Source organism: Brachyhypopomus gauderio, chromosome 10 (genome assembly GCF_052324685.1).
Source record: "Brachyhypopomus gauderio isolate BG-103 chromosome 10, BGAUD_0.2, whole genome shotgun sequence".
In the NCBI taxonomy this organism is placed as follows: Eukaryota; Metazoa; Chordata; class Actinopteri; order Gymnotiformes; family Hypopomidae; genus Brachyhypopomus; species Brachyhypopomus gauderio.
In genome coordinates this window covers 297,074-437,745 of record NC_135220.1, presented here as the reverse complement: position 1 = coordinate 437,745, position 140,672 = coordinate 297,074, and the positions used below count along the sequence as shown (strand labels likewise).

Sequence of the window (140,672 nt, the reverse complement as noted above, 5' to 3'; positions counted from 1 at the left end):
AAGTGGTAATATTGTAACGCGTTAATTAGTAACTGACATCACTGGCGCCACTAATGAATCTGTGTTCGTCTGTATCGACTTTTTTGTTCGTTTTTCTAACTCCTTTTCTCTGTACTACGATATGCATGTATGACTGACAGAAGTGACCCGTGTTCTCTAAAGTTGGACCTTTATGAGAGCCACTTGTTAGATGTTGGGGCTTCAACAGGTAATGGGAGCCACAAGCGGACCTTTTAATCCGTCCTTGGGGAATAAAAACCGGAATTAATTAGCACAGATTTAACAAGAATATATAAAGTATTTACCAATCTACCACTCGTTAAATTCAACATTCATACAGACATCCACTACACTCGTTTTACTACAGGACCATTCAGATCTACATGGGTTGCATGAAACCATTTTTATTTCACCGAACTCGATAAAAATCGAACCTATCGATCAGTTATAGATCAAGCCTAACTTCTCGCGTGACTTACCAAACAATATCTCTGTGTTTTATCAGCCAGCGTCTCATCACAGCAGTAAGTAGTAGTAAGAACTTCAGACAGTACCATACTGAAGCATTCGCGGCTCGGTCGCGTACAGGGTAGGTTCCGATAAACTGCCACCATTTAGTTACAGCAAGATAATTGCGGTTGTGCCATTGAGGCTAAGGTAATATCTTGCTACATATCCACATTTCTCTTTACTGATGTTTTGGTTATTTTTTCATGTGTTTCTTTATTTATTTGATACCAATCTTAGGTTCTCTTCGTAATGGACTTAGACGACGTAGGTGGTACTGATGCGGTAGTTGTACGACTGTTCAACGAAACGCTCTTTCAAGGAAATATCAGCGCATTCGAGGACACGTACGGACGTCTTCCCGCGAGCGTTAGGATCACTATTGTAGTGGTCTATTTAATAGTGTGCGTAGTGGGACTCGTGGGGAACGGTCTGGTCATGTATGTCATCATCAGGTGAGGATGTTTAAATGTATAAATATATTTTGAAGTGAAACTCTCTCTCTCTCTCTCTCTCTCTCTCTCTCTCTCTGCGCATGTACATTTATGAGACACGCAGGCACACAACAGGTATTAAGCATGTGTGAGACAAATACATCGAATAAGTAGTTTTGTCATAAAGGGCTAGGACTACAATTACCATAACTATCACAGACGCTGTTTAAGGGTTTAAGGCAGTTCTAAAAGCAAGGTGGTTTTAAAAAGCCTTCCGGGTTTTAACGATCATCTGCATTACTTGGAACATGGAGAGGAAGGGATGTTGATATATTGGCAGACTGTGATTATTTTTTAGAAAAATAAGCAAAATATGATTAACCCTAATTTGTCTGCCACATTGACATTTTTGTGTTAGTTACCTTGTCATTAAATTAAATGCTGTTTCTCTCAGAATGGTATCTTGCATATTTGTTGGTCTGCAGAGTAAGCAGGTAATGTTTTAATTAATTTAAATCTACCAAACTTCACCAGGCTGTTGCTTTGCATAGCAAAGAAACAGGCTAGAGAGAAAAGGAGCGTTACTATTGGTTTTATGTTAATAAAACACTTGCATGATAATTCCCTGTTTTTCAGACAGTTTCAAACGCTGCTCTCAGCTCGACAGAACAGAGAGACTAACCATTTCACCTCATAGGGTTTGGTGTGACTTGCACTACTGAGAATTTTTGTTCATTTCCCCCTTCACATCAATGTGATTAAACATGTAATTAAGAAAGAATCCAAGGCCTGCTTAATGTGCTATTATAATTGCTTCATAATTACCATCCAGAAAACCATGCTGCAGTTCCCAGACTGTGCTGTTGCATTGTGCTCTGATGGGTAAAACGTAAAATGCAGAACACGGACCTCCTGCAAAAAAACAAGAGAAGATTCATTCTTAAGTTTTGATTGAAGAGCTTTTTAAGAGCACCTGCCACATTCATCAGTTTTACAATTTATGTAGTTATTCCTGAAAGGAAGTACAAAGTGATTGGGTCTATTTCATTAGCCTCAAACTTGTGTGAACATTAAAATGAATAAGCGTATGACACTTCATTTAATGTACTAATTTCCCATCACACCTAAACTGTGTCAAAAGCAATTTTCATCAATCAATTACTATTACTCAGCAAGAAGTACTCGTTTGAATAGATGAGAATCAAACCATTTCTTGTGGATTTCTACGATTGCTCAGACCATAAATGAAGCCAACAGAACAAGCAGCAACAGATCAGTTGTTTGACAGGCCCTGATATCAGGAGGCAGTGCAGAAGACAGCTGTGAAACAAATTTCATTTCTGTGGGTGAAACCACTTGGTTAAAACACTGTGTGGTGGCAGGGCAGCAGGGGGGGAGGAGAGTGTATAGCAGAGATGTTGGGGGCTGTGCAGTTCACATGCCTCTTCAGTGATGAATGGAAATCAGATACGGTGCTCTCGGACTGGCGAACTAGAGTGGTGGTTCCTACGTTTAAAAAGGAGAACAGTGTGAGTGATCCAGTTATAGGAGACTCACACTCCTCCACCACCCTGTACTGGGGGGGAGAATCCGCCTGACGAAGTTTCTGTCCAAGTCATGGACCAGTTGACCAGCTCTATTCTCTAGCCCAGCTTAGTAAGCGATCATAAAAGTATGCCATCATCTACTGCTTGGGTGATGTAGGACTATATGGGTCACCGCATCTGGCGGTCCAGTCTATATATAAATACAATACAACGTCTCCAGTCCTGTTTGTGGGTTTCACAGACACGTTAGGAAATGGAGTGGTGTCCTGTCCTCTTAGCAGCTGCTGTGGGGCTTTTGACATGCGCTTAAGCACTGAATGTGAAGCAGCTAGGATGAAAACCAGCCTACCCAAGTCTGAGACCCTGCTATGTACTTTGTAGAGGAGTTTAAGAATATCTTGGAAAAGTGGGAGCATGAGATTAGCATCACGGATCATGTCAGTGAAAGCAATGAAGCGGTCTCCTAATTTGTCTATGGTGGTGGTCAGTCAGGAGTTTAGTCCTAGACTGAACCTCTGTGTACCAGATATTCAACATCCCCATTCTCACGTAACATCACAATATCACTAGGAGGAGGCCCAGAGGGGACCTGCTGGAGGTATTATACCTCACAGCTGGTCTGGGTGTCCCATAAGAGGAGCTGGAATCTGTTGTAGGGAAAATACATGTTTGGGCGGATGTTTTAAGCTTGTTACCACCGGTGCCATCACCTTGAAAAGTGGGGAAAAAAGATGATGATGGTATATGAGATACTACCTTACAGTTCTCACAAACGCACCATCTAGAGCTCCTGTTAGACTAGAATGGAGGTACTCAAGTCTTGTTACCGCTATTAAATATAGAAGGTATTGCATGAAGATTGGCATCTGCTGGGATGGGCAGTATTGGCCACAGAAAATAAACATTGATTGTTATGTTTTTAAATCCACATCTTGAGCTATTTGAAACAATTTCATGCTTAATCTGCATAGTTTTGTGGCACAGTGATCTTGCTCTCCACTCAAAACTGAAAGCAATTTTGAATCTGACTGGAACCTTGAGGTCATTTAAAAATATAAACACCCTCTACTAAGACACATTTTTAAATGAATATGGCCTTATTGACCATTCTTAGTGTTGGTTATACTTAATTCTGTCTATAATGATGGTAGCATGATGCTATACTTTTTGAAACTGTGCACGTTACTATCTTGGCCATTGTATTATGTGAGGGATGACACCCAGATGAGTGGCCCACTGTATGAACACAGCACATAGAGCTAGAGGCAAATAATACTGTCACAGGATGCAGAGTTTGTCTGGCAAATCCATTTCATGCTTTGCATGTTTTGGTGATTCGTTATCTTGTAAAATTTGTTATAACTTATAAGCTATTTAACAGCGTTGATAAAGCTTTTTTTTAACATGTTTTGGTTATTTGGTTTTTCATAACTGGATTTGAAAATAGTAAACTTTAAAAATGAATGTAATGTGTTTGTCATGTTACAGCCCCGGACTCCTCCCTTCGGGAGTGTGTATACGTAGTCCGTGTCTATATATGTACTTCTTGTGGGTGTGGTTGTTTGTATGTGTTCACCCATCTCATGGTGGTCTTGTCCCTTGCTCGTCGTTGTGAGTCCTATTCATGTCAGTTGTTACTCGTTTCAAGTTTGCTACAGCACTGCTTGCGCAGTTAACCCTCATTCTAAATAAACAATGTATATTTGGGAAGACTTGCCTTTGTGACAGTTTTTTTATTTATGTAATGTTCTAATTCTGTACATCCACATACATAATTTAAGTTTTTACTGTAGTCAAGTTTCAACACAGTATTTCGAAATAATTTTTTAAAGAAGAACTTTTTAATATAAGTATATCTATTAATATGTATTTCTATACTATTACTTGAGTGAAAAAAAAACATGTACCACAATATTTTTAATGTAGTATTTGCACTACTACAGTGACTTGTGTACTTCTGTCCCATCTGTACATGGTGTAGTCATACAGATTGACTATGATTAAAAGAATGAGAGTATGAGAAATGTAATATAAGAATATGAAAATGATCTTGCATGAGGCCCAGTGAGCACATTTAAACGTGGGCCTTATACATGGCCCTCGCTGAGAGCTTCAACGGGGGCAATATTGCAAAGGCCTATTTTAAAACTCGTGTTGCTAGGCTGGTTACCAGGCGACTTGCGCTGATATTCCGTTGTTGCCTATTAGCGATGCTCTAGTGTCTCTACAGTGGAGAGATGGAGTTTCAGATTCCTTTCAGTCAGTCGAACAGTGCTGTGCTGTGTGTCTCAGTTTCATCAGAATTTGTAATTGGATTTTTTAAACAGTCTTTTCCTGCAACAGTCTTGAAAATAAAAAAAGTTGTATTGCATTCACGTGTTTGTAAAGTAAGTGTATATAGAGCATAAATATATGTGTTTGTCCACAGTTAACTAAAGTCCAGAACTAAAGTCACATTCAGTATAACTTAAATATAAAGTACATTACAATGACTTTGAAGAACCAATGCCATGGGGAGTGTCATACGATGATAAATGCAAATTTATAATGACTTACTGTAAATTGGTCTGAACTGAAGGCACAGCAGGGCAAGACTTATCCAGCATAACGAAAAGGAATAAAAACAGGAATTAAACACATGAACCACCTTCAAAAAGGGTTTGTAGCAAAACAGCTTCATGGAGAATTTGGGTCCAGGCTGCTAATGAGCACACCCCAAAGTTGTCGGTGATAATGAAAACCTGCTGAAGACTTACAGAAAGACTAATAACTAATAATAACATAGACGACGTTTTAAGAATAGTGAGTTAAGAAATGACAAAAGAAGCATTCAACGACAGTTTGAGGAGTTAGGGAGTATAATGATTAGGCAAAAGTATTCGGTCCAATAAGTGGGAACCGATGAATAGTGGTAATCAGTGAGAGTCTAAATATTTAACACTCTCACTGGAGTGCCATGGGAGTGAGGTATGATGTGCCATTCATGCCATTAGGTGTTGTATCTCTTCAGCAGTGGCACAGCTGTAGGTTCCAGTGATGTGTCCTGGTTGCTGCACAATGGTAAGACTGGTTCAGAGGGCAAATGGTTAGAAACTCTCCCTCTGGACCGAATCAGCATCAAACCAGAGAGGACGGGCAGTTGTCAGCACAGTTGCCACAAAAACACACACACACACACACATATGCACACACTTTGCACTGGTTGAAATGGACTGGAGATGTGATGTATGTTAATAGCCACATTATTAGAGACACTCGTCCAGTAGCATGTTGGACCACATGCATAGACTCCACTAGGTGCTGCAAAGAGAAAGCTGAATTAGCTAAGATAGTTTATCTTCATTAATGCTCTTCCTCTACTGTGATGCAACCAATATTCTTCACGTATGTACTTCTTAAGCAAGCGTAACTTAGTTCTTATATAACATCACTCCCCAACATTTTAGACGTAGACTCAAAATTTGAAATATGACTATAATTTAACATATCACAAAACTTTGAAGCTTGTGGTGTTTTTACCTGTACAGATACACAAAGATGAAGACCGCCACCAACATCTACATCTTCAACCTGGCACTGGCCGATGCGCTGGTGCTAGCCACCTTGCCTTTCCAGGGCACAGACGTTCTCCTGAACCTCTGGCCTTTTGGCGTGGCTCTGTGCAAGGCTGTGGTGGCCATCGACTATTACAACATGTTCACCAGCGTCTTCACCCTGACCGTCATGAGCGTGGACCGCTACATCGCCGTGTGCCACCCGGTCCGCTCGCTGGCCGTGCGCACGCCCCGAAGGGCCAAACTAGTCAACGTTGCAGTGTGGGCGCTGGCCTCTGCCATTGGAGTGCCTGTTATGATCATGGGGCAAGTGGAAGTGGAGTCTAATGGTAGCTGTCACCTTGCACTGAGCGGCCGTCCCCGTTCGGCCAAACTCACCTCACCACACCAAGCATCATTCTGTCACTTCATCTCATGAATCTCCCAGAATGGTAAAACATGTTCATGTTTTTTGTGTGTTTGTCTGCCTTTTCACATCAGTATAATTAATTTGAACTTTTTTTCTTATGTTTCTTAGTTTTTGAGTTAATTTTCTATTTGTGTAGATACTGTACCTACAGAAACATAAGAAATTCATCACTGAGCTTCCTTCCCATTCCATTATCCTGATGTCTCGTTTCACAAAACAGTATTAACATTAACTTATCATAAATGTTAGAAAGAGCATTTGAGGTTATAGCCACTCTGCCTCGATGTATTATTAAGATTTTAATAAACCATATCCTGTTAAACGCTCATGTGATGCTTTGAATTATTATAAGCATCATTTGGTCATTACCACTCAAAGCCCCTCTGTCTCTTTCCTCTCTCTGCAGGTAGCGAGTGCATGGTGGTCCTACCCGAGCCTCTAAGCTCCTCTGAGCCTGTGTTTGGAACCTGCGTGTTCCTCTTCTCCTTTCTGATCCCTGTTGCCGTTATTAGCGTGTGTTACGGTCTGATGCTCCGTCGCCTTCGTAGCGTGCGTCTCCTGTCTGGTTCCCGTGAGAAGGACAGGAACCTGAGAAGGATTGCCCAGATGGTGCTGGCTGTGGTTACTGCCTTCGTGCTCTGCTGGATGCCGGTGCAGGTTCTGGCTTTGCTCCAGGCCTTGGGGAAGACAGAGCTAGGAGGCAGCCAGACCGCCGTGGCCGCGATGCACTTCTGCATCGCCCTGGGTTATGCCAACAGCAGTCTCAACCCGCTCCTCTACGCCTTCCTGGATGAAAACTTCAAACGCTGCTTTAACGAGTTCTGCGTGCCAGCTGGCTCTGGCCTGGAGCTAGAGGTGCAGAGGAGGAACTCGGGGAGGAAGGAGGTGGGGGACAGGAACAGGTGGGGGACAGGTGGGGGAGGTGGGGGAGGTGGGGGACAGGAACAGAGGACAAGAGTTCAGGCAAGAAGGTGGAGGGGGTATGAAAGCTGGTGCCATCCCCAGGTGTGAGGAATAGAGCTGGAATGACTGTTGAAAGTTAATGCTCACAGCCTAACACATTTATGACATTTTCTGTAAAGATACTTCACTGGTGATTCCAAGGTTTTTGAGGGGTTTAAAATAAACCAATGGGACTTAATGGTAAACTCACTCCTGATTTGGGACAAAAGGCCTTGGAGTTTTTTTCCACATGAAATAATACATGCCCTTTACAGTACCTTAACCAGACTTTACTAGAAATATTAGGCAAATCCATATTCCTGCCTAGCTGCAAGTTAGCTAGCTAGCTTTGTCTGCAAGCTTGCATGACTGTAAAGGTTTAAGATTATTAAATGTCTGCATATAATATGTATCTTCTCTTTCAGTTGGTTTGAAAAATACATTTCCCAGGCTTTTTATGTTAATTTCATGTCAAGATGTCCAAGATTCCATGTCCATGTCAAGCGAACAGTTTGGGATGTTTTTTCTTTGCAACTTTTGTTGTTGTTGCCATTTTCCCTGATATAAAATGAGAAGAAGATTCTTTCCTCTCCTAAATCTATCTGGAAATCAGCAACACTTCTTTTTGGTGGTCTGTGCTCTCCAATCAGACAATCAAACCACAAGAAACCAATCGGTGAAAATGTCTGAACATCTGATCTTCTTGTGAACCAGATGGTGTGCCAGGACAAAAAAGTGAACATTTTTATTTAAACTTTTCAGGATATTGCGCAATAGGAATATTATGCCTTGACTCTATTTTAATACAAAAAAACTGCTAAAGTTTAGAAATACGTCTAAAATGTTCAGACCATGGATATAATCAGTAATGAAAGCTTTATTGCTTTGGTTTTATTCAATATATTCTGTATTATTTTCTATGTATGTGTAGTTTTGATGAATAACGAAATACTGCAAGGAATATTTTTGATAAATTGCAGTAAATAATTAATGACTCATTAAAATAATTTATATTACAGCCTGAAGGCTAATTGTTAAGCCAATATTATTTAAGCAAATCACATCCAGTGTGTCCTTGGATGAAAAATACACGATAACCCTGGGGGTAAAATCTTTATTAATGATCACAGCAGTCACAGGCTACGATTGCCTTCTGGGAAAATGACCTACCTAACCTTGCTTTGTGGGAATAGGTCCATCAGAATTTTGCCACCTCCATGCATATTAACCATATAGTGTCACTACATAATGTTGCATAACTGGTAGGTGTGATAACTGACTATTATAAAGTTATAACAGTCAGGATATGTTTTCATCATTGTCCTGTATAGGCTCAGGGGACAGTTGTAATCTGGATTGACGCAGGTTTAGCCAATCTATCCATAGAAGAACTGTCATCCTAGTCACACCTGGCCCCACCCCCATATGTCAATCATGTCTTTGTTTACTTTCTCCATGTGCTCTTGTTTTCATTTTCCATGTGATTTTCTTTTTTCATTTCCATAGTTATACCCTAAATAGTTTATATCTCCACCTCTGGTTATTAATTATACCTGTGTCTTCCCTTGTTCTGTGTTGGTCATTGTACGTAACCCCATGTTTCCAAGCCACTGTGTGTTTCTGCTGTCTCATATGTTACCATAGCCCGGGTTGTGTTAGCTGAGCTGTTTTGTTCAATCCCTGTTTAATATGGTTTATCTTAGCATTGGTTTGTTCTAGTTTCAATCGTGTTTTTCGTGTTTAATTTCGTTAATCACGTCTCTTCATATGACCCTGGACTGTTAACAACGCTTCTTATGGATTTTCCTTTAATAAATCTCGCTCCACTCAGTAAGTGGGGTCATTAGAGACCTGATAAATATGTAGGTCATTATCAATAAGAGTGTCTGCTAGACGTGAATGAGTGGCAGTAGGTACGCATAAACCACCAGCTGTGATGTCACGTGCACAAATATTCCATCCATACCTGCCACCTGAGGACTCACCCAAAGACCAGAAGCCTCTCGCTGCAGCCTGCAGGAAGGCGGATTTGGACATCCAACCCCGCCCACATCCAACTCCACCCTCTTCTCAAGTCCGAAGCCACGCCCATGTTACGTTCGAAACTCGGACTGTTTTTGCTCCCAGTAAACAGAACTTCCAGATTTTAATTAGTTTAACAGATGCCAAGAAAAACACTCACATGTTATTGACCAAAATGTATGTTTTTCTTTATTATCCCACATGAATAATTTAAGTCTTAGTACAATCTTTTTAGATTTTTCTTGAATAGTTTAATTGTCAGTTCTGAATATGTACAGGACATACAAATGATTTAAATTACATTACTCTCTTACCCAAAGGTACAGCAATATAATAAATATTAATGTAGCAGCAGTGGTTGTAAAGTTCCTTTACAACTTTACTAAAACAAGGCACAGGGAAAGGCACATGATAAGACAGTGAGCCATCATCAGTGTCCCTGGGATGCGTGGTGGCAACATCATAATGTGCTTAGCCATTAGTCAGAATAGTGTTCATCGTGCCACTCTTGGTCTCTACAACACTGCCATATCACTAGAGTTGCTCAGGTGTGTCGCCATTTGCAAAAGTGGGCTGGGCTGCTTGAGTACACTAAACACCAACATTACTATTACACACAGACGTAAGCTCTTATATGTGATTTAGGAATGTGGATCTTGTGTTTAAAATGTCTTTTATAGAATTATTTGTTCAATTAATTGGTTCAACGCAGACAGATTTCTTCATTTCTTCTTATAATTAGTAGGCTTGAAAGTTACCGGATCGAGGCAGACAGTTCCCGGAACGCACCCTTCAAAATGAAAGAGTTCCCGGATCCTGATCCGGCTCAAATTAAGCCCTGATTACACCCCTTCTCCATTACCAAAATTACCAACATACCCCTTCTCTATCACCAACATTATCAGTAAACCGTAAACATTACCATTTTAATTGTGTACTTATAGTAGCAGAGTTGCCAACTCTCACGCATTGAGTGTGAGACACACGCTTTTGACCGTCTTCACACGCTCTCACACCACATATCCGATTTCTCACACCGAAAAAAATCTAGTTTATTTACCTCAGATCCACATATATGATTCAATGAGTTACTAGTTTGCTCTGACGCCAACCACCGGCGATCGATCGATCGCGATATAATACTTAATTTGTGTCCATTTTACATCCCCCCCCGTCAACATTTTACGTTCGCCACCCAATAAATAAAAATAATGAATAACATACGTGGAACGATACACAAAGTAAACGAGGTATGTGTAAATTAAGCGCAACGAACACTCTCTTGAACACTTGTGAGTTATTATGCATATTTTCAAGTGCCACAGTTCTTCTCGAATGGAGAAGTAGTGGGTTGGCGCACGACAGCGCATTTAAGCCTGGTTTATACTTTCGCGAGCGACCGTAGCGCGCGACTCCGCCCACCTCGCGCGACCCTGCGCGAGCGGTGTAGGCGTTTATACTTTCGCGAACGTCGCGAGCGTCGCTGCAGTGTTCTCCGAAACGATAGGTGGCAATAGGTGGCAGTGGAGAATAAAAAACCTCTGCAAAACCGGGGAAAGAACATTTTTACCTGACCAGAGACCGTATATATACACCAGGCATCAAACATAAATATGGCTTTGCAATGTTCTCCGAAACGATATGTGGTAGTATAAAGAAACACCCCTCAAAAAAAGGGGAATGAACATGTACCTGACGCATTTTGATGTTGCTTTGTGTTTCAGGTTTGAAAAGTGCTGGAATTTAGGCTAAAGTACATTAAAATGTTGAAATTACGTTAACAAATACGAGCCTCTTGTAATTCCAGGACGAAACATGAGAGAACGTGAAGACGTTAAGATTGGGCGTTTTGAAAATAAACAACCATTAAATAATGTGATAAAAAAGCGAATTATTTCGATTCATTTCGAGTATATGTATAAATATTTAACTTAATTAAGTTTAACGTGCTGGGAAATATTGAAATGGACCTTTAAAGTGACGTACAAGTGCTTTAATTCCACCTTGTAAAGGTGTATGAACCCGGCAAACATGACTTTGTCCATCGCGCTGAAGCGCGGCGCGCGCGCGAAGTTACAAAATTCGAGAGGTGCACGACCTCGCGCCGCGACAGCTTAAGCCTGGTTTAAGCCTGGTTTATACTTTCGCGAGCGACCGTAGCGCGCGACTCCGCCCACCTCGCGCGACCCTGCGCGAGCGGTGTAGGCGTTTATACTTTCGCGAACGTCGCGAGCGTCGCTGCAGTGTTCTCCGAAACGATAGGTGGCGATAGGTGGCAGTGGAGAATAAAAAACCCCTGCAAAACCGGTGAAAGAACATTTTTACCTGACCAGAGACCGTATATATACACCAGGCATCAAACATAAATATGACTTTGCAGTGTTGTCCGAAACGTAAAAGTGACGTACAAGTGCTTTAATTCCACCTTGTATAGGTGTATGAACCCGGCAAACATGACTTTGTCCATCGCGCTGAAGCGCGGCGCGCGCGCGAAGTTACAAAATTCGAGAGGTGCACGACCTCGCGGCGCGTCGAGTAATTACAAGAGGCTCGTATTTGTTAACGTAATTTCAACATTTTAATGTACTTTAGCCTAAATTCCAGCACTTTTCAAACCTGAAACACAAAGCAACATCAAAATGCGTCAGGTAAATGTTCATTCCCCTTTTTTTGAGGGGTGTTTCTTTATACTAACACATATCGTTTCGGACAACATTGCAAAGCCATATTTATGTTTGATGCCTGGTGTATATATCTGGTCAGGTAAAAATGTTCTTTCCCCGGTTTTGCAGAGGTTTTTTATTCTCCACTGCTACCTATCGCCACCTATCGTTTCGGAGAACACTGCAGCGACGCTTGCGACGGTTGCGAAAGCCTACACCGCTCGCGCAGGGTCGCGCGAGGTGGGCGGAGTCGCGCGCTACGGTCGCTCGCGAAAGTATAACCAGGCTTTAGAGGGTGGAGTTGGATGTGGGCGGGGTTGGATGTCCAACTCCGCCTTCCTGCAGGCTGCAGCGAGACATACTTGCAAAGACCAGTAGGGGTAGACACTGTCCTTGTTAGGGCAGGCCCCAGCGCTGCCCCGCCCATGACCACCAGAGGGCGCTCGCGGTCTACATCCAGTAAACGCAATCAGCAAAAATGAGATGCAGCTGACTTGCTCCCTATTTATTTTTGCTCCCGCGTCCGCGGAGTGATACAGAGAACGAGAATACCGTGCTGTTATCACACATATCTGCACGGTTAGAACACTTCTCAACCAGTCGGATTGTGAACTAACTGTTGTATAATTGGCGAATAATCATTTAGTGTTAGACGGGGAGGGACAACTGTGAATTTTGATTGGACATAAATTTAAGTAGATTTCTCGATGGGACCAATTAGGTTTACAAATTTATATGTAATTCATTGGCCCTTTGGCGAGCTACTCGGAAAGGGGTGGCGAGCTACTGGTAGCTCGCGAGCGACGTGTTGGAGACCCCTGGCTTAGAGAATGATGAACAACAGGAAGAATATTATATTTGCAGAATGAATCATTCTCATTCAAATCAAGTCTGCTGAAATTCATGAAAGAATCAGACAAATGAGAATGCAGCAGCAAATCTTAGAGAAGGCTGTTCTTGTCCGTTTGCTAACCTTTACACAAATCCAGCTCCAGTTTGGTGATTTCAACTTGTCAACACTGGGAACCTGCAGTGGCACAGAAAATCACCAAGCCACTGTATTCTAACATGCAAATCTCTTTTTCCCGTGCTTTCTTCACTCAGGCTCGGGAGATCGGTCTGCTCATTGGCTGCCAGCCCACTGCTCATATGGCCATATGTCTGGATCTGCTGCTTTCTGTAGATGAGCCCAGACCCAGTATCTGTGATGACCTGCGCAAACTGCAGGTGGAACTCCAGAGGCTTGATGTATAAAATAAAGCCGACTGCCTAGAGAAGCAGACACACTGATGGACACTAAAGTAACACAGTGATGTGAGAGAGTTCCTGTTTTCTTTTTAAATGTTGCTCTGCTGTGCAAGAGGGTCAAGTAGTTATGGGGAAATACGAACTCGAGCACACTAGACAGGGGCTGACTTAATGGAATACCACATCAACCTAGCTCATCTCATCAGTAAAGACCTGTGTCATTATTAAATACCTGTCTCATCAATAAAGACCTGTCTAATGAGTTAAAGGGCTGTCTCACCGGTAGATATGTCTCATTAGTAAAGAGCTACTTAATAAGAAAAGACCTGTATGTTCATGACTAAAAACATTTCTCATCAGTCAGTCCCACCAGGATTTCGCGGGCCTTTTTTGTGATTGTTGCGGGCTAAAATGTTTGATGTTGCGGGTGTTTTAAAAAAAAAATGCGATGGAAGTTGCGGTGTGTTTTTGCTTTTTTGTGAGTACATTACAATAGGGAGTAAATGTTGTATGGTTTCCTCTATTTAGTAGTCCATTTTAATTATCTATTTACCTATTTATTCAGGCTTGGCAACTTTTCAAGATCGCTTGAAGTGAGATTTGAACCTGGAGGGGGTGGCGAACATTAATTGTTGACCGGGGGGGCGGGGTTAGCGAACATAAGTTGTAACCGGGCGGCCTGTAAAATGGACACAAATTAAGTATTATATCGAGATCGATCGCCAGTGGTTGGCGCCAGAGCGAACTAGTAACTCATAGATATGGATCAGAGATAAATAAAGTTTATCTCTGACTTTAAACTTTATCTCAGTTTAAAGTTTAAACTTATAAACTTTGTCTCAGACCCTCGCTGCTTGCGTGCGCTGCAGTGACTTCGCGGGCTACCGTTGCATTGTGGGGAATGTAGTGTTTGTGCGTGCAAAACACCATCGGGCGGCTGTGGCCTGCGGGCCGGTTCTAATAGTAATTATCATCCAGGGGGCCATAGATAATCAATTCGCGGGTCGGATCTGGACAGTTTATCCCCGCTTTCATGTAGTGTACTGGGATACTACTTTTCCCGATCTTTTGCCGTTATTTTCGTCGCTCATGCTGCTTTCAGTCTGCGCCTCTTGAACGTATATACGGAAGTAAGGCGGGAGTTTGTCGACGTCACATCAAGACGACATCAGTGATTGGTCAAATTTGCGGGAAAGTTGCGGTGATTGGCTGAAGTTGCAACACTGCCCTGAATTCGCGGGGTTTGCTTGAAGTTGCGTTGAAGTTGCAAATCGCAACATCGCGACTTTCTGGAGGGTCTGATCAGTAAAGACATTTCTCATCGGTAAAGACCTACACTCACCAGTCACTTTGAGGTACACCTTGCTAGTACCTGGTTGGATCCAATTTTGCCTTCAGAACTGCTTTAATCCTTTGTGGCATAGATTCAACAAGGTCCGAGAAATATTCCTCAGAGTCTGGTTCATATTGACATCATAGCACCACGCAGTTGCTGCAGATTTAACGGCTGCACATCCATGATGTGAATCACCCGTTCCACCACATCCCAAATGTGCTCTATTGGATTAAGATCCATCCATCCTCCTCCTTCTCCTCCTCCTCCTCTGGCCGACACCGATCGATTTGATTTGAATTGTAGCCTCAGTTTCCCGTTCTTAGCTGAAGAGTGGCACCTGGTGTGACAGGTACTGGCACGTGGTCTGCTGCTGTAGCCCATCCACCTCGAGGTTCGACGTGTTGTTGCAACAGAGGCATACAGAAGAGCTTTGAATGCACAACTGTTGCCGTTCTATCAGCTTGAACCAGTCTGCCCATTCTCCTCTGACCTCTGGCATCAACAAGGCATTTGCGCCCACAGAACTGCGGCTCACTGGATATTTTCTCTTTTTTGGACCATTCTCTGTAAACGCTAGAGATGGTTGTGTGTGAAAATCCCAGTAGATCAGCAGTTTCTGAAATACTCAGACCAGCCCGTCTGGCACCAACAACCATGCCACGTTCAAAGTCATTTAAATGACATTCTGATGCTCAGTTTAAATGATCAGTTGGACAGGTGTTCCTAATAAAGTGGCTAAAACCTTCTCATGCTACCAAGTGCAACCAATAATTGCTAAGTATTTTTATAATGTAGATTTGTCCTCAAAGAAAGTTCTAATTACAGCAAAACCTAAAATAAAATGGGCCAATACTCAGTTCTACGAATATGAGACATAGAAAAACACTGATGCTGCATTTCTGCCACCGTGTGGTTGGTTATGGTACATGCAGCCTGCTGGTCCTTTCAGAACTGGATCCACAAATCATTAAGAAGAAACCGACAAAGTAGGCATGACCTTTGTGTACATGAGTATTAGCACATAGCATTAGTGTATATTATTATGCAGCTAAGTCTATGAATTACCCAAAATGTGCTAAGGTGGATGAGACTGGAAACATGGGGCATGACTGGGGCAGTCATGGCCTGGTGGTGGTAGGGAACTGGTCTTGTGACCGGAGGGTCGTGGGTTCGATTCCCAGACCTAAGGCCATGATTGAGGTGCCCTTGAGCAAGGCACCTAACCCCAAATGCTCCCTGGGTGCCGGGCTAGGGCTGCCCACCGCTCTGGGCACGTGTGCACCACAGCCCCCTAGTAATCACTTGTGTGTGTGTGTGTGTGTGTGTGTGTGTGTGTTCTAACTGCTCAGATGGGTAAAAGCGGAGGACAAATTTCGTTTGCAGTGAAAAATCACAATTGACAGATATGGCACATTTCAACATCTGGTTACACATAGTTACACTTGATATGGGAATTGTGCTGTATGTTCAACAATCAATAATGTAACTGAACAAATTATTTTTACTGCATGGCAGGGCCTTATTTTTAGGAATATGATGCATTTCTCTGAAAAAGAAGATTTCTTCCACTCAACAATGAATTGATTATTTTATGCAAATAAATATATATATATGGCCTGGCGGTTAGGGAACTGGTCTTGTGACCGGAGGGTCGCAGGTTCGATTCCCAGAGGCCATGACTGAGGTGCCCCTGAGCAAGGCCCTAACCCTCAATTGCTCACTTGTATAAAAAAAAATGTAAGTCGCTCTGGATAAGGGCGTCTGCCAAATGCCATAGATGAGATGAGATGAGATACAGTTCATGTAAAGAAATACTATATTCTAAAAATCAAGCCTTATGCATGACCAAAACTGGTAGCTTTATTGTTTTGCTTTTAGTGCATCTACTTTGATTAATTTGACATGTTCGTAAACGTTCTGTGACGGGCAGGGTGAGCGAAATAAAATGGAAGGAATCACGCCAAGTCTCAGGGAAAAAGGATGGTTTAATAGAAAAAGTGTGCAAACCAAAACCCGTGACTTAGATCCAAATGAAGGATACAATGACCAGCGGTCAACTGGTACACAGACAAGACATATATAGACAAACAAACGACCCTCAGGTGAGACGGATCGCGGGCTCCGCCCACCTGAGGGACGAACACAACAACAACAAAAACGACAACTGCAGCTGTAGACGGAGGCGACCGGTAGGGGCTGCCGTACCGTGACACGTTCTTACTGGGGGGTGAGGGTGGCTGCTGGTGTACGGGGATACAGTATCGAACGCCGTTTGGGTCAAAACGTCTAGAATGACGTCCGTGTTAACACGTCAAATTTGGACGTCTTAAGACGTACAAAAATGCCGTGTTAAGACGTCACTTTTTGACGTCTTAAGACGTTTTAACGTCTTAACACGACGTTTAAAATTGGGTGCTACCACTTCATCAATTGCTGAGGGGAGAAATCCAAACACTGCCAAAAAGCCCCGCCCCCATTGTGAAAGCAGCAAATAGAGCAAAGAGTACACAGAACCCCTTCTCTTTAACCCCTTCAGACCCGAATTATGTTCCAGTAATGAAAGAATATATACAAATGCAATTTTCTGTCTGTAATGAACTCCAAAACAAGACTCAGTAAAAAAAATTAAATATAATACTTTTATAGTAATTTTTTTAATGTCCACTGCAGTGGATGGTGGGTCTTAACTGTTGTAAAGCAATGCTATACAATATGTATAATTTTATGGTTTGTTTGTTTTTCCCTTTTTGAACATAAACCTGATCAATAGACTAAAAATGCTATATTTTCCGATAGCCGTCGGGTAGCAGGGTTGTTGGTAATTTTGCGATGGACTACATTGTGAGCTTGGAGGGGGGTGGGTCTGGGATGCCAGACTCCACTGATGAGCCTTCTGGAGGTGTTGGGGGCTCAATTCATCGAAACACCAACGAAGGGAGGTGCCTTCCTGATGACCCCAAGGAAAAGCTTGCAAGGTATTGTGGGTGTCCATGTCACTTTGTTTTGAAGGTCAGTCCAGGTTTGTTTGGTGGTCTGAGTACTTGGCAGTTGAGGCAATGGACCATGAACATAGTGCGCTGTGCTTCTGGATCCTTGTCGAGCCAGTATCAGATTGTAGCTGCTGCTGTGTTCTGTTCAAGCAACTAGTGTGTGCATAGGGTGTGTGAAATCTATCTTGTCCAGTAGTATTGTGTAGGTATTATTAGATCATGGTTGTTGGTTGGTTAATACATCCTAGCCAAGCCTGTTGCATGACTCCGGATGTTAGGTGCAGGATTTATCATCTTCCTGTTTTATGTTACTATCCAAGTTTTGGGAACATCTCTTATTATGAAAAAGTAATATATATAACAAGGAGAAATTAGTTGAAATTATGGATGCATGTACGATTCCCAGTACATTCGCAAACCTCAGAACTCCCATTGCAATGTGCAAGCCTACAAGGGCTTCTATTTCATGCACTGATGCACTGCCATCTTCAGAAGTTTTCTGATGACTCTGCAATAGTTGGTTGTATCAGCAGGGGTGAAGAGGATGAGTACAGGACAACGGTGAAGTCACATGGTGTGAGCTGAACCATCTACAGCTCAATGTGATAAAGACAAAAGAACTAGTGGTGGATCTAAGGAGGAACAAGGCACCAGTGACCCCTGTGTCCATCAATGGGGTCAGTGTAGACACTGTTGAGGAATATAAATATCTAGGGGTCCACATCGATAATAAACTGGACTGGGCTAAGAACACTGACGCCCTTTACAAAAAGGGACAAAGTTGTCTCTACTTTTTGAGGCGCCTGAGGTCCTTTAACATCTGTCAGGTCATGCTAAAAGTCTTTTATGAGTCTGTGGTGGCGAGTGCTATCCTCTATGCCGTCACATGCTGGGGTAGCAGACTGAGGAGGGAGGACGCCAACAGACTCAATAAATTAATACGCAGGGCCGGTGATGTAGTGGGTGTGGAGCTGGACTCTTTGGATGCAGTCTCTGATAGAAGGACGCTGTCTAGACTGCATGCCATTATGGACAATGTCTCCCATCCACTACACAATCTAGTGATGACACATAGGAGCACATTCAGTGCTCGTCTCATCACACCAAAATGTACCACAGAGCGTCACAGGAGGTCATTCCTACCTGTGGACATGAAGCTCTATAACTCCTCCCTCAATACATGACACAATACAGGACACTACTGTTTATTTTCAGTTTATTTTTATTTTATTGTTAATTTAATTTAATTTTATTACATATGTGCAATACCTACTTATTTTACATTTTATTTTAAATTCAATATTAGGATGTTTATTCTTTATTATTTTGTACATATTTTTATATTTTATAGAGGTGTTTTATTAAAATAATATGCAAATGGTTGCACTGTAACAAAAGCAATTTCCCCCTGGGATTAATAAAGTATTCTGATTCTGATTCTGATGCATGTTTGTAGCCCCTCACAGCAGTTTTTTCAGCATAGACATTTGTCATGGTGGTCATCAGCTCAAACATCTCTTGTGGAATGTATCATTTGAAGTAAGCATATGGAGTTAATGGTTCAGTGATGTTTGTGATAGGATCTTCCCAAGTAGACGCCACTGGACGTTTGTTCTTTGTCAGGCTAGCATAAGGATCACCTTCACAATATAAAACAATCTCTTCCTAATTTTCCTGCCCTGATCCTTCCTCATCATGTAGTATCTCAAGAACAACGTCTTGTCCTATCACTGGTACTTCCTCATCTCCTGGAATAAATAATAAAAGTAGCTATATGTTCATACATTGTTTTATGGACAACAATGGGAGTGTTGGAGTACCAGTATTTAACAGATAGCTACACTTATCTACTCTTGAGAGACATGCACTCTACATCTTCACCATCATTACTATCCAAACTTTCAATTTCTGATATATTTCTGCTGTCAAATAACTGAAATATTAATGAATTTTTTTAATGGTTCTGATATTCCAAAATTTGTTTTATTTCTTATTTACAGAATGCTTTTGAAGTTTATGTATTCAACTGTAATTTATTTGTTCATTTGTAATAAACATCAAGTGACTGAGACTGCTTGCTTATTCTAAAACTTAGTGTAATGACATTAATTCAAAGTTGTATGTGTGTATGACCTCACTGTCTCAACCAATATTTTTACATTAGCTTCCTATAGCCATATACAAAGAATTAACATGACAATCATAGATTTAATATCAATTTGTTCTGTCTCACTACCCTGGTATCGTGAAATAACTTACACCATTAACAGTTTAGAACATATTTGGTAAAAGTTATACTGCATCAAGATGTGAGCTAGTAGCAGTTTAATCACAACCATGGGTATTGTCTTCTGTTTAGCAAGAATCGTTGGTTTCTTCAAGAAACAGGAGTGGGGATTTCCAAGAATGAAGTTTATTTGTATGTGCTTTTTATTCCAAAGTAATCTGACAGTCTACCAACACATAGGTTACATACAGAAAAAACCACACCCCTTGAGGTGTTAAAGAATTTACATACAGACATACATTGTCGGGGGAGAATCCCATATGGCAGACTGTAAGATAGCCCCAGCCGGGTGGTTGTTACGTCAAAGGAGCGCACCAAGGTCAAGGGGCTTTTTATTGTCATTACATCTGAGCACAGGTACAGAGTGTGATGAAATTTTGTTCCTCCGGAACCATGGTGCAACACAAATCGACAGTACAACAGACAACAAAGTGCGGCAGGGTAACAAAACAATGTGCAAAATGTGCAATCTCACAGCAAGACATTACAATAAATACAACAGGCCAGAGACAATTGAGACATGGTGTAAAGTGCTGGTGCAGTGCAATGTGGTATGAGATAAGTGATGTACCGTGTCATATGGAACATACATGAACACAGTGGTTCTGAGGTAGTTATTAGGTCCTGTGGGAGAGCAGCAAATATTTCTGGTGGAGGGTTTCAGTGCGTGTGTGGGGACAGCTCAGTGTTGGTGTGTGTCAGTTCAGTGTATGGGAGTTGAGGAGCCTGATTGCCTTTTAATTTTAAAGTTTTGATTTAATGTATAAATTGGGCCTGAGTAGCAGGCCTGAGGGGTTGTTTGTGCAGTGGGAGTTAGCTGTGTTGCGGTTCAGTTATCAGCAGGAGTTCCACTGTATGCTTATGAGCTGCAGAGTGCAGGAGGAGAGTGTTGGGAGCACTTCATGTGTGAAGTGTGTAGTATGTTGCCAGGTGATTTGATGTTGAGACCGTAGGGGTCACTGCACTGCACGCTGCATGTGAGTGAGGGCCCCGATAGAGGTTTTGAGGATAAATTTGATGTTGGAAAACATGATTGCTTGGTTGTCACTGCTATTGTGTGGGATTGCGTGTGGGCTGCGGCAATGGTGCAAACCACATTAGAACAGGAAGACCTGTTCTCATTTCCTCGATCTAAACCACACGTGTCACTAGCAAACGTGTGCGAGGAGCCTCAATGGCAGGACATCGGTGAATGGATGACAGAGATGTCTGACATTACCGATTGGGAGAGAGTTCCTGGCAGGAACACCATGTTTAGCCCTAGCAGGAGGGCGTGGATGCAGCCGGCGCCGTGCTGGCTCCCCTGCAGGCAGGGAGTGGAACTGATTAACCCCCTTGATATTTTTTTAGCCGCCTCCCTTACCCTCTCAGAAAAAAAAAATGAGAGGAAGAGGAACTCAGAACTGTTCCTGCAGCATTATGGGCACAAGGTAAGAGCGATGTTGGGGCTCATGCAGGGGGTGTGAGCCCATACACATCACCCCAAAATTTGACTATAGGCCAAGACAACATCAATACCCTTTGAAGCCTGAGGCGCTCAAAGGAAATTAGGCCAGTTTTTCCAATCACTTAGGCAAGCTGGAGTGATCGTACTGTGCCCTAACTCACCCGTGCGCATTCCAATTTTTCCAGTTAAGAAACCAGGACCAGGATGGGAAGAATGGCGATTTGTGCAGGATTTGCTGGCTGTCAATGCAGCAGTACACGTTAGAGCCCCAAAAGTGCCAAGTCCTCACAATATTCTTTCCCAGATTCCCCCAGATAGCCAGTGGTTCAGTGTAGTGGTCCTAGCAATTGCAGTTTTCAGTGCATCCAGATAGCCAGTACTGGTTTGCATTTTCCTTCGAAGTAAAAAAAAAAAAAAAACTTACACATCACCCACCATTTACAATGCAGCGCTGCGAAACAGTCTGGCCTCTCTGAAACTTCCAGAGGGCATTGCACTGTTGCACTACGTAGATGTTCTGATACTCTGTGTAAACACATGAGAAGTATGCAAAGAGGGCCATAGTGGCATTGCTACATCACCTAGCAAGGGAAGGCCACAAGGTTCCTAAGCAAAATTGCAATATTGCTGAAAAAAGTGCACTTCCTAGGTCATGACGTAGTATGTATTGAAATTCTGACACAACAAACAGAGATTTGTTCTGAGAAAACAGAAAAAAGTTCTGAGTTTCTGAGTTTTGAATTCTGAAATAGAAGTTCAGAATTGATGTGCATGTTCAGTGTTCGTATGTGTGTGGGGAGTGTTGACGTTAAAGGACCAGTGTTTTGACTCAAGCCCACAGTGACAGACAGAGGCCAGTAGCCTACTTCTCAGGAAAACTAGACCCCGGGGCAGCCGGGGTGCGGGCACTGGTAGCATTCAGAGATATAGTGGGGTACGCTCAACTCGCACTTCGGGTCAAACATGCTGTTTTTCAAATTTTACAGAACCAGAAAAAAAAAAAGCACATTTATCCACACAAGAGGTTTTGGAAACAATATCACTCCTGCCACATTATTCTGCCCAAGCAGCTGAGCTCACCATTCCTTACCAGCTCAAGGTCAAAGATAAAGCACCAACTGATCTCACAACTGCAATCATCAAATGTGCCACACACACCAGAGCAGGCGACACAGTAGCAAAAGGCAATGCCTTCACAGACTCCACAGCCCAACACACAGTTTTGCAGGCTCCAAACACACAAATGATGCTAACGGATCACAGTAACAGAGAAGACACACCCTTAACAACCAGAGCAATACAAACACAAGCCACAATGTAAGACAAACAGAGATGGGCAAAAGGGGGGGTGCAAAACAATGGGGGGAGTCTGGACAGGTAAGCCGTGTGTCCCTACAGCCTACATGAGAGGACTGATTGAAATTGCTCATGGTAGGAGTCACAATGAGCAAAGGGGGGATAGTAGCATGCACTAGCATGCACTAAGAATAACCACACTCACCCAAAATTTTTATACACAATGTCTGGTATCCCACCACAGGGATATAACAGACCTAAACATGCACCCGCCGGACACCTGCCGCCGACCGAACTCTTTCAACACTGGCAAATTGATCTTGTTGAACTAACACCTGCTGAAATACAGGCTTGTGTGTATGTATGTCTAGCAAATGGACGGAGGCCTTCCCCACCACAAAGCAGAATTCAGATACGGTGGCAAAGATGCTACTAAGGGAAATAATCCCACTATGGGGGTTACTCAGGAGGGTGTCGAGTGACAATGGCACTCCCTTCGTGCACGAAGGGCTAAAGGAGCTAAACTAACTAAAATTTTAAAGGAAATTAACTCAGGAAACAGAATTGAAATGTCTGCCTCTGGTTTTGTGGCAGAGCAGCACTCTGCCCCAAGCTCGCACAGGCTTATCAGCCTTTGAGATTGTGTTTGGAAGGCCTCCAAACATGGGAGTAGTGCCGCCGGAATGGGACACACACACACACACACACACACACACACACACACACACACACACACACACACACACGTTGAGCCATTAATATGTTATCCTGCACAAGTTTGTCTCTATTTTGTCTGAGCAGGTCAAAGCTGTCAGAGGTGTCGGAGAATCCACTGCTGATCAGAGATCCACGTGCTGCTAACAACCAACAAAGCTGTAAAGACCAGCGGCCGAGCCACGTGGACACACCACACCCACTGCAAAAGAGCTCCAGAGCAGCCGCCAGAATGAATGTTATGCTGTTGTTTTTTACATGATGCTTTTCTCAACAGGAGGAGCAACTGTTATCTCCCCCACACCGGAGGAGAGGTGTGAGGGAAAGAAAGCATGTGTAATGTCCAATGTCACTGCTACTGCAGTGAAACCAAACCAGCCCTGTCTGGTTTGCCATCCTTTCCACATGCCGTGAACACCAACACCAATCACTTATGAAATGGCTACAATGTTAATTAACAGACCCATATGCGAGATTGATAGATTAACAGGTCAATTTTACAACATGTCTCATGCTATCACACACAGTGGTAAGGTTCCGGTTTGGGTGGGTGATGATGTTGCAAGTATAAGTCATAGAAATGACAACTGTGAATCGAATGATGAGGTGTCACGAGCAGGTATTCGCCATATGACATTTGACACCACCCCTGTCGAGGGAGAGTGGTGCCTCTGCTCAGAGGGGGCCTTGAAAGGCGATCCTTGGATAGGGCACACCAAGTGCCAGGTTGACCTGATAGCAACAGCTAGAGATGGATCAACATGCACCATTAGACTAAATAACTCCTCTGCAAAGTGGAGTTTCACCTCCTGTCACGGCATCGTAAACCCAGTAACAGAAGGGGCGATGATGTGGGCATGCGGAGAGAAAACCTACTCTGCTCTACCTAAGCGAAAAGATACAACAGGGGTCAGTTTTCAGTTCGCCTGGGGAGGGTGTTGTACTCCAGTTTTCCTTACCCCCCCAGTGTCAATCTATACCATACCAGATCGTGTCCCACGGGAGGCCTCACTGGAGGGGATCCCGGGTAAGTTCAAAGGTTACACGCTGGCAGACCCCTGGACTACCCCAGCGGTTGCTGTAGGATGGTCGCTGTTCCTCGGAGGGGGAACTACAGCGACGATAAATAAGATCAACGGACTTGCATGGCAAGTTCTGACTTTGGCTTCTCGTACCGAGACAGCCCTGGATCTATTAAACAAAGAGGAGAAAAAAATTAGACACGTAGTGGTCCAGAATAGGTTAGCTTTAGATCTCCTCCTTGCAAAGGAAGGAGGTGTGTGTAAGAAAATCAATGTTTCATGTTGTTTCAGCATTCCAGATTACTATGATAATATTACTGATTTAATTGATCACATGAAGGCCGAGGTTCAAGAACCTGGTTTGGGTGGATCACTTCATGGCTAGGCCCATGGGGACATTGGATGCTGACTATGATTTTACCAATTGTAATAATCATTTAGTTTTTGTTGTGTTTAGTGCCTTGTATTTTGTCTTGCTGTTCGTCGTGGCTTACTGGCCTTATGCGTCAGCATTTTCAGATGGCCTTGCACGACGACTTAAAGGAGCCTGAGATAGCAAACTCCTTGGGACGTCTGTTTAAGGAAGACGTCTGGGACGACCTGGCGACTGGCTGGGTTGTGCCCGATGGCCCTGAGCAGCTTAACTGACTCTAGAGCCTGACTTAAGTTGATATTCTATGATGAAATTAATGATTTATTCTCTCCTTTTTATTGATTACACAGAATCAAAGGGGGGAAGTGTGAGAGAAATTATTGATTATTGATTAATTATCATTGATTAGATCATGTTTAGTTATTATAAGAGATCATTATGAACTTTATGATTTTGGACATGTCCATTCTGGCTAAACAGAAGGACTACAATAATGAAGTTGTGTGATTCAGTGTAACCATGTTTAGTTCATATTATGCATGTGTGCTATACGTGACCCAGGTCAGGGAGAGTGCTGAGGGTAAGAGCACTCTGTTAACTGGTAGTCACTAGGCTACTAGTCTTGGGTTATTTAGCTTTCTCTGTGTTCAACTGATACATCAGTTGCTTCCGCTAACTCTAGGGAAGTCCATATTAGGAGATACACACATGTGAGACAAAGTAGCCTGCTGGACGCTTATGTTTTGGAACATGCTGTGCTAAAGATAACCTGCTGTTAGAACTGCTGAATTGTGTTTAAGATTGTATATAAGCAGGGGGAGCGCCCCCCTGCCTTCAGAGTTGTCATGCTTGAATGAGACTCTCATGTCTGTGTCTGTCTTGTGTCTGTCTTTGTCCTATTTATATATATTTATATTTTTGTAATAAATTAATCATTTAACCACGTCTGAGTCCTCATCCATTTATTAGAAAATTTCCACGACAGAAGCTATTACAGAGTCTGGAGGTGGAGGCTTGGATACTCCTGTATATTTTGCCGGACGGCATCAGAGTGAAGAGACCGTGTGATGGGTGGGTTGGGTCTTCCACAATGCTGGTGGCTTTGCGGATGCAGCGTGTGGTATAGATGTCACTGATCGAGGGGAGAGAGACACCAATGATAGATGCAATCAAGATTAACACAATAGGTAAATAGAACAAAGAGAGGTCTCGCGGGAGATCAGTATAACTGGCATATGTATCATATTTAAGAGAGGAAGTACCTGTTCAAAAATATCAGTTCCCAAACTGTCTCTTGCACTCCCCAAAGGATTTATGTTTTGCCTGAGGTGTCCCAATTGTTCTTCAGTAGGTATAAACTGATTAACAGGGACATCAATTGTTTGAGGCCAGTCAAAGGCAGGCACTCTAGCCCCGTGGCCCTCCGCTGCGGCCGCCCCTGCCCCGTGGCCCTCCGCTGCCCTCAATCCAACTGTTGCAAACGGGTTCCTGACCATCCCCTGGCACTGTCTGTTCATCTGCAAACACACCTTGAATGCCAGTGTGATGTTGCAAATGTTGTGACAGACAACCTTGCACAAAAATCTGATACGGTGACATGTGTTGAGCAGTTCTTAACCTGTGGTGGTTCCACTGACTAACAAACAACCTGAGATCACTTTGTTTATCTCCCTCGGATAAACCGTGAAGAGCCCAGATGTGTATTTCTTTACTGGATTCCACAATTTTCGTTCATTCTCCAGATATACAAACAACGAATGGTAGACGTTTGTAACACCTCTCCACACATCGCCTCACAGTCTCTCAATGCGCTGGTTATGAGTGCTCCTCCCTCGTAAAGCACTTCCCCTGCTTGAGCCTCGGAAGACATCCATAAAGAGACACATCACATTGTTTTCCCCTCCATGGTCACATCTGACCCTTTGATGGGACACCATACTGGCTGACCGCTCCAATGAACAGATCCATTAGAGTGTCACTTCTGTTGTTGTTCGACGCATGAAGGAACACCACAAGTCTGCTGTAACCATCAATACCTCCATGGATCACAATTCTCCACCTAAAAAATATGGAAAAAGATCAGGGAGTGACAGAAGAAGAAAAAACACATTAAATTAAAAGCTATTCACACAAATAGTTTGAATGTAGCTACAACGAGGACTACGCCTCTATGCTATGGTTGGGCTTTCATAGTGGGGGGGGGGGATCACTGCTGCATTCAAATGAATTCACACTTAATATAATGTCATTATTAGTCCCCCAATATCCCCCACTTATAACTAACAGACATCTTTATATCCAACCAACTTGGCCAAGCATTGTATGTGCAAGAGGTAAACAGTAGTGTTTTTATTCTCCTGTTTTAACACATAACCAAAAATCTTAAATGATAGTTGGGATGATGATTATTTTTGTAATAGTATAAATATTCCAATCCATTACACCAGACTCTTAAATAACAGTTATCATAAAGAGTACAGCAACCATCTTTTATAGCCTTGAATTGGAGGTTGGGTGACTGCTGCCCCTACTTTTTTAATATTCCATTCTTGCAGTTTGGCCTGATTAGGTCCCAAATGAGCCTCCACCTGTTACTATATGGATATAAGTGGTACGCAGTTCAGTAGTTGTTGCTTTTAAAGACTTGACACCTATTGAATTTATGATTCAACAGTTACATTTAGAGCTGTTCCCATCCATTTCTAATACCATCTTGTTCCATTAACCCTGTTCCCATCCATTTTCTAATGTCTTAGGCAAAAACTGCATTTTCTTTGCAACAGATGTACTCTTTGTTCCTTCCTAGACACACAGTCCTGACCTGAACTAATCTAGACACAGACTTTAGACATTTTCCCCATTTACATTGTTGTCATTCCCTAAGATTATACAAGATTGAACTTAACAATACCAACTTCATAATCAAAGAGTTAGCTTTACATTGGCTATTGACACAGTTGGTGCAAATAAATCAACTTAAGTAAAACAGTTTCTATTGCTACTTACTTAATGAGTTTATGGTTTCCATCTATATGCCACAGTGAATTTGGTCCTGCCACTCTGTATGTTCTTCTGTGAAGCCTGTGGGACATAGTCCGGAGAGCAGCACCTTTAGGATTAGTCCTGATTACACTTTGACGAACACGTCGTCTCTGGACTAGGACGCCTTCACCAGCAAACCGAGCCCCAACAGCTTCAGGTCCTATTTCGTCATTGGCAGAGACAATCTCCAGCACACGGTTGTCAAGTGCTTCATCTGATAGAGCTGTGTAACGGCCCCGGAAAGATAGATTGTACTGTCTAGAAACACAAAGTGTATAAGAATGCGGATTAGTTTTACGATAAGGGAAAGACATACTTTCATATACTTTCACATATTAATACTGTGCTACAGTAGTAAAATACAGTCAATACAGTCAACTGCTTTACAGTGAACAAATCATAAATCAGATACTAAAACAAACAGAACTCATTCACATATTTTAAGTGCAATTCCAAAAATGTGGCTAGTAAATTAGAATTTTCAACTGCTGTGTTATATGAATACAAAAGGACTACACTAATACACGAATCATGTATGTTTTTTTCAAAACTGTGATTTTATGCAAATAATTTAAATCAATACAAGCTGCACTATACTGTATCTTGAAGTAGTTACTCCACCCCCTTACTTGATATATAAATTTAATGTGTTTCCACTTAGAAATTCCTATTTAAATGTCCAAAATACACAAAAATTTGGATGGAGGGGGCCACCACTTTTAATCACAGATCATGCTCCATCATGCACTCTACTCCAGATAAGAGCTAATTAGCACAGGTTTCTGTTAGCTAATGGATCAGAGCTAAGCAGTGTTCTACTGCGAGCATATTAGCTTCCTTGTGATGCTGCATCAGTGTTAGTTCAAGACAGTGACTGTCTTCACATATATCATGTGTTATTCTACATCCAACTGGTGTGCAATTAGATTTGCAGTTCCAAAATTTCGTGTTCATTATTCAATTTGTAGACAGAACAATTCACAAATGTCTCATATAAGTGCTTAAAAAAAAGACCTATCAACACATACCTTAACCGGCATTTCACTGTGCTTCTTGATACACAGTTAAATTATAACATCTGCAACTGTTGTTGTGTTACTTGAAACACTGATCTCCCCACGTGTCCTGCCCTTCGTGGTACAGTGAAACCAGGAAAAGCTATAGTCCAAGAGAAAGTAGCATAGAATTAATAAAAATAACAGAAAATGGAAAAAACAAAATCAACTTCAGATTTGAAATAGAAAAACCAATGAGCCCAAGTAAAATGATTTGCTTTGGAATTTCATATGTTGGTTATACAGTTTATACAGAAATATTTTTGCAAACATTCAATTGCAGTTGTTACTGCTAAGGGTGTCACAATCAGTTAATAAGCTTAAATAACCTTTTCACATTCTATACATTTTAACTACATTTTTATCTATGATAAACGTATTTATGAAATCAGCTGGAGAGCATTTGAACACAACACTGTTACAAAGCTAACTAGAACAATGCATTTCCTGAACAAAATACTATAGGGCTTGAAAAGGTGTGCCCCTTATTAAGTTAGTTACTGTTGACAATTCAACCCTAAGCTAAAAATAAGGGTTGCAGATGTCTGCTTGGTGTATGTGTGTGTTAGTGTGTGGACTGGGTATGAGATATGTATGTGTGTGTGGTGTATATCTGTGTGTGTGTGTGTGTGTGGAGTGGGAATGAAAGGTGTGTGTCTTTGTAGTGTTTATGTGTATGTGGAGTGGGTATGAGAGACCGGTCTTTATGTGTGTATGTGGAGTGGGTATGAGAGATGTATGTATGTGTGTGTGGTGTATATGTGTGTATGTGTAGTGGGTATGGGAGATGTATGTATGTGTGTGTATGTGCAGTGGGTATGAGAGATGTATGTATGTATGTGTGTGTGGTGTATATGTGCAGTGGGTATGAGAGATGTATGTATGTATGGTGTATATGTGTAGTGGGTATGAGATATGTATGCATGTGTGTGTCTGTGTGGTGTATATGGAGTGGCTATGAGAGAGAGATGTAGTGTAATATTATTGGGTTACTGTTTCTTTAAGTTGTGTGTGTGTGAGAAAGAGTGCGCGAGGAGCGAGAATGAGAGAGGAAATTTACTTCTGTTGAGTGAATTCGCTTGTATTAATGTTAAAATAAAAGAGAAGAGTTGTCAACAGTGTGTGCACGTGCGTGTGTGGGGGGAGGGGGAGAGACATTCCTCACACTAACTAATCTCTGTTACTGTGAGTGGAGAAGGCTTGTTTAATGTGATTTGCACACTCCTAACAAACGGTCGTAGTTCGGGACATATTTAACTTATCACTTAACCGAAGAGATTGTATGAGAGAGGACCCCTTGGTGATGATTTTGGTGTAATTGTTTGACCCCAAAATGACAATTCGGATTTTGAGAAATTAACATGGGAGCTAATGGAGCAGTTTTCTGTGCCTAGTGCCAAACAAATGCTCATAACTCGATTAAATGATTAGATATCCCGGCGTGCCAGAAAGGACAAGTTTCTCTCCCATTTAAAATTTAAATGGAGCTTCTAGGTGAAGGTGTAAGGATTTTACAGCAGTTTATCCAGGAGAGTTTTGATAATTTTTCATGCCTGCACACCCTCTAAGTCACACGGTAACTCGCAGTTGTAATTTGAAACCTCCATTCATTTCAATGGGGGGCTTAAACATTTTAAAACTTAAATTCATTCAAATCTATACATCCTATCGACTCAAAAATTACATAGCGGCTGTTTTATTTGACAAGCAAACTTACCATGTTGTTGTTGATTGCTAGCTTCCTGAATTAATTCACTGATGAGTCCAAGCATTATCAGCCACTTCGGCTTCAACCAGTCGGCCACTGGCCCAGCGAATGCTCGAGGCCATAGTCTCCAATCTGTTTCAGTCACATAAAACGTGATATAAATTCACTGTCGTAACATGACCCGTGTTCTCTATTTTCTACTACAAATATGTTGATGAACTCGGTTCAGAATGAAATACAATTCACTTTAAAATATCACGAAGCCACAACTAAATTTATGTGAAGAAACCAGAGTATATCAAATAACTTTTGTACACTGTACTAATTGATAGCATACCTAGTTATAACAGGTTGTACATTATCAAGTTGCTGATCATCCGACGATAAAACTCGTGAACATTCTAAAAATGTTCTACGGCAGTCGTTCAAAAAATTCCTGGAAGCCATCGCGTTCTCTACTCGACCAAATTACCTGCGCAAATAAACCCACATGGACTATTCCAAACACACCTTCACCGCCTCATCTAAGTCACGTGATAGATACGTAGCCCCAGAACCAGCCCACGTAAGGCCCATGTGACCACAACGTAAAGCCCATGTAACCACAACGTAGAGGCCATGTCACCGCAACGTAGAGCCCATGTGACTAAAACGTAAGCCCTACGTCAACAAGGGGTGGGTATATTGGCGGCCACCAATAGTATGGGAGTCTAAACATCTAAACGTCTTTAGACGTCCAAAAGTTACGTGTTAACACGGCACATTTTGTCGTGTTAAGACGTTAAAACGTCTTAAGACGTCAAAAAGTAACGTCTTAACACGGCATTTTTGTACGTCTTAAGACGTCCAAATTTGACGTGTTAACACGGACGTCATTCTAGACGTTTTGAGCCAAATGGCGTTCCATAATACAGCGACAGGTGATGCCAAATATTACGGAGCTCGTAAGGTGACGTCATGTAAAAAATATAATAACGCGTGGCCACGACTTACTAACGCATGCGAACGACTTACTAACGCGTGCGAACAAGATAATTAAGTATTACTTTATATAAGGCCAGGTTTACCTTCCTTGGGCAGTCAGTTCGCGAACTGAAAAAATAAACTTTGTTGCCGCATGTGAAAGGCGACGTTAGTATCTCGTTCCCACGCGTTAATAAGTCGTGGCCACGCGTTATTTATTTATTTTTTACATGATGTCACCTTACGGGCTCCGTAAAATATAGTAAAATCCATAAAAAAAATTTTTTTTACTGTCATGTCAATGGATTCAATGTAAACGCAAGAAGCCGCTTTCGCCATTCCGGATGGCTCAGTCAAAACCATTACGTCTTAATGAACCAATACATACATCAGCGGCGAAAATTATTGTAAAAATACCAGGTTTACGTGTTTTTATTTTCTAACATGAGCTAAAGCACAGGGTAGACTCAAACGACAAGAGTTTACAACTTCATCTTCAACCTTTTCAGCCCTGGTGCGAATGTGATCCTCACACGTCCCTGGATTCACCAGTTACAACTACAGACACACTAGAAAAAATCTTGTTTCTTATTTTATGTCACCGTTAACTACACGGGGATGACGCGAACTTAAATAGGTAGATAGATGGGCCTATTATCACAAGAGCTTGTGGTTAGATCTGACAGTGTTCAACGCTGTAGCGAACGGCAGTAACTTTGTTTTACCGCAAAATATGAAAACGATTGAAACCATTAATAACCCAATTAAATCCACCCAATTTAAAATGTACGATCTGGTAAATGTAGTGGTAAATGTACGATCTGGTAAATGTAGTGGTAAATGTACGATCTGGTAAATGTACGATCTGGTAAATGTAGTGGTAAATGTACGATCTGGTAAATGTAGTGGTAAATGTACGATCTGGTAAATGTAGTGGTAAATGTACGATGTGGTAAATGTAGTGGTAAATGTTCGCTCTTCTGACATGTCCGCGGTGTAGCACTAGGTCCTGCTTCTCGTCCAACTTAGCAGTAAATGAATGACATGAATGAAGAACGTTCGTATGATTGAAACGCTATTTGGCCTCTATGAAGGTTCTGGGCGGAAACTGCTGTCCACTGTCATTGAAATTGCCAATTTCGGAAGTGCTCTGTTTGCTAATTAAGTCAATATGATAATTAAAATATAATCTCCCGACACCCCCCCCCCCCCCCAAACAAAAAACTCATCGGATCTACACGATTCACGTAGGTCACCCTTTTCAACTTCAAAACGGCGAATTTCGCCGAAAGGTGACAGATTTTCATGCCTGCATAACCAATCCTAACAGTTACGACATAAACTGACAGAGCTGCTTCGGCACCCATTTTCACTGCCGGTTTAAGATTGCAGACTGCGCTGAATGAAGCATTTGAAGTAGAGGTCTGCGCGGGACTGCTTTTTTAATCCCGCTCCCGCCCGCTCCCGCTTGTTTTAGACCCGCTCCCGCCAAAAAATCGCTTGTTTTAATCACGCTCCCGCCCACACCTGCTTGTTTTAATCCCGCTCCCGCCCGCACCGGCCAAAAAATCGCTTGTTTTAATCCCGCACCCCCACCACATACACATTTCTGTCGCCCCCGCCCGCAATCCTAATATGAATTGAATTAATTAGATTTAGTACTTGAAATTTTCTTATGTATTTATTAAAACAGCAATAGCGATGGATCGCGCTGTCCCATTTCTTATCACAGTCCAAACACATCCCGTTAGGTGACGTACACCAACACTTTCTGACATGTATCACAACAAGCCGATTTCCCTCTCCATTAATTACAATGGAATATGACTTCCATACATCAGACCTTCCTGTAGTTGGCTTAATTGTGGTGTATTCGCCTGTTTTAATAGAATTTTCCACAGCTGAAACTGGTTGACCGTCTACAGCAGGGGTCGGCAACCTATGGCACGCGTGGCACCATTGGCACACCGAGGCATAGTCACTGGCACGCGACACGCTGGACCAGCATCAGCAAAAATATATATTTTAATATAAATTATTATATTAATGGATTATACTTTCGCGAGTGACCGTAGCGCGCGACTCGGCACGCACACCTCGCGCGAACGGCGGAGGCGTTTAAACTTGGCGATCGATCGCGATATAATACTTTTTGTGTCGATTTACACCTCCCCCCCTCCTCGGTCAACAATTTAAACTCGCCGCCATAGTGGCACACTCATTGACTGGACATGTTAAAGTTGGCACTCCATGTCTCAAAGGTTGCCGACCCCTGGTCTACAGTCTCTGCCATTTCTGTATCAAAATGACAAAATGACGCACACTTCATGTTCACGTGATCAGTTGCTTAGCCAATATTTTGAATTAGTTTATTGCTTACTTACTGAATTATTAGTTGTTTTCGTCCTGTTCCTTATGCATGGAAATCATTGCGTTGTTATTATTATAATTTTCTAGACTATTAATTTGCGGGATTTTTCTACATGTATATGTGGTCCCGCTCCCGCATCGCTCCCGCATCGCCGCTCCCGCCAATAACAATTAAATTCTGTCCCGCGCCGCAAGATATTCTGTCGGGTCCCGCGGGATTACCGCGGGAATGCAGACCTCTAATTTGAAGTGAAAAGCCCGCAGGAGAACTGAAGAGGAAGTACGTCAGAGACTGGCCTATGGAATTTGCATCGCAGCTTTTTTTATCTTCAACCCCAATAACAAAGTGGTGGAGCAGCTCATGAGTAAATATGTAATAGAATCTTTCAGTTTTCTGACAGGGTAGTGTTAATATGTATTATATGTTTATACTTAGGTGAGATGACTAATCCACTGGACATTTGGTGTGCAAATGAGTAGGTCTCCTCGATCTATACACCAAAGCTTTGCTGCAATCAACTGCACTAAACTAAACACATAGTGACGTTCTTCACCACAAGATTTCCCCGCAATTTCTACTAATCCATTTCGTCCCAAATGCATGTGATGCTTCCAAATTAAATTGTTGTACAATTTCTAATTCTAGGTTATTTGATGTACTCCTGTATTTAACCAATAGGTGTCAGCACCGCTACACTGGTTGTTTCTTACCGGATCAGCGTTCAAACTGAACGGCCAAATCCGTCTTATGGGCTCGAGTGGGTCGCCTTCTCTCGCTTTAACTCAGCAGAAGCCTTGCCAACAGATCAAGGGGCTACGAGCAGCTTGATGGCACTGCGGGTCTTATTTTCACGTTTCTTTAACAGAGCGCGGCACGTAGTGCCTTAATTGGCCCACGTTTCCTTAATTTTGTACTTGTCTGTATGTCTGCCTGTGAGTCTGTCACTTTTAAACTTTGTAATGAAAATGTGCTCATGAAAATTGAACAGGTGAATATGTAACGTTCAGATGCTGTGTCAGCAGCTTCTGCTAATCACGGTTAGGTCGATGTAATGTGGCAGCTTGCAAAAATACAGTTTGCTTTTGTTTATTATCTTATGTTTCGTTATTACGCAGCGTAAGCAATTGCAGGCCGCTGCCAGAACAAAATGAAATACTGGTTATCAAGACACTGGACGTTAATGACTTTATAATCCACACTTCGAAATCAACTGCTTGCTCGACTAATTTTTTTTACTGTTTATTGCCTGTCGTTTATCACAGTCTAAATAACCCACAGGCGTTTGAAAATTTATGCAGTAGTGTATAAAATTGGATATTAAACTATAAAAATATTGAGTGGCAATAAAGGCCAGAATAGAGACGTAGCAAATTTGGTTTTGGGGGGGGGGGAGGGGGGGGGGGTTACTACTCGCGGTGTATTATACAACCATTCAGGTGAACGTCTAGGTGGCGCTATTCCTCAGAAGACAGTGTGACAAAGAGAGATCAGGCACAATATTAGCCTGTCAATGCAATGCGCTCTGTGCAAGAATATTATACCCGCAAGTATCAACCAAATCTCACCTCCTTTTTTCTATCTCTCCCGATTGCCCAGTGTTGCTAATGATACCCTACAGCACATCGATTTACCACAGTTTTATATTTCGTTGTTGCTTTAGTAATACTGGTTTGGTAGCTTTTATAGCTCCTGAATGAACTTTTATTGAGTAGATTTGATTTGATTGCTAATCCAAAATGTCTGGTCAGAATCAATATTGAAGCATATTCAGGGCATCGTACGACTTGTTCCCTGGGGGCCGGGGAATGATCCATTCAACGTGGAACCCTGTTTCGTTTAATCGTTTATCGCAATCTAAACGACCTGCAGGCATTTGGACACCTCGTAATTGTGCATTATTAGACTACTTCACTCAGATAATATTGAATGACAGACAGGTCTCCCACAACAACTGGCAAGAGTTTGATGCTCAAAAAGGAAAAAGGGACCCCGCTATCGCAGCCCTCTTTCTTCTTTCCTATCCCTCCCACACACATCCTACACACACACATACGACCCCTCCCTCCCTCCCTCCCTCCCTCCCTCTCTCTCTCACTCCTATCTCTCTTTTATACTCTCTTTTCTACAACAAACATGGCCGCGAAATCAGACGGTGCTGCCGCCTCGTTGCAGAGCGAGATCCCGCCAACGTGCCTACCAAGTCCCGGGCAGCGCTCGCCACAGTACCGGCCTGCCGAGAAAGAGTACTCGCTGCTGGACTGTTGCTGGACCCTCTGTGCTCTCTTGGTCTTTTTCTCCGACGGGGCCTCTGACCTGTGGCTGGCGGCGGACTACTACCTCAGACGGGACTATTGGTGGTTCGCGCTTACGCTTGTTTTCATTATAATTCCGTCCGTAGTGGTGCAGGTTCTGAGTTTCCGATGGTTCGCTTACGATTACTCCGACTCGAACGGAACCGGCACGGCGGCCGCGGCTGCTGTGGCAGCGTCCAGTGCGGAAAGCCATTTCAGCACCAAGGGCAGCGATCCGCGGGGCGCTGGCCACTCTGTCGCGGTTGGGGCAGTGCCTACCACAGGAACCCGGACCAAGGTCCAGACCTGCTGCAGAGCGTGCATCTGGCTTTTCCAGAGCCTCGTGCACATCCTCCAGCTATCTCAGGCCTGGAGGTAAGTGTGAACAAAGTATATACAATATTGTTATATGCATACGATCGTATGGCCAACATCTGTAATGATGGAGCGCCCGTGGGATGATGGCACAATGGAAATTAGTTTATACATTGTGTATGAACTGTGAATAAGGACAATACGGTGCAAAAAAGCGTCACGTACGGTAGGGACGAATTCACTCTGTAACGTATTATATTTCCTTTCTTCTTCTGGTTGGGTTTCTCACACCTGACTCACTCTTTTCGGCAAATGCTACAAACGCGTGCTTCAAAAAATAGACAAATATTCATGATCACAGAACATTGCTAAAAGCTGTTGAAGTGTATTATTTTACTTGTATATAAAAATATACAATCTTATGTGTGGAATTTGCTTGTCAATTAGCATTGATACAGTAACCAAATGTCAGTCGGTATCACTAGATGAGGTTGAGTTATGAAGATTGCTGTGAAGAAACGTCCTCTCCATTATCGCTATCCAGCACTTCCTGTTGTCTCGTGCCAGTTCATCATCTCCAAGCCATGAACGTAGCAGGTCTCTCCTCCTCTCCTTCTGACAAGCTTCTGGGTCAATAATCTCCCAGAGAGAATCGTCTACTCATCCATTCATTCAGGCTGTCAGCCAGAAATCGGCTTAAGCACACCCTAAAATCCCTTTTGTCTTTTGAACAGTAGCAATATGAGGAACCTTCCTCACGTCTCTAAAAGATTACTCAGCCTGGTACCTCATGGACTATAACACGGTCCCAAAAAGGTCTCTCAGGTGGCATACACACCCAAGGCATGGGGCACAGTTTCCTACTGTTGCAATCTGTCTCAATGCGAAGCTGCAGGAGTTCACTATAGCATGCTGAAGATGTGATTATGTCCCTCAGGAGTGCTCAGATGGTCATGGTCCTTCAGATGATGTATATGCTGCATTAAGGTTGGTCACACACTTAAATGGACTTTAAGTCAGAGCCTTCCCTTCTCCTTCTTTGACAACTCAAAAATTGCTCCCATCAGTTTATACTTTTACACAATCATGGCCTTTACCATATTTTGATTCAAAATGGACTTCACCTTTATTTTAACATTTTTGTTCCTCTGGAAGAGATCCAGATTTTCCTTTGTTTCCTCGTTGCACAAGTATTTGTGTAAATCTGAAGTATTGACATATTGAGGATGTCAAGGGAGGGAGAGAGAGAGAGAGAGAGAGAGAGAGAGATTTTTAAGGAAGCAGTTGGTTTGTTACACTCACATCTTGGCTATGATCAATTTGACTTGATCGTTATTTTTCTAACATACTGTTTGAGAAAATTCATCAACTCCACTGAAATGTTGCTCAAAAGTAGTTTCTGAATCTAGTGCAGTAATATCTTATTTTTAAAAATCCATTTTGTACCCTTTTCTCTCAACTACCCCCCCCCTTCAGATTTTAGAGTCATGAGAGTCATGGTCTCACTCCCCTCTTTGTAACCAGTACTAACCCTGTGTGCAGCTCCCAGTAGCTCTGTGGCACTGCCCTCTTCTCTGGCTCTACCAACGAGGCTTTGTTATCAGGCTGCCACACAGGGCTCTCCTAGCACTCTGCCTTTGTTTGACTGGAATTACTGCTAATGCCATTAAAGCTGACACTGGCGATGGGCTCAGCACAGTGCCTCGTTTGTGGGATTACTGCTGTAGGTTTAATCTGCCGCAGTTTACTCGAAAATAGGAGACGCCTGCGAGCTGCTGCTTGTACAAGCAGGTGAGCCTGGATGCATGGAGAGTAATCCCATGAACAGGTTTTACGCTGGGTTTAGTGTTATCACAAAATGTATTCTACACGGAGGGTGGGTTACAATGTTTGTGACTCAGAGATGAGTGCATCGTGTGAAGATCACGTTGGAAGTAATAAATGTTTCACCAGGAACATTTTTACCTTTGTGTGTATGTGATTGTGTGTCTACTCTGTGACACTCGAATGTTCCAACTATTATAAGAAAACTTGTAAATTAATTGTTTGTTTATGTGTTCATGGGAGCTTATTTAAGTTTTTCTCCAAGCCAAAATATTTCCTAGCGTTCACTGAGATTAAAATATAAGGTATTTTTGGAAGCATGCATAACAGTATTTCATTAGTAATGCTCAGTTCAAAACCTTTATAGAGATGATAATAATGTTATGTTGAAATGTAGAAATAATAATATTTTGTATTTGTGCATGTCTGTGTCTCTGTAATATGTGAAAGAGGGATCATTATGCAAAAATCTTGTAATATCTGCGTGCTATTTTCAGTACCTTAGCCTCTAAAACAGCCGGCACAAATAGGTAGGGTTACACAGAGCTTCCCAGTTAACTGGGTACTTTGACATTTTACTGCCATTTAACTTTAGATGAGAACTATTAGCTTCATTCACAACCAGTGAAAGAGGGACAAAGCCATGGTCCTCTGCCAAGCCCTCGAGGAAGAAGATACTAGTCACAATAAGTGACTCCAGACAGTACAGGAGGAGAGTGCTTTTGGACAAGGATAACATCTTTAAGAGTTGTTTTATTTTGTCAGAGTTGTTAGTAAGGGTGAATGTTATAGCTCAAGACACATTTAGCTTTGACTGTTCATGTATGATTATTGTACACCAATACTTTGCAACGTCAAGTCTTCTACCGCTTACCGGAACTGAAGGCCACAGAATGCAGTTAGTATATCAGTTCGTATATCAGTTTGTATATCAGTTCGTATATGAGTTAGTATATCAGTTGCATTGCATCTGGTAATTGGTGTTACATCAGATTGAGTATTTAGCCTTGTTGATTTAACATAAAGTTTTGGTGTCTACTCTGACACTCCACCATTGATCTAATGTAAAATAGCAGTTTGTTTAGAGCCAAATTTTTCCACCAGTAGGACTATAAATAGACCCACACAAGGAACTCATTTCCAGTCGGGCTGGTGTTCAAATGGATGCTTATGTGTATAGAATTTTGTGTGGGAGTGTAAGAGAGAGGGGAACAAAATGCGCTATAAATGCCTCATCTGTTATAGTGTGATAATTCTGAGTCGGTAAAGGAATGCATCAACCCCTACAAATATCAAAGTGATACTCTCCTGGGAGCTAACTATGGGAAACACACCTGCAATGCTTACAGCAGCTGGGCCAAACGATTAAATGCTGTTTTAGATGCATTCCTAGCAGAGGAGGCATGCAAAATCAAATGCATTACTTCAGAGTCCCAAGAATGAACTGTGACAAGAGAACGATTCTAATAAGACTGGACCTTAGGTTAATGTGTGTGAGGCAGACAGGCCTTCCTGTAGGCAGTGTGGGTCTTGGTGTGCACTTGTCTAGTCTGTGAGTGTATGTGTAAGTAAATGAGCTTGGGTGACGATCAATGATGCCTGTGACATGTCATATGTGATATGTGACCGTGCATACAAAGGGTAAGATTCCCAGCCTGCCTTGCAATCATTAACCTGCCACACAAGGCTTAAAATACCATTAAAGAAATCAGCCTTCTCTAAAGGTGCGAGGCCTCAAGCTACAGCAATGACATTTCATTGTTTTATCAGTATAATTTGTTACATGCTACTTTGCCTTTGGTTTAATTAAGTTCAGATTAATTCAGTGGACAGTAATATTGAACATAATCACATTCACACAGGGACACTACAATCTATAAGGAACAGAAAGTGTGCAGTGTTGCTACGGCCATGCAGGAATGACAAATAGGAAATAGACAAGGACCAATATGAACTGGAGTATATAATGTGGGTCACAGAGTGGGCCCAGAATACAGTGTGGGGCTGTAAATCCCTTTGATATGTCGATTTAGTATTGAAATGTGTAAAGTGGAAAAGAAACAGGATGACAAGGGTACAGTCTATGGAGGAAAAACCCTTTAACGTTCTGTCAAGACTTTGCTGTGTTTTCCATGATATTCTCATGTATTTAAATGTAGCTGTCAAACAGCCGTCTGAATAGATTCAGGTGAAGATTCTACATTGTGCTCTATATTGATCGCTATAATCCAGCAACATGCCGATGTGGAATCTGACTCCCGCTACTCTCTCTGCTTCCTGTTTCCCACTCAGCTTCTGCTTAAATGTGCTCTTGGACACGTATTACTAGCAGGGCAGTAGCAGACACTCTGCAGTAGACACAAACGCAAAGATGAGGTGTCCACATTTGGGCTAGCACTGAGACCTCAGATGATACGATACCTATGCAGAGGCATGATTGTTGTTTTAAGATCAGTAGTGTCCCAGACAGCGACAGAAAAGGCCAACTCATTCATTTAGCTCCTCTGTTTAATTAATGTTCCATTTCATTTTTGGCTGAACTTGTAGAGAAAGACGCTGCCAACTGCTATCTCTGACACATTCTAGGCAATAGTTTATGAGTCAACAGAAATTGTGGTGTTAATGTAAGTTGGCGGTACAGAGAATCACAGTGCGCGTGCATTCATGTAGGTTCATCTGGCGTCCACTCTTGCATGAATTTAATGCCTACAATACTGAAAAGAAATAAATTCACAAGACTTGCGTACAGATGGCATGACAACCAAAAATAATTAAATAAGGACAAAAGTGTAAGTGAGTGCAGTCAGGATATAAAAGTTGCTCACATGCTCTGGACAACACCGCCAACCTCAGTCAACAGACACCAGGACAGGGTGGCATAATCACCTCAGTAGGGGTGCTGTTTGAAGGGAATTAAGGCATTTCATCAACTCGTCTCTGTTCTGCTTTCTCTTCTCTTATCCTCTTGATTTCTGTTTTCTTTCCTTTTCCCATGCTTGTTCTTTCATTCTTTCTCTCTTTCTTTCTCTGCCTTCATTCCTTCGACTCGATTTATCTGCTTTTCTCAAACAGCAAGCCCCATGCGGTCTCACTGACTCAAATAAGTGCAGCTATCAGTGTGATAGGCGTGGCGTCATTTAAAAGGAAAACTCCTTGGTCCGGTATTGAGCAGGACTTTGTGTGCTGGAGAAACCGAAACAGTCAATATCAGACGCCCTATTGGCCACTGGTGTTAACTGAGCAGTGGAGTAGGTTAATTGGTCTCTCTGGTGATTGGCAAACTGAGAAGATGGCCAATGGCAGATGCAGTGCAAAGATGAACTGTAGAGCAGTTCGCTTTGACTGCTCAACAACACAATGGACAGAAATCAATAATCCCTGACACTCAGTGGCACTGCCTTGATCAGGGGGACAGAGTAGAAACGCCCTCATCCACACAGAGCTGTGTACAATCCTTTGTGTGAAATGGAAGGCTGTCACATTATTCTCTCCAAGTGGATTTTGTTAAGCAAAGTAATAATGGGCAAAGCACGTCACCCATAATGCTTGTCAGTTGTCACCATGGAGACTGTTGTTTTATGCCTGCCGTCAGTTGCTGTGCATGTAACGATTGTCTCTGTCCTCTGCAGCTGAAGAACTTTCTTTCTGCTTCTCCATTGTCCTCTACCAGCAGAGCGTGCTACCCAGTTTAAAGTTTTTAAATAGCAGGAGTGTGATTAGAAATGCTTGTTTTCTTATCTGAGGACAGCCGCACTAGATGCGGAGGGACAAAAGCGACACTTGCAGATTTCGAGGCCTCTGAAACTTCACCAAGAACATCCAGCTGCTCCAAACCAGAAGGGAAACAAATGACACTTCTCCATCCCCATGACGCTTGATCGTCTTTTGAGGAGCTGCCTTTTCACTCACGTTCATCACACGTGGAGCCAAGAGGGGGACGTGGGCCACGTTTGTGGAAAATCACGAAGCAGAGGTGCATCAGCTTGTCCGTCACCTGGCTTCCAACCGAGATACCTTCCTGCACTTATTCCCTGTCAGAGAAGCCGACATGTCATGACACTTTCCTACCAAGAGAGGCGAAATTAAGTCAAGTGCACAAATGTTGAAAATGTCAGAGCTGTTAGGCCAGTTCTTCGCCAGGGCCTTTCTGTTTATTACAGCGTGTTCATTCTTTGTTTAAAAATCACTGAATGCGCGTTGTGTTAAATCCACCGCTCAGCAAGGGGCTTGCTAGGTGTAGTGTCAAATAACATGGTATAGAACAGCTAACTCAACACAGATGGAAGCATCGATGCTGGAAGGCCTGAAACTGGGCCAGCTCGTCGGCCGGCTTCCCTGTGTGCCCTGACATCCACAGAGCCGGATGAGATAACACGAGAAGACATTAATGTGCGTCCTTACACATGTCCGAGACCCGACAGGCGAACAGAGAACAAAATGTTCATGAGTAACTGGAACATGTTCAAGATCACTGGCATTCAGCCTAATCAAGGTGTGTGCTGTGTTTCAAGTACTTGCAGACTCAGTTGGGGCCCCTTGGCCCTAAATTGGTTGTCTGTAGGTTTTGCAGTCAAGACATTCTTTCAATGGCTCCCCTATTTGTATGATACACTGTGAATGTTGCAGCAATGTAAACTGCACTGAAGCAGATAAGAAATATTGCCTGTGTTCATAAACATCACCCCGGCCAAGGACAGCAGATGGGAAATTATCCATTTAAATAAATCCAGCACATTTACATTACAGAACAATGTTGTTGATGAATGTGGGTTGTCCCAAACGAAGGAAACATCAAGGTTGCATTTGTAATTACGACATATTGATTCGCTGGTGCCGATGGACTCTGAAGCCTCCCTGCCTCTGCTCCTTTATCTTTATCAGAGTCTCTGACTTTTTGGTTCATTCTCCCTTTTCCTTCTTGCCCTCTCCCGTACACCCCCGCCCCCCTTCCTGATGGTGCCACCCAGGTATGTCCACGCCCTGTATCTGGGTGTGCAGAGCCGGTGGCGACGGGACCCCACCCACGGCCACGTCTACTGGCGTCTGAAGTTCGAGAGCGCCGACATCAGCATGCTGCGTCTGCTGGAGACCTTCCTGAAGAGCGCTCCACAGCTCGTCCTGCAGCTCAGCATCATGGTGCATGCCACCCAGGTTCTCCCCCTGCAAGGTGAGCCGCTCGGGACCCCCCCCCCCCCCCCCTCCCCCGGGATCTGTGAGCTGCAGGATGTTTTGAGCCATGTGTAAGCCATAAACCAAAGACCTGACGTCCGAACCTCTAGAACTGCATTACTACCACAGGAATAATGAAAGCAAATATTGATCATATTGTCAGTGGTGTGTCAGATATGTGTAACATATTTTCCTGTTCCTCAAGGCAGTGATGAATGCAGATTTTGCAGTTCTACTCTGCATTGCGGGTCAAAGATTGCTCAGTCTGACTGCAGGTTCTTTGGTTTGATTGCTAGATCATATCTGGTTAGTATTCATCACCACAGTGGGACTCATTTAGAAACTTAGCCTCACTTAGCACTCATTAATGAACACATCCGCTGTGGGTTACACAGCACGGCAACACACTGCTGTTCGTTTTCGGTCCAACTGCAAATTAGCCCAAGTGCAAAGCCTGCCACTGAAAGTGTGACTGGGTTGTGCAGTCTTAGGTATGAGCAGCACGCTCAACACCGACCGTTTTGCTGCCTGGTAAAAAGCTAAGATAAGGATGTGATGCTAGCTAAGATAAAGCGTCAATAGCAGCTAAGATAAGGATGTGATGCTAGCTAAGATAAAGCGTCAATAGCAGCTAAGATAAGGCTTCGATGAGGCTTTGATGCCAGTGGCAAGTGTTTAGCCCTGCACACGTAGGATCACTAGTCATGTCATCGTGCAGACATTATCTAGAATTTGGCGGTGATTATATATGACAAGATTAGAACATTTGACATTATGTTGCTCAGTTTTTTACATGTCTGTGTCTCTGCTGGATTTAGAATGGTTTCCCACCTAAAATATCCAGAACGTGGTGCTGTAGTCAGAAACAGGGCAGTAAATCACTACAAGGTGTTTCCAATGTAGTGATGTTTCTTAAGTAGTGGTATTTCATGTCTGAAGATTAGCTGATATTTCTGCAATGTTTAATTGAGCAGATTCTGAGATATTGTAATAATTTCCACACTGCAGGCATAAATACAGAGCAAAGAAATATTTTAAAACCAAATTAAGAAAAACAATGTTTATTTCATTGTGTACTAGCTGGGCTTTGTGGTGCTAGGCTATGTTAGGAAATTAACTAATTAATGTACATTTAAAGCAATTTATTTAAAAGAAGATGTTCATTTTTAAATAATGCCCAGTGTTGCTATGGTATCATGCTCTCCTGTAACTTAGATTCGTCAAATTCTGTCTGGCAGGTGAGTTTAATTGCTGTGCAGAAAGAACTCTTGCCTACGTTGGTACTCCTCCATAATAATGATTACAGCTTTGAGTGCCAGTCGAAAGGACAGTCATGTACACGGCAGCATTTCAAATGTCAAACAGGAAACTGCAGTACCAAAGAATTCACAACAATAGTGGACTCTCTTAGGTCATCTCTGTTGACAGGCTGTCATTTAATCTGATGTTGTCTTTCCGCCATGTGGCAATACATTTTAAGAGAATGTATGTGTTTATGTGGAAAGGTTCAGGCTTTATTCATCCAAATTAAGTAATGCTTTCAGGCATCATATCCAGAATGACAAACGTGTCAGAAATGAGCTATAAACGCTTAAAGAATATTTTCAGCTATCGCCATATGATGAGTACATCCATCATTTAAACTTTTATTGAGCAGTAATGTAGTTCTGCTGCGGGTTCTTGTTGCGAAGATTAGGCTTACCTGAGTGATGTGCTTCCTAATTTATACTCACTTGATTGACAAACCTCGCACACTCTAATTCAGAAATGTAATGGCATTGAGGTGATCCGTACAGCTGACTGATTCAGCAAAGTCCCTCACGTATGTTTCTCTTCACCAAATGGATAATGCCTCTGAACTGCCAGACAGTGATCAAATATTTATAACAGCTCTCAATAGCACTCAAACGTAGGCCACTTCTTATTTTTCTATGGATGTATGTGTCTTCTTCTTGATATTGATTGCTTCCTCTCATTCGATTAAGTGAGGGTCATTACCGACACTAACCAGTAGTCACAAGAGGAAATCCATATTGCACTGTCCATAAATGCTAAATTTCATTCCTGACATTTATTACCCCATCCTGATGTGTGATGATACTAAAATCAATTACCACTGATACAATCGCTGATTATCAGTTACCACTGATACCATAGTACCCTATTATTGTCCATCTTAAAACTCTCAGCCCTCGGTGGTTCTTTATGTGCTGTTGTGTTTCCCCCAGGTCTCTCTGCCTCCGCGTCACTGGTGTCTCTCTCCTGGATGATGGTGTCCTACCAGAAGGCCCTGCGAGACTCACGTGACGACAAGCTGCCCATGTCATACAAGGCAGCAGTGGTGCAGATGCTGTGGCACTTGTTCACGGTGGGGGCGAGGGCCATGGCGTTCGCCCTCTTCGCCTCCGTCTCTAAGCTTTACTTTGGCATCTTCGTGGTGGCACACTGGTGCGCCATGACCTTCTGGATCATCCAGGGCGAGACGGACTTCTGCATGTCCAAGTGGGAGGAGATAATCCACAACATGATGGTGGGCGTCGTGTACGTGTTCTGCTGGTTCAGTGTGCGGGAGGGCCCCACACGCTGCCGCATGTTGCTCTACAGCCTGGTGGTGCTGGCGGAGAACGTGGCTCTCACCGCCGCCTGGTACCTCTACCGTGGGCCCCACACCTCCGACTTCTCCGCCGTGGTGGTGGTGTGTGTGGTGGCTTGTAGCTACGCCCTGGGCACCTTCTTCATGTTCGTGTACTATTGCCTGCTGCACCCGGACGGCCCCGTGTCGGCTGGCCATCTAGGCTGTGGCATGATGGGAGCGGGGGCGGTGTCAGACCCGTGTCTGTCATCAGCAACCTCGGCACCTCCCCCAGACCTGGTGAGCAGCCCCCCCAGAACGTTGCAGAGGACTAAAGGGGGAGACCAGGAAGTGGGAGCGGAGGGTGGGGACGTGTTTCAGGTGCGGCCTCCTGCTGGCTTAAGGACCTCCGCGCCCCGCCTCAGTCCAAAGATAGAGGGTCCGGTCATTCGCATAGACCTGCCCAGAAAGCAGTACCCGGCCTGGGACGCCCACTTCATTGATCGTAGACTACGCAAGACCATCTTGGTTCTGGAGAGTGCCGCCCCAGTTACCCCTAGGATTCAGTACCGCTGCCTGGGCACACCCAAGGAGGTGATGGAGTACGAGACAACGGTGTGATCGGCAAACGCTCTCATGAATTCAGTCCCCTGCTCCCTCGCTCCAAGTATGGGGTGCAGTCAGTCCTGCAGAGTCAGTCCCTCCTGTCTTAGCAGAGCTGTAGCAGGTAGGTGGGGGGGAAAGGGAGTGGGGGGGGTGAGAGAAAAGAAGGAACAAACAGAACTAGCGAGGCCTCCGCATAACGTGACCTCTTTCTTTGATCCTTTATAACTGTAGAAGCATGCACAACTGTGTGCTGCTTTGGGACACGGATCTCTTCATTGGCGATAAGTTGTTGGATCAAAGGATGAAGAGGTCAAAGATCATAGTGCAGATCATTATGAGTCGGTCCACCACAGAGAAACTGAAAACTGAAGAAAAGAGTGATGCTAAGACAAAAAGAAGGCGGAGACGCTGATAGATCAAATACATTGAGGTATAGTATATTCACAAAGATGGTGCTTCAATATGTCTTCATAAAGCAAACATTTAAAACATAACTTGGATGTTAATAAGCCCTTATGGCAAGCTGATCCAAAAAAGCTTCAGTTGGTAGTTATTTATGAAGTCTGAGATGTCCTAGCTTTTAGGTATGGTACAGTGTGTGTATGAATAGTCTCATTCAAGGCCTTAATCAGCCTGTTTAAGAGTCATGCATCATTAAAAAAGACCAGGCCAAAATCAACACAATGACAGAATTTTAATGTCCAGGATAGACAATCCGTATCAGAGTGAACCAAGACATTCCTTTAATATGAAGGTGATTACAAAGATACTTCTGCAGTATTTCACAGAAGATGTTAACAGGGCTCAGATGTTTAAATATCAGGAAGTTGCAAAGAAATGGTATGTTGCCATATGGCAACACCATGCAGTGGAGGACTAAGCTTCTAACTGGTCTACAGTGTGTGCGATGAATCAAACTTCAGTGTATGTTTACATGTTTCTAAGTGATTCTCTTTTTTATGATTATTAGAAAATTAGCATTATGGTTATGTTGTCATGAAGACTGGATCAAACTTTGCAATAAAAAAAAACAAATTCTTGGATTTTGCAGTTTGGAGGATTCTGTCAGAAACATCATTTTGCTGTATCATTTCACAAGTTTCAGTACCTTCATTTAACATGGTGCCCTTTTCCACATAAGTGGTGTATAATGTTCTTTGCATACTGTTTCTAAACCCATGTCCGTCCACCTCTCTAAATGACACAAACACATATAAGCCATCAAACGACAACACTTAAAGTATTGTATATATACAGTATTTAAGCTCATACTTTGAAGATGGAACACAATCAAAGGGATAAAACAATTAAAGAGATTCAAAGTTCCATACATGAAACATTTGTCTTCAGTGAAGCTGGTGAGGTTTGGAGCAGAGTGGTCATTCATAACTCTTTGGAATTTAAGAATGAGAAATTATTTGGTCAGTATAGTATAGCATTATAATATGGCTTTTGTGGTGCTAGAAAGTAAACGGGTGCATCCATAGACAATAGAAATCTTACCATGCACGTCTGGGTACTGTGTTACTATAGGTGCTAGTTCCAAAATGCAGGCACAGTTTACACTAGGCTGGATGACATCAGTGAAGACCATGGTACACTATGCTGGATTTTTTTCAAACACATTATCTGTTCATAAAGCCTTATACGTCTCATTTCGGTCTGTGACTATTGTATAAAAATTGATGATGGACTTCAGATGTGTGCGTGTATTTTTATTTGAAAAGGTAAATAAATTTAAAAAGTGTTTACTGGCCTGACCAAAGCACAACTGTTTTCTGTTTACTTGTAATGAAGATGATGATGATGAAGATATGTGACAGTACTCCACATATTTCATTTTAGTGTTATCTCTAAAGTACATCATGGCTGTACAAAGGGATAATCAATGTTTAACTCCTGAATGTCTTCAAATGGGTTTCAAATAGAGACTAACACTGCACTCTTGTGGAAATGGGTAGAATAGAGAGAGAGAGAGAGAGAGAGAGAGAGAGAGATGTTCTTGGGTAAGCAAGCAAAATTATGATGTAATGTTATGGTGTTGTTAGTGCAATATGTGATTTACTTGTGTATCATCCTGGGTTCCAACACTGTGCATCATTATTACTGGATTCACTGGGTGAAATTAACAAATTGAGAGAGATGTCTTATCACAAACACACTAGAGGTGATCAGATGTCATCAGGTCCTTATGTTGCTTTTTATGGAAGTGTATCAGGGCCAAAAGAGCTTGCATTTTAAGAGCATTGTAGCCACATTCGTAACAAAACCCGTTTCCAATGCACAGATATGATCATATTCTAAAGATTAGTACATTTGCAGATTATTATTTATCATTATAAATAAGAATTATTTACAAATAAGTTGAATAATATGAATCTGAGAAACTTGTTTTTGGACATCATCCACATAAGTGGTGCTTAACAACTTTATATCCCATTTCAAAATCTTTGGCCTCAAACCTCTCAGTGACACAAACACATATAATCCACTACATCCAAATGACAACTGTGCGTCTTCCGTTGTATTTTTTCAGTGTGTATTGGTACAGCATTTAATTCATCATGTTTTGACAATGACACCTGCGTGTCCAAACAACATGTCAGTATGAGCATATAAATGATAAATGCACTGTCACGCAGGATCATAAAGAAATGTGTAAGGGACAGGGCAAAATACTGAAATCCAGTCAGATAGCCTGTGTCTGTGCATGCACTAGCAGCAGTCTTTCCTTTAAAAGCTAAAATGTTTATTTTCGAGATGTTATATCTACATCTGATGTCATAATTAGAAACCTAGTTCCTTAGAATTATAATGGCAACATGAAAATGCAGTTTCCTGTTTTTCCATAATTTTTGGATCACAAAATATCTTTATATCAAAATAGGCGCTGGTGCATTGATTTTGAACAAGATCATAAAAAGAAAAATATTAGGCTCATATAGGCTATATTGCAGTCTTCAGAGATGTATTATTCACACTAACAAAACAACCGAGAAGTTGACCAAGTTCACCGAGGCCTTAGGGCGAAACGTCGTTCGAGCTTGCCGGTTGTTTACGTTATGTGAAAGCTTAATATTTGAATAATATTTATATATTTATAATAAAAATTTATTTCTGTAATCTGTCTCATAGGTCGAAAATTTATTTATTTCCCCCCGAATTTGATTTGTTTGACGTCAGAGATGAGGTTACCCTATCGTAGCACGTTTGCAGACAAGTGTCTCGCGGCAGGTCCATTTCGGCGAATGTTAATTCATATTTACATGTTTTGGGGAGGCGGACCAATCAGCTGCTAGGGGGCGTCGCGATGTTCTCGCTTCGTAAACTGCCGTTCGTGTGTGTGCAGCTGTAACCAGATCGCACTAGAATGGCGGCGGCGGCCGCTTGCGGTCCACAGGACGGAACCAGCGGCAGCGCAGCCAGGGCACATAAGGAGCATTCGCGGAAAAGTAGAGATTTACGTCGGAGAAAAGCAGCACTGCTGTTTCTGAACAACATCTCTTTGGACGGACGGCCGGTGTGTGCTCTCAGTAATGGAGTGGCTGGCCCGGGAGAGACCGGGCACCAGTGTGTTGGACCACCGGCGGCCGCTCCGGCGAGTACGAGCGGCTACGGATCCGTCACCCGGCTGTCACCCTCCATCAGCGGAGGTGCCGCTCCTGGACCGGGGACCAGCACCTATCCACCGGCCCCGGTGCCCACGACGTCGGTGGGGTTTAGTCACGGCACCGGTGAAGGGTTCTCGGACGGGGGAAGAACGGATCCTTTGTCATCCCACGGGTTCCCCCTTCCTCCGACCTCTGGACCCCACAATCCGGGTGTGATCTCCGGTAGATCGCCCGTCGTGTGCTCGAGTTCTAACCCGGTACCGCCGGACCCCCGTCAAAGGTACGTGTTACCGGTCCCGTGTGAGCCCGTACGGTCCCGGTGTTATGATGCAGACCTCACATGAGCTGCCTTTAATCCGCGGCTCAAACCGGGTCGGTTCGGGCCAGAATCGCGGTGGGTCACGCAGACGTGGCGGGGCGTGAAGGGTGAAATGTTCCTGCACGTCCCGGTGTAACACACACACACACGAACATTTCTGCGGAGTGTCGCTTCATTTTGCACACTTCCTGCCCGAGTATGTGGAGTGTGAGTATTTATGTGTATATGTATGTGTGAGTATTTATGTGTATATGTATGTATGAGTATTCTTGTCTGTCCACTGTTGGACTGGTGAAGGGTTCGGTTCGAGTGTGTGACCCACCGAGTGTGTGTTCACTTTACTGCAAACGCACAACACGAACACTGGTGTCATTTAAATACATCTAGGCTGCGTCTAATTCTCAACTTCCGGGTTTTATGGCTTTCATTTTCATTTTGGAGAATTGTAGCACTCTGTTTACATAAAGTGAAACGTGCCTAAATTAAAAGTTGACACTTTAAACAGGATCGTGAACGATGCAGCTGGACGTGTTCGAGTGGGAATGACCCCGTGTAGTAATACACAGCACTAGTGTATTATTGAAAGAGCAGGTGATTTTGAAAGAGTCTTGTGTTTCATATCAAGTAGCAAGATCTGGTTACAGTCTTATTTACTTTACTGAGATGATCATGTTCTTGTGTAAGGTGCGAGAGGAGCCATTGGTCTAGACCTGTAGTCACAACAAATCTGTGAAAGACTTTATTTTCTTCATACGTTTATGTTCATGGCATGGGCAAATAACAAAAACAAACAGCCCTCCTGTTAAATGTGTGTATTTATCCCATTACCTTTATCTTAGTGGTGTTCTTAGTGTCAGGGTTAGTTGTCCTAGAATAAAGATATCTTCCATAAAACTTGCACTGAGACAACAAAGTGCCTCTGCACAAGAGCACCTGCCCGATGCTGTAAATGTAAATGTGCCCAAGACGGCCAGAGTCCAACACGGATTTGTGACTTTCCTGCACATGATTTCTAACTTGCAATTAAGTGAGCACAGTCAGGTGGGTTTGAGCATGGAAATCACAATTCTTTCAGGATTGGAAATAAATACCCTTAGATTGTTGTCATGCTGGTCACGGGGGAGCTTCACACTTTGAGTATACTTCAGAATCTGTAGTTGTGAGTTGAGCTTTTTTTTTTTTAAGATGTGCCATTTCATTCCACCCCTTTGCTCACCACATGTTTTGTCCTGGCTGTTTCGTTGTAGAATACGTAACCAGTCGGGTTCCCCGGGACGCAAGGTGTCCAAGAAGGTGCACTTCATCAAGAACATGAGGCAATACGACACTCGAGGCAGCAGGTGAGTCTGCGAGTCGGAGGCAATGGCAGGGCTGCCCAAACGAGAACTGGATACGTCTGAACGACTCTCGCAAAGGAGTCCGCGTTGTCGTCATCGGTAGGCACAGTGCTACTCAGAACAGAGCAGTAAGAGGCATGCAGAAGCCACTCTATTTTATCCAGACATCTAACCACAGCACTTTGTCAACCATAGTAAGACGTGTGGGGAAAGGAGTGGTCATAATTAATTGCCTGTGTGCCTGACCACTGACGCACATCGGTGAGATTTGATGATGATGATGACGATGATGATATTATGAGCTCAGTGCACAGTTCTAATGCTGATGATGTTTCCAGACGTAGTCCGTCTCAAACGATACAGCGCAGGATTAAGCAAACTTCAAATCCTTCTCTTACGTAATAACAACTGACATAATTGACTGTCTGACTGTTAACACACTTTGGCGTCTGCCTGCTTTGGGAAGTAGAGCAATGAAGTAAAGTCATTTTGAAAGAAGCGCATACAGCACTGTCATTTCTCAAAATAGAAACCCCCCCCCCCCACCCCCCCCACAGTGAAATGATGCTCAGGCATCTGCTGATGCAGCGTTTATCGTTGGCATGCCGACCCCCTCCTGTGTCTCCTTTCCCACAAACCTTCAACCCCTCCTGCCATCCAGCTTCTTTACATCCATCTTCATCACACACTCATTTCGTGCCCTTGCCCTCTCTTGTCTTTGCGTTGCCTTCACCTTCTATTACCTTAATTTTCTTACATCATTGCATGTTAATAAAGTCTGATCCTTTCATCTGCACCCTTTGTTTTGTTTATGGTTATTATTCTTTAAAAAAAGACTTTCAAATGGCTTTATAACTCCGCGGTAACTAAGTAACCCTGGAGGCATCAGCAAGCCCGCGCATGCTTTGATCGTCCCTCATTTCTTGGGCCCCATGACACCGTTATAGTGCACTGTGTGGTCTTGATCTTCGTCCAGCTGGCTCTGACACGGGCTGCTGACCCACTGGCTCTGCTATTGTTCGGGCTCCGTAGCAACGTACGAGAGGACCACATGTTCTACAGCGCCTGCACCTGGACATCTTGACTGTTGAGATTCTGTGTCATGTAGCCTGTGCTCATAGCTGTGATCGTAATAATATTTCATTAGAAAGTATTATTCTGGAATGAGAGTAGTGAGAGTAATGAGAAACCGCCAGTCCTCCCGCTCAAGATTGCAATTAATGGCACTGGTATTAAATGGATTTGGAGATATTAAAATGTTGGTCCTCAGAAGAATTATAAAACGTGTGTGTGTGTGTGTGTGTGTGTGTGTGTGTGTGTGTTACCTAGTACTGACACTGTTTTGCATGCACTGTTTTGTTGTATGTCTCTGTTTGCAGGGTTGTTCTGATCTGTACTAAGCGGTCTCTCTGTGCTGCTTTCTCTGTCTTACCCTATGGAGAGAGCTTTCACATCAGGTACTGTGCTCCACAGAACATGTTTTATTACCATGTGATGAAAACGTACACCACGAATGAACCAATCGATAGCCCCCGCCAGGCTAGTTTTAATTCTGAAACCTGTGACGCAAAGTGCCATATTTCAGAGCTTAGGCAATTGTGGAGGAAATCATTCTGGGGGTTGTTTCTTACCCCAACATGGCGAATCTTAATGTAAATATGATCTGTTTGAAATGGTTCCTCGACTATATTAAGTTAAAATTTAGTTGTCAGACTTTTTTCACATAATGTGCGGCCAAATATAATAAATTCAGTGAAATTGGAATTGTTTTAAAAATGGGTCATAATTTGTCTGCATCTCATGTAATCACCTTTTTCGTAACATATACAAAAGTATACATTTAATTCCTCGACAGCAGGAGAGATGACTAATTGCATCTTTAAGTACAGTGTGCCTTCCGAATTAGCCACACCAGGTCTCTGATCAGCTTCTCTAGAATAGCCCGTTGGCAAACGACTTGAGGCATGTGTTGGTAAACAAGCAGAGGCATGTGTTGGTAAACAAGCAGTGTGAGTTTGTCACCTGCAAGACACCAGCCGGAACACCTGGTGGAGCAGAAGCCACCACAACGTACTCATATTTCACGTAACCAGCACCAGTGGCTTATTTAGCAACCCGCTATCTCTGCTTCTGGATGGGAGCAGGCACACCCACAGTTGGCCATAGTACAAGTGTGTCAAGTAAAGATGACTGATTAGATATCCTTCTAACACAGTGACTCTAAATTGGAGGCCCAGAGACAGAGGCAGCCATCAGGGGGCACGGCTGATACGGTTCCTGTACTGGAGGGTGTGGAGTTGGGTGCGTTTGGAAAGGTAAGATGGCAGTTGTGTATAATGTCTCCATTATCCTGCTTCTAGTAAATCCAGGGCCTGTCTTACAAAGCACATTAAACGTAGCCAGAATTTATGAAGTTTCAGCTTCAAAAAACCCAAGAAAGCACAATCATAGGGATGGCCGGTGACTTTCTGTGTCAACTTTCGGTCAACCCAGGTTTACATTCTCAAGCTATGATTAATCCCCAGGTGCGTGTGCATAAAAGCATGTTTATATCAGCCTACTGAGTCCAGGAAACATTGCCAAGTGATGACGCTTGGGTTAGGTTTGGATATTTGCCATAGTTTCATAATTAACATAATTGTTGGTGGATAAACGTTATTTTGTAATCACTTAGACTAACTGGCCAAATGGATAAATTATTGAGTTCAGGTGTTCTCTAACATGTATTAAGCACATTGCCTTACAATCTCCACATTGGCAGTAGTATGGAGCTCGGTGATTTTAAACACTGCACTGTCATTAGCATGGAGTCAGCTCATGACATTTCTGCATTGCTAGATCTGCCCCAGCAAGTTGTTATTGTGGAGTGAAAACATCTAGGCAAGCTCACAGCCGCAGTCTCCTTTTGCATCACTCGCTGCAGACGTCCAGACTACCTCTGCAAGCGACGTCAGCATTAGAACTATGTATCAGGGAACTCCATGACATGGGCTTCCATAGCTGAGCAGTTGAACACCAGCCTGTGACGCTGTGCACTGCCAGATGATCACTGGGGAGTTGTAAGGCATGCCACCACTGGTCTTTGGAGCAGTGGAAAAAATGTCCCGTGGAATGATGAATCATGCATTTTGTAGTGTAACGGGTGAAACTAGGTTATAAGAGCAATACCTACCAATAGAGCGCCAATGGTTAAGTTTGGTGGAGGAAAGATAATAGTCTGGTTTGTCAGGGCAGGCCTCCTTGGCCTGACCTCTTGGCTCTAGTAAAGAGTAATATCAATGCTACGGCATACAAAGACATATTGGCCAATTGAATGCTTTTAACTGTCAAAGCGTGACTGTCTTCTTGTGTGGTGAGTTTTTAAATGGGATCTCTGACAAGCTCATATTGGTGATAACATTTGGCCACACAGCGTAGCTCACTTGGCAATATTCGTTCTTCGTGACACACACCCTTGGATTGTCAGTGTGGTTTCTGTACGTTGTTTATTAATCTTGCATGTGTGTTTTGAGCGGGTGGTTATTGATGCGAGCTGCGTCAGACGAGTTATTGCATTCGTGCCTGTGTTGTGTGTCTGTGCGTCTGCTGCAGACGGTGTCCTACGCCAGATTCCTCCTCCCCACCAATGCCCTGATCAGACAAAAGAGCAGCACACCCCTGGATGTGAACGCAGCACACACGCCAATGGCCCGAAACTGGACAAGTGGCCCGAAGACTTTTACCACCCCCCGTCTCAGCAGTGTTACACAAGAGACCGGTGTGTTAACGGTGTCTTGACACGGAAGGCGACACCCCTATTGTCACCCTCGGCTAAGACTCAGAAACCGTCTGAATGATTGGCCCCATATCTGTATTGCCGAGTATCTGATACGTGATTTTATTTTATGCCAACTCTTGACAGGAGTGGATGAGGCATCGGTCTATGACCCCAACCTACTAAGTGACCCCCAGTGGCCTTGTGGGAAACACAAGAGGGTCTTAATCTTTGCATCTTATGTGGTGAGCTTCCGAACCCTGGAGCACACGTTTCAGCATGTTCATCGCTTCATAACCGTATTATGTTAATGTTCGCATTTTCAAGTAATGGGTTAATATGACCAGCTCAGTTATTTACATGTCTTCCAAGTTCTTGGCAAAATGTTGATGTTTATGATCTCATCAGCAGTAGATCATATGATGGAAACTGGAGCTAAAAGCTTAGAGGCTCATCATAGAATATTGCAATAACTCTTAAATACAGTAATAATTTCACAGATAGTGTGTGAAGCATTGTAAACCTTGACCTTCATAGAAATGGTCTGTGTTTCCACCTCCCACAGACCATAAAAGAGAGGCTTGTGTGCTCTGATATGCACTGATAAAAACCTTCTTGCATCTTTCAGACAACAGTTATCGAATATGTGAAACCATCCGATCTGAAGAAAGATATGAACGAGATGTTTAGGGAGAAATTTCCCCACATTAAGTTGACGTTGAGCAAGATAAGAAGGTATGGTTACATTGTTTATTTAAAAGAGCAAAACTATTGTATGCCAATATATATCACAAAAATGCTATGCTACGTATTGTAAACGCATACAGAATAATACAAAATCAGCCAGATTACACTAGTTTTACGTTCGGAGGCCGTGTTGTAGCTGTCCTCGGTGATGAACTTTGACCCTTGTCTCGCAGTCTGAAAAGGGAGATGCGAGCAGTGAGCGAGGACTGTGGCCTGCAGCCAGTTACCATAGCGATGGCCTACGTGTACTTTGAGAAGCTGGTTCTGCAGGGCCGTCTGAACAAAGCCAACAGGAAGCTGGTGTCGGCGGTCTGCGTCCTGCTGGCCGCCAAGATCAGCAGCGACCTGAAGAAGCTGGAGGTCCGACAGCTGATCGATGTAAGTGCCCGATTGTCCCAGCCGCCACCTAGACGGGTCGATGCGAGCCCCATTAGGCTGGGTTCATGATGTCAGTCATACATCTGATTAGCGTCTCTCTGAACTCATTCGATTGCCCTCGGGTGCAGCTGCTCGGTAGCCGTGATCTCATCTCCCATTGCTTTACGTACAATTCACCTGTAACACCTTGTAGTTAACACCGGTAGTTAATAAACAGAATGTAACAGAAACAAACGATGTCACTGTTGACAGGCAGTCATTCTGTCCCCAAAGATCAGAAATGTTACTCGAGACAAAAACTTGCAGATAAGCAATGAGATATATTCATTCTTAATAACAGTGGTAATTGAAAGTTTGTGAACCCTTTAGACTTCTAGATTTCTGCACAAATATGACCTAAAACTTCTTCAGATTGTCACGTAAGTCTTAGAAGTAGATACAGAGAATCAAACCAAACAAGACCAAAACATTACAGTCTCTCATAATTATTGAAGAAAATTGTCCACCATTACATGTCTGGATGTAAAATGGATGTGAACCTTTGCATTCAGTATCTTGTGTGACCTCACAGTGCAGCAGTATCTGCAGCTAAATGTTTCTGGTGATTGGTTAGTCACATCAGCTTGGAGTGATCTTTGATGGTTAAGCCCTCCTGGGGAGGGTCATAATGGTCTTGAATTTTCTTCATTTGTACACTTTCTGTCTGACTGCAGATTAGTGGAATCCAGACTCTGTAGAACTGGTTTTGTAGCCCTTTCCAGCTTGAAGAGCATAAACAACTCTTATTCTGAGGTCCTAGGAAACATCCTTTATTCATGCCGTGATGCACTTCCACGAACATGTGTGTTGAAGTTCAGATGATGTAAATAGAACATAGTACACACTCCTGTCATCTCAGTAATTGTCAGCACCTGAGTCAAATTTCATTTTCAAATTATTTGTTAATCCTGAAGGGTCACATAGTTCTACCACTCACAGCTATGCAATATTAGATACTTTTCCTCAATAGGTTAATGAAGTATTAATTAAATATTTTTGCCTCATGTGTTTTTCATTGTATTTATCTACTATTAGGACTTGCGTGGCAAACTAATGGTGTTTTAGGTCAAATTCAGGCAGAAATATAGAACCCTCTAAAAGGTTTTCTAACTAACTTTGTGCACTGCTGTGCAGTATGTATGATTTGGCTGTATGTCTCTGTATTCAGCTCTGTATTTGATTTCTCCTGTACTGATCCCACCATGGCTTCATTCTCTGTGCCTGTGTGTGTGTGTGTGTGTGTGTGTGTGTGTGTGTGTGGTGCTGATCTGCAGAAGCTAGAGGAACGCTTTCGAATAGGTCGACGGGAGCTGATCCCGCTGGAGTTCCCAGTACTGGTGGCGCTGGAGATGGCCCTTTACCTGCCGGACAGCAAAGTCATGCCACACTACCGCCGGCTGGTGCAGCAGGTCTAGGGGCACGGAGAAGACCTTCCAGCCATCCAGACCTGCCGTTAGACGTGTTGTCAGCTCCCTGTATACTGTTCATCAATCCCACTGGTCCAAAAGCACTTTTATGAGCTTCCACATCTCAGCTCTCATTACTGACGCATTTCTTGAAATGTTCTTGAAAGTGAAGTGTTTTCTTTTTTGTTGGTTAGCTTGGAGGTGGTTGTAATAACTTCTTTGTTAACAATTAGTACAGCTTATCAAATTTATCAGAATTCTATTTTTTTAAACTTTTTTTTTAACCAAAATTTTACATTTTTCCCAATATACCATTATGTTTATCAACATGACTGCATATTTATAGATTATACAGTTTCCAGCTACAGGCATTATATATGGAGACTGTATGTTTTTCTTAATGACGGGTGATGTGGGTGTTCCTGTCTGTGCCATTCTGAAGCACTCTATGTTAGAGCTGATGTTTGCCAGGCACGTTATTTGTGCCGCCCTGTTCCATGTGCTTGTTCCCTGTCACCACTTTCATTCAACTGACTATAGATCTTGATTGTGCACTGAAAAGTATTGTTTGAGGAGCCAAACTACTTTATGTAATTGCCTCCAAAAATGTTTTGTAGATTGAGTTGAGTGCCCAGTCTTCAGGCTAGCCAGTAACATTTTGTCTGATCTGAGACTATTTCCGTCACTGGTATTGCACAAATAAGTCTTTAAACCTGTTTGTGAGAAATGTTTAGTATTTATTTCTTGAAGCTGTGAGTATTTGTTGATTTAAATGTTTTGTGCTACTGCACATACCACTGAAACGTAGGGGTTGGGTGATCCAAACACTGATTCCACACCAATCACACTGAGGTTTGTCCAGTAACTTAAATCAGTGACCTTCAGCGATTCACTCGTGTCTGTTGTAAAGTAATGTACTAAGTGGGATGCAATATGTCGGTTTCTGGCTTGTTCATTGTGCTGTCACAGAGGCTTGTTTAAACCCCCTCAGTCATAGTAAACGGTTGTAACCTAACAGCACAGCAGTGGTTTAGCTATCAGAACACTGTGGATGGCTACGGTGTTTTTCCCCCCCAAGCATTGGTCTGTGAAACTGCAGCCATAGAAGAACATGAAGTAACATGATGTTTTAGTGTTTTGAGATTGCACAGCCAGTCTGTGGTCCTACACAATTTAATCTCAGGGAGTGTAACTGACGTTGCTAGTGCTCTTTGCTGATGTTGTTTGTATGGTGTTTTCATTTGAAAGAAAAGCATTTTCAAATGTTATTAATTTAATATTGTTCTATTGTTGGTGTGTTCTTTCAACATCAATCCTCAGACTGTACTCACAGTAGTGCAGCATGAAGTGCCTTATTACTTTGATCATTTTGGACCTTGAACACAAACGTGTTGACGGCTCACCTCAACATCTTATATTTTCTTTTAGCTTTCTCATGGCAAGCTAAAGCAAACTTGAGACTACATGGAGGATTTCTAAGATGTGCAGCAAAATCAGAACTGAACTACTCTTAACTGTGAGCATATAGTTGTTTTGTGTGTGAAACCATTTTCGCTAAATTACTGAAATGGTATGAAGTGGTAGCTTAGACTGTGTTTAAGGACAAAATGTAACGTGCAGTGTATAAGGACAAAATGTAACGTGCAGTATGGATGTGAGGTTTGTATTTGCATAGATTCTTTTATAAATATATTTTTAACTGCTGACCTTGTGTAAGTGGAAGATCATTTCTTGCACTGAGCAATCATAACTTATTTGTGCTACCAAGTGTCCTGCAGTGTTCTTTAGACATGCTCACACAACATACTCCTAACACATCAAAGATAATGTTTGTGCCATGCTCTTGAAAGCATTTTTATTTGGACCAAACAGTGAATATATATGAAGAGAATTAATTACCAGATTGGTTTAGCTATCACAAATATGGTTTGAGTTCTAAGTAACAAAAGAAAAGCCAAGTTAAAAGTAACACACACACACTCTTGGGAGAGGGGTGATGAGCTAATCGAGGCTCATGTCCTCATCATCATCATCCTTCTTCTCTTTAGGATCTTTCTCTTCCTGTGATTTTTCACCCTCCATGGCCTTGGCAAATGCTTCAACATCTGGTAAACAACAATATAAAGGTCAGCTTCAAAGTGCACACTTTTTATATATGAATGAGAGGTGTGATGTACGCTTACCCCCTCTGTTGGCTGCATCCACGGCCTCTGTGGGCAAGCCAAACTGATTCATCAGGGGTCCCAACTGCCCTGACGCTAGAGCGCTGCTGAACAAACCCATAGCCTTTGGAGAAGAAGTGTGATAAACCAGGTGTGAGCGTTCTTCAACTGGTGCCTTTGTAGAAACACTGCTGGATTAGTTTCTTAACAATAAAAAGGTCACATCCTAGACCTGTAACCTCAAAACAGTTGTAATATAAAGTGTTTGCTATTAATGTATGAGTCCTATCTAAACATATACCCTAGCAAGCAACAGACTCCTCAGGAATGCCCAATTTATGCACACACTGGTTTCATCCCAGCTCCTAACACTTCTAGACCAGGTGTTCAGGGTTTTTGATAGCTTGGTTCAGGTAGATAAGAGTCAAATGTGAACTGTCTGGGGATCCCCGAGGAGCTTGTTAGGTGAGGAGGGGAAAAAGGGGGTCTAAAGAGATGCGAGACAGACCTGCTGAAACTGTGGTGAGGAGAGCGTGTTGTGGAGCTCGTCCGTGCTCTGGGGGAGAGACTCTCCAGACGGGAGGTAAGGAATCAGTCTCTGTTGCACCTCTGCATTAGCCAGGATCGGAGCCATGATTTCCGGTGTCAGAACACTGGCAAGATCAACTGCTCAAAGAAAATTAGGTGTACTTTAGAAACTCTCAGGTATTGAACAATCGTTTTAACGCCAGATCATACACAATTTAAGTTACATAATTCCAAGAAAATCTCTCCATTTATTAGTTTATATGTTAAATATCTTATGTGGTTTTCACCTCCTTGCCCAGTTGCAGGAACATTCATGGTTGCCAAGATACTTTGTAGGTCACTAAGTTGGATAGGCTGAGTGGGGCTGGTCGGCCCAGCAGAGACGGAGGGTCCAGCAGGGGTAGTGGGTGTGGCAGTGGGCGAGGCTGCTGTGGTAGCAGAGGGGGTAGTAGGCGTGGTCGGCACCTGGGAGGAGCTAAGACGTGTAGCTGCTGATGTGGAAGAAGGAGTGACCGCTGTGGACTGACTGCGAGAGCTTAGAGAGAATAAAAACAAACCAAAAATTTTAATTTCTGCTTGGAACAAAATGTCAATTCACCCGAGCTATCCAATTAATATAAATAATACATTAACGCACAGAACAATGTGGACGTAGTTTTTACACACGTGCACAGAAATACACTCACTCTGGTTTTCGCTGAGCTATTTGCAAGACTGGCTTACATAAAATAAAAACCCATTTGGAACAAATTACAAATACATTAACACAAACACCCTTGTGCAAGCATGTGGCCACTTTATGTACACTTATCAGATATTGAGTAGGACCACGTTTTCCCCCCCAGAAGTCTCTTGCTCCACTGTAAAATGTATGAATAAAATAAATCATTAATAGGATTCTGTAGCATTGCCACAAATGTAGGAAGGTTTCTTGAATGTATATTGCTTACACCAAATTTAGTATCCCACCATTTTCCCCCCTCAATCTTAAAGTAAACCTTTTTAGAGACACTCTCCACCACCACATAAAGACCTGTTTATGTTAGTGGCCATTCTGTTAGCTTGAACGGGTTAGGCTATTCTCATCCCATCACCACCAACATGGTCATTTTAACCCCACAGAACTGCCAATGCGCCTAAGATCGGCACATTCTGGCACACTGGAAACACCACTTCAGATGCAAATGATCACAGCCTAGTAAAATCCAAGGTCCATCAAAAACTCATTTATTTTTGGAGCAGACTATGCAATAGAGGTGTACCAAAAATTGGCTGGATTCACATAATCCCTCCCTCTCATTAATCATTTTTACCTGGAGGATGAGCTGCTGGTTGCTGGCACACCACTTCCCAGCAGACTGGCCAGGCCTGGTCCAGCTAGAGCCCCAAGACCCCCTACAGAGAGCACAAAGACAGACTAAAGTAAACCACTGAATTAAACCTACACATACAAAAAAAAAGAGGTTTATTCACCATGATATTCACCACCAAGTAAATACTACACGACATTCAATCCTGTTAAATTCCATGCACTGTATGTAGACACCCAACAATCACACCTGTGGTCACACCTTTCAGGATCAAGCTGAAAGAGGAAAGGGCTGTCCCCAAACTGTTATTCACCCTCCACAAAAACAAACGGTTGGGAATACACCGGCAGCAAATATTGCACATCCTCTATCAAACCCAGATTCAATCTACCGGCAGTCCTTGTGCCAATGTTGCTTCAAAAGACCGAACTCTGCAGTGAATGACGTAACAGAGGGGATTTTGAGAGACGCACACTTTAGCACTTGTTGAGCCATTTGTCGCTCCTACATGTTTCTATTTTACAATAAGAGCACTTATAATCGACCGACGCCGCTCTAGCGGTGCTGAAATTTCACCAACTGACTCGAGGAAAGGTGGCACTGTATGCTAGCACATTTAAAGTCACCTCTGTACAATCTATTCTACTGCCTATGTATGTCTATAGAGACAGCATGGCAAATGTGCTTGATTTTTTACACCTGTTAACAATGGGTGTGGCTGAAACGTCTGAACTCAATAACTAGGAAGGTGTCCACATACTTATTCAAGTAAACATATTCATATGTGAAGAGCTGAACATAAGCACAATAATGGCGATTGCTCACCAAGTCCTCCGAGTCCAGCTGGTCCAATCAGCTGCATCAGCTGATTGTGAGTCATATTACCCAGAAGGCTCTGCAGGCCACCCTCACCTGTTGGAAAAACAAACAAGTTTCAGTACACCTATTTCAGATGATGAACGCAGAGACGGTAAACATAGTGTTGCATAAAGATTTTAGGAGTTGTGATTGTTTCTGAATTAATACCTCCAAGGGCAGAAAGCTCATGGCTGCTGCCGCCTCCACTCCCAAGTGCCCCAGGCATGGGGGGGTTGTTCAGGTACTCATTCACTTTCCTGCAGTACTCTTCATCTTTATCCGTTTTAGGCTCCTACAGTGGGGGGTGGTTTGGGGGATTCAAAATGTTGCCTTTATTTACACCCCCCCCCCCCCCCCCCCTTATAAAAACAAAATAGATCAAGAGTAAAACCACAGATGTTGTAAAGGCACAGAGTACACACCTGCAACCAGAAGAAGAGCCTCTTTGAGCCCGCCTTAAACTTGAGCACATACACACGACCCGTTGTACACTGGGGAACCCTCTTGAACTCACAGTCATCCGGAAAAATAATCAAGTCCTTAATAAAAAATATAATAAACAAAAACAATGTCTCATCATTGAAACAAACCAATCAAACATCCCTGAGTTATTTGAGACGTTTACGTAAATCATGGCACAGCTGGAAGTGTATAGGTCTACATTTTGGAGTAGGTCAGTAAAATCTATTAAAATAAAGATCTAATGTATACTCTACCTAGGTGCATATCCTGTCAAAATAGCTAGTAAAGACAATATGTATCCATTATCTCTGTATTTAGATTAGATGTATTTAGCCACTGGACAGACAAGACAGCAACTGCTGTCCAGTACGGTCACACCATACTGCAGAAATTTATACTAACATCATCCACATTTCCAGTTGTCCTGTCCTTCCAGCAGAAGTGAATGAGAGAGTCATCCGTCTGCTGAATGTAGACTTGACCTTTACGTTTGTCAGGGGTCACGGTGCTTCCTTTCAGGGTCATCTTCCCCGCACGGAACTCGACTAGGTATTTGCTCGACGAGCCACGTGAGCCAGACACCAAGCTTGGAAATAAGGCCCCAGAAGACATCTGTAGCAAGACAGCAGAGAGATTACTCAATGGCTATATATATATATATATAAAAAGAGAGCAAGACGTGACAGAGTGGAACAGACTGAAACATTTAAAAACACCAGTAAAACCAATATGTTGAGAGCTAGTAGGCTTTAGATCCGTTAAAAAGCCACAAAGGGTTAGTGTTTCAGCAAGTATTATTTACACTTCCACACCAAACTTGGTTTGTCAACAAAAAACAGAACCGAAACCATTAACATTAGTGAGTTCTGGGCCAGGGCTGGACAACCTCTAATAACCAAGCCGTCATGTATTTGGTACTGCAGTTGAGGAAAACCAGTGCAGTGGTCCTCCAGGATATCATTAACAACCACAGATCAGGACAACCATCATTACTCCCAATCACTAGACACAATTAGCCTAAAACTTTAGTGCTGATCTACACGATCTTCAGTTGTGCGTTTACCATGCACCAGCATTACTGGTCTGAACAGCCATTTAATTACAGGACTAAATGTGGTGTATTCTGATCCTGGCCATGAAAACTACTACCCTAGCACATTTGGGAATATTTCACAAAGCTGGATTTCTCACTAGCTAGCTGATCTATTCTAAAACCCAAGCCTGTCCAACCCTAAAAGAGGTGAGGACCTAAAAGGAGAATTGACCAAAAAGCCAGGATTCACAAAAACATCCCAACACAAACCAATCGTTTCCTAAATGGTAGAGTAAAACACTCAACGTCCCATTTTTCATTTAAGGCAACTCTAGAGAACATACAGGACACAGATAACACTGTGATGCTTTTAACACTGTGATGTTTTTGGGAATCGGGGCCCAGATCACGGATCCAACCTGAACAAGAGCCACAGTCAAGTAACGTTTCTGAGGTTGGTAGGTTAGCAAACTAGCTCGTGTTTCTCTTAAAGACTCTTTACGGGACCACCCACGTTTCTTAAAAATAATAATTAGGAAAACGGGGTGTTCCCGGATCCTAATTTAGCCAACTTTAAACGCGTTTAAAAGTATAAAGTTAGCTAGCCATCACACTTCCGTAGCATGCTAGCACAAGTGCAGTAATGCTAACCGGGGTGCTAACTAGCCAACTAGCCACCAGAAGCGCCTGTAAAACACGCAACACGAGCCCGCTAACCAGACTGCTCAAATCAAACGCTAACCTTCTAAAACAAAAGACAAACGTTGGTTAATAAATAAAGTATTTTGTACGATAACCCGACCGTGTATTTTCCCGGAGGCTAACCAGCTAGCTATTAGCAGCTAACGCTAGCCAACCGTTAAAATGCTAACCGGTTGTTTTAGCTAGCTAGGCGCTAGCTGGCTAGGATAACGCTTCTGGCACAAGAGAACACTTAAAACGGTGTAAATTTCTTAAAAACCATCTCACGGCAAGCCAAAAAAACAAACGTGGTGCGCAAGAATACTTTTTTACCGTATATCTAAATATTAGATGAGAACTTACTTTTATTTAGCTAGATACAAATTCTACAAAAGGGCAAGAACGAGGAACGACACACGGCACAGACGCTAAAGAGGCGTGGCCTTTATTGAACAAGCGTAGTGGCCTTTCTCTCTCTGTGCTGTGATTGGCTATTGCACATGTCATTTAAAATGCACTCAAGAGTGGTTGTCCAAACCTGCACTGTCACGATGCGAGAATAAACAATGAAGGAAGTTGTTGTGTCAAAGCAAAAAACCCACACACATTATATTCGTTTTTTTTATTGTAGTAGCTATTTATATGTTAAATGACCAGATTTACATTAGAGTTAAACAGCATAAGGGTATTACGACTGACACCTAACGTGATCTTTACAAAAATAGTAAAAAGTTTGAGTGCAACTATATGAAACCTACATATCCTTTATGGTCTGTCCTAGTACTGTTTGTGATTCAGTACGTTTCCCGGATATTAACATCCAATTCCACAACAAATGTTTTCATAGGCACAAACCACGTCTACAATGTCTGCTTTATATAGCTGCACTTTGTCGGACCTGGCACAAGCTCATCTTGACACTTACTTGTATCACAGCCAATATATGCAGATAGTGTTGACACCTTCTGTCTTTCAACAAGGAATGCACTGCTATGACACTTATATATTACTTGTTCCACATGCTTTTCCTCCTCTCAGATCTAGTAACCCATCTTACTGTTCTAGTCACATACAGTTGCCCACAGCAGGCCACACATCATCCAAACATCATGGCAAAAATGTAGCATACAAGGTGCTTTGCAAAAACAGCCAACTAAATTTTTCCAAAGCTTAACCAATAGCCCAATGTGGTTCAGTGTTCACTGCAAAGGGACAGTGGGTTTCAACCCACGAGCAATACAATGACATCAACCACGACTTTATTACATGGTGTGAAGTTAGTTAGGCAGATCTAAAACACTAGCCCTTTGTATACAAGTATGGACTCCACTGGAATAGATCATCATGCATGATACAGTTGCAAAAAGGCCAACAAAAGTATTTCACATGAAAAGAAACATTCTTTGACACATATCCCAAAAGACACTTTACTGATATTCTGATGGGTGATTGCATAGAGTCATTTGTGTATGCATTCTGTGCAAGAATGAGTGACTGAGGGAAACAGCATGACACAACATTTGAGATAAATATAACATTACTTTCAAGATCAACATAGATCATCATCTCATCAAAATGTTAATTTCATAAAACATCAATTTTTACCTTCTTATTGAAATTTTTAGGACGCATTTACAAGTGTACACTACAAGTGAAGTTTAGTAATGAAATATCTTCTGTTTAGGCTCTACCAGGAGAGCGGCGGAGTACTTTATGTGCACATATTTTTAGACGTTAATGTGAAACATTCATTAGTCACAAGTGCTGAAAAATCTCAGATATTAGCACCCATCTCAATTAAGTGAAGCCTGTTTGTGCATAAGTGTGTGCAAATGTCATGACGCACACTTGCAATCCTGATGAGTTCTATGGCTTTAGTTTCCACACACAGTATCATTTGACAACCACAATCAACTCCAAATATCAATGTAAGGATACTAGACTTTTTGCTGTTAACCAGAGGTGTTAATTAGCTCAAAAACTTTGTTTACAAAGTAAACATTGTCATAAGCAGCTTAAAAAATATATATCTAATCAAAAATGCTAACCGATCTGCAATGTTGCTGAACATGCGTGTGAGGAATGAGCATGCAATGTATTAGTAAAGTCATCGGTATCAATGGAGACAAACTGTCCTGGAAGATCTCTCTCTCTTGGACGTATTTTGTCTGGAATCAGAGGGTTCGTCTGGATATGCCAAGCTCGCATCTAATGAAGTACTAAATCAACCTCAAATGCAACATCTTACTTACCACCACAGAAGTCACAGTTCTGGATAAAGTATTTAATATAATAAGTAGTTATAAAATAGTTGCACTAGTCTGAGTGTAAATATCTCATAGCGCGTCTTATAACATGCTCTACTTAGCGTAATAGTTCTATAGCCATCCAAAATGCTCCATCCATGTTACTGCAGCTCTTAATCTACCACCTTGTACCCTTGAGACACCTGAGAAACTAGCCTGATACTTGATAAAGTGGATAAAGATTTGTGCATAAGCCATCATAGTTACCATACATTTAGTGAGGTTTACACCTGCTTGTTTACCATAAATCTAACACAGAAAAAAAACAATGCAAAACACATAGATTTAAGGCATTTCCTACCTTTAGAAATAAATAAATTCAGTCATATTGAGTGCTGAGCTTCAGATTCCAGTATAAGGATTTCATTGAAAGGGAACGGAGGCTGTAATTCAGTCCAGTAAACCATTGATGTCACATTTGTTGTATAATAAAAACAAAACAAAAAAGGAAAACAAAAAAAAAAAGTTTCTTGTGGCAAGATGGTTATATGGGCTTGTGTGACACAGAGGTATATCGAAATCCTTGCCCTCTCCTAAGCCAATTAGTAGATGTCAGGGAGACGAGAGTACTTCCTGTCAAAGTAGCCACCTGTGTAAATCCAGTCTGCAGTTCCTGTATGAGGATTCATGCCTTGTTGGAACCACCTAGAAAAGTGCCAAAACGTTACATGCCAAACATAAAACACGAGCATGTTTCATCCAGTTAGCATGTTCACAGGGTCTTCTAAAATCGGCAGAGATTAAGATTCCACTAATTTATTGCGATTTTTGAAAATCCAAACACTGTCAATAATGTCTCATGTGATTTTCTTATATAAGAGTTATGCAAGAAACATTACGTTCAGTCATGGAATGGTATTTTGAATAAGCACCAAATGCTACTGTGTGCTAAAATGCACTCAAATCGTTAAGAATATGTGTAATTTCCTGTACATTACACGAGGGTATGAAAGCCTTGGGTCCCATCGTCGCAGCTGTTTGACCTATGACCTTACCTGGTGGACCACTCCTCCTCGTCTTTGGCACGTTCCCTACGTGCTGCTCTCTGCTTCTCCTCCAGCCGCTCCTTCTCCTGACTTGCAGCGTCTGAAGCAGGAATAACACATTAAACGTAGGAATAACATGTTAAATACCCATTTAAACGTAGGAATAACATGTTAAATACTCATTTAAACGTGGGAATAACATGTTAAATACTCATTTAAACGTGGGAATAACATGTTAAATACCCATTTAAACGTAGGAATAACATGTTAAATACTCATGTAAATGTAGGAATAACATGTTAAATACCCATTTAAACGTAGGAATAACATGTTAAATACCCATTTAAACGTAGGAATAACATGTTAAAAACTCATTTAAACGTAGGAATAACATGTTAAATACTCATTTAAAAACCAGGTTCTCATGCCAAGGATATATCTGTTGGCGAGTGGAGTTGTATCTATTTTATTTTTTACCTATGTCCCCGTTTTCCATGGCTCTAATGTCTGGTCGCAGACGACAGTCTGTAGGTGCTACGACTCCCTCCATTCCTGGTTCCAGCTCATTTAGTGTCATGGCAAAGCTGGTGAAATTATACATCTGGGCAGGAACGCAGAGGAGCAAGATCTAAACACTGTGTCTGTTTTCAAACATAGAGCTTCCCTCCCCTCCCTTACTTTCCCTCCCAAATCTCTGCAAAGACCAAGAGGTCGTGGAGCACGTGTGTGTTCGTGTTTCACCTGTGCTGAGTGCGTGGGTCGGGGGGCTATCCTCCACAGTAAAGTACTGCCTGGGATCACAGTGACCGTGTCCTGGACATCTGGCATTTCATCGGCATCATCAGCACCACTACCAGCATTCTGTTCCTTAAGGCAAACAAACACTGTACATAACCACCTGTGTCAGCCTTAGCATATATCAAAATACACAACCAAATGCAGATTTTTGGGACACAAAACGAACTAAGCTGCAAGCATTCAAAACATGTTGAAAATTAGTTAGCCTAGTATCCTGTTCAGTAAATCGTTAGCACCTTTTAGGCATATAAAGGAATTTCTGACCTTGCATGGTATACGAAACAGAAAATTAAATGACAAATGTACTGCCATGCATGATAGTGAAGGTGTGAAGCATTTAAAACATCAGCTCTCTATGCAGAGCACAACGCTCATCTGGCATTGTAAGTTGGCTTTTGCTGAAAATCTCAAACTTCATTCCTGATGTACAGCCCTCACTCAAAAGATAGGAGACGACCTCTTTACATGTGATTAAGAATGCAAGTGGACCTCTATGCTTAGAAAGCACAAGAAATACTTGAAAATGCACAGCATACTGTAACATCATGTGATGATGAATTAAGGACATTGAACATGTCTCTTTACCTGTTTGTGTTTCTTTGAATCTCCACTTTTCTTCTCAATCCTCTTGTTGGCATCATAGACCTTTGGCTCTATAGTGTACAAGCACTCAGTCCACTTCCCATAAATAACACACCGCTTCTTCTTACTGCATTGTAATACATGTACAATCTCAAGCAAAAGCCACGATTATACATGACCAAAAACAACCAGAAGAATGGGACAGGAACACCCATATTACATATAACCTTCTGTGTGCACTATGTCAGAAATGATGATGTGATCCAAAGACAACATAACAGCCGTTTAAAAGCTGTGTGATGTACGGTCTGGCTGCCTGACCTTCTACTGGACATCTGATACTAGTGACTGCTCACCTCTTGTCCTGGATATACCCTTCCACTCGATGCAGTTCTTTGCCAAACATGCCACACGGCTTAAAATTCAGCACACACTTTTCCCGAGTGCTAATACAAATAGATTTTTAAAGCAAAAAGGACAACACAATTGAATATTTAACCAGACGCTGATCCTCATAAGGAGACGATCTTGTTAAGCAAAGCCACATAAAAGTATTTTTGCATATGAATAACACTATAATAACACTATAACACTAACATGCAGCAAGACGAATAAAGCTTTCATTCAGAAAGGGCAGTATGCTGATATTCCAGCCTCTGGAACAAAACAGGTTAATTTACCTGTGGTTGACTATCTCCACTGTCCCATACTGTTCAATCCACAGTTTGCCCAGGATAACATTGTGCACACAACACATAGGGTTAGTCCAAGTGTATGCTTCTCTGTGTCTATTGGAAGATAACCCATATTTAACATGTATGCACTGTAGAAATGTCAAACACAATCTTACAAAGCTATATACACACACAAGACATGGACATTTCAAACCCACAGAGGAATGTTTGTTCCAACTGTTCCATCTACAGGTATACTCCATCTACAAGTATACTCCATCTACAGGTATACTCACTTGGACAACTCCAGTGTCATGGTGCCTTTGGGTTCAGCCTCTACACTCTTGCCCCAGAACTTCAGTTTGGGATAGATGGAGCCATGGAAGTTGAAGTCCTGGCTGAGTGATTCAGCATAGAAAGCACTAATCGGTGGATGATGGCTAACCTGCTCTGAGATTAGCCGGTAACCATCATCTTCCCTACAAAGGAATTCCAATAGGAACAAGAATTAAATGCAAATGAAAGTACTTAAATGCTGGATGTCACAACATACATTTGTGTTGTAGGTCAAGGAATAGTGTGCTGCATGTATGACTGTATAATGCATTGGTTTACCTTATAAGCTCATAGGTCTCTCCTAGTAAGGGGTTAAAAGGTTTTCCAGTTCTGTCCCACTGTGAGGCCACGGCCGACACAGCAAACGCAGCAACAAGCTAAGAAACAAAACCCCAAGGGCTCAGCATAGACGCTCTCTCTCATACATTTCACACAGATTCTATGAAAGAAAGCAGAGATGGGGTGTTTACCTGCATACGTTCTATTGAATCAGACAGTGTGCAGGCTTTGTGGACGAGGTATGCATGTTCCATGTACTCTGTAAGTCTTTGAAGGAAGCTCAAAGGCTCATTAAAAACTATAGGCATGGTAATCTTGGACAGCTCCTGCACAGCCAATGGTGTTCACAGTGGGGGGGGGGGGGGGGGGGGGGGGTATAGGGATTGGGGTTAGCAGTCTATACCGGGAACTTCACCTTCATGAAGTATTCACATTGTTATGTGGGATGGAGCACATTCACAACTAGCGTCATGTTGACCACAACTATATCATCCACCACATCAATTTGACTACATTACACTTTTGCGAGTGCACTCTGCCTACCATGCCAATGCATTTCTTCAGGAAACCCCAGATGCTGAAGTCATTTCTGGAGAACATGGGAGACGGGAGGGTTGTCCTGCGAATAAAGCAGACAGGTGTGCACACACAGACACATGACAGGAAGCCACCAGATATCCCTTTCCACCAGTGTGTTTTTGAATCACATGACCTCTGGACCGTACCTTCTCCCCCACAACCCATTCTCTGACGGCACGCGGCCATTTGAGGTCTGTTTGGCCTCGTACACAGGGGCATCCTTAAAGCTAACCTCACAAGAGTCATCCGATTCCAAACCTGACCAAGTCGGGGGAAAGAGAACAAGGGATTAGGAGGCAGGAACCAAACGTCGACACTGTTGCTGGAAGTTGTCATTGCTAGGATAAGAAGGGTCTGCTAACGAAATTCAAACATGTGTGTACAGTCGCGCGTATGACTGCAGGTAAATCAATCTTCCCACCTGTTTCTGCGTCATAGAACTCCTCTTCGCTGTTCATGATGGGTGGGTTACTACTAATGATGGTGTCAGTCAGAGAGCATTGTTCCTCTAACCCAAGAATCTGAATGGGTCCTAAGAGGAAAACAGGCAACATACAGGGAATTAGGGACTGTGCTCTGGATGGAGCAACAGTACAGTGAATATGTAAAAATGTGCAACATCTATAACCTTTACGCTAAAAGGCTGAATGGATGCAGATCAATCAAATGGGATGTAAACCAAACAGCGTGGGGGCATAAACATCACCCGAATAAGACATTTAAAGTTAGCTATGTGCAGAATTTATGCAGGATGTTATGTGCATTGTTCTTGCCGACAAAGGCTAAAGAGGACAAAAGCAATGCCACGATGACATGATCCATTGTTCCTTTTATGATGTAGTATGTTGCTGATAAGACTACTTAATAAGCAACTCAATAAGTACAAACAACTACTGTCTTACATGATCCCATGCAAAAACAAATGCATAATCTCTCTCCTCCACAAAGGGGAAAAGCCACATCAACTAGCTTTGATGTCTTGGGGGGGGGGGGGGGGGGGGGGGGGAAGCTTTCTGCCTTTGGCAGAAAGGATCACAGCAAGCAGTGAATCTCATCCTTTGACAGCCAATCTGAGTTCCCATCACAAACAGAGCCACAGCGTCAACATCCACCAAAGCAACTGACTAATCTTAGTCAATTTTCAAGCTGTGACACAGTGTGAATAAGTGAACCAAGAGACGCGGGCTGTTTGTCAAAGGCCTAATACAAAGACATCCAGACAGCCACATTCTGCACCGCAAAATTGTGTGCTCAATTATACACCCTCGCTAAACATGATTTTATTTAATTACTGAACACAATGAAAGGATTTAACAAATAACTGCAATCAACAATTGGTTTCAAGCAATGCTGAGAGTCAACAAAAGACCCTCTGAGCAATCTAAAATTCAAATGGAGTACTGCAAGAGCCAGTCCTACAATGGCGATCCATCAAACTAAGCTAGCTACCTGCTCTTCAGAACCATCCTCTTTCATAACACTTCATTAGAGGAGATTCATTAACACAATTACATTGGAGTTATTGGTGTTTTGCCACCAAGTGCCTTGTAGTAGGGGAATGACAGGTTGCAGTTAAAACATAGCTATATTTAGAATCAATGACAAATCAATCAGACAAAGAGCTGACACAACCAACATTGCAAATTATATTGTATATCTTCGGTGATACAGTCTATACAAGCATCTTCCTGTGGTCTCCCAGAGTTATATTTTGTTTTTGAGCGGTCATATAAGATCAAAGGGTAGATGTATTCTGTATACCGACATAAAAGAAAACATGTAATGAAAATACACTCTGTGTATCCTCTATAGGTTTAGATAAAGTAAACAAAATCGTATATCTATAGATTGGGAGAAAGGATAAAATGTCTCTGATCCAACAGAAAGATAATAGCTTACTACAGTGCTATGTATGATGACTGAGAAGCGTCAGCTCAGAATGCAAATACCCCAGCAGACGCACACGTGAAAACAGACTATTTGTTTTGTATTCAATATAGAGGAAATCAGTAAGTGCTGATATTGAATGAACAACTGGACATCTGCTCAACACCTAACTGAGTACTGGGCTACTAGTATTCACTGACAATGACATCTCGTACAGACACTGGGTCAGGTAGTAAAGCCCAGGGTAGACAGAGGTACAACGGGCTGCAGATAATGGTCGAACTCCGTGGTGTACAGGTGCAATTCGCCATCAAACTATTTTGCCCATGGGGGAATTACAAATATGCATGTCAAGCACATCTAACATGCGCTTCAGCTACTTTGCTACCACGTCTCACTGCAGAAAGCACTCAACACACAGATCTACTCCACACAGCGCCAGGTCACACGTCCAAACGACACCACCAACCTGTCAGTAATACCGCTTTACTGCACCGGCCGAGCCTGCTAGCTAGCTGCCCAGCAAGTCTGGCACACTTCTGTCAATGCGACCGAATAAAGCTAAAAAAAACCTTATCCGACTTACTTAAGTTATCGGCTGCTAGCAGTGCTGTTTGTAAATCTTGTACCATACAGAGCAACAACGTAGCGACATTAGCTACATTAGCCACATTAGCACCATTAGCCACACTAGATACATTATCCACTTTAGCTACATTAGCCACATTAGCTATATTAGCTACATTAGCCACATTAGCTATATTAGCTAGGGACGAGCAAGCTAAGCTAAGCTAGCTAGCTGGCTGACTGGCCAGTGTCGTAGGCGACAGCTAGCGTGAAGGCTGGCGACGTGCACCCCTAGATTCGGAGAGGTAGCGGGGACAGTACTTCTTTACAAACATGACAAGATGTTTTAAAAAAATAGCTACACAATATAAGTAAATGCACACATAACGTTTTACATCACCTAATATTCCACTTCCTATTATCCTAGGGGCGAACAGACTTAAGCGTCCTGTTTGGAAGGCTGACACTGGGGCGGGCGCGTTTGGCCAAGGCTGCGTGATTGATGGGGCGGACAGCCAATGGCTCTCCAGAATGGTTGTGCGTTCTGTCCAAATAGGCGTTACATAAAGGGGCTGGTACTAAAAAGGTATGGATGGGTGTTATTTATAAGCGGTGTAATAAATATCTATCTTGGCAGCTGCACACTCTCGCCTTGTGCGCAGCTACTATCGAAAGACCTTCAGCTTTATTAGTCTAAATACGATAAATAATGACTGCGACATCGGCTATAGACCATCTGTGCACGTTAGAAGGATCTAGATTATGGAAGGTGCCAGACAGGCTATGAGGCAAATAAGCAAACGGTTTGTGTAAGCGTAGTTTTAATTTTATACTTTAGTATATACTACATCCTACTCGAAGAAACAGTGCTAATATATTGTAGTCTTTGATGGTTATTTTTCATATTCTGTTGAGTTGCCTTTTTTAACCCGGCAGCATTTTGTAACGTAACATTTACAGACATGATGATTGTCACTGTTTTTACTGCAATTTCTTTTAATATTAATGAAATGTAATAGTGTCATTAAATTGCAATTTTGTATATACTAATAACACATTGCGTTACTACACGTCCTCCAATATCTTAATTTCCAAAAACTCTAAACTCTCATGGTATTGTTTATTTGTTTTGAGAACAATATTTGGCGCGTAAAAAAGTTGCTAAAACACTTTATGTATTCTCTTAACCCCCGTAAATATTTTAATACGTATTTCACCAGGGTGTCTTAAAAATCCGACAACACGTGATTAAGGTTGCACTGACCACCACAAGATGGCAGAACGAGCCATTTTCTGTTGCTGGTGGATTTAACTCCACGTCAGTTTTTCACATCTATCGTTGATAGATGACGGGAAAATCACCCGTGCTTTCACAGTGAAAAGGTATACACACAAGCACATACACATACACGAGAAACAACACACAAGCTACACAGGTTACAACTGCAAATCAGCTCGATATGTCAATAGTTTTGATTACATTTGGCGCAAAAGAAACAAATACTGTATTTTATATGGCATGCTGTAGAGTAAGCAGTGGTCACTGGTCATTAACATAATGAAATATAAGTAACGCTTTGTTATAAAGATTCTCCAATTACTTTTGTCGGCGGCAAAAGTAATTGTTTTAATATGTAGGCTACTATGAATAATATGTATGATGTTTCATGGACTGAATTACTGAAGTCCTGGTTTTCTTATAGATCTTTGTATCGATACTAAAGCCGTGGAAATCTATGCCGCATGAAGAAAAAAGTCCATACAGTATCTCATAATTATTACTTACAGTGTCGCATAATTATTACATGCTTTCTCATAATTCTGCATTAGTAACTTACTATCTGGTAATAATGAGATACTACTTAACATCTCATCATGACGAGATAGTAAATCATAATGACGAGATAGTAAGTCATAATTATGAGATATTAAGTCATAGTGAGTCATAACTCAAAAGTCTTTTTTTTAAGCAGCGGGAATGGGCTAGAAATGGGCTTCCATAGAAATGTGCTTCCATATTAAACAAACTGGAATGTAAAACCTCAAATCTGTGAGCGTGTGCTTGTGTGCGCGCCCGAGAAAAGAGAGTTGATAGGGCGCGGGGGCGTGTACGTGTGCGTTCACGTCCAGATTTAAACACAGACACAAGTGAAGTTGGTCAGTTAAATCTGCCAAAGCGTCTAAGATCAACAGGAGAAGCCACTCTAAACGGCAAAAAAATAAAAATACACGCATGTGCAGGTAGTATCCAGAACCGTGTCTGACAGCTTATGCGATATTATTTTGTTCTAACCTCGTAGCTTGACAATATTTAGCAGGGTTTTTCAAATTATCATTTTCACAGTGTGGTTTGCACAAGTTGAGAACAGGATTACGTTTTCTGTTCATCTATCCAAGAGCCCACCGGAACCAACAAGATATGCACGGTGGAGATGGGACCAGCAAAGCGCATCGCCATGCCTGGCACGTGACATCACAGAAAACTTTCGGCAGTGCTCAGAAAATGATGAATGAAATGTCATCACAAACCAAAAATAAAGATGCTCATTCAAAATCAGCGTGCAAACGTGGTCCGTCCAGCGCGGCTGCCACCCGTCACACTGTAAGTGGTGGTAAGGAGGTCAAAGCAGAGAGAGTGAAGCGTGCAGATATCGCCCTTCGCTCAACCACCGGCTCGCTAAAGAATCGGAACACATTCTCCGTCCCGAGGAAACTTCCCGAAGTCAGTCACTCATCTACTGACTGTTCCGGTGTTAAACTCTCCTCAACGGACAGCAGTTCGGAGACGTACGACAGTACCTGGGAAGAGAACAAAACAGCTGATGTTGCCCAGAACATCGACTTTACTGAAGAGAGCAACGAGGAGAGTGACAGAGAAAATACAAAGAGCTCGAGAGAAAAAGGACCCGATATTACTGATGAGTTCAACTTCCCTTCACCGGTGGACAACACCACCCGGACCGCAGGGCTCGGTTTTGAAGAGACGTGTAGCTCTCCTGGAGACGGGCAATATTTGCTCTCCTTTGGAGACGTTGGTCTCGGATCTCACCGGCTGCACAAAGATCTTTTGAGAGAGATAGACGATTTACGGTCAGAAAATGAATATTTAAAGGTACACTTTTCGGTTCATCATGTGTTCATTTAATGTTCAGATTCTTAAAGTTGAAATAGGCCTATACAGTAGCATGATTTGTGTTAATATTCGCACATCTTTAAAGTATCCGTTGCTGGCCTCTCATTGCAAACAACTTCCTTCTTAAACATAATCATTTAAGCACTGATTAAACGTTGGTCCTGAAACAGTAACGGTGGTACCATCAGTGATGCTGTTTGCCATGTGATACACACGTTCTGACGCAGGTTGTCTGTGTCAGTGGTTGTCAGTGGTTGTGTGTAGCGCTTATGATCACACACGTATAGTTCTGACTGACCAGCAGTTTTGTCCGTAGGACGAAGTGGAGGAGCTCCGCTTTGAGATGCTGGAGATGCGGGACTTGTACATGGAGGAAGACGCGTGTCAGCTGCAGGACCTCAGGCAGCAGCTGGACCAGGCCAACAAGACCTGCCGTATCCTGCAGTACCGGCTCCGCAAGGCCAAGAGGCGGAGCCTGCGCGTGGCCCAGACCGGCCAGGTGGACGGGGAGCTCGTCCGCAGCCTGGAACACGACATCCGGGTTAGTAACTTAGAGTTATAATGAATCTAATCCCTTGAATCACTAGAGATTTTTCCTTTAGCGACCAGTCAGGTAAAATGAAACTATGTTATCTCACATACATGTTGTTACACAATCCAAGACCAGATGGTCCAGGCTTGAATTCATTTTACCTACAACACATTTGATTTGTGATGACAATGTGGATTTATTCATGATGAAGTGAATGTCTGTGATCCTCATCTGTGTGTTTGTGTGCATGTTTGTGTATGAGAGTAACATATGTATATATAAACCCTTGACTCATGTTTAATTACATTTATGGGAAAGAGCAAGCATTCTTTCTCAGCTCATGAATGTGAAATTACAGTGTGAAATGAAGTCACGCCCACGTTTTTCCTCCTGGTAAATGGCGATTTTATGAGTGACTGCCTCTAACATTGCTGTGTATAATGAAAAACACTGTGATGGATGCCATTTATCCATATATCTCAATCTTTCAGAATGCGTGCTAAGATTTCACAACCGTGGACCGATTAAGTGTTACAGTGCAAGACACAACATATGAATCAACTCTGTGATTCAGCCTGCTCTCTTATTTTGTTGTGCAATCTTGAACCTTTATGGTCCTGCAGCACTAAAACCTTTACTCATTACTGACTGGGACAGCATTTCATAGCACAGACTGGAGTGGGAACTTGAGTTCATACAGATGTGCTTGAGGTTGTGTGTATGGTTGTGTGTATAGTGAGAGGCTGGGTTCTGGAGCCACTCCAGTTCTCATTTACGGTAAAATCCTGAGCGGTGTGCTTGCCAGCTGCTAGCTTTGGGCAGACCACTCTCAACACAAGCATTTTTTGGTTTAAACTCATCAGCCAGTCATGAGGAAGGCAGTGCAGTGTGCAGGAACGTTATAGTCATTAAAAGCCAATCACAGCAGGGGCAAAGCACATCAGTGTGCACTTCCCTCCAGGAGGAATACTGCCATGCAAAAATGCCATTTACTCTTACTTTGTTTATTCTTGGTGAGCTTAAACCCATGACTTTATAAATCTGTTTTCTTTCTAAGTAAACAGAATTCTGGATTGTGATAGGAAATTAGTTATGCAATTTCATAAATTCTAATCTGTATATACATATATGTGTGTGTGTGTGTGTGTGTGTGTGTGTGTGTGTGTGTGTGTGTGTGTGTGTGTGTGTGTGTGTGTGTGTCAAGGATTGTGGCCAGCAGCTTCAGTGGGGGAAGTCTCGTGGCAGCTGTCTGTGTTCACTGTAGCCATGCTGATGGTCTATTTTGGAGGCATGTGGAAGAAATGGATACTCTGAGTCTTTTTTACATAAACTGAGACAGTATATACATGTCTGTGTGTTTTCCTTATTTAGTACTTATTTAGTACTTATTTAGTACTTATTTAGTACTCTTCCGAGTTCCTCTCCATTCAGCCTCTACCAAGGTGATTCTGCCAGCTTGAACCTGTTCACATCACTTACTCTTGCGTTCACTAATCTTTCTCTAAATATACAGAAACGTAAAGGAATGCAGCATTGTTCTTTAGATGGAAGGAGATACAGGCCACGCACTCTGCTTAATTCTCCTCTTAATTGTCTGTACTTAAGCCCACGTCCAGTAAAAGAACAGACAGAACCTTGTGCTGAAAATCATGGAAGTCACACTTTGAAATCTTATCCTGGATAATGCCGTTTGAGATCCTCGTAGTGCAAATGTACTTTTGGAAATGCTGTACAATTTCTAAATAGTAAAATGTTATTTATTTCTAAATAAATAAATTATAATAAAAAAATGAATCCCTCTCAGGTCATATTATAATAACCCAAGAATATGAAGAACTTTTGAGCAGCCTGTGGAGTGGATAGAACACCTGTAATCACTGTTCTTTCCACTTAGTGCTCAGGGACGTTAGGCATTGCATTGATTCTACCAAACCACTGCTTTTTCAGGTGGCAAAAAGCGTGTCCTTCCGCCTACACGGCGAGCTGGTGGTGGTGCAGAAGAAGAGCACTCGGCTGGAGTGGGAGAACGAGGGTCTGCGTGAGCAGCTCCAGCAGCTGGAGGTGGCCAGACAGGTCCTGCAGGCAGAGCTAGACAAACCCAGAGAGGTACGGAACGGCTTTCTCCACACTGACCTGATTTGGAAAGCATTTTACACAGACCACTGACTTTGCCCTCTACAGTTTGTGCTCTCGTGTCCTTCAGCAACCCAACCTCCTCCTCCTGGTGGATTAAGGAGCCCTTGACCCCGGCTACGGTTGTGATGGGCGTGACCGACAGCTGACACTTTGGCCAGGCAGCGTATTATGAGATGTGAGGGGGAGGAATCGAGGCACAGCTGTTATTCCCTTTGTGGGTGCAGGGAAAGAGTTTGGTGATGAGTAAGATAAAGAGAGGGAGAGAGAGAGGAATGGAGAGAGAGAAAAGGAGTGAAAATAGGAAGACCGGGAGAGGGTGACAGAGCCACGCAACAACTATAAATAAACAAAGAAACAAAGAAAGGCTCTTTTCTGTTAGTTAATGTTAGTTAGCATGTGACTTAATGTAGATTATGCTTTGGACTTAGTTACTGCATATAGCTACTGAAAAATGTAAAACACTGAACCATATCTGAATTTGTCCTCATCGCGATGCCACTATGGTTTCGTCTAAAAGAACTGGCCATCCAACAAAGATTAGCTTTGTTAATTCCTCACCTCCTGATTGGCTGAAGATGCCAGGGACTCTTTAAGGATAGTGTTGCCTTGCAGCACGAGTTTAATCCAGGATTCAGCACTTAGTAACAGTTCAGCTTAGGCTACTCATCTCAAACAGCTGCTGCTCCAATCTGATCCTCACCAGCAGGGCAAATCACAGACAACCAGATTATCAATGCCTAAACCTGAGACATAATCAATAAAAGCCACCCGCTAGATGAAAACATGTCTATAGGCCATTTAAGATTCATTGAGTAGTCTCACAACCAGCCCCTAAATAAAAACCAATTTGGTTTGTGGTCAGCTGCTCTAATAGCTGCCACTAAACTGGTGCTTGCGGAATCAATTTATTTTGAAAATGAGTACTGAATGAATATAGGAGGATTTGCACTGCTTTGTATATATACAAGTTATATACAAGTTGTATATATACAAGTTGAGTTGAGTTTAGATCATTGATGGTATTTTTATAATGTCACTCTTAATGCCTGATGGGTTGCCACAGAAGTAGACAGAGAGACTGACGCTAGCTAACATTCTTCTCATACTGTGAGTGACATGCGTGTTTGGTCTGTAGTAATGTATCCATGGCTTGAGAGTTTTGAGGGCTTGAAAGCTGACTGCAAGAGTATGATTAGCACAATATGCCTGAATTGTATGTAACCAATGTAGTAACTAATGTAGTAACTAATGTAGTAACTAATGTAGTAACCAATGTAGTAACTAATGTAGTAACTAATGTAGTAACCAATGTAGTAACTAATGTAGTAACTAATGTAGTAACCAATGTAGTAACTAATGTAGTAACTAATGTAGTAACCAATGTAGTAACCAATGTAGTAACTAATGTAGTAACCAATGTAGTAACTAATGTAGTAACTAATGTAGTAACCAATGTAGTAACCAATGTAGTAACTAATGTAGTAACTAATGTAGTAACTAATGTAGTAACCAATGTAGTAACTAATGTAGTAACTAATGTAGTAACCAATGTAGTAACCAATGTAGTAACTAATGTAGTAACCAATGTAGTAACCAATGTAGTAACTAATGTAGTAACCAATGTAGTAACCAATGTAGTAACTAATGTAGTAACTAATGTAGTAACCAATGTAGTAACCAATGTAGTAACTAATGTAGTAACTAATGTAGTGTGTTCAGAACCAATTCAACTAAAATGTATTATGGGATTGAAAAGAAAGGAATTTAAAAAATGAGTGGGTCAATAAATAAGCTCTTAATTTCAAACACACCACTGGTATATCCACAGAATTCTCTCAGGAGAAGAAGTTTGAGATCAACTGCCAGCAAGAGTGAAAAGAAGCTATCTTTACTGGTAAATAAAATCCATGTCATGTTTTTTTCAATCTCCATTCTATATTTGGTTTGCAATACAGTCTAACTTTTTGGTAGCTCAATTCCTTCAACTGTTTCCTTGTACATTTAATGTGCACATTTAACTTTAATGTGATCAATTCACATTAGATACATTTCTGTTTGGTAGGATGACAGTGCAGATCTGAAATGCCAGCTCCATTTTGCTAAAGAAGAGTCAGCCCTCATGTGCAAGAAACTCACAAACACAGCTATGGAGTGTGAGAGCATGCGGGAGGAGCTGGACAGGTACAGACTGCTCTATGGTGACGTGGACGCGTCCCAAGCTGCAGCAGGCACCACTAGCTCCGCCCACGCCCGTGAAGCAGAGGTCAAAGTTCACCTGCGTCTGGTAGAAGAGGAGGCCACGCTGCTGAGCCGCCGTATTGTGGAGCTGGAGGTGGAGAACCGGGGTCTGCGGGCGGAGATGAGCGAGTTGCGGGAGAGAGCTGGAGGAAGTCAAGAGGATGGGGATGAGCTGATGGAGGCTGCAGGGGGTTGTTTGCCTGTCTCTCTCTGCATGGAGGAAGGAGAGGAGGTTAAAGAAGGAGCAAAGAGTGAACATCCTGGTTTTGAAGACAGACACGGAGGTCACGAACAGTTGGAGGATGCAAGATCGGAGAGCTGCTTACTAGATCGGATCATGAGAGAGGGGATGACAGGAGGGAAGAGGGAAACATTTGAAGGTCGGCCGAGGTCTGCTGAGAGTCCAGAATGTGAAAGGATGGTCCTGTGTGAGGAGAAGTGCAATCTCAGTCTAAAAGACCAAGAAGCCCTCATTGCAATCCGTGACCAGACTATTCTTGTTAAATCAACAATTGAGGTCCTAACAGCCCCAGCAAAAAATGGGCTCTCACCAACCTCTGTCTATAACTCCCCTCACCTCTGCAAGGTTGATGCACCGTGCAAGACTCTGACTTTTGGACTGCAAGTGCTACAGGAGCAGTTAGATTCTCTTGTTGCAAAGGTGGAGACTTTGGTGAAGCCGGCACTCACTGTCCACGAATCAGGAAACGTGAATTCAGAAGCTGAAGGCACACATATAGACCCCATGCTGCATACTGAGGAACACGTCGCACAGCAATGTCCCGTTGAGGAAATGGTCCACATTTCAAGCCAAACTTGGGAACAAAACTGCAACCAGGACAGTCTTGCGCTGATGACACTTCAGCTACGTTGCTTTCTCCAGCAATGGCGCCAGGGGAAGAGACCTAACGCAGGATGTCTGTTTGAGGTAATGTAGCCACTGATACTTTTCTTCCAATGCTACGTTAAAGAAGAAATTGTCTATCTCACAATAGAGATGTGGATGAAAACCAAAACACCTTTAAATGCTGATGACCATTTTAGGCTGTAATGATTGTCTGCTCTTTTGCTTTAAGATGGACTTCCAGAAGGATCTTTATTGTCAAATAGAGGCAAACTTACACAGGTCCTGCAAAATTCATGAAAAATGCCACAGGCAGGTATGATTGAGAACAGGACCAACATTACCCCGCCATATACATATGTTTGGTGGGATTGCGAAATGTGTGTTTACACTGTAGTGCAAAAATGGGGGGAAAAAAACTACAAGTTCCATAATGTACCAATATGTAAAGTCATGTGATAAATGTGCCAGTACGTAAAGTAAAGCTTTCGATAAACCATCTGTCCCTGCTCCCACTCACCTCATCTGGCTAGGGTTGTAGGGATCTTCTCTCAGATCTGAAGGCAGCACTGGAGGATCTGGGTTCTGAGCTGCAGGAGGAGTATCTAGCCGGCCAGCACATTGCACAGCAGTTTGCCCAAGCTAAAGCAGCATGGACAGTGGAGTGTACAGAGCTCAAATGCCTTATTGGCACGGTGAGGAACCACATACTTGATTCTATTATAACTTGGCAAAGAAAAACACATTCAGAATCTTGCAGGCCTCCATGTCTAAGTTTCACAGTTTACTTGGATTCAGACTGGGATTACTCCAGACTGGGATTACTCCAGACTGGGATTACTCCAGACTGGGATTACTCCACTGGGACTTCTTTCTCCAGCCAATTAGTTGAGCCAATCAGTGATTTATTGGCATTATCGCCAATGGCCACAATGCACAAACACAAGGCACAGGAAATAAAAAAGGAAATTTATAACAGTGGTAACTTGAAACTCTTGAAAAAAAATGCTCTTGCTACACAGTCAAAATTGTCGGCAGCATTGGGAATATCAGACTGATCCAATTGAAAAAGCTTACAAGATTCAAGTGGTGAAATCTTGCAGGATTCAAATGCCATGCTGTTTTTTTTTTTTTTTTTTTTTTGTCGTTTGAGGTTTAAATGTAACACCATACTAATTATTGTGATCAAAACTATTCACTTCAGGACTAATTCAGTCTTGTGTGTGTACCCAGCTGGAGAGTACATCTGAATGTGTGGGACCAGAGGGTTCTCCAGACCTACAGATGGCATTGCGAAAGGCCCAGGTTGAGAAGCTTCAGCAGCGTTTAGCTGAGTCTTATGTCGCTATAATGAATGTGTCACAGCGGCTGAAGGTGTGTGAGAGTAACTGGTGTGTCAGAGGCAGGAGTTTCTAAAACACCTGAACCAAGCCTGTCAGGATTTGCACAAGTTAAGCAATACCAAGAGCTAAGAGTAGATGCAGAGAGTGCTATATATACTGTATATATATATATATATATATATATATATATATATATATATATATATATATATATATATATATATATATATATATATATATATATATATATATAGCTATTACTGAACAACTGGTATTTAGTACTTAGACTCCATTGAATATTATGTGTAAACACCATATTGCATAGTGATTATTCTGATTCAAACCGTCACTCAGGCAAAATGGGGTTAGTGAGCAGAGGTAGCCTGTGAGTATGTGTGAGACTAGAATTTAGGCTAATGCCCTGTTGGGACTTTGGGCAGTAGGGTATGGTGAAATATCAGTTGAAAACAGGACATCTGATTCAGAGAGGGTTCAGTCAGAGGACACAGACAATATACAGCTAAGAAAGATCCTAGCAGGCAAATTAAGGTGTTTTGATGTTCACAGAGGATAGACCAATGCACAATAAGGCATCATTAACATTATGACATTATGACTTATAAGCACACAAAATATTGTGACTTAAAATGCATTGCTATATGTTTTCAGTCTTATGGATTTAGGACGCCTCAGATGGGAGGAGAAATTATGAGGTTAGTTTCACTGTCATATGCTGCACACAAGCATTGTAACTCAATCTACATCAGTTAAGTTACACATATGAGCCTGACTAAAATGTTGCATCTTTCATGCCAACAGAAATGGCTTCCTTCACAGGATGGATCCTAAAGCTGATCATTTGACACAGAAACACAACAAGAACTGGTTATACCTCACTCAAGAAGCAGCTCTTATAGACAGAGAACATCCATGTAAGACCTGGGACTGCCCCATCATGTCAAACAGTTTTCCCAGCCTTAGCCTAAAAAAGGAGACGTCTCAAAAAAGCCACACAGCTCCAGAGCGAACCAGCCTAAGGATCTACTACAGCCCACCATCTGCACGTAGAATCCACCTTTATGCTGAGACAATATATGTGGATAAGTGTGTGAAGCCCACAGAGAAGCAAGAACCACGCTGCTCCCATTCTCCAGATGAACACATAAATGGAAATTCTTCTTCTGACCATGACAGCTGGAAGGGTACTCTGCCTTTTGAGTGCCAGCATGTGACAGAGTGTAATCGTAGCACTGTCGTTAGATCCAGCTCTTCTTCTTCTGGTTTCCAGCCCCTTGGTAGTTCAATTTCATCTTGCTTGCCCTTCAGTGGATTGGAGGTCTCAGCCAACCTGAGTGATGACATGAAGGAAATAACAGCAAATGTGCTTCAGTCTTCCTACCCCAAGCGTCTAGATGGAAGGAGAGGGAGAAACACAGGAAGACATATTGCAGACATGATCAGCACAGGAACCCAGACTCATGCCCTGCCACAGGTTAACAGTGTAGCGCTCCAAACTGAGGACTCTCAAAACCTGCATGCGGGGAAACACTGGTCACCAGGGGTCATCTCATTTGTATCTGGTCACCACCCACAGGTTCTGACTTCCCTGGACAAGATTCCTGGGCTATCAGAAAGACCTTGTCCTTCTACTGTTCCACCCAAATTACAGCAGACATACTCTGCCTCTTTCCCTTTCCCCTCAACATCTTTGACTTCAAATTCTTCTAGCTCTTTTGCTTCATCTACCTTGTCCTCCTCTTCCTCCTCCTCCTCCTCCTCCTCCTCATCTTTAACCAATATTTCCAGATTGGAGGTCCCTAAGGATCATGGCTTGTGCCCTGAGGCCCAGTGCAGCTCTGGTTCTTCAGTCTGGGTTCACTCCAACTCCACCAGCCCCAGCTCAGCATCAGGGGGAAATGGCGAAAAGCCTGCCGGACACAAGACCGCGGGCATCCACAAATATGGACTGGTTCAGGGTTTTTTTCGCAGTGTGTGTGGCCGGGGTGAGAAACCTAAGCCCGGAGGGGAGAAAGCATCGGCGGTGCGCAGGAATCGTGTTGGTCAATCAAAACCGAGGAAAACAGAAGGGCCTCCTTCTCGTATTCCCACCGTTCAGCTGGTCAGGAGTGACAGTGTGACCAAAATTGTTAATCGCAGATTTATAAAACAGGAACAGAAAGATGAACCAGGCCCTGTCCAGACACAATCCCAGAGCAAAAAAATACCACTTACTAGAGACAAGGGCCATGGTCCTATAACTCTGGAGGTAAGAAACATAAAAATGTGGAAAGAGACTTATTTCCAACAAAGATAAACTGTACCCAACTGAGTGTGAGAAAATGTAATGTTTGCTAATCTAGTTTGCTAAATAAAAACTTACAAATGGCAAAAACCCTATGTAGGATATTAATAAAATTTTTAATAGCTGTTTGGACATTTTTCTGTGATGTTGCTTTAATGCATAATCTCTCTGGTTTAATATTCAGTCTTTCCCTTTGAAGGATCACTCCTATGACTGCAGATCTCGAACTCTACCTTCCTGCTTTTCTCGAGCATCACGCACCAACCTTCACCAAGCCCGTGGCCACTACAGTCTCCGCCCACATGAACGCCCCACAGCAGCTGGTGGGAAGGGGGATCTACTTTCCCAGTTAGGGGTGCAGTCACCATGAACCACCATTGCACAGCTGTGATGGGATTCTGTTGGTAGGTGGAGATGTATGAATTGGATGGAGAGACAATAATGAGCAGATGCATATTGATCATCTCATAGACATGGGTAACTGACACTTTCTCCAATACTTTCAGCACTTAATTCCTTAAAATTAAAATAAAAAGAAATTTGCTTTGGATTAATTCATGTGACAACTTTAATGTGTTTAGGGGTAGTGGTTCAGAGAGCTAGTTGTTTTATGTGATTTAATTTATGGTGTATCAATATGAAAGTTATTAATGTGGTATCTGGGGATTTTTATACTGCTAATTTATATGATCTACTTATTTTTTTGTTTGTTTGTTTATTCATTAAAAGTAAACCATACAAGAGCTATATAAGAGGTGTAAATAAATGTATTTTCACATTGTTTTGTCTCTTGAAAACTTCAGACTCGTCATAAGTGTTTTTCAAAAGTGTTTCAGGGGAACATTTATAATTATTTTGAACCAGACAAAACAAAGATTGCTTTTCTGTAACTACTTGATAATAAATGAAATGTTAAAGCACGCCCCCTACAGGCCAAGGCAACCAACCGGTCGCATAACAATGACGTGAATTGAGACGACGTACTATTACCAAAATATCAATAATTTAGTCAAGTGAACTAAAGCCACTTTTAATCGTTCACAAATAAAGGAATCACTTAATGTTTTGTTTCGTTGTTGACGAAAAAAACAAAGGATTTATTTGGTTGAAACAAAATAGCGGAAATGCGTCAAAAGAGTGTGCACTTGTTCTCGTAGAACCGACAGGTCTGGTTAGCTAGTTAGCCGAGCTGCCTGTCAATTGAGTGTTTGTGACATATTTGTAATTGTTAATCTGAATAAATCTGATGTTTTACTGCAAGACAAAGAACAAACGTGGCTAACGATGCTGACTACATCTCTAGGCTTCAGCCACACAGTTGATTTTACTCTATCTAGCCAGTTAGCTTCCTGAGCTAATTCAGTGTTTACCAGCTGGAGTAAACATAAACAGGTCGGTCGTAAACAGGTCGGTCATCCCGCACTGTCGCCTCGTCCGGTGCGTAACGTGAACCTCGCTATGTCGTGCTCACTAGAGAAGATGTTGTGTGACGCCCGGACGTTGCTGGAGCGCCTGAAGGAGCACGACACGGCCGCCGAGGGCTTGATCGAGCAGTCAAACGTCCTCAGCCAGAGAGTTCACAGCATGAAGGAGGTTGGAAACGCTCTCCCCGATAAGGTGTGTCAGCATTTAGAGGGAACACAGTCAGAGGTGGCAGAGAGGCACAGTCTCATATTAAAGTTAAACTTGTTCACTGTATAACCACCTGCCTTTCCTGCAGTACCCCGAAGAAAGCACGGGATATCAAGAGCTTTCTAAATACAAACCCCACGTTCTTCTGACCCAGGAGAACACTCAAATCAAGGAACTTCAACAAGAGAACAGAGGCATGGTTCCTACAATGTTCCTACAATGTTCTCAATGTTCTTAGAAAATGCATTTCTGGAAATTGACTCAATTCAGTATGTACAGCAGACATGTTAACATGTTGAATGATCACTCGGTGTTTGCTCCTCCCACTGCTCCACAGAACTCTGCCTGTCTTTAGAAGAGCACCAGTATGCTTTGGAGCTGATTATGGGTCGATATCGCAAGCAAATGCTTCAGCTGATGATGGGGAGGAAGGAACTGGACACCAAACCTGTGCTCAGCCTCCATGAGGATCACTCCAAGGTGCATATTGCTTATCTGATACCCTAATACAGTCATGTGGTCTATTTTGTAAAATCACCCACAACGTATTTGTGGTTTGTCCAGGAGGTACAGTGTCAGTTGGAGCGTATTTGTGAGATGGGACAGGTGATGCGTAGGGCTGTCCAGGTGGACGACCAGCATTATTGCTCTGTGAAACAGAGGCTGGCTCAGCTTGAGGTAATGATGTCTTCTGTCTCTGGCTAATGCCTGCATTAAAATGTCTAGTTTTGCTGTGAAATTACAAGCACACCATTTTGTGTCACTATTGTGCTAGTTGTTGTCACAGAGCTTCTGGTCACAGGGTTTCTCCCACAAAATGTGATTAATTTTCTTCTTAATTCAGATTGAAAACAAGGAGCTTCGTGATCTTTTAGCCATCAGTAAGAATTCACTGAAACCACAAATAGAAGAGGCCAGCCAACCAGACACAGAGGACAAACCTGAGGTTGCTGATGAGTGATGACGGCCAGTGACATCAGTTGTTACTGTTTGTGGCTACAGTTCAGTGCAATTTCTGTTGTAACATCTCAGGTCAAGTGTTAACCAACGTCTGAGTTATGGTGTTAGTAGTATTGCTGACCTTGCCCAGTTCAACCTGTTGTTCATTTTTGCACTTTTCTGCAATGTAGAAATAGAGGTGGATTTTTTCTGTTCTTCTCAGGAAGTAGAGTTTATGTAGTAGACAGTTATGTAGATATCTTATGGCAAATTAAAATACTTAATATTTTAAATTTAAGGTGCTTACAACAATGTTCAAATCCCCAGAAAATGTTGAGATATATATATATATATATATATATATATATACACACACACACACAAACATGCGCACACAATTTTTCATGGAAACACTGGTGATGATGCTGAGTAAAAAAAATACTTTTTTGTTGAATTGAATTTTTAAATAAAAATTATAAACTAAAAATAAATAAAGATATGTCTCCATACTCATTGGCTGTGAGAGCTTTAGCCCCATTGTGCTTGTAACCATGAAAAGAAATCTACATTATACTCAGTTAAGAAAAGCCGTCTCTTGAAACTAACCAGAAAGCAGACAATCAAATCAAATATATTTGTAGCCTATAGCGCAATGCCAGATAAGCCACTATAAGGAAACAGTTTGGTGAATTACTACTGGATATTATTTTATAAGATATAAGAGTAGACTTAATGTAGGTGTGTGTAATAGGCCCACAGACTTAGTGTGTGATGGTATGGTTGATGAGCATTTGACAAAGTTAGCACCACTTAACCATGGTAAAATCACTGACTTTTTCTCAGGCTAACTGACTTTTTCGGTTAGCCTGAAAAAAACGTCCATAATGATCTTAAGAGTGACCCACCCAGCAGTCAAAAGGAATGAATAGATTTGGGGCCAGTATTTTTGAGTTTTATTTCATTTAATAGACATGGGATTAAATACAATCATATAAACAATAATTCAAAACGTGTCTTAAAAAAAATTATATGGCCTTCTCTTTGAATGACCCATTATGATTTTAACTATTGAAATGAATCCTTGAACTTTCCTATACTGTTCAGGTTAAATTTATGTTCTGTCCTCCATAAAGAATCTCATTACCTGTGTGGATGATTGAATCCGAAAAAGTTAGAAATGGAAAATTATTCATAAGGCCTCATCTCTCGAGTCCTGAAGTTTTATCTTGACATGTGTGCACAACATACTGTACAGTTATGTGCAATTAGCTGCTGTCCTCGTCGACTAACGACGTGTCCTCGTCTCCGACCAACCCACTAACACACCCTCACCAGTAGGTGGCGCTTCACCGATTCTGTATAGGTGACCTCCTGCTAACGGAGCTAGCTAGCACAGCATATCCTTCTAATACGAAGTTCGTTTTAGCCTCTTAGCAGCGTCTACTTCAGTATGTCTGAACAAGATCTGCGGCAGAAGTGGGACCGTTGCCTTTCAGACTGCGCTGTCAAAATTGGTAAGATATTTAATTGCGTATTGTTTGGCACCGCCAGTTAATAACACAGATGCGTTTTCACTAAGCTAGGTTAGCTAGCCGGCTAGCGCGTTTGGACTGTAGCCTTGCTAACACTTAAATGGAGCTCAACAAGACAGCCAGCTGGGATAGCCAGATATATGATCAATTTATGATTATTAATTGAATTAGGATCAATTACAGGATCGGTTTTGTATAGTATAGTTTTGTATAGTGCTAGCTATACCCGTTTAATGTCGAGGGCTGCCTAACGTGACATTAGACATTCGCCTTGTCTTAGAGATGCTGTATTTAAAGACACTGTGTGTTTCACTTCTAACCTCCTCTATGCAACTTTACTCTGGTGGAGTCGCTGACTTTTTGTGTTTTTGTATCGTTTCTCTTAAAAAATGTTAATTTATTTCCTGTAGGGGCTGGTCTTGGTTTAGGAATCGTCTTCTCGGTTGTATTCTTCAAACGTGAGTATTTTCAGTTACAGTCACAACTTTCTTATTGGATAATTAAGATTAAACATTTTTTGTTTCAATTGTACTTGCAGGGAGAACGATGCCAATTGCGTTTGGCACAGGAGCGGGTTTGGGCATGGCTTACTCCAACTGCCAGCACGACCTGAGATCACCATATCTACTGTACAGTAATGTAACTAAGGTCAGTGACTTCAGCAAGCTGAATCAGTTATTGATATCAAAATGCAACACTACAATGTTTTCATCAGTTTGTCAGTATGGTCTCAAAGCAATACAAGATGAGATGTTTCCATTTACTTCATGTTTGTGTGTATTTTGTAAATCTATGGTTTGTTGAATCAAAATGGGAGCTGAACAATGTTCTCATCTCTTTCAGAAGCAGTAGTGCTGTATCAGTGAAGGATTTCATCAGGTTTTCATCGCTCATTGAAAGCTGACACACTTTCTGTGGACCGAACTTCACCCATTATCGTTTCAATGTGCTCCAAAAAGACATTCTGTCCTTTTTAAGTTGCACTGTTAAGAGAAAAGTAGTTATTAAATAATATACAGAATGATATACCAAGGAAGAAATACAGTTATAAAAGATTATTTTGACCAACAGATTTGCAGTGTCATTTTTATTAATATTATATGTTCAGTAAATTGTGTATTTCATAAAAAACAAAATCACAAATGCAACAGAAGACTGTTCCTTGACAGTGGATGCCACAATACAGTATCAAGTGAGCATTTGTACATAATCACAAAATGTTCATATTATCTTGAACATGGTGTATGTGTAGAAAAAATTTTTGGCACTGTGACAAGTCACAAGTTGCCTCTAGTAGCTCCATAGTGACGCAGCGATGAAGTACCTCTTGATTAGAACAATCTTTTACACAAATTTGCATTTTTGTATGGTTTTATCACAAGGGGAACATGGGATAGAGCTTTTTGATTAAACCAAACCATTAAGAAAAATGCTCATAACTGAAATTTGTATTGAGCTTTTGAGTTTTGTAGTAATTAATGTCACATTTAAGGAAACATCACTGAACACTGTTTTTTTTAGAAGGATGAGTTTCGATTGCTGGTAGAGGTTTGTCTTTTGCATTTAATTTCACATTATCAGCAAGGTAAATATAATCTATTATTGCTTAATGTTTTCCAGGTCACTGACATACTGTATTCGAAACTCTAAACTCTGTTGCTTAAAAAGAAATGTGCAATGAATGTCCTGGATGAAATAATTTTTAAATGTGTTAAAAATCATGGAAAAGTAATTATCTTGGCCAAAGGGGGGGATAATCCCTTGTGTAAAAAAATTTATAAGACCTGTGTGGCCTGAATGTTTCTATATTACTATTGTGTTAAAAATATCTACGTTGCTGGCACCTCTCCATTAATTCAAAATTAGCACTGGCTGTGAATATGCATAAGCAGCATTAAGAATGCAATGCTCAGACACGTTCCGTCTCAGGCAGCGGTACGCTGAGCTTGGAGGCATCCTGGAGTGGAAGACACAGGGATTATGAAGAATAAGGAGCTGAGAGGAAGAGCAAGATAATGCTCGTACCTGTAGAATACTTGCAGGCACAATGTCACTCACAAGCCACAATACACGACACATGAGCGAGGAATGAGACACTCTCAGTGTAATGAGCATTGTTTCCCAAACCCACAGCCAGACCTCAGAACATTTTGTTTTAATGATTTTCCAGGTGCTACAAATGAGAAGACCTGATTCGTCTGCTCTCGGAGCGCGGCCCTCTCTCTCATACACACACTAACTCACACTGAAACCCACCTCTCAGCTGCCCTCCCCCAATGAGTGTCATCATTACACGCAGCTTTGAAGCGCACTGACAAGCACAGAATTGCTCACACTGGTGCTAAGCTTGGAAGAAGCCAGACATAGAAAGGAAGGATGTGCAATTTTACCACTTAGCTCTTTTTCTGTGCTGAATGGACTCGCAGCACCTGAATGCTGTAATGTTTGATTGACAGCGGCTGATCTGATGAGAACACAAACCTTGCCAGGAGGAAGATGGAAGGTGTTGCAACAGTAGGGAGCGTCATCTCTTTCCTCACCTGAGTTGCTCACACTCCACCTGCAATGAGATCTGAAGATTCTTTGTTTTCAACTTCATGACGGACGACCTGGAGATATTCTCTCTCTCTTTTGACACTTTGAACTCCATGTGCCTGAAAAATCCCGGATGTGCAAGTGCTTCACTGAAACCAGAGGCCGCAGGCATTTTTTTTAACCGACGCCTCCCACAATGAGCGACATCGCTGTGCCCTTGACAGGAGCATCAGGTGTGGATCATAACCGTAACAAGAGCCTCAGTGACAACTTCCACACCAGTGACGTGTGGAGCGTCAGTGGCAGCGGGCCGTGGCTGTTAGCCATCATGTTGTCCCTCATCATTCTGATGACAGCTTGCGGGAACATCCTGTTGATAGGTCTGGTGTTTGCCCACCGTTCACTGCGGTGCACCTCCAACTGCTTTCTAGTCTCCCTCTTCTTGTCAGACTTGATGGTGGCTCTGGTAGTCATGCCCCCTGCCATGCTGAACGTGTTGTGTGGAACCTGGGTGCTGTCTCCGGGCTTCTGTCCTGTCTGGCTCTGTTTCGACGTGATGTGCTGCAGCGCCTCCATCCTCAACTTGTGCGTGATCAGCCTGGACCGCTATCTCCTCATCATATCCCCCCTGCGCTACAAGCAGCGCATGACCCCGCCCCGTGCCTTGCTGCTTGTGGGCGGGGCCTGGAGCTTGGCCGCTCTAGCTTCTTTCCTGCCAATAGAGATGGACTGGCACAGCCTGGGCCGGCTGCACGACCACTCGGGGCGCGGCTCGGCCAACGCCACGAGCCCAGAGCAGAGCGCCCATTATCCACCTTCATACTTCCAGATCTCCGAGTCGGGCAGCTTGTCGCTGCAGTGTCGTCTGCGGGTGACCCTCCCTTTTGCCTTGGTGGCCACTCTCCTGACCTTCTTCCTGCCTTCCACAGCCATCTGTTTCACCTACTGCCGCATCCTGCTGGCCGCCAGGAGACAGGCTCGTCAGGTGGAGGCCCTCTCTCACCCTCAGTGCCCGCACCATTCGCCCGGAGAACCGTTCCATCCTCCTTCGCTCGCGCACGTAGCCCAGGACGGAGATGACTACAGCCACCAGGACCCCCCAGCGTTGCGCCACGCTCCGGTGAGAACACACAGGACCAGGCGGAGGAGGGGAGAATGAGGGTGGCAGGGATAGCAACAGTACAAACGAGGCAAACTGAGATAAACGAAAATGGGGAAAGCATTACTGAGGTGTATGCATATATATGTCCATGTGGGAGAAAGAGAGGGAGAGAGGATGCAGTGTGCACTCACTCGGTCATGCAGCAGATAGCCTTGCCTTTCTGCTTTGATCTACTGAAATTTCCAGGCTATAATAAGTGTAGCTGAATTTCTCAAAACGAATACACCTATGACCTTCATATAATAATAAAAAATGGATGGATGTAGGAGACAGATTATAAAAAAAATGTTAAATAAAAAAGGGCATGAGAGAACATTTCATAGTACTGAAGAAAAACACTGTGAGTGGGAGTATGCAGATGTGTGAGCATGGAAGCAAGTAAAACATGTACAGGACATACAAGACAAACACTGAGGGTAAAATTGAAGGCCCTGGAAACGTGGAAGGTGTCATTTACTATAAGGACATTTACTATATGCAGAGTTACCGCTGCATTCGGGGGCCCGAGAGCGGGATTACAAATGATTGCCGTCCATGGGAGCGTTCTGCAATCCCAACTTTGGCGAGGTCTCTCTGAACATGTGTGCCATGTCTCCCAGCTGTCAGTGAACAGTGAGCGCCGTCTGGCACACAGGCAAAGGAAGAGGGCGATGAAGGCGAGTCTGACACTGGGAGTTCTGCTGGGGTTGTTCTTCAGCGCCTGGCTGCCTTTCTTCATCACCAATATGGCACAAGTAAGCCTCCCCAACTTGTTATGCTTTGGGAATGCTGGGGGGTGGTTGTGGTGGGGTTACTAGAAAATGTCTCAACCTTTGATACAAATATTCGATGTTCTTGGATTTGCTTTGAACAGGTCCCAACATCCCTGTGTTCAAGATTCCTTGAAAGGCACGATGTGGTTGAAATAATGATAACTGTACACATTGGCTTCAGAATCAATGCAGGAGCTCATGACATTTCAAGGATGGACAAATAGAAAGTCCTCCATTTAATTTTGTAACGATACCCATCCCGCTTTCAGTAATTCAGTCATCTCACGGCCCATCTGTGTCCCTCTCTTCTCCCACGGAAAACAGCAGACACGGAGAGCTTCTGGGCGCGCGTTTCCCTCCTTCACACTCAATATGGTGTGTGAACAGCTCTCTCTCTCTCTCTCTCTCTCTCTCTCTCTCTCCATCTCTCTCTCTCTTCCTCTCCTCTCAAGCCTCTCCCTCCACCGCCTCCTCCGGTGAAGCTAGACGCCCATGACCTTTTCGTACTCTTCCAAACTGCTGTTTATTGACCTCCTGTTTGTTTCGTTTGCCCAGGCGGTGTGCGAGTGCATCCCACCCTCCCTCTTTGATGCCATCACTTGGCTTGGCTACTGCAACAGCACCATGAACCCCATTATCTACCCCCTGTTCATGCGAGACTTCAAGAGAGCTCTGGGACGCCTGTTGGCCTGCTGCTCTTCCTCCCACGCCCCCCGGCGCCAGTCCCCTCCGCTCTCCCTCTCCCTCCGCAACTCCGGAGAGCCCCAGTTGCCCACCGAGCCGCCCTCCCTGGCCTCCGAGCCCCCGCAGCCGCCCGCCACGGCTACCGATGCCGTGAACCTGCTGGACGCGGAGCACGGCGAGATTGACCTGCCTCTGCTCCTGCCCAACCAGGTTGAAACGCTAGACTGAGGTTGAAGGACCGAGAGGTGAAACAAAGCGTGTTTTTTTTTTTTTTTGCTGAGAAGAGCTTAGCATAGCTTACACATGAAATATGTTAAGACAGAAGGGGGAAAAATGGATGTTAAGATATTCCATTTAGGCTGTTTGTTCATGTCGCCCATGCCAAAAGCGTGTGGGGGTGGTGCTGAGATAACCAAACCAAGACTACATCACACCATGAATACACGTAATTACAGAGCCTGCAACACATCTCACACTTTTAGAATCATCATTACAACCATAACAACATAAGGAAGAGGAGAGTGAAAGGAATATCACCAATATCCACCACAATGTCAAGTTCCTGTCTGTCAAGCTGTAATGAGTTCTTTAATTAAGAGTCAACACTTTTTTTTTGTAGTTTCTTACCCCAGGAGGTGAGAAAATCTGACCACAATTTCCACAAGGCTCAATTTCCATATTCCATTTTTTTACAATCTAGAAATATTTTAATATTAACAATTTCTAACAGGTTTAAACATAGCAAGGTTCCAGTTCTAACCTCAATGCATCCTAATTCCAGTCCTGAAGAACCTGTTTTCACTGCTCGAATACACCTGCCACAACTCAGGAAAAGCCCCATAACTGTCGGATGAGATGAATCAAGATGTTTTAGAGCTTAGTAGTTCAGAACAAGTGCTGGAAATTACTGCCCTAATTTAAAATTGATGTTTGAATCTGCATATTTTGTGTAAGTCAGGTTGCAGATGGTTTGCGGTTGGCTGTCTGGTCCTGGGTGCTGTACTCAGTTGGGTGGTGTGTGTTCTGTAGTCCAGTGTGTTGTGTTCCAGTCCCAGGAGACGGTCTCCGTGTTCGTGCTGCCTTCATCTCTCTCCCTCCCTTGGCACAGAGAGTCAGTGCCTTCTCTGGAGGAGCTGCTGTCCTTTCGAACCGGGTCAGAGTCACTCAGAGAGTCCAATAAATCAGATATGTCTGGAATGTCCCAACCGTCCTCGTCCTCTGTCCCTGTGCTTCGTTCATGTCCTTCGGCGTTTGTAAAATTTTCTTGTGTGTTGATTTCCTCAGTTTTGTTTGAGTCTGTCAGGGAGTTTTCCTTTTGTTGTCCATGGTCTTTGGCTGACCGCTCCTCTGGAGAGTTCACCTTTCTCTGAGTTATAACTGTTGGAGGATGTTCAGGTATAGCTCCAGCACCCTCCTTGGTAGGAACACCAACTGCTACAAGGATAGTGTCCATCTGATGAACGTAGTCCAAGTGACCTTTGACCTGGGAAAGAGATGTATTTAGTGTTTTATCAATGTGGGGGTGGTAAAACAGTAGGCACTACTGAGCAAAGTTACATTCCTCATCACAGAATTTATTCAGTTTTGGTTTAAAGCATAAACCATTCATCTTAATCTTTTGGTGAGATGGATTCCTGCATAATGTCTGTGCTTGTACACATAATAACGTCATTAAAGTCTACAAAACTGCCTGCAGATAAATTTAATTTTTGCTGCTGCTCTGTCCCTGGTCAAGGTTCTTATGCTTCAACATGAACTCAGTGCCCAGTGCAAGTGCACTACTGATCACAGACTCCTTTCTTTACTCTTAAGATGGATTCCTGTTTTATGTGCAGTCCAACAGGAAGGGGTGGGTGACCTCTAGGCTGGGTGACCTCTAGGCTGGGTGACCTCTAGGCTGGGTGGCCTCTAGGCTGGGTGGCCTCTAGGCTGGGTGGCCTCTACACTGTTTGGCCTTGCTGAAGTGGTGCAAAATGAGGTTGAAAATGAAGAACCATGTTCAATGATTTTGTCTAACCCTAAATTAATTATATAACAAACATTTTACTTAAATTTAGTTTTTAGGATGGGTTCCCTTTTGAGTCTTTGTCGCCTTTGGCTTGCTCATTAGGGATTTGGACCCATAGTATTGTTAACCTTGTAAATCCTGTAAAGCGCTTTGTGACAACATATGTTGTGAAGAGCGCTATACAACTATATATTTGATTTGATTTTCTGTAAATTAATTTGACTAAGTTTATATGTAATTGGTGGTATCTTTGTGGCTGGCCTTTGATGAATCATAATTTTAAAGTATATAACAGCTATAACAGATCCAGATATATGGCTTTTGATCAATTGCACACTGGCAACCTTGTAATGCTATATCATTCAAAATTTATACTTAGTTGGGGGCATTTATTTCTCTCCAAAATAATTTTTCAAGTATGTGTATTAGGAATAACATGCTGCTCTCCTATGGGAATGTTCCATATGTTGCCACTCACCACAGATGACAAATCCACATTTATTATGCGCCGAGTCTTTGAGTTGATTGGCTGTAGCCCGGCCACAGACAGCTGAACGCTTGAGCTTCTATACAGGAATCCAAGAAGCCAATCTCCTCTGACAGAAAAATATACAAATTTTTTTGCCCCCAGAATGTTCATCATATGCTAAGTATACATACAACATGTCTCATCCTAACCTGCAATATCCATTGATGATCTTTCCAGCAACTACCCTGGAGATGCGCTCCCAAGATCTCTCGGATCCATCCACAGGCGCTCCCAGCAGAACCACGTCCTCTATGACACCCTCACTACCTGGCCAATAATGAGAAATGATACGTCTTTCAACGTGTGGGAAGAGATACGGCTCACGGTTTCAGCCCACACGCTGCAAATTAAACCGTCGTCACCCCCCCCCCCCCCCCATCCTTCACTGAAGACAAAGGACAGACTCAGAAGCAGCGCCGCTACATAATCCTGCAATGTCCGCCTCCCCGGCGCGCAACAAAAAAGTTACCTTGATCATTGGCGAGTTCCTCCAGGCAGAAGTAGATGACTCGTGCTCCAAGGCTGAAGCCGATCAGGCTGACAGGCCGCTTTCCCTTTTATTCAAGCGGAGGGAGAGAGAGAGAAAGAACAGAGGTGTTTAAGAACAAGGACCTCATCAGCACTTCTGCTCTGGAACGCAGTCACCAAAGGATGAAGACCTCTCGCCTTCAATCGGCTCGCGTGGGTGGAAAAGCTATTAAGACGAGATAGAAGAAACACTTTTTTTTTGCCCCTGTGAAACTTCCCCACCGACCTGCTGTCTACTGCGGAGGACCTGGGCCAGGTGTTTTCCCACCTCGGCCGACCGGCTCAGGCACACTCCCCACGGGTTATCGATCACGCTCGCTATCGCCAACAGGGACGCCGGCCAGGTCAGAGCCGTGACGATGCCTACGAGTGGGGCGAGAGCACAAACACTCAGCCGGAAAAACACTCTAAGGATGCGCACACTAAGAGCACAGGCTCCACCCCCAAATCCCCCCCTCCCCCTCCCCCTCCCCCTCGAAGACCCACCTGACAGCACAGTGTATTTCAGAGCCTCCTGCGCCACTATGCTGACCAGACCGTCCCACAGGGAGTCGAGGACAGAGCCCAGGTCTCGCAGGTAGCGCGTCTCCCATTTCAGACAGTACTGCTCCCCACACGCGCCCAGACTGCTCCATGGGGCCTGGAAGGAACCTGCATGAACCAGGAAGTGACAGGCAAACCCATACGTAAGGTGACCGCGATCACTTTCTTAGCATGAATGGTGCAAGTACAACAATGTTATTACAACATGTAACAGGCGTCCTGCTTCTATCTGCTAATACAAATGGATCTCTAAACAATGGAGGGACGTTCTGGTAATGTGTAGTGACTGGTTCTCTAAACGATCGAGGAGTATTCTGGTAATGTGTAGTGACTGGTTCTCTAAACGATCGAGGAGTATTCTGGTAATGTGTAGTGACTGGTTCTCTAAACGATCGAGGAGTATTCTGGTAATGTGTAGTGACTGGTTCTCTAAACGATCGAGGAGTATTCTGGTAATGTGTAGTGACTGGATCTCTAAACGATCGAGGAGTATTCTGGTAATGTGTAGTGACTGGATCTCTAAACGATCGAGGAGTATTCTGGTAATGTGTAGTGACTGGTTCTCTAAACGATCGAGGAGTATTCTGGTAATGTGTAGTGACTGGTTCTCTAAACGATCGAGGAGTATTCTGGTAATGTGTAGGTACTGGTTCTCTAAACGATCGAGGAGTATTCTGGTAATGTGTAGTGACTGGTTCTCTAAACGATCGAGGAGTATTCTGGTAATGTGTAGTGACTGGTTCTCTAAACGATCTAGGAGTATTCTGGTAATGTGTAGGTACTGGTTCTCTAAACGATCGAGGAGTATTCTGGTAATGTGTAGTGACTGGTTCTCTAAACGATCGAGGAGTATTCTGGTAATGTGTAGTGACTGGTTCTCTAAACGATCGAGGAGTATTCTGGTAATGTGTAGTGACTGGTTCTCTAAACGATCGAGGAGTATTCTGGTAATGTGTAGGTACTGGTTCTCTAAACGATCGAGGAGTATTCTGGTAATGTGTAGTGACTGGTTCTCTAAACGATCAAGGAGTATTCTGGTAATGTGTAGTGACTGGTTCTCTAAACGATCGAGGAGTATTCTGGTAATGTGTAGGTACTGGTTCTCTAAACGATCGAGGAGTATTCTGGTAATGTGTAGTGACTGGTTCTCTAAACGATCGAGGAGTATTCTGGTAATGTGTAGTGACTGGTTCTCTAAACGATCGAGGAGTATTCTGGTAATGTGTAGTGACTGGATCTCTAAACGATCGAGGAGTATTCTGGTAATGTGTAGTGACTGGTTCTCTAAACGATCGAGGAGTATTCTGGTAATGTGTAGTGACTGGATCTCTAAACGATCGAGGAGTATTCTGGTAATGTGTAGTGACTGGATCTCTAAACGATCGAGGAGTATTCTGGTAATGTGTAGTGACTGGTTCTCTAAACGATCGAGGAGTATTCTGGTAATGTGTAGTGACTGGTTCTCTAAACGATCGAGGAGTATTCTGGTAATGTGTAGGTACTGGTTCTCTAAACGATCGAGGAGTATTCTGGTAATGTGTAGTGACTGGTTGTCTAAATGATTGAGGAGTATTCTGGTAATGTGTAGTGACTGGTTCTCTAAACGATCGAGGAGTATTCTGGTAATGTGTAGTGACTGGTTCTCTAAACGATCGAGGAGTATTCTGGTAATGTGTAGTGACTGGTTCTTAAGGTTTATTGAACACTAACTGTATTTGCCACTGCTGAGCCATCCTGTCACAGCCACAGTCAGATGGAGGTGCTTCCCAGCGCTCATGGGAAGGAACTCAAACTCCTCGATCGCACCCACTCGTTTGTTCATCTTATAGCCTGAAAAAGACAGAGAAAAACAGACGGGGATGGCAAGGCAAGAAATGGCAAAATCAGAGAGATGAATCCAACAACAAAAAAGACACAAAAACACAAGAGCACATGCCGCCAAGCATGGGCTCAGTTCCCTGTGTCAAAAAATCGACTTAATAGAAGAAAAAACGTCTGTACATAACACAAAATAAAACTGGAATTCGTATGAAGTGAACGTTCTAATCATTTTCCTGAAAATCTTTTTTCCCGGAACTACTACGGCATGAAAGGTAGGCACTCTGCTGGTGACTCTGGTCACGATCAACTCACCAGTTAAACCAGCTCCTGCAGCACCAAAAAGAGAAGCCATGATGGCAATGCCAGTGGCTGATCCCAGAACAGCGGCCCCTCCTGCACCCAGCACTGCTCCCGCCCCTGCGGCCACCAGGGGAGCGGCCAGACCCCCCGTCACACCTAGCACACAAAGATCTGAGGTCTGCTTTCATGTTCACCATCACAGAACCAAAGGCCAATGAAAGATCACCAGAACCACGCAGCTATATGCATCTAATGTGCACACACAATAGTGTATACAGTATGTGTTGACTCTCTCTCTGAGAGAGAGCAGGACTGTATTCATTATAGACAAATATAAATGACAGACAAACCGATTACTGTGCCCCCACCGACCGTGGCGAGACCTATCAACAAATAACGGCGTAGTTTGCGCCCCCTCTCCTTTTTCCTCCTTCTTGACGACTCTTCTCTGTGGGAAAACGAGAGTGTGTAATGGAAGGAGGATGTGGGCCCCAAATGTGTCATCTCACCATCATGTAACAGGACCCAGTTTTGATGACAAAGCCAAACAGCTGACCAGCAAAACTTTAACATTTGCCAAACGCATGCATGACTTTGTACTTACTGCTGCAATGGATCCTAATGGAAAGCAATGTGACACAGGAGTAGGAAACACAGACTGTAAGTGTCGTTACTCAGCAGGACAGCTCATGGGTTAGAAATGCACACTGCTCATACGAATCCATGACGATACTGCAATATTTTTTGTGCCTATTAATGGCATTTGGCCATTAATAGGCTGCATTTGGCTTGCGTTTTTAGAACTTTTAAGAAGCCTTAATGACACATCAACAATACAAATAATAATAATAAACACAATATACAAGAAAACTCTTACAGTACTGAAAAAATTAACAGGCCTGTTTCCCATACCCAGATTATGCTTAAGCCAAGTCTAAAAAGAATTTTACAGGTGTTTCGTCCATTAGCATTGCAGTTTAGTCCATGATGAGGCCTAATCTGTGTCTGGGAAACTGGCCTAGCATACAGTAAATGAATGACGTCTGTATGCCATTTGCAGGGCTCTCAAGTTTTGGAGTCATGTCAGAGTGTGAGAGTTGTTGACGGGGGGGGGGGGGGAACGTTAATTGTTGAGTGGATGGGGGGGGGGGATGGGGGGGTTGGTGGCAAACGTGAGATGTTGAGGGGGGGTGGTGGTTTGTATATATCGCGATCGGTCGCCAGTGGAGGGCGACATAGATATGGATCGGAGGTAAATAAACTAGATTTTTTTTTCTCGCCACGTGAAATCGGAAGTGTGGCGTGTGAGCGTGTGAAGACGGTCAAATGCGTGTGTCACACGCTCAATGCGTGAGACTTAAGAGCCCTGGCCATTTGTAATGTATGGGATACAATTACGCGAGTCCCCCTGTGCAGCGGGGATTAGACTCTTACTCGCTCTCCTCTACCCCCTCGCTCAACTGCTCTCCCAACGTCTCCTCGAACTCGTCCAGCTGCCGAGGGCTCACACGCAGCAGGCAGCTGATGTGTCGAATGAGGACACGGGCCCTGGCATCATACTGGCCTGGAGAAAGAGAGCAACTGGGGGTCCACCAGTGTACTACAAACCTGGACCTACAGCAACAGGTTTTAAATGATGTACAGGGTACAGGAGGAAGTGGGGGGAAAAGAAAACCCTCACCATCTTTGACTGAGAATGATAGAAGGTCCTGAGAAAGAAGGAGAAAAAGACCATTCATAGTGCAGGAGAATGAAGAAAAAAAAACACACCCACGTCCACGACACATTAAAGGATAACCAGATATATTCCTTTCCAACATACCTGTACAACAGGTAGCACTCCATTGCTCAGCAAAGGCTCTGCTTGTAGGATGGTCAGGAAGGTGTCACTGCCCTCACACCCGAGACCTGCTAGAAAGGCCTGCATGACTGGCATGACAGAGTCATCAAGACCCAGCCACTGCACCACACCTGCCAGGTACTGCTCCCGAAACGTCCTGCACGAAGGTAAAGACGCACGTTGTGAAAAGGTATTTGGTAAAACTGAAATAATAATCCCAGTAAGTAATAAAATCAACAGTAATGCACGTTTCAGTCCATCTGTACAGCACTACCTTTGTTCGGGTCCTGGAAACAGCTGGCCAAGAGACACACCGCACAAGGCGGCGTGTGCGAAGCGACCTGGCTCCGTCAGCTGTGTGCAGGTAGGCGCTTCTGCAACTTACGTACAAGTTAAAGTAGGATAGTGTGTGTCATGTGCAAACAAAGGACCAATACACCAGAACGTGAACGTTAGATCATTTTAGCTTAGTGAATAGTAGCAAAAAATCGCTAATAAGTCTAATCACAGCAATGTGGCAATGCGTCTGCAGACTGTGAGGTACATTTTCAGATCAACATTACAAGCATAAGCGACAAATGTTTGAGAAAACATAACAGTTTAACCTAGCTTAAGCTAAAATGTGTCCATATTACCTGGAGGTATACCCGAAGTAACTCGCTGTGGTGGGTTCATGCTTTCACAAACGCGGTGTTACGCACTCTTTAAATCCATGAAAACACGAACGACTGGTGAAGTTTCAGTTTAAAGTTCAGTTTTTCCAAAGGTTGCAGGTCCTCCCAGCCGTGGTGTCCTACTGTAACCTACAGGTTCATTTAACCTTCTGTAAGTTACAGTGAGATACGTTTTTGCAAAACTATACGCAAATAAAAGCTTGCAATATACGTAGTTAAAATATGTAGCTAGCTACACACCCGATCAAACTTTACTTTGGCGAATAACGTCTGACGTGGTAGTATTAGACTGGCAAAATGTCTGAAATAACGTGCGCGAACCAGGAACCGCCGACAGGGGGCGCCACTGTATAATGGAGAGAAACTTGACAACTAACCACCTCGCAGAATTCGGGAACAGGGAATGTGACATAGATGCTGAGAGCATAATTCACAGTATGCACATTAACAGTTATTTTTTAGGGATCTTAATCATCTACGCAAGAAAATGTAGAAGCTGAAGTCTAGATGGTTGAAGAGGTAGCAGTCAAATAAATGGTTGACAGCCTGTAAATTGAAGTGTTACTTCCGAGTGTTACTCGTTGCCATAGCCTATACCAGATTATGAAATTAGGATAGTAATTGGTCTGAGTCTCATATTTCAAGATAAATATTTGCTAAAAATCATTAGTTTAGAAGGCCAGTTTCTTATCAGTCATAATGAATTGTCAAGGACACTTGGTCCAGAGTATCTAGATGTGAGTATTGCTGGTAGACTCAGATTTGTTTCTGTAGGAAATTACTTTTTGAGCTTTGAAAATGGCTTTATAATAAAGTAGTCAGTAAAGATTGTGCAGTTTATTCAAGAAGATGATGACTTATCACACTGGAGCCCAATGTGTCCATGTAAGTATATGTCTTCATGCAGGAGGATCTCTCCCTCTCTCTCTCTCTCTCTCTCTCTCTCTCTCTCTCTCTCTCTCTCTCTCTCTTTCTCCCTGCCTGATGTCTGGTAAAACCTAGGTCTACATTTGCAGGATGTCAGGATAAAAGCCAACTGTACTTGTCATTGCAGTCTCAATAGCTTATCAGAATGATTTCCTGAACCTTCAGTAAAAAATCTCGGTCATGTGCGGTTGACCGTCCCTAACATTTACAGAGAACATCCTGTTTATGGTGGTTACTCTAGGACTTGGTCAGGACATATTGTAAATGTATCGTCACATGTCTCATCACTCCCTATAAAAATGCTTAGAACGGATGATTATCCCTCCATGGGGGAGGCTTAAAAACCGGATTTGCAGTTCAGAAATAACCTGTGTTAAAGGATGAGGATACACTAACGATGGGAGAGGCCTGTTGAGCAGTGTCTGTTGCCAGTCAATAATCTATCTATCTATCTATCTATCTATCTATCTATCTATCTATCTATCTATCTGTCTATCTGTCTATCTGTCTGTCTATCTGTCTGTCTGTCTATACAGTTTATAGGTTAACAATGATCATTATATGAATATATGAAACTGGAAACTCAGGGGTACTTTATATGAATAAAAGAAAGTCATCGTTGACTTTTTTTTCCATTGCATTTTCCTCCACCTGAGTATTTATTACATGCAATCATTAATGCCAACCTGAGAACATTAAGGCTGCTAAAAATGGGATATAACCTCCTGGTGTGAACAGCCTCTCTCTGGTGCTCTGTCTTCTTCCTGTGTTTGATCTCTAGGGCATGTTCCATAATTGTGTGTTTAGCTTAAGAAAAAAAAACACAATCCTTACAATCCTGAGATTTTATAGCTAGGTCTGCTCAGGCAGAGTGGGTGAGACACTGCCCTGGGGTTGGAACCACAGGCAGCCAATGCCTCTTTTCTCACTGTTTCCTCTTTTCATCCAGCCTTACCAAATGAAACTCAGCATACTAACACCGAGATAGAAGATAGGGAAAGTGAGAAAGACTGAAGAGGAGGTAAGAGCAAGTGGCTGCTGACACAGGACCTGGTTAGGCGCAAGACGGTAGACAGTGGGCGATGCTCTGTTGAGTTGTGCGCTCAGAAACATACACGCTAATAACCACCTTAGTTACCATTGTTCTGACGTTTTAGTCAGACATTAGTCAGATGTCTGTTTTTTTTTTTCAAACATCCACACCAAATCAGTCAAACTGAGATGTTTTTGTAAGTACATCCGCACCCGAATCTGTTGAAACAGGCCCTCACTACAAGGGTGCATTCTCAGAAAATTTGGCATCCTATCAAAGGCAATATAAAACAAACACACCCTACCTACATCCTCCCATTCTGTTAGAGTAAACACACAGGTCGATAACACTCTGGTACTAATTTAGTCATTAGATTAACCCTGACAATAACAAGGTTTGCTTCTTCACAGATACCTACGTACTATGGGCACTTAAGGAGCAGAGCAACACGCTTGCATATATACAGCATGTGTTTGCGCGGGTTACCATGGGTTTCAGGCAGATGTACACTTGAGGGAATGGTGGGGGGGTTGGGGGTGTGGCTTGGAGAATAGGAGATGAGAATGCAGCTGTATTCGGTTCCAGCCAAGGCAGGCAGAGGGAAAGAAGAGCTCAATCAGCACAGGAGAACACAGGGATGAATGAGAGGCATACGATAAACAGTATATATATTATATACTATATATATATATAAAGACTGATGCAGAGCAGGGGAGAATAGAAAGAACAGATAGGAAAGAGGTTGTGAGGAGTGCTGGCGATGTTAAGGCAGATGTAAACACCCCTGGACAGAGCCGTGAGAGGGCGAGACATAGCACCTCATTACACTGGCTTTGATAGGGCACAGGGGCATTTTTCTGGGTGTTGTGTAATTATCTGTTACACCCTGGCATCACTGACTCAACTCAGTGACTTTTAAAATAGATTACTCACAAGCTAAACATACTTTTTTGACATTAACAAGAACCTCCCTTATGACGGTGTAGAGTCGTAATAATAAGTGTAACGTTGAGTATAGAGGTGGGCCCAGATCAGTGTTTCCATACAATATCAGGCAGATCTTGAGGAGTAAAGCCTTTGATAAAGCACCATCCATGCACCTAAGAGGGCTAATGGGAATGGCCTAAAGAATAGGGTCATTCATTCATACTGTTGCAAAGGAGGACATTGTTATTGTGGCTTTTCAGAAGAACAGCTCGTTGAACCTTTCACAAAGCTGCACTTCAGTTACCAGAGACACGACAGAATTTCTCTGTGGAAAATTTATAATGTGGGTGTTGGTTCCTTGGGTCTGGGAAAGTATGAACTCCAAACCATGAACAATAAAGTATCGCAACAGCTGTTCCATTCTGTAACCAAGGTGACACAAGGTCAGGGTAATTATTAAGAAAAAAACAGGTTGCAAGTTCTCCAATAAAATCACTGGGATGGATATATATATATATAAAGTGGAGTATTTAATACTAACTCATGCATTTAAAAAAAGAACTTTAAATACAGACAGTAAAACAGGTCTAGCTCTTCCAGAGTTGTGGGTAGGAAATGCAATGATTGATTGGATCCTAATGGCCCTTATTGTTTTGCCTTATGAATGATAAGTATAAGGATGTCCTGCTCATATACTGTTGACATTTTCACAACAGAAGAAAAACGTGCCACTTTAACTTACTGTGTAATGAGTGAGTGTGGCGTATTACAGATGCTACGAAATTTCCACGTCAAATTTATGTTAAATGATAAATCCAAACCCATAAGCAGGCTGTAGATGGTGCAACCTGCATACCAACACATGGAGACCAGATGGGGATCCATAAAAAAACACGCCTGACTAAAAAAGTCCTCATAAAAAGCCTTGAGTGAAGACAGAAGTGGAAGTCAGATGGAAACACTGCCGTTAGGGGAGTTTTGCTGACGTAGGGATTGAAGAGGCTTACTTAAGGCCAGGAAAGGAACTGGCAACTCACAACAAATGCAGGACGGAAGAATGGAAAACATGCACAAACTCCCAGAGTATTTTTGATATTAGGAAGTTGGCCATGATTTACACTTTCTGCCTGGTGCTCATTAGCCCAGAGGTCACGGAAAGCTGTTCATTCTGTAAAACGACAAATTATGATCCCACTGCTAGAGGAGGCCATCTCTACGGACTTCATATAACATGTACCATGATTTATCTTCACTTTTGCAGGCTCATTTGGGGATTCTGAAACAGAATGATAAAAGATGATGTAAATAAATATTGATTTTAATAGGTGGTGTGAGAGGTTCAAGATGATCAAAACTGGATATGTTTGTACCACATATCTAGCATTTTATAGCGCTTTCTTTTTTCTTTTAGTTTGTATAAAATTTTGTTATTTATTTGTTTTTTAAAGGCTCCTATACACATGTATTTTATTTTATATTTTCCTTATTTTACATTTCTATGTTTTATATGACTACAGACAGGCTGCTGTTGATACTGCACCTTTAAAATGGTATAAAACTAATTTTGAATTTATCCAAAATTCAATGAAATAATTCCAGGATTTGGGTGAATCAAACCTGAGAACTAAGGTGAAGCCACACTAGGCTGAACAGGTGGAGATTGTAAGTGAGTTTGTGACATGAGAAACAGTGACATCAGGGACATCTCATGACATTCAGAGACAGCTATCTCCAAACAGGCTGCTTTTGCAGCTTAAACTCCATATATGGACTATATGAACTGGAGTGAATAGTGTGGTGGAAAACTACAAGAACCAGTAATGTATTCTGGATTTTGAATATGCACACTTCATCCTTCTAGAATGGGGGGTCGTAAATTCCCATTGCCAGACTGGGCGAGAAATGTGGAAAATTCACAAGGAATTCCATCTAAATGATTTTTTTCTTTAAATTGACCTCTTAAAAAAATAGAAATAGGGATATTTTCTGCCACACAAGCTCTACTACTACAAGGGCTAGATCTATTCTACAAGGGCTAGATCTATTCTACAAGAGCTAAAGCTACTACAAGAGCTAGATCTATTCTACAAGAGCTACATCTACTACAAGGGCTAGATCTATTCTACAAGGGCTAGATCTATTCTACAAGAGCTAAAGCTACTACAAGGACTAGATCTATTCTACAAGAGCTAAAGCTACTACAAGGGCTAGATCTATTCTACAAGAGCTAAAGCTACTACAAGGGCTAGATCTATTCTACAAGAGCTAAAGCTACTACAAGAGCTACATCTACTACAAGGACTAGAGCTAGAAGAGCTATGACTAATGTTAATCCATACATTCACACTCTGTCATTTACAGCATTTTTTCTTCTTCCCACACCACAAAAACCAGGCTGGGTTTGGCTGGATCTGTTTCCATGGAGCCAAGCCCTCACTGCTGGTCTGTGCTGCTTTCTACTACCATGTCCTGTAGTGCTGTAGTCCTGGAGTCCTCTTTGCCAACTCTTCCCTCATATTACTGCATGTGTCATGAGAATCCTCTAGTGGCTGTACTTGTCAAGGCGTTACTACATCTAGCAGTTGAGATCACAACCATGTTACATTTTTGGGGCTGAAAGCGGAGGGGGGGGGGGGGTCACCTTAATTCACTTTTTAGAACACCTCTTACACTTACATCAGGGCAGAGCATGCACATTTTTAACCTTGCTTCTGTATTATGTACAGAAGTAACACTAGATAACATGGGATGCTATGTGGCATCAGATGGCAGAAAGCCACGTGTTTAAAGAAGCAAGTCATTTTGTATTGTTTCAGAGTCCCAGGCAGGAACCGGCAGGTTGTTCGTTCCTGTTGTTGTGTTTCTATAGCTTCCCGGAGTCACTGCTCTCGTATGGGTTGATGGGCGGCTCCAACTTTGGCATCATTAAAGCAAATCTGTCTGCTGTAAATGGACGACCAAATTATTATTTAAACACCGTCAGTACTACATGTGTTGTTTTTACATCTCGAAAAAGACGCTTGTCAAAAATGTCAGGACGCCAGTAGGTTTCTAAAGATCAGTGATGCTTCTCTGACTGAACTAGAGTCGCTGGCATCGATATACATGTTTGAACAAGGCATCTAAAGTTTGTTTGAGGTATCTGAAAACCCCCTTTAAAATATGGCCCGTAGGGTGATGTGTAACTCTGCAAGCAATGAAATGCCTCTTCATGCCTCCTAACTAGATTCTTAAGGGTTTTGTAGTTTGAAATAGTAACACAATATTTTTATTTTACATTATATTTTTATATAATAATATATTTTTTCTAGATTTTTGTTTGTTTGAAGTGAAAAAGAAAAAATGGTTTGGACCTTTTATTAACTAACACTGTTACTTTAAATTTTTCTTACTGAAGTTTAGTGAATTTTAGTGAATTTGTGTACAGTGACACTTGATGTGCAGGTCATTACTCCTTATTCACACAAGGCCTCTTGCACAATGGAAATTTTTAGTTCCATTTAGAACAGTGTCTGGTATGTGATTACATCATTATTCAGTGTGTGAAGTATTTTAAAGCCCTGTGCTAAATAATACAGATCTGGTTGTGCAGTGCACCTGAAGAAAATAATCAAGACATTTCAGGTATAACTAATTTGATCCTAAAAGGGAATCGTTTTCATGATGTTCCATAGAACCTCTCATTTGTTCAATAAAAAAACACCAATACATACTTTATGAGCTTTAGGAGTTTTGAGATCTTTTCATCACAACTTGCAAACATATTTTATTGACATAGATCAAGAAATCAGCACAATTGATATAACAAACACTGTAAGATTTATTCTCTTTCCTCTGTGTAAGTGTTATACCTTGTGCCAAAGGGTTCACTAAACCCTTTAATAGCAATTTCAGGACACATTCCATTCTGGGGTACAAGTGGATAGCACCTGTATATCATAACTGTAAATATTTTGATCTTATGCTTTACACTGTACCGTTGACAGAACACCTGCCAGCATGTTTCAGAATAAATGATGACATCTCTGCAGCATAATTCTTTAGATTACAGATTTGCCTTAAGGAACCATTTCAAAGTAGGCCTACTGCATGCAGAGTGCTAAAATCCTTCAGGCAGTCTATTGTAAGAGTGCATGTATAAAAGTCATACAGAACACATACGGCAAAGCTCGAACATGTGCAAAGATCCATTTGATTCCTTTCCTACTTGGTACATGTGCAGGAAATACTGATATAAGTCACTGGGAAATGTATGCCTGTTCTGTTGGACTAATAGAGTAGTTCTTCCCAAAGGTTTGGACAAAATAGCAAATAGCAATTCAATATTGGATTTTCTCAGTACAATTGAACTTTGAAAGTGGCGTGGTTGTTGATGCCAGACGGGCTTGTCTGAGAGTATTGCAGAAACTGCTGGTCTACTGGGACTTTCACGCACAACCATCTCTAGGGTTTACAGAGAATGGTCCGAGGTCAGAGGAGAATGGCCTGACTGGTTTGAGCTGATAGAATGGCAACAGTAACTCAAATAACCAGTCGTTACAACCGAGGCACGCAGAAGAGCATCTCTGAACGCACAACACATCGAACTTTGAGGCGGATGGGCTACAGCATGCTAATAATGTGTTAAAAAATGGCCGGTTGAATGTAGACTATATGCTCACCAGACAGGTCTTTCACAAGCACACCATCTGTGTTTGCTTACTAGGTGTGTTGAGGCACAGCTTCCTTTATAATGCAAAGGGTCTTTGGTTCAAGACCTTTAAAATACTTTAATTATATGTTTTATTGATCTGTGATCTTCTTTACATTCAATTTGTTCATTTTTGTGAACAATCACAAGCACACTAAAGAGATCTGTGTGCACACAAATTTAGAGATCTGAAGATCTCATACTATTTGGAATTAGGGCAATCAAGACAACTTACAGGATAAAAAAAAATAACCAGTTATCTAGACTGCTATCTCCAGATCTCCACAAAGTGTCTGTTTAGCATTGTTCCATATAAGCTGATAATATATCCACATGTTAGCCATAGTGAAGTCCTTCCATTTGTTGAAATAAAGTTTTTGAGCAGATTTATTTCAGGAGTGCCCGTTGGAAATTTATTAGTCTACCATAACAAAAATGTCAGAATATCTTTACCAAGACGTTGTACGCGTATCAATAAGATACGTTACTATAACTGTTGGTGTTTTCTGAACTTTTCATACAAATGCAGTCAAATTTACCGGCCCTCAAGTAAACACGGACCACTGTGACCAAAACTGGGAATAGGTCCAAAGTGGTGAAGGTTGGTCATCTAAACTAAGACACGAGGGAAAGGAGGGAGTAAGCCAGAGAGGGAGGGTGTCGGGCGAATTCGGTAGCCGAGCAGCGCGGTCGGTCTGTTTTTAGTTAACTCAAGACGAGAAAGAAGTCAACAGCGCGCCGGGGAGGGGGTCACCGAATAGTCGAATAATCGACAACCACTCGCACAGGTGTCTGCTGGGATTAATTGGGGAGCATTTTCCCTTCTTTCACAAAAGAAAGGACGTGAAAAAAGACAGCAATTCTCGTCCACCATAAATCATCTATCGTCAACATTTTCTAAACTGGAAAAAAATTGTTGACGAAATGGAGAGGAAAATGCTTATCTGCTGAGAGGAACCGTCTGTTCGGCAGAGCTAGAACATCTTTATAGGCTTTAACGTTTTTTTACGTTTTCAAAACCGCACGCGAAGCCTATAATGGACTTGCGAAAAGTGCTCGCGTGTGTGTTGTTCAGCATTTTCCTGCAGGCAGGAAGTTCTGAAAACCTGGGGACTGATTCAGGTGAGTTGCATCGATCATATTGATACGCCAAAACTGAGCAGGCGTGAATTTTGCTGTACTGTCAAATTATCGATTTAACTCCAGTGATTTAAGCATCCTCCTGTCTCTTCACAAATAAAAGAGTACCTTTGCATGCAACATTAGTTTGTTATTAAATTCTTATTAGTAAATCATTAATCAATGTACAATAGCTTGCTTTAAAAATTACATTCATGATTCCACAACTAGGTCATCCTGCTTTTACGCCGTGATAACCAGACAGACTTTTTAACAGAAGTTGAACATGACACATGTGGATATGCGATGCGATGGTAAATTTATGAAAGGCACTGATCGTTATTAAGTCATTACTGCTCCAAATGTACTGTGTGTGTGTGTGTGTGTGTGTGTGTGTGTGTGTGTGTGTGTGTGTGTGTGTGTGTGTGTGTAAACAACCTGGAAGAGGAGCGTGTGTGTGAACATAAAGTTAAATCTGCCTACAATAGCTTCATGTGCGACTTTTCGTTTCCCTCAGCATTCCCACATCAAAGGATTTAATCTTGTGAAAACGATACACTGCTCAGGCTCCATTTTGTAAGAATGTCCTGCAGGGGTATGTCACCTGAGCTACAGTCCAGACAGAAGCCAACATATTTCATATCTGGTGCAGTGAGTATCACATACTAATACTAAGAGAGGCCAGTCATCCACAGGAGCATCTATCAGTCAAACAGACATGGTCAGGGAATTTCACACCCCCCTGTCTCTTCTCTTGAGATTTTCTGCGGTTTGACTGACTGTTCACATCTAGGGTCAGTGGTTCTACATGCTAGTGAAAGCTTATATGATGAGATTGAACAAGTGCTTTGTTCAAAATATAGAAGGGCAAAATATAGGCATCAGAAAGTGCCTATGAGGGCTTTTATTTTGGCATGCGCAAATTGGCTTCAAATACCCACAGATGTGCCAAGTGTGTGGGCATCTGTGGGCATCACTGGATTGTGTTAGTGGGCAAAATGGATTGTCACAGTCTCTCTCTCTCTCTCGCTCCCTCTGCCTCTTTTCTCACTATCTCGCTCTTCCTCTTTTTCTGCCTTCATGCACACACACAGATTTGATTATTTCTTGCCAGAACTTTGAATAGATTGTGCATTCCTTCCTTCTCACCCCCCCCCCCACTACTCTCTGTTTTTCTCTCGTTCTCCCCTTCTGGCCTTCCCTGTGTGGTATCCAGTAGTCCTGCTGCACACTCACGCCATCTGTTTATCTTTATCTCTCAATTCAGCTCTAATTTACAGAGATGTTTCTGCCAGATAATACATAACTTTGGCAAATCATTATAGCTTTGCTCTCCCTCCCTAAATATTTTGAAGGCATCTTCTGCTACTTTTCATCCTTTCTCTATAAATCTCACATGCACCCTGTTACTTTTTTTTAGGTCCTCTCCTGTTCCAGATCTGATGACTTATTTTCATTTTTCATCTGAGCTTGAGCTTTTCTCTATGCTCGTGGGTTTTACTGTACTTGATGCAACAGTTTAATCACTGTGTGACTGGGTTGTTCCAGAGAGGTAGAGAAGAAAAGTGCTGGAGATGCAGGAGAGATTTTCTGCATGGGTGTTTAGCATGTGTGTATATGTGTGTGTGCTTTTGTGAGTGGGAGTTGGGAGGATATCCCTGGAAAATACAGAGGAAGGGAGAGACTAACTCAATGAGAATAAAGAGCGTGGGATGTTCGTGTTCAGACATTTGTTGATAGAGACATTTCCGCTTGATAGAAAACCTCAATTCCTGAAATTAAATGTCTTTCCTTATACCTACCCAATATACCTGGGTAGGTATAAATAGAGTAATTAGGACTTTTCCTAATTAATAGTAGTAATTAGGACTTTTCTTGTTTACAAAAAACCCTACACCATAAAGCAAACAGCTCTCTCAGAGTAACTAATAGCCATTCGTATGAATATCCTGACTTCTTTTCAGTGCATAGCTTTACCTGCTGAGGTCCCACTGATTAATTAGTCATTCTGGCTCTAGGAGCCCTCATTTGTGTTAGCCCTGTATTGTATTAGTGAACTCATCTCTCTTTGTAACACCACTCCTCAGCAGCACACTGCCATCTTTCACCAAATCTGTGGAATTGTTGTTGTTTTTTTGTTTTCTCATTTTATATCCACAGTGCGTAACTGCTGTGAGGGCGATGTCTTGTTCCTGCTGGATTCTTCTGGCAGCGTGTCGTCATTCGAGTTCTCCCGCATGCTGAGCTTTCTATCGGAGCTTGTGCTGCCTTTCTCTCTGGGTCCTGAGCATGTGGGGGTGTCCCTGCTGCAGGTCGGCACTGAGCCCCACCTGGAGTTTGGCTTTGGGGCCTATAGTACCCAGCAGGGCCTGCAGGAGGCCCTGAGCAGGACTGAGAAGCTCGGAGGAGACACCAACACGGAGAATGCTCTGATCTTCGCCAAGGAGCATGTGTTAAAACAAGGGGTGCCTGGGGGAGCCCGACCAGGACTGCCAAGAGTCCTAGTATGGATTACTGATGGGGTGGAGCCAGGCGATGTGCAGGGCCCAATGGCTGAACTGCGGGAGGAGGGCGTGGCGGTGCTGGTCGTGTCCACTGGAAGAGGGAACTACCAAGTGCTGAGCGATGTGGTGAGCCCACCTGTTGAGGATCACCTGTACTTTGTGGATATTGAAGACATGAGCATCATCACTGAGGACCTAAGGGATGCCATCATCCGTAAGACATTTCTATCAAAGGAACTATATTGAATATAGAATTGAGTTAACGTGAGCATAAATAATCCCAATATAAATAATAATATTATAGCACTGGTTATTGTACTTCATGGAGTAGAAAATTGGTGAAGAAAAATGCATAAAGATGCATAAGTTGTTTAATGAATTAAATCAAATCATTTTATTTAAATGAATGGGTATTTAAAAAGAATACACAGACAGCAGAGACACTACTTGTGAGGTGACATTTCTGTACGTCTGACCTCAGTACCCATGACTGCAGATATCTAGGCAGACTGCACTGACACAAATAGCTTGAGACAGAATGCACTAGATGTCTAGAAGGCGCAGGAGAAAACAGGGGCAGAGTTAAAGACACTGTAATGGGAGAGGGGGGGCTAATAATACAAAAATAATTTTGCCCTCTCCATTCCCCAGTAGAGTAGCTCCCCCCCCCCAGCTAGACATAGATATTTATAGAAAGCTTTTCTCCTTGTTGATTGGGTATCGCGTAAGTGTGCACCTAAAAACACACATGCATATGCTATATGTACTCAGACATGCATAGAGCATAAGCACAGTTTACAGTTTAAGCCAGTTATATCAAACCTTTGGCATGCTGGTTAGACACTTACTCAGCTATATGGGCCACTCTTATGAGGGTGCTGTTTTTCATAGCAGCATCGTCTGACTACGTTTTCTATTTTGAGAAATGTTACTGCACAGTAATTGAATGTGCTGGAGTCCCCCTGCCTACCTTACTGTTTTATAATCTCTCTTCTATCTTTACCATCATCTGCCTCTCTCTCTCTCTCTCTCTCTCTCCTTTACCCAGGTATCATTCTTGCTCAAAGGCTGCAGGTCAGAGATATCTCTTCTACTAGTGCAGTCCTACACTGGAGGCCTGTGCTCGCAGGTAAAGGTTACTATGACATCCGGTTCGGACCTGTTTACTCCGGTCAGGAGGGCCCCGGGGGAGGTCCAGGCACCAGGCCTGGTACTGGTCCCGGCCACTATCAACGAATCACACGTCCTGCGCACTCAAATTCTGCCCAGTTGTCCCACCTGCGTCCGGACACCACGTACAATATCACCCTCATCCCGGTGTCCAACCTGGAGTCCCACAACAAACTGACTGCCCTCTTCACCACCCGCACAGGTGAGGGCAGCAGGTGGACCTGGTGTTCCGAGTGTCATCTGAAATATAGCGTGTGCTTCTCCAGATTGCTTCCAGCAAGAAATGCGTCAGCGCAAACTGTTTACATTCCCCGCTGTCCCTTTCCATAAACGTGTTTGCTCTCCCTCACGTGTACCCCTCTCCTTCTCTCCCTTCATCCTCCGACCGCACGTTCCAGAACCGGAGGCCATGCAGAGCCCAGCACAGGTGACGGTGTCGGAGTCGGCGGTGAGCAGCGTGAGGGTGAGCTGGGGTCCTCTGCAGCCTGACGTAGTGCAGAGCTACCAGCTGGAATACTCGGCTCTACCTTCAGGGAAGCTCCATGTGGTCAGCGTCAGCAACAGGCAGAACTCAACAGTGCTGACCAACCTGCTGCCCGACACACAGTACCTGGTGACTGTCAGCGCCCAGTATTCTTCTGGCACAGAGAAAGCAATGTCTGTCAAAGTGTGCACTCAAGAAAGTAAGCCGGAAAGATCCCCCCCCCTTCTAAAATAAATCAAACAAATGTAACATGATTTCAAAAGCCTGAAAAAGAACACTCCCTAAATCTGTTTTAGCATGAAATCCATGTCTTCTCTTCTCCATAATTACAGAAGCTTAAATAGTTTTTCTCACACAGCATTGCAGGCTCTAGCGGACCTGAAGCTCACCACCACGGGCAGTGACTCAGTGCAGCTTCAATGGAAGGGTGGTGCTGATGGCCTGCGTGGTTACTGGGTTACGTGGGAGAGCGAGTCGGCACCGTCCTCCTCCGCCCCGCGTTCCACCCTCTACTTGCCACCCCACCTCCTCTCCACGACGCTCTCCAACGTGCCCCCCAACGCCAGAGTCTGCGTCTCCCCCGTTTACAAGTCGGCTCGGGGAGACGGCCTTTGCTGCACTGCTCATTTCAGCTCAGGTTTTTACACAAGAATTTGATCAGAAAATACTAATTTAATCATGCATAGATTTTTTAAACTGCTAACCATACCGAGTACTATGATGTAACCTGCTTTCAAATGTTCTTTGTATATAGCTGCAGTGCCTTGGAGCCAGAGGTTGTAGCTCTGCCAGACGGATGGAGAGCTGAAACCTTTACCACAGATGGAAAAAGGAAAGAGGACTGTTGGAGGCCTGCTGGGCCACGCTCGAAAGCAAAACACAATCTGCACTGAACACACAACTTACTCACACCCCAAACTACTCGTATCACACAATAGAGACATCAGATACAAATGAAAAAAACATCTAAAGACACTTGATCTGTTTAAAGAACTATTTAACTTTTAAGTACACATTGAGAAATTAGACCAAGGTTTGTTCTCTACTGTGCAAATATTTCAGTGGTGAAATTATCTGAGATGAGGCAGATGATGTCTTGTTGATCCGTTTTTACATGTTTAAGAAGGGAACAATTAAATATTTCAAATAGAGAAGTTGTGCATACCTAGCTAATGTTTGTATTAACCAGGGATTGAGGATGAATAGAATGTCCCAGTGTGTTGCTGGAGTGAACATATAAGCAGTTACCTTACTATAAACCTGTCTTAATGGGATTATGAGGCTGATGAAAATTAGGAACAGAACAGAAGTTCCTCAGAGTTGCTTACTTGAGGATGTAACAGATATTGTGTCGTTGGTAAGACCCTTACTAAGTTGTCGTTGGTAAGACCCTTACTAAGTTCCCGGAAAATGTTTGAGTCGCATTCTGATTCCTGCATACATTTGCTGATGGTTGGAATCTTGTACACAAATCTTGGCATGTTATGAATTCACAGCAATCGCATGGTTAGAAAGATTGTGCTTTCTTCCCTTTACATGTACTGTATGACTCGCTTTAAATGTTTTGGAAGAAAGCCTTTATTTTACAAAATATTTAAAGCCCCAAATTGTGCATCTTAAATAAATTGCTACTTCAGTATAAAATTTTAATAATATTTATGAACATTTATGAACATTTGTCTGATCATATGCAATGCTGAAAGCATGCCAAGTCTTTCGGTAAGCATTTTTATTATTAGATTGCACTTCATTGCAAAATATAAAGATGACGGATGCAAAGGGTAAATGAACTCAGAGGCTACTGATTTCAACAGATTGGCAGCATTTAGTAACATGCATTTAATTGAAAAAAATGAATTCCTTGTAAATCAATGAAAAAGTGCACATGAAATCATCAAACTTCACTGTTCTCCATAATATTAAATTCCCCTTACAACTGTTCTTTGGCTATAAATCAGAGAATCCACAGAAATGAGTGAAGGTGGAAAGCAGACTATGGTTGTTTAACTAAGGCAACCAGACAGCCTTACACCAACAAAGAAAATCCTATGGCCTCTTTATGTCATTCCCTTTGCAAGGAATCAAATCAACTAGCTTTTCAACATACTTGGATAACTGAATAGAAAGCAGCTAAGTTCAACCTTAAGAGTCTTCATGGTTTAATTTTGTCCAAGATTGTTTAGATGCTTAAGGTGTTGAGAGCTGGCACGAGGGTAACTGGTTCCGACAAGTTCTGATTCTGGTCGTGCGATGGTTTGCTTTGAAGAACCTTCTGCTTGTGTCTCTCCTCCTGTCTCCTCTTCTTCTCCAGACGCTGCTGCTCTTTCCTTTGTTTATTGGACAACTAAAAATGGAAAGAAGCACTCAAAACAAAGTCCTTATTTGTGCTTTTTCATATGAGCAGCACCTTAAGATGTTGACATTGTTTATAATCATAAAAACCATTTATAATTATAACCTTGGGTTTGTGTGAAGTACTGCTCTCTGGTGGTGATGTGTTGTCATTGCATTCTGCATGAATATTTGGACACAGAGGGTGTGTCCCTTTTCTGGCGTCACAGTGTAATGATTGGTTACTCAGCTCAGACGCCATCCATTCCGAATGGCACTTTTGTGAATTGGCACTTGATTGACACGCGTTCTTTTCGTGACCTGAGAAAGACAACAGAAACCAGTGTGGGGAAAGAAATGAGCTTAGCTCTGGGCATGAAGAAACTGTGCCCGAGATAGACTTACTGCTCAGGCTGCTGGTCTTAAGGGAACTCAAGATCACTTCTTCATCCTCAGAGGGAGGTTTGCAGGGAGAAGGGGCTCTCTGCTTGTCCTTATGGGCATCATCAAAACGTACTGAATTATTCAGATTCTATCAAAAGGAGAAGAGAGAATATACCATCCACTTTATTAAAAACATTTGTTTAGTAGAAATGCCAAGGTGTACAGAGACCTGAGATAAATGTCTCTCATCTGTTGCTTCACACAATTAGCCAACCTCCATCTCTGCATCTGTGGTCAATTTCTGACCACAAGATTCCTGCTGGCTGGATGTTTTTGAGAGGACACATCACACTCAACCTAGCAGGGACACTGCAGTGCAAAAGCCCCAGCTGCCCTGCTATGACTGATACACTCATACCACTCACCTGCATCCATACCACAAACATCTCAGTGTTATTGTTAAGAATATTTTGCCACCCAAACAATATCCAGTCAGCAATGGCCCATGTTAAAGAATGGATGTTCAATGGGTGGCATGACTACAATCTATATAACTGTAGTATATAGGGGCTGTAGCATATAACTGTAGTATATAGGGGCTGTAGTATATAACTGTAGTATATAGGGGCTGTAGTACACACACGTGGAACACATAACCCTCTGTTGGCTAGACCGGTTCCCTAGCCACCAGAACATGACTGCCCACAGGTGTGTGTAAGTAGAAATCATTATGTTTATGATCTTCAGTCTATAGCCGGTATTGTGTGTCTTGGCACTGCTTGACAAAATACTGCATAAAGAAGAACAATATTGGTTTGTGGCTCTTGCACTGCTGCATATTTGGTGCATTTATCCAACCACATCATCTCTTTAATAATATATCACTTTATGAATGGATAAATGACAAACCTCTATACGCAGATGAGCAGGACTTTCCGAGTTGTCTGCAATATGTCGGACGCTATCGTAATGGTCACCGTAACGATATGCAATATGGAGCTCCCGACATAAAGTCTTCTCTGATCCATTTATCTAGATTCAAAAGAGGGTTATCGGCTTTACGACATCACTCGCGACCAGCACTTCTCATCAACATCGTGCAATATTACACTCGTAATAAACTTGTGAAGGGCAGGCTGCCCCCGACTCACCTCCCACAGTGGAGCGTTCAACTGATGGATCACCACTTTCACCTGGTGGCTGCGGGCGAAAGCCACTATGGCGTCATTGCCGGCGAACGTGCCGGGCTGGGCGAGGTTGGACACTGGAGGGTGACAACAAAACGAATGCTGGTAAAAAGGGGAAATCCAAGATTTGTAAAAAATGTTTGTTGCAGACATTCATCAAGCAGCGGAAGCAGTTTGTCAAACAGTATGTAGAGGAGGTTTCGTCTTTAATTTGGAACCGGCATCTTTAATTTCTTAATCCTGAACATTTTAGAATGCCCCCCTTATTCACGTGGCAACTAAGTTTTTATCTTTCATCTTGAAGCTCTCATTGTCTAAATGGAAGTCGCTTTCTTTATTAAAAGTAATACGGTTTAACGGGAGGAGGATCAAAAAGACTGAACCCGTAGCTCACAACTAAAAGAGGAAGGGAGATTTTTGGCTCTCCAGATTGGTACCATTGATTTCTTTTTCTAGGTGCCTCTGACATGATGCTCACCCCCCCCCCCCCCCCCCTAAATATTTCTCACCATGCTTTGTGAACGGTACATCATCCTCAACAAAAGGTTCAAAGTCCTGACGATGCGTTGTCATGTATTGAACGGTCTCCTGGCGCAGGCGTAAATGATCTCGAGAGTGACCCTCCATCTGGTCAGCCAGAGCTCGGAACAAGCAGTTTCTACAGGGCAGATTCAGAAGTTGACATCCACGTTTTATTTTTTTTGGATGATGATCAAAAATGATTCACATCTGAATTAGACTTCATCTGTCACATACCCATCTCCAGGAACCTCTCTGAGTTTGAGACTAAGAGCTTTCAGTTGGTTGGAGAAGCTGACAAATTCCTCTCCCTCATCCTCCCCTGGAGGGCGATTCTTGCGGTCTTTGGCCAGAGCCCTGCGAGCTGCCCGCTCGTCCCTCTTTCTTTCCACCTCACACTTCTTGTTCCCACGTACAGGCTTCCCCGACTGCTTCCTGGACATGATGAGGCTTTCTGCACTTACTTCAGTAAAGTGTGACACCTCACATGGATCCGACAGCCGTGTGTAACCTGCAGCATGAACGATCGTGTCAGACCAAAACACTATTCTCAATCGCAAAGCAAACATAAACAGCAAGTATAAATGTTAATAAAAATTTATTTAAATCACGACTTCTAATAAGTATAATCGACTTCCAAGCATACTTGCCATAAATCGTTAAGCAGTTGATCAGAAAACAGAATAAATCCAGAAAGGAAACAGAAATCTTTATGTATTTAGGAAACAGCAGTGGCAGGTCTGTGATATAGACTAACGTGATCAGTGAGCTAACTGTGGTTATCTCGGCTTTAGTAATGTCTTAGAAATTGTTATGAAATAAATATATTTTATCTTATTTATATAAATTGGAAAATGAACGAACACAGTTTACAGTGTTGATAGCGTGTGTCGCTATCTTGGCTAATGTTAGCTCGCTAGCTACACTGTCGTTGCGGTGTCGTTTATACCACATTACCCTCGATTACAGCTGCAAACCACCATACTCACATCATCTATCGAGTAGCGAGATGTCCAAACATCTTATACAACGTCCAGATTGTTTTTTGAACAGTAATATTACTAACGTCGCTTGGATGAAAACGGAAAACGTTTGACGCGTGATCACTTTGTTTACTTCAGTGCGGAAGTTCTTTGGACTACGGTGGCTCTGAAGGGACAGACGGTTAGACCTCAGTGCGGATAGGTAGCACGATTGATCCAATCTAATGGTGAGGTTCCCTATTTTCAATGAATTCCTTAAGAAACTGTTAAGCCTGTTTATCTGTGACAGCTTTAATACTGAACAGCTTTCACTTCTCGTCGACTTACGCTTGAACACAGGGATTTAGAAACGGAAATTTCGTTATATGATCTGTCCATACCAGGGGTGGAAAGTAACAAATTACATTTACTCACATTACTGTAATTGAGTACTTTTTATGAGTAATTTGTAATTTTCTGAGTAGTTTTTGAAATATGTAATTTTTACTTTTACTCGAGTAAATTTTGACCTAAGTAATTTTACTTCACTAGATTTGAACCCCCTCACATTACTGAGTAGAAAAATATTGATGGTGAAATTTTAAAATTTAAACTTCTGAGTCCCGGAACTGAAAGTCAATTGCGTTGTCAGGGCTGGCTCGGCTGCCGCTCCTCCTAACAACACTAGAGGCACTGAGTCAGTCCTAGACTCTCCAGGCGCAATCAGCAGTGATCTGGTTTAGCCGTCTCTATGACTTCTTAAGGAAGCTTAGTGAAACGGATCGCTGCTGAATCGTTTTGGCTCACCTTCACATCCTCAGCCCTTTCTCTGTGATCTCTGGTTGAGTTTCTTGTGTTTAGGTGTCTCCCCACCTTATGTTCTCTCTTATCTCTCTTGCTTGTCTACTACTTATTCGAGTAACTATCTCCTGCGCTGCTTACTAGCCTACCTCAAGTTTTCCCCCTGCTTCATCTCTTCCTATCCGTTCTTAGTTTATTTTGGGAAGGGTTTTTGTTTCGTTGTGGCGTTCTGCCTGCTGCCTGTTACTTCCCCTGGTGTCCTAAGTTTCATTTTCTCACGTTGAGTTTTCTCCACGTCTTTTCTATTGCATTTCTCTCCCGTGTGTTTTGCGTTGAGTTTATTCTGTGTCTTGTGTGATGGGGGGTGGACGCACGCACACATTTTGCTCTTTGTGTTTTGTCAGTACTTGGGAATACTACTCTCTTGGTTTTGACACGGTGTGTACTCGACGTTACATGCGCGCCCTTTCCATTGTCTCATAATCAGGTAGTAATCCGGTGCACTTTTTTCCAAAACGATGAGATTGTTCTATCTTTAAATCTTCTATCTATCAGGATCTGTGGGATCATGTGGACATTTTATTGTGAAAAGTGGAATCCTGTGGACACTGTATTTTGAATAGTTGGATCCTGTGAGCGTTTTAAATAGTGGAAGCCTGTTCGCATTTTGTTTTATTTTGAGATGTGGGATCCTGCGGGCATTTTATTGTGAGTAGTGGAATCCTGTTACATTTTAGTTTGATTTGTGGTATCTTGTGGGCATTTAATTTTGTGTGCATTTTGTTTTTTGAATAATTTGTAATTTAAATTTCTTTATTCTTATCATAGTGTTGTGATTGTCCTTGTGCTGTGAGGAAGTATGTTCCTGAGCCCAGCTGATCTTTTGCAAGTGTGGATGTGCACTTAAAACAACTTATTCTGAATTTGATTCATGACATCCTTTTTTGCATTAAATAACTGAAAGTAACTAAGTAACTTTAACTCAAATTACATTTAAAATGAAGTAATTTTGTACTTTTACTCGAGTAAATTTTGAGATGGGTAATTTTACTTTTACTCTGAGTAGAATTTAGGCAAAGTAAAGATACTTTTACTCAATTACAATTTTTCAGTACTCTTTCCACCTCTGGTCCATACCCTATTTTATGTTTTATGTTTAGTGTCAAGGTGAAGTTCATTTGTAAACTTCCACACAATAAAACCAATGAAACCTGTCAGAATGCATGGCTTGCGAGATCTTCTACGCTTCTGTATGAATGCACAGGCCGTAACAAATCTACAGGAGATGGCATGCTTTGTTTAGGCTGAAAAACAACAATTACTCCATGATATAGCCCGTGTGTCCTGTTCTGTGTTGCTTCGTTGTCTATAGATTCAGATTCAGATTCAGATGATACTCGTTTAACATTGGCACATCCTTTGACAAATTTAAGTGAGAATTACGAGTTGAGAATGAAACAACGACATACTCCCTTGCTAGGCGTGGAATCATGGTGTAAAGAACTGCTGTTAGTGGGGTGTACCCAAACAGAGTCATTTAAAAATAATTTGTCTTTTTTGTGCAAACAGATCTCTTTGTCTGAGCGCGCACGTGTGTGTGTGCGCGCCTATGGTATTAGAAAGAACGAGAGATGAGAGGTCAGAGAGAGAGAGAGGAGAGAGAGAGAAATAGAGAGGGAACATTTGACGGCATCATGCAGAAAGTATTTAGTGCGGCTGCTCTCCACGGTGCTGAAATCCGTACAGTCGCTGTTGTAGCTTATTTTTGGATTGAAGAACGTCACTATTTGGTGAAGCATAGACATTTAGTTATCACATTAATTAATAACCGTAAGCAATAAATGAATAAAAGTTTATGTGTATGTTTGTGTATTTATATATATATATATATATATATATATATATATATATATATATATATATATATATATATATATATATATATGTGTGTGTGTGTGTGTGTGTGTGTGTGTGTGTGTGTGTGTGTGTGTGTGTGTGTGTGTGTTTGTAAGGAGAGGGGGAGGGAGAGAGAGTAATTGCTCAGAAACAAATTTACTCAGAAATTTATTCCTTTTATTTCTCAGTTTAGTAGGTTAGGAACGCCTTATAATGCAATTTTACTTGAGTTCATTGAAGTTGGATAGCCTGAATCATCCTGTTATTATTATTGGAACATCTGACAGCGTCGTTCTAAAGACATAATCAATATAGTTCAAGTAGTCACTTTCTGACAACTGCTTTTTTCTTTGGTTAGAATAAATTACACAAACTCACGGTATCATTAACTATGGTCTGTAACGGAGGGGAGGCTACTGACAATGCTACAGACGATCTACTACGTGGTAAGTGAAATGGCGCAATGTGAACGGCAGAACACGAGAGAGGGGGCGTAGATTAGGTGACGCTATACGCTACTTGTGGATAGCATATCTTATATAATGTATAAAACGTTCCATCAACTGAAAATGATCTCGAATGACAGAAGTGAATAAGCAAATTTGCCACCTCCCCTTGCCTTCTGTACGCTACCCCCAACACACACCTACACACGCGCTCTCTCTCTCTCTCTCTCTCTCTCTCTCTCACACACACACACACACACGCACACACACATATTTTCTCACACAGGCGCGCGCGCGGGCACGTTCACGCATTCAGAAGATCGGTAAAATGCTGCTGGCCACGATGGCTGAAATAAGATGGTACAATCTTGTGTCTGGCTCCGGGTGTTGGTGAAAATGCTGCGCGAACTCAAATGGAAGTAAGGAAGGAGAATCCGGTCCAGTTTTGTCCTAGAGCCGACTACCTATCAAGATAAATGCTGGGCTGGGATCACCGGAGCAAAGACGGGCATCGATATCGTTTCTCGCTACAACTTGACCAACTTGCTCGTGATAAGGAGGGAAAGGCGGATATGGATTATTAAATGACAGATCAGCGGGGTAGGAGATACGTACTTTCTTAGTCGACACTCAAGACAAATCTGTGATGCACCACAGTAGCGCTGCCTGGTCTTGTTCAATGGTGCTGGAACGCAGTGGTGAAACACCATAGCGCCATATCAGAGTAGGACACACTCCTCAACACCATCCACGACGTGCTCGGGTCCGGCGCTCCTCAACATCACGCCAACCAAGGCTTGGCTTGCAGAATCGAGCGGATATATCACTACATGGAGAGAACAATAAAACCGTGTGTAATATAGGGGGGCAGTGAGACCGGGCCACCCCAACCTTATGTGCCGCAGGAGCATCCTCCAATCTGGCGAGCTCAGGACTGAGAGACAGGGGCAGTGAGGACGCATCCATGAGCGTCTTCTCCCGGGACAGAGTGTTTTAACTTAAACGGATCTGTTGAAAAGACTATCCAGGGGAAAAGAAAACGGCGTGTGGAGGTTTTGATGCATATGATTACAACCACCATGATTTTTATGATTCTTGGTGCCTCTGTTGTAATGGTAAGATATGCATCACCGTCGATTTTATACGAAATACTATTTGGTCATTTTTAAAGTTAACCAAAGACGGAGAACACATAGAGAACACATATAGAGAACAGACGTGGAGTGCTTAAACAACTGAAAGTCCATTCACCAAATAAGCTCAACAATGATACACACACAGCCATATTAAGTCAATAGCTCGGCCCTGTCTCCCCGTTGTGAAAGCTCCGTGTTTCCCCTGCAGTGGTCATGTCATGTTGTTCCGATACTGCTTGTCATGTCCCGCTTGACTCCAATGGTTCTTTGCAGGCGATCGCGTGTTTAATGGACATGAACGCACTACTGGATCGCTTTCACAACTACATCCTACCGCATTTACGAGGAGAGGACCGTGTCTGTCATTGCAACTGTGGAAGGTAAAAACTAGTTAATAATTCATCTTATTATAAAAAAATGTTGCTACAAATCCCATTGATAAGGCTCCCATGTAGCTTATTCAAACAGATTCAAGGCCTGTTGGAAGATGTACTATGCTGTATTATTTTCAGCTTCGAAAGATATACATATGAATAGCGTTGGATTATATAGGCCTTATAATTTATTTCGTTCTGCGATGGTTTAATGGAGATTCGGTAGAAAATGAACACAACTGAGCTATTGATGGTTAGTGTCGGTGTTTTCGGTGAAGAATTCTCCTGGATTTCTCTGGGTGTTTGTCTGCGTATCAAGGTGTGTTTTCCTCTAAGCACAGCTACAGATATATGTAGTTAATTTTCGGCCTGGTGCGTTCAACACAAATCGCGACGGTGAGAGTTAATCGTTTCTGATGTTTGTGAAACCATCGTAACTGATTAAAGGTTGTGTTGACTGAGGTAAGTGTAACGTGGATCTTCATTAGCCTACTGTATTAATTCGTGGGTGTCGTAGTATAGGTGTAATGTGTGCAATCTACCCCCTGGTAGGATGAAAAGCGTTATTAATTCAAGAGAGTACTCGGTTATAGAAGGGGCACAAACTAAAATCATATGCCATTGATCGCATAGATGTATTAAAATGTCGAGTTTTTTGATACGCCAGTCTATATAATGTGTAGGGTGTTGCAGTTCCTGACATATCGTTAATCTTTACGTGGGTGCTTATGGGTCTTACTAATATCACCATTTACTCGTTAACATTATATATAAAGGGTCACAGCTCGGCTATGGTGATTTCACTTTTACGACTCATACATTTTTAACCAATGATACTGACTCAGGTCAATCCAAATGTATCTCTGACTTTGCCCAGCTAATAATACTTTCGCCACATATCATAACAGCACACGTATACTGTTGACTCAACGGATGGCATGCATATTGCATAACACGTGGCGGAATGTCAGTAGTAGTTCCTGTGCAAAAGCTTCCTGTAAATTTCAAGAAGTCATGCATAAGAGTTCCTGGGATCAGTTAAAAAGTTTGTCTATAACTTAATGAGGCTGCTTACAGTCCATATAGGATATCCTGGGATCAGGTAAGCAGTTATTCTAGAACCTGGGGAACTTTATTTCAGGTATATATGAGGGATGGGATTAATGTGCTGTATAGAGGTGTCACTCATGGCAATATTATGTTACTAAACATACACTAACACACTTATTTTCATTGTCAGTGGTCAAATATAATCTTAAAAACAATATGAACACACCTGAACTCCACTTTCACCCACCTATATAAAATATAAAGCAACGTACAAGAATGATTTTTGTTTTATTTCATCAAAGTGGTACAAGACAATTATTAAACCGTTTATTTAATCATTAAACTTTTTTGCAGAGTAATTGGCACATCTTTGAGGACGATATCAGCTATATTTGCTCCTTGAATGTGATTAATAGTTTCAACTGGTTCTTCACTTATTGACCTTGCTGATACATGAAACCTAGATTGCCAATAGACAAACAAAGAACTTGTAGCTTATAGTCTGTTTAGTCTTGTTTTGGCCATATCAACTTACATTTAAATTTTATTTATATGTCACATGATGAAAATGAAAATGTGTAAATGCAAAAAATTCAGATTATTCTTTTATTTGAAGGATATATTCAGTACACTACCCAGGCCTTACTAAAATGGCCGTTTCAGATTTTTTATATTTATAGCAGGAGATTTCCCATTCCTCCAAATGTTCTCACATTTTCCGTAACATAAACACAGTTCTGTGGGCATTTAAGACTTAAAAAACTCCAGTAAATCATGCTAAAAACAGGAAGCAAACATTATAGTCACATGTGTATTAATGTATTTTAATCCTATTTGGAATGCATTTCTTCCTTAGCTGCAACCAAGACAATCGGAGAAAAAACTTTAATAAAACTTTTTAAAAGCCTGGTAGAAAACCTGGTTTATAACTTTTATTTTGATTGAACATAAACACACATAAAAATATGTAAACACAAATGTAGATTTGTTAGGGTTATTAAACTTTAAATGATTTCCCCATTGAGCAGTGTTTAGGAGTGGCATCATTCTCAATACTAAAGCTAGGATGCACTATGCATGATTAAATGATGACACGCAGCAAGTTTAATAAAGTCTGAGCTAAAAACAGTGACTGTCACGGGAACCTTTTAAAGAACTATTATAAAACACTGACACACAAACATATCAATCAATCAATCAATCAAATTTTATTTATATAGCGCTTTTTACAACAGTTGTTGTCACAAAGCAGCTTTACAAGTGCCGAGTCCTAGCCCCCAGTGAGCAAGCCAAAGGCGACAGTGGCAAGGAAAAACTCCCTAGTTTTTTGCATGAGGAAGAAACCTTGAGAGGAACCAAGACTCAGGGGGGGAACCCATCCTCCTCTGGCCGACACCGGTCACCATGACAACAACAACAATATAGACAGAATGTAGACAGAATGTAAAAGATGCAATAATGTCAATTTAGACCGAAAAATATGTAATAATGTCCATCATGGTGTAGGCATCCGGTTAGGCAGGAGGTGGCCGGCCAGGATGGATCGCTTGTCTCTCCTCATCTCATTATTCCTCAAGCAGGCGGGCAGCCATGTGGAGAAATGAAACAGGGAAAATTAGCTCTGTATGAGGACATATACAGGACAGGTAAAATTATAAACATTTCTGGAGTGTGGCAGCAACTCCGGCACTAAGTTAAATTATTACAGCCTAGCTAAAAAAAGGCAGAACCAGAAGGTAACATAGGCTTGGGGGCATTCTGAGACAATGGCATCCGTCCACTGCACTGTCAACAAACTTGAGTGACCACGAGCAGTGACAGGATGACAGCACCAGTACCCCAGTCTACCATAAAACCCTTCGTCTATGAACCCCTGGATCTGTACCTTTATCTAAGGGGGATATTAATTATCAAACGCTAGACTAAATAAGTGGGTTTTCAACCTAGATTTAAAGATTGTGACTGTGTCAGAGTCCCGGACACATTTAGGAAGATTATTCCAAAGCTGGGGGGCCTTATAAGAAAAGGCTCTTCCCCCTGCTGTTACCTTGTTAATTTGTGGAACTAATAACAGACCAGCACCCTGTGATCTTAGTTGACGTGGGGGTTCATAGTAGGAAATAAGTTCCTGGAGGTATTCAGGAGCAAGCCCGTGTAGTGCTTTATATGCTAATAATAGAATTTTAAAATCAATACGAAATTTAACTGGGAGCCAATGCAGGGCTGATAAGACTGGTCTAATATGCTGAAATTTTCTAGTTCTGGTCAGAACTCTAGCTGCGGCATTTTGAACTACTTGAAGTTTATTTAGATTCCTATTTGAACATCCTGACAGTAGTGAATTGCAGTAGTCTAGTCTAGAGCTAACAAATGCGTGCACCAATTTTTCTGCATCATCCTGTGATAATGCATTTCTTAATTTGGCAATGTTGCGGAGATGTAGAAAAGCTATCCTAGTAGTATTATCTATATATTTATCAAATGATAGGTCAGAGTCGAGTATGATGCCTAGGTTTTTGGCTACTGTGCCAGGTGTAATGGGATAGTCTGCAAGATTAAGCATTAAATTTGGAATTTTCTGTCTTGCGGCCTTAGGGCCCACAAGGAGAACTTCTGTTTTGTCCTCATTTAATTGTAGGAAGTTTAGAGACATCCAGCATTTAATATCTCTTACACAGGCCTCAATTTTTCCTAAACTGAGTTTGTCATCGGGTTTGGCTGATATGTAAAGTTGAGTGTCATCCGCATAGCAGTGAAAATTGACACCATGTTTGTTTATAACTGTGCCCAATGGTAGCATATATAATGTAAATAATAGTGGTCCTAAGATGGAGCCTTGCGGGACCCCATATTTAACCATTGTACGTTTGGATGAAATATTATTGAGCTCTACAAACTGATAGCGATTTGTTAAGTAAGACTGAAACCATGAAAGGGCTGTGCCTGAGACTCCAACCCAGCGTTCTAACCTTTCTAGCAAGATCCTATGATCAATTGTGTCGAAAGCTGCACTAAGATCAAGAAGCACTAACAGTGATACATAGCCTTGATCTGATGCAAGAAGGAGATCATTTGTTACTTTAACTAATGCTGTTTCAGTACTGTGATGGGGCCTAAAACCAGATTGGAACTTTTCAAATGTGTTATTCCTATGCAGATATAGGCATAATTGCTGGGCAACAGCTTTTTCTATGATCTTAGATATAAATGATGTGTTTGAAATGGGTCTATAATTAGATAGCACAGTCGGATCAAGATTTGGTTTCTTGATCAGAGGTTTGATAATTGCTAATTTACATGATTTGGGCATGTGACCTATTGTAATGGATGAGTTAACTATAGTTAGAAGAGGTTCAGTTACAGCTGGTAATACCTCTTTTAATAACTTTGAGGGAACCGAGTCTAATGTGCAGGTAGTACAATTTAAGGAAGAAATTATTTTCTCTAATTCTGATTTTGGGAGTGGATGAAAAGCATCAAGTTTTTCTCCCGGTATGTAATTTAAATCAATATCAACCAAACCAGATGACATACCAGTCGTATTGCTAATAAAGGGTTTTATATTTTGTCTAATATTCTCTATTTTATTATCAAAGAAATCTATAAATACATTACTAGTGAGGTTTACTGGAATCTGAGGTTCTGTGCCTGCTTGATTTTTTGTAAGTTTAGAAATAGTATTAAAAAGAAATCTAGGATTGTTTTTATTTTTCTCTATCAGTGAGGCTAAGTATGCTGAGCGTGCTTTAGTGAGTGCCCGTTTGTAGTCAATAATGCTATCCTTCCAGGCACAGTGGAATACTTCCAATTTAGTAGATCGCCATTTCCGCTCTAATTTACGTGCTATTTGTTTTAAGTTTCTAGTTTGGTCGGTGTACCATGGGGCGAGCTTTTTGGATCTAGCTTTTTTATATTTTAGTGGAGCTACTATATCTAGAGCTGATCTGCAGGTATTCTCTAAGTAGTCGGTTAGACTATCTAACTCTCCTGGATCGGATGGCGAGTGGGCTAAAGCAGTTAAGTCAGGGAGGGTTTCAATAAACCGTGCTGCTGTTGATGAATTTATTGAGCGCTTTATACACTGCCGAGGAGACGGGCGGGTATTTATGTTAAGGTGAAAATCGAATTTTACTAAATAATGATCGGAGATTGCTACGGTTTGCGGGAGTATGTTTATATTATCTACGTCGATACCCAGCGTTAATATTAGATCTAGGGTATGATTTCGATAATGTGTAGGTCCTACTACGTTTTGTTTAATGCCGACAGAGTTCAATATAGAAGTAAAAGCCCTTGTCAGTGGATCCTCCGCATTATCAAAGTGTATGTTAAAGTCTCCTACCATTATTATTTTGTCACTACATACTGCTAAATTTGCTGCAAAATCGGTGAAATCGTTTAAGAAATCTGAGTAAGGCCCTGGTGGTCTGTATACATTAGTTAGGGAGAATGTACTTTTATTTTCCGATGGACTAATAACATTAATAGACTGCATCTCAAATGAGTTTGAGATATCTAAGTATTTCTGATGAATTTCTAAACAATCACGATAGATTATACATATTCCACCTCCTCTGCCTGACAGTCTAGGTCTATGTATATAACTATATCCCACAGGAGTGGCTTCGTTTAGAGTTAAATAATCACCAGATTGAACCCACGTTTCAGTTAGACAAAGAATATCAATTTTCTGGTCTGTTATAAGTTCATTTACAAAAACTGCTTTTGAGTTGAGCGATCGAATATTGATTAATCCAATTTTCAGATCGGTCATATAGGTTGTAATAATTTGATGTGAAGTCTGAATATTAGTTAAAAACTTCGGGCGGACTATTTTCTTATGATTTAGTTTAACCCGGGGCACAGACACAGTCTCAATCCTAAGGGAACTTGGTGACGCCTCTAAGCAGCTCGCAGACAGGTTTAACCCGTTAGTCTGCGGCCTGGTCGCGACCCTGGACAGTCAGCAGCTCCTAGTGCTACTCTGCCGACTAGCTAACAGGCTATGGGCTATGCTGCAAGATAACAGGGCAGCGCCATCCCGGGTGGGGTGGACACCGTCCCTGCCTAAAAGACCAGGCTTGCCCTCGAACTCTTCCCAATTATTAATAAAGCCCACTTGATTTTCTGAACACCACTTGGACATCCAGCGGTTTAGCGACGTGAGCCTGCTGTACTGCTCATCACCGCGCCGCATTGGGATGGGGCCAGAGCAGATTACGGCATCGGACATCGTCTGGGCTAATTTAACCACCTCTTTAACATTAGCCTTAGTCACCTCTGACTGCCGCAGACGTATATCGTTGGCCCCTACATGAATCACTATCCTAGAAAACCTCCTATGAGCTAACAATCTAAGGTTGCCACTAATGTCCGGCGCTCTGGCTCCCGGTAAACAGCTGACTGTAACCGCTGGTGCCCCTACAGCTACAGCTACTTTCACGTGTCGGACTATAGAGTCTCCTATGACCAGAGTCTCCTCAGCGGGTGTAACACTGAGCGGGGCAAACCTGTTGGACACGTGAACCGGGGAGTGGTGCTCTGGTGGGCTAGCGCTGGCGTTAGCGGTAGCTGCAGCCCTCGCTCTCCGACTACGCCGCCGAGACGTCACCCATTCACCCCGCTGTGAGGGCTCTATCGCCGGAGTCGCGGAGGCGCTAGTTCTCCCTGGCGCGTCCACACCTACTACAGACCCTGTCTCTCTATCCCTCAATAATGAGTGGACGCGGCGCTCTAAACTTTCCACTTTCGCCACGAGAGAATTTACTAGTTTGCACCTCTGACAAATACTATCACTATTACTATCAGTGGCGAAAGGGTCTAGACTAAACATGCCACACTCCGAACACGGGAACAAACCAACGCCAGCCATGAATAAATCAAAACACTTACCGTGTCTAGCCGATATATAAACTTACGCTAGCTGATTTGTGAAGGCAGAAAGTTGGTCAGCGGCCGGAATAAAACCTGTAAAATGTGTCTAGGAATGCAAAAGGTAAAGGTTAGCACGTAAATAGATTATTATACTTTAGAAAACAATTTCAAAATTCGCTCCGCAACAGCGTCGGTCAGCAGGAAGCAGCGTCTAATATGCAATTTAAAATAGTTTAAAGAACTATTATAAAACACTGACACACAAACATACAAAACTGTCAGACTGACAAACAAAATGTCAGTAAATAGTAAATTTTTTCGATAAAGGTAGATATAATTCGTTGTCTGTGTTAAATGCATCAGCCCTCTTTTTGTTAAACCTGCACTGTTTACAGTATTTTTCTGTCACTTTATTTAATTAAATTTGTTGCTAAATGCTAAATGTCAGTATTCATTATTATTATCATTTTTGCTTTCTCAGGCACCATATCCATTATGTAATTCCATACGATGGAGACCATTCATTGGTGGACTCATCAGAGAACTACTTTGTGAGTGACAGTGTGACGAAGCAGGAGATGGACCTCATGCTGGGCCTTCTGCTGGGGTTCTGCATTAGTTGGCTCTTGCTGTGGCTGGATGGGGCGCTACACTGTGCCGTGAGAGCCTGGAGGGCCAGCCGGTACTATGGTGAGTGTGATGGAACATTTCAACCAGGGAGATTAGCGAGATGCGTACATGGACCGGAGCGCAGGGTCTATCAGAGACCAGTTCACCACATGATGCAGACTGTGGCAGATGATGATATTTTTGCGTTCGCCCTGTGAGCACAAAGACAGTAGCTGTGTATGGGAGAAATGACTCACTCTAGCACTTTGTGTGTTTAGGGAATAAATTAGAGGTTTGGAACTGACACTCCATATGTCCAGGCTCATGATTAATGAAAAAATGTCTTAAAAACACGAGAATACAAAATATTCTTCTTTTGCCCATCAATCATGTAATATGATAAGATGACAGGTCCTGGATGCAGTGTCTGGAAATGAGCGTAGCTAATGATGTCATTAACCATTTAATTATTTTACACTGAAGTTTATCAGCTGCAGTGTTGTTCGTTAAATGTTGCTTATGAAGATTTGCACAGAGAGTTTCCAACTGATATTTATTCCCTCTATTTACAGTGATTCTTGCAGGTAATAAATAAATGTAGCCAGTTCTGGATAATTTCCATCTCATTTCCCCTAAATGCAGGTCAGAGTATCTCAAATGTGTGATCTGGGAGCCTACAGGGAAAAACTTCACATTTGTTTCAAATATCTTCCCATATTTTCTTGCTGCAAATATGCACGCTGTCCCCCTGTTGTGCAATTCTTAAATCACATGTCTTCCCATTACTGGGTTTTGCAGTAAAGCAAGAAAGAAAAACCTTCAAACACTATGGCAGTTTATCTTAGACAATGCTGCAGAATACAGAAGAGTAAGGGCTAAAAGCCAAGAATCTTCTTAGGCTGTGATGTCTAAAGGGGTTAAGATGAAGAGGGCCAAAACGTCCAATTTAACGATACTAATTATGAATTACTAATCAATTTGATAAATAAATATTACATTCATTTTATGTTAATTGGCTAATTAGACATCAGACATACTTAATGAGTTTTGTATGTTGCCAGTGCTTTTCTCAGTGTTTCCCCATGGCTGTTGTATGCATGTTCTTGATATGACAGAACACAGCAGTGGTTCAGCCCCGTCATCTAGGTCAGTCGAAGTGCATATGTTGTGGCTGGACACTCCTTTTAAAATAAATGTTCTGTTTTTTAAATGCATCTGCATTTCCAGCAGGTTTTCAGGTAATTGTGCATTAAAAAGATTAGCAGAACAGGGACTCAAAGTCGAGAAAACAAGTCAAAACATTGTAGGCAATGGGGAGGAAATATATTCTTAACATATTTCAGTCATGTGGCTTAACTTAAATCACACTGACATCCCATTGTGATTGATGTCTGTCTGCATGCAAAGCGAACATGTGCTGGGTTAAGCATTACGCGTGAATATAATCCACACAGAAACGTACCATTTAAATTTAGTGCAGATGTGTATTGACATAGCAGTGAATAATATAATATATGTGTCTGCATACAAGAGGTAATAGATTCTCTGAATAATACAACCAAATGAAAAATGGTGGGGATGCCCCTGTAGTGGAGCCCACCATGGCTGTGAAAGTGTGATGCTGACGGTAGGTCAACCACAGTTAGCCTCTCTGAGATGTGGAGTGAAGGTGAGACAGAGAGAGAGGGGGGGGGGCATGAGGAGAGAGGAGGGGAGGGAGAGAGTGAGGGGAGAGAGAGAGAGAGAGAGAGAGAGAGAGAGAGAGAGAGAGAGAGAGAGAGAGAAAGAGGAATGGGTAGATTCTGTCATATCCCCACCCCCACTTGTGAATGCATACACACACACACACACACACACACACACACACACACACACACACACACACACACACACACACACACACACTTTCTCCTCCTCCTGCACCCTCTTGCTTTGTGAGAGCTATAAATAGAAAGAGAGCAGCTGGAAAAAGAAGGCAAGCAAGGGGGGGAGACGTGTGAGTGAACACACACATACACACACACACACACATACACACACACACACACATACACACACATACACACACACACACACACATACACACACACACACACACACACACACACACACACACACACACACACACACACATACACACACACACGCACACACACACACATAGCATGGAGATTTTTTTAGCTCCCATTTTTCCCATTCTCATAATTTCATCTCTTCCCCAGTCATTCCTTCAGTCTACTAATAGAAATCATTCTACGGTCTTCTTGTGCACATTCTTTCACCTTGATCAATTCTCCATTTGATTATTTTATTTCCCATTTAAACTGAGCTCAATACGTTTATGTGATGCGGATGTATTTTGTGGGCATTTTAATAATGAAAAAAAGACAATGTTATAGGTGGGTGTGGTGACTTGCCACTGATGTCCTGTATGCTAATTTGAACACAGCTGCTAAGTCACCTCCATACCATTATTTGCATTTCATCATGACTAAATTCATGCATGCGTTCACTGCCACCTCAGGCTTATTGGTTTTCATTACATATTCAAAGTATTAGAAAATTTACCCTTATTTACTGGCATCTTCTGGATACCCTTCAGAATGATCCTTGTGGATGACACAGAAAGCTATAAATAACTTTCTCTATCCTTTCCAGCAGGACTATCAGTGAGGGGCAAGGCTGTCTAGGGATCTATCTCTCATTCAGTTTGGCTTGGTATCACCATGTCTGCCCAGCAAGCCTCAACTCTCATTATTCTCATGCACTGTTCTCATTAATACAAGTAAACATGGCTATCATGTGTGCTGCAATAAGGCAGGCAGAATCCCCCCCCCCCAAGTCTTATACAATCATTTAATTTTTAATTTACATTTAGCAAATACATAAAAAAAACTGGTAGTTGATATCTGCACTACAACAATGTCTTTTGTGATGTGCAAATATCTTACAGATATTTAAAGACCCTATCAGCGTATTTAATATGTTAAACTGAAGTTAGCTAAAGCACACACTAAAATATCTCAGTTGTCTTTTTTTTAAAGACATATTCCAGAGAACAAATCAGCTCCCAGAAAAAAATCATGTTCTAATGTGTTAGAAAACGCTACATGTCTCACTGCTGTCTCTGCCATGAGAAACATGAGAAACGCCATGCTTGTGAGAACAGCCGCCCCGTTCTATGCAATAAAAAAAAAAAACCATCCTGGGGTCCAGAGGGCTGTGAGTTCACACTAGAGGGAGGACGCTTTGCTCGCCGGGATGGTAAGAGTGTGTGCGAACGCTAAGCACAGTTCTGGTTGAAATGTCTTTTACTCCCTCCCACCTGCAGACACGCCGTCATGGTCCTGGATCCCCCAGTTCTGTAACCTGCGAGATCTCCGTCGCCGCGCACAGCTTCGGCAACTAGAGGACTCCAGCGGGAACATGGTGCACATCAAACAGAAGCTCTATCATAACGGCCATCCCAGTCCCCGTCATCTTTGACTCTCAACAACCCCACCCCCCACCCCACCCCAACCACCACCACCACAACCCCCCTCAACTACCCCATTACCAAATGCTGCCTCAGAGACCCACTAGAACAGTCCCACTACTGTCAAATGACCTTTTTGACTTTCTACAGCCACTCAACACAATTCAGTATTTGCAGTAAAAACTAGGACTCAAGAGGATATTGTAAGGGTTTTTTTTCAATGCACCATGTTTGTGGAGAGATGGGGTTGAAGGTAAGATTTTGGGGAGTTTTTTTTTTCTGTACAGGCATTTAAATTTTTTATTGTTAAATCTTGGCATGCACTTTTCAAGGAGGTGAGGAGACATATACAAGAATCAACTAAACAGGACAGTAAATCTGGGGTGTGACTCCATTTTCACTTTTGGTTTTTTGTTTTGTTTTCATTGGAATGGATTTTGGGACCAATTTTGGGCGGGTCTAATGAGCAAAAGGGGTGGGGCAAATGTCATGATTTTGTGACATCATAGTTAAATATTCATGTAAATAGTTATACATATTGTTTTATGGGGCCTAAGTCCACACAGGGTTAGGGGGTTGTTAGAACTGAGTTATAAATTGCGTGCCAAGAACGTAGAGTAAAGGAGAATGAAAAATAAAGTCTGAGAGCAGAAATGACACTGTAATTGTTTGACAGGACAAAAATAGATCTCTGTAAAATAATGATGGATCAGCTTTGTTACCTAGTGAAATAAATGAATGTATGTAATTTTATCTGTAAATAAGGGAGAGGGAGGGGAACAAATGAAAGGGTATGGACTCTCCATGCTTTATTGAGTGTTACCTGTTAACCTGAGAGAGTCTTCACTTGCTTGGTCTTCCCTTCACTGTTAATAACCCTTCCAGGTTTCCTTTTAAATTACTCCTTAGTCAAACAAGAGCAACCAGCCTGCTAGCAGAGAGAGTCCTGACCCACTCTCCCCTTCCTCTCCACGTCCAGACATTGCTGTTGTGAAGATGAAATGTCTGTTTTATTAAAAGTGCCATTGAAGCACAACAGTGACCCCTATTGTTGAGACATGTTATTTCTCACCAGCTGCTGCACCCAGCTGTGGCAACTGTATCACTTGTCTCATCTTCTCAAGTCCATTTTTTATACTCCTGCAGAAACTGAAATGTAATTTTTCAGTTTACATCCACTAGGGCATTGAAATAACCCTAAACCATAGATACAATCACTGAAAGCTTGGCCACTAATAGGAATGAAATGCAACATCAACCCCCCCCCCCCCCCCAAACAGTTTGAACCCCCCAGTTTGAAACATGGAGGAATGGAGGAATACACAATTCATGGAGGAATACACCAAAATTTTAAATAGAACAGTAACAAAATAATAATATAAAACAAATCAAAACAAAAATAAAAACAGAGCAAAGCAAAATCTAGCACTAAGCTATCAAGAACTGATTTTATGGAAATCTAATTTGAAAAAATCTCTGTTGGCAGTGGCATCAAAATTGTGAAAGACAGAAACATGTGACAGGGATAGAAAACAACACACATCTCTCTCTCTCTCTCTTTTTCTCTCTCTCTCTCTCTCTCTTTCTCTCTCTCTCTCTCTCTCTCTCTCTCTCTCTCTCTCTCTCTCTCTGACACACAACCACAGATAAATATTCCAATTGTCTTGGAGCATGTGTTCTAATATGTGAAGACTGACAATAGTTGAACCACATGGCATATTTAATAATGACAAACTGACAAAACCTTGTTGACAATCTAAAGAAAAACCTATCTAGACAATCTCTTAAAAAGTGGTTTCAAATTTCAGTGATAAAATCAATTAGAGTGCATTTGCTCAAGATAGCACCAAATGAGAAAGAAACAGAAAGCTGATCAAGCTGATCAGGTTTGAAATTTGCTCCTAAAATACACGTTGGAGCATTTTACAGGAATTAAGTCTGTCTATAAAACAACTGCACTTTATCAATAATTATGTTTTCGTTTTGCAAAAGATGTGATGTGCAACAGACATAACATTCGTGTTTTTTTCTACTTTGTTTATATCTACATTATATTACACCTGATGCTTTACTATATTGCACCAAATTGTGAAGTAAAAATGTATAATAAAATACACAGTATAATAAAAGCCAGTTATGATTTTGTAAAGATATTTTGTATTGCAACACATCAATATTATTATTCAAGTTTTTTCAAATTATTCAAGTTTTAGCTAATGTTAACATATATGACCGGTTCTTAACAATATGTCAAGAGACATGAGATACACATGAAAAACAAGAAAATTCTAAATAAATTAGTTTGTGCTTAACACAGTGATAAAAGGCTTTAAAGTCAATTCAGCAAAACACTGATGAAAGGATGTGATGACCCCTGTGACTGTGTGGAATAGTCTGGCACTGGATATTTGACCGGATTTCACTGGATATCTTATCCTGTG

At 42.3% G+C, this 140,672-nt stretch overlaps 13 protein-coding genes and 1 long non-coding RNA gene across 19 annotated transcripts; 9 read left to right on the top strand and 5 right to left on the bottom strand.

The window, feature by feature from the left end:
- Positions 1–105: 105 nt before the first annotated feature.
- On the top strand, positions 106–8,325 carry LOC143525001 (delta-type opioid receptor). The gene is made up of 5 exons (XM_077018425.1): positions 106–657; positions 748–962; positions 6,016–6,371; positions 6,858–7,353; positions 7,400–8,325. Exons 2-5 carry the CDS (start codon positions 760–762, stop codon positions 7,467–7,469), a joined length of 1,125 nt encoding a protein of 374 aa, XP_076874540.1. The 5' UTR covers positions 106–657; positions 748–759; the 3' UTR covers positions 7,470–8,325.
- A 17,445-nt stretch (positions 8,326–25,770) lies between these two features.
- On the bottom strand, positions 25,771–31,270 carry LOC143525000 (uncharacterized). Its single transcript, XR_013133543.1, has 6 exons — positions 30,934–31,270; positions 30,606–30,728; positions 28,862–28,991; positions 27,798–28,091; positions 26,054–26,850; positions 25,771–25,923 (listed from the first exon to the last, which is right to left on the bottom strand). It is a non-coding gene; the product is annotated as an uncharacterized LOC143525000 (long non-coding RNA).
- A 4,793-nt stretch (positions 31,271–36,063) lies between these two features.
- xkr7a (XK related 7a) lies at positions 36,064–48,456 on the top strand. The gene is made up of 3 exons (XM_077018423.1): positions 36,064–36,596; positions 43,328–43,527; positions 45,758–48,456. Exons 1-3 carry the CDS (start codon positions 36,064–36,066, stop codon positions 46,720–46,722), a joined length of 1,698 nt encoding a protein of 565 aa, XP_076874538.1. The 3' UTR covers positions 46,723–48,456.
- A 1,424-nt stretch (positions 48,457–49,880) lies between these two features.
- cables2a (Cdk5 and Abl enzyme substrate 2a) lies at positions 49,881–60,004 on the top strand. The gene is made up of 9 exons (XM_077018418.1): positions 49,881–50,598; positions 51,885–51,977; positions 53,354–53,431; positions 54,190–54,289; positions 55,566–55,731; positions 55,876–55,973; positions 56,357–56,463; positions 56,649–56,853; positions 58,167–60,004. Exons 1-9 carry the CDS (start codon positions 50,078–50,080, stop codon positions 58,305–58,307), a joined length of 1,509 nt encoding a protein of 502 aa, XP_076874533.1. The 5' UTR covers positions 49,881–50,077; the 3' UTR covers positions 58,308–60,004.
- Positions 60,005–60,122: 118 nt separating this feature from the next.
- On the bottom strand, positions 60,123–65,804 carry LOC143524995 (proteasomal ubiquitin receptor ADRM1-A-like). The gene is made up of 10 exons (XM_077018420.1): positions 65,696–65,804; positions 64,021–64,230; positions 63,579–63,695; positions 63,325–63,448; positions 63,124–63,210; positions 62,302–62,383; positions 61,276–61,523; positions 60,969–61,126; positions 60,482–60,584; positions 60,123–60,403 (listed from the first exon to the last, which is right to left on the bottom strand). Exons 2-10 carry the CDS (start codon positions 64,228–64,230, stop codon positions 60,300–60,302), a joined length of 1,233 nt encoding a protein of 410 aa, XP_076874535.1. The 5' UTR covers positions 65,696–65,804; the 3' UTR covers positions 60,123–60,299.
- A 135-nt stretch (positions 65,805–65,939) lies between these two features.
- On the bottom strand, positions 65,940–74,868 carry osbpl2a (oxysterol binding protein-like 2a). Of its 3 annotated transcripts, none has more exons than XM_077018417.1 (14): positions 74,727–74,868; positions 72,294–72,404; positions 72,019–72,130; positions 71,837–71,912; positions 71,485–71,619; positions 71,294–71,391; positions 70,975–71,157; positions 70,685–70,792; positions 70,361–70,450; positions 70,008–70,131; positions 69,366–69,491; positions 69,102–69,225; positions 68,634–68,724; positions 65,940–68,283 (listed from the first exon to the last, which is right to left on the bottom strand). In XM_077018417.1, the coding sequence occupies exons 2-14, from the start codon at positions 72,328–72,330 to the stop codon at positions 68,181–68,183; spliced, it is 1,407 nt and encodes a 468-aa protein (XP_076874532.1). In that variant the 5' UTR covers positions 72,331–72,404; positions 74,727–74,868; the 3' UTR covers positions 65,940–68,180. The 3 variants fall into 3 exon arrangements, with proteins under 3 accessions (XP_076874532.1, XP_076874530.1, XP_076874531.1); XM_077018415.1 differs by lacking the exon at positions 74,727–74,868 and adding an exon at positions 74,346–74,717; XM_077018416.1 differs by lacking the exons at positions 70,361–70,450; positions 74,727–74,868 and adding an exon at positions 74,346–74,718.
- Positions 74,869–76,745: 1,877 nt separating this feature from the next.
- On the top strand, positions 76,746–87,683 carry LOC143524990 (microtubule cross-linking factor 2). 2 transcript variants are annotated; one of them, XM_077018413.1, is made up of 11 exons: positions 76,746–77,438; positions 77,776–78,000; positions 79,939–80,097; positions 81,956–82,021; positions 82,190–83,293; positions 83,442–83,525; positions 83,743–83,904; positions 84,443–84,583; positions 85,222–85,265; positions 85,372–86,818; positions 87,054–87,683. In XM_077018413.1, the coding sequence occupies exons 1-11, from the start codon at positions 76,746–76,748 to the stop codon at positions 87,222–87,224; spliced, it is 4,296 nt and encodes a 1,431-aa protein (XP_076874528.1). In that variant the 3' UTR covers positions 87,225–87,683. The 2 variants fall into 2 exon arrangements, with proteins under 2 accessions (XP_076874528.1, XP_076874527.1); XM_077018412.1 differs by having other exon boundaries at positions 87,039–87,683.
- Positions 87,684–87,855: 172 nt separating this feature from the next.
- Positions 87,856–89,806, top strand: sike1 (suppressor of IKBKE 1). The gene is made up of 5 exons (XM_077018421.1): positions 87,856–88,471; positions 88,575–88,680; positions 88,824–88,966; positions 89,051–89,164; positions 89,331–89,806. Exons 1-5 carry the CDS (start codon positions 88,313–88,315, stop codon positions 89,445–89,447), a joined length of 639 nt encoding a protein of 212 aa, XP_076874536.1. The 5' UTR covers positions 87,856–88,312; the 3' UTR covers positions 89,448–89,806.
- A 954-nt stretch (positions 89,807–90,760) lies between these two features.
- Positions 90,761–92,025, top strand: micos10 (mitochondrial contact site and cristae organizing system subunit 10). Its single transcript, XM_077018422.1, has 4 exons — positions 90,761–90,939; positions 91,368–91,415; positions 91,496–91,605; positions 91,801–92,025. Exons 1-4 carry the CDS (start codon positions 90,876–90,878, stop codon positions 91,807–91,809), a joined length of 231 nt encoding a protein of 76 aa, XP_076874537.1. The 5' UTR covers positions 90,761–90,875; the 3' UTR covers positions 91,810–92,025.
- A 1,222-nt stretch (positions 92,026–93,247) lies between these two features.
- htr6 (5-hydroxytryptamine (serotonin) receptor 6) lies at positions 93,248–96,914 on the top strand. The gene is made up of 3 exons (XM_077018419.1): positions 93,248–94,612; positions 95,254–95,388; positions 95,962–96,914. The coding sequence occupies exons 1-3, from the start codon at positions 93,689–93,691 to the stop codon at positions 96,316–96,318; spliced, it is 1,416 nt and encodes a 471-aa protein (XP_076874534.1). The 5' UTR covers positions 93,248–93,688; the 3' UTR covers positions 96,319–96,914.
- tmco4 (transmembrane and coiled-coil domains 4) lies at positions 96,660–104,692 on the bottom strand. The gene is made up of 15 exons (XM_077018414.1): positions 104,574–104,692; positions 104,295–104,462; positions 103,934–104,039; positions 103,642–103,816; positions 103,501–103,528; positions 103,254–103,383; positions 102,170–102,267; positions 101,832–101,975; positions 101,409–101,528; positions 99,642–99,806; positions 99,382–99,518; positions 99,097–99,181; positions 98,777–98,894; positions 98,577–98,694; positions 96,660–97,573 (listed from the first exon to the last, which is right to left on the bottom strand). The coding sequence occupies exons 2-15, from the start codon at positions 104,332–104,334 to the stop codon at positions 97,094–97,096; spliced, it is 1,944 nt and encodes a 647-aa protein (XP_076874529.1). The 5' UTR covers positions 104,335–104,462; positions 104,574–104,692; the 3' UTR covers positions 96,660–97,093.
- Positions 104,693–112,564: 7,872 nt separating this feature from the next.
- vwa1 (von Willebrand factor A domain containing 1) lies at positions 112,565–119,126 on the top strand. 2 transcript variants are annotated; one of them, XM_077018409.1, is made up of 7 exons: positions 112,565–113,032; positions 113,547–113,680; positions 115,190–115,747; positions 116,582–116,905; positions 117,102–117,386; positions 117,546–117,824; positions 117,942–119,126. In XM_077018409.1, coding segments are annotated over exons 2-7 (1,476 nt in total). In that variant the 5' UTR covers positions 112,565–113,032; positions 113,547–113,679; the 3' UTR covers positions 117,971–119,126. The 2 variants fall into 2 exon arrangements, with proteins under 2 accessions (XP_076874524.1, XP_076874523.1); XM_077018408.1 differs by lacking the exon at positions 113,547–113,680 and having other exon boundaries at positions 112,566–113,032.
- A 236-nt stretch (positions 119,127–119,362) lies between these two features.
- Positions 119,363–122,754, bottom strand: otud3 (OTU deubiquitinase 3). 2 transcript variants are annotated; one of them, XM_077018410.1, is made up of 8 exons: positions 122,598–122,754; positions 121,846–122,119; positions 121,599–121,747; positions 121,054–121,166; positions 120,812–120,934; positions 119,924–120,050; positions 119,646–119,839; positions 119,363–119,531 (listed from the first exon to the last, which is right to left on the bottom strand). In XM_077018410.1, exons 2-8 carry the CDS (start codon positions 122,049–122,051, stop codon positions 119,367–119,369), a joined length of 1,077 nt encoding a protein of 358 aa, XP_076874525.1. In that variant the 5' UTR covers positions 122,052–122,119; positions 122,598–122,754; the 3' UTR covers positions 119,363–119,366. The 2 variants fall into 2 exon arrangements, with proteins under 2 accessions (XP_076874525.1, XP_076874526.1); XM_077018411.1 differs by having other exon boundaries at positions 119,770–119,839.
- Positions 122,755–125,996: 3,242 nt separating this feature from the next.
- On the top strand, positions 125,997–139,273 carry tmem240a (transmembrane protein 240a). Its single transcript, XM_077018407.1, has 4 exons — positions 125,997–126,828; positions 127,123–127,229; positions 134,629–134,837; positions 138,088–139,273. The coding sequence occupies exons 1-4, from the start codon at positions 126,772–126,774 to the stop codon at positions 138,240–138,242; spliced, it is 528 nt and encodes a 175-aa protein (XP_076874522.1). The 5' UTR covers positions 125,997–126,771; the 3' UTR covers positions 138,243–139,273.
- Positions 139,274–140,672: the final 1,399 nt, after the last annotated feature.

Coding starts and splice junctions, on each gene's coding strand:
- htr6 (XM_077018419.1), top strand. CDS start 93,689: ATGAGCGACATCGCTGTGCCCTTGACAGGAGCATCAGGTGTGGATCAT. Junction 94,613..95,253: donor CAGCGTTGCGCCACGCTCCG/GTGAGAACACAC, acceptor CATGTCTCCCAG/CTGTCAGTGAACAGTGAGCG. Junction 95,389..95,961: donor TCATCACCAATATGGCACAA/GTAAGCCTCCCC, acceptor TCGTTTGCCCAG/GCGGTGTGCGAGTGCATCCC.
- sike1 (XM_077018421.1), top strand. CDS start 88,313: ATGTCGTGCTCACTAGAGAAGATGTTGTGTGACGCCCGGACGTTGCTG. Junction 88,681..88,823: donor ACTTCAACAAGAGAACAGAG/GCATGGTTCCTA, acceptor ACTGCTCCACAG/AACTCTGCCTGTCTTTAGAA. Junction 89,165..89,330: donor AGAGGCTGGCTCAGCTTGAG/GTAATGATGTCT, acceptor TTCTTAATTCAG/ATTGAAAACAAGGAGCTTCG.
- vwa1 (XM_077018408.1), top strand. CDS start 112,948: ATGGACTTGCGAAAAGTGCTCGCGTGTGTGTTGTTCAGCATTTTCCTG. Junction 116,906..117,101: donor CCTCTTCACCACCCGCACAG/GTGAGGGCAGCA, acceptor CGCACGTTCCAG/AACCGGAGGCCATGCAGAGC. Junction 117,825..117,941: donor CACTGCTCATTTCAGCTCAG/GTTTTTACACAA, acceptor CTTTGTATATAG/CTGCAGTGCCTTGGAGCCAG.
- xkr7a (XM_077018423.1), top strand. CDS start 36,064: ATGGCCGCGAAATCAGACGGTGCTGCCGCCTCGTTGCAGAGCGAGATC. Junction 36,597..43,327: donor CAGCTATCTCAGGCCTGGAG/GTAAGTGTGAAC, acceptor GGTGCCACCCAG/GTATGTCCACGCCCTGTATC. Junction 43,528..45,757: donor CCAGGTTCTCCCCCTGCAAG/GTGAGCCGCTCG, acceptor TGTTTCCCCCAG/GTCTCTCTGCCTCCGCGTCA.
- micos10 (XM_077018422.1), top strand. CDS start 90,876: ATGTCTGAACAAGATCTGCGGCAGAAGTGGGACCGTTGCCTTTCAGAC. Junction 90,940..91,367: donor AGACTGCGCTGTCAAAATTG/GTAAGATATTTA, acceptor TATTTCCTGTAG/GGGCTGGTCTTGGTTTAGGA. Junction 91,416..91,495: donor CTCGGTTGTATTCTTCAAAC/GTGAGTATTTTC, acceptor TTGTACTTGCAG/GGAGAACGATGCCAATTGCG.
- cables2a (XM_077018418.1), top strand. CDS start 50,078: ATGGCGGCGGCGGCCGCTTGCGGTCCACAGGACGGAACCAGCGGCAGC. Junction 51,978..53,353: donor TACGACACTCGAGGCAGCAG/GTGAGTCTGCGA, acceptor CTCTGTTTGCAG/GGTTGTTCTGATCTGTACTA. Junction 55,732..55,875: donor CAGTGTTACACAAGAGACCG/GTGTGTTAACGG, acceptor AACTCTTGACAG/GAGTGGATGAGGCATCGGTC.
- tmco4 (XM_077018414.1), bottom strand. CDS start 104,334: ATGAACCCACCACAGCGAGTTACTTCGGGTATACCTCCAG. Junction 103,529..103,641: donor GAGTGCTACCTGTTGTACAG/GTATGTTGGAAA, acceptor CTTCTTTCTCAG/GACCTTCTATCATTCTCAGT. Junction 99,519..99,641: donor GAAATACACTGTGCTGTCAG/GTGGGTCTTCGA, acceptor CCCCACTCGTAG/GCATCGTCACGGCTCTGACC.
- LOC143524990 (XM_077018412.1), top strand. CDS start 76,746: ATGCACGGTGGAGATGGGACCAGCAAAGCGCATCGCCATGCCTGGCAC. Junction 84,584..85,221: donor ATGTGTCACAGCGGCTGAAG/GTGTGTGAGAGT, acceptor ATATGTTTTCAG/TCTTATGGATTTAGGACGCC. Junction 86,819..87,038: donor ATGGTCCTATAACTCTGGAG/GTAAGAAACATA, acceptor TTTAATATTCAG/TCTTTCCCTTTGAAGGATCA.
- tmem240a (XM_077018407.1), top strand. CDS start 126,772: ATGCATATGATTACAACCACCATGATTTTTATGATTCTTGGTGCCTCT. Junction 126,829..127,122: donor TTGGTGCCTCTGTTGTAATG/GTAAGATATGCA, acceptor GGTTCTTTGCAG/GCGATCGCGTGTTTAATGGA. Junction 127,230..134,628: donor TGTCATTGCAACTGTGGAAG/GTAAAAACTAGT, acceptor TTGCTTTCTCAG/GCACCATATCCATTATGTAA.
- LOC143524995 (XM_077018420.1), bottom strand. CDS start 64,230: ATGTCTTCTGGGGCCTTATTTCCAAGCTTGGTGTCTGGCTCACGTGGC. Junction 61,524..62,301: donor ACCAGCAGCTCATCCTCCAG/GTAAAAATGATT, acceptor ATTCTCTCTAAG/CTCTCGCAGTCAGTCCACAG. Junction 61,127..61,275: donor TCCTGCAACTGGGCAAGGAG/GTGAAAACCACA, acceptor TTCTTTGAGCAG/TTGATCTTGCCAGTGTTCTG.
- LOC143525001 (XM_077018425.1), top strand. CDS start 760: ATGGACTTAGACGACGTAGGTGGTACTGATGCGGTAGTTGTACGACTG. Junction 963..6,015: donor GTCATGTATGTCATCATCAG/GTGAGGATGTTT, acceptor TTACCTGTACAG/ATACACAAAGATGAAGACCG. Junction 6,372..6,857: donor AGTGGAAGTGGAGTCTAATG/GTAGCTGTCACC, acceptor CTCTCTCTGCAG/GTAGCGAGTGCATGGTGGTC.
- otud3 (XM_077018410.1), bottom strand. CDS start 122,051: ATGTCCAGGAAGCAGTCGGGGAAGCCTGTACGTGGGAACAAGAAGTGT. Junction 121,167..121,598: donor TGTACCGTTCACAAAGCATG/GTGAGAAATATT, acceptor GTCACCCTCCAG/TGTCCAACCTCGCCCAGCCC. Junction 119,840..119,923: donor TAAGACCAGCAGCCTGAGCA/GTAAGTCTATCT, acceptor TGTCTTTCTCAG/GTCACGAAAAGAACGCGTGT.
- osbpl2a (XM_077018415.1), bottom strand. CDS start 74,391: ATGGTACAAGATTTACAAACAGCACTGCTAGCAGCCGATAACTTAA. Junction 70,793..70,974: donor ATGACACTGGAGTTGTCCAA/GTGAGTATACCT, acceptor ATCTTCCAATAG/ACACAGAGAAGCATACACTT. Junction 68,284..68,633: donor GAGGAGGAGTGGTCCACCAG/GTAAGGTCATAG, acceptor GCACTTTTCTAG/GTGGTTCCAACAAGGCATGA.